The 144,179-nt window shown below is 41.7% G+C and overlaps 4 protein-coding genes across 16 annotated transcripts; 3 read left to right on the forward strand and 1 right to left on the reverse strand.

Annotated features, from left to right (window-relative positions):
• Positions 1-3,335: 3,335 nt before the first annotated feature.
• znf366 (zinc finger protein 366) lies at positions 3,336-12,068 on the reverse strand. 3 transcript variants are annotated; one of them, XM_061263386.1, is made up of 6 exons: positions 11,965-12,068; positions 7,479-8,790; positions 6,788-6,868; positions 6,504-6,695; positions 5,297-5,471; positions 3,336-4,301 (listed from the first exon to the last, which is right to left on the reverse strand). In XM_061263386.1, exons 2-6 carry the CDS (start codon positions 8,781-8,783, stop codon positions 3,829-3,831), a joined length of 2,226 nt encoding a protein of 741 aa, XP_061119370.1. In that variant the 5' UTR covers positions 8,784-8,790; positions 11,965-12,068; the 3' UTR covers positions 3,336-3,828. The 3 variants fall into 3 exon arrangements, with proteins under 3 accessions (XP_061119370.1, XP_061119371.1, XP_061119372.1); XM_061263387.1 differs by having other exon boundaries at positions 7,479-8,786; positions 11,965-12,041; XM_061263388.1 differs by lacking the exon at positions 6,788-6,868.
• A 7,591-nt stretch (positions 12,069-19,659) lies between these two features.
• tnpo1 (transportin 1) lies at positions 19,660-62,702 on the forward strand. 3 transcript variants are annotated; one of them, XM_061262601.1, is made up of 25 exons: positions 19,660-19,783; positions 19,923-20,036; positions 21,391-21,466; positions 25,205-25,354; positions 26,753-26,859; positions 37,511-37,644; positions 38,522-38,603; positions 40,286-40,408; positions 42,961-43,079; positions 43,737-43,797; positions 44,876-45,044; positions 46,910-47,062; positions 47,915-48,140; positions 49,714-49,885; positions 50,681-50,767; positions 51,165-51,272; positions 51,661-51,819; positions 53,085-53,172; positions 53,321-53,419; positions 53,765-53,860; positions 55,826-55,901; positions 57,493-57,592; positions 57,768-57,842; positions 58,163-58,297; positions 58,895-62,702. In XM_061262601.1, the coding sequence occupies exons 2-24, from the start codon at positions 19,932-19,934 to the stop codon at positions 58,268-58,270; spliced, it is 2,673 nt and encodes an 890-aa protein (XP_061118585.1). In that variant the 5' UTR covers positions 19,660-19,783; positions 19,923-19,931; the 3' UTR covers positions 58,271-58,297; positions 58,895-62,702. The 3 variants fall into 3 exon arrangements, 2 of the variants coding, with proteins under 2 accessions (XP_061118585.1, XP_061118586.1); XM_061262602.1 differs by lacking the exon at positions 51,165-51,272; XR_009710130.1 differs by lacking the exons at positions 55,826-55,901; positions 58,163-58,297; positions 58,895-62,702.
• Positions 62,703-64,490: 1,788 nt separating this feature from the next.
• Positions 64,491-117,912, forward strand: fcho2 (FCH and mu domain containing endocytic adaptor 2). Of its 9 annotated transcripts, none has more exons than XM_061261974.1 (30): positions 64,491-64,694; positions 75,835-75,926; positions 80,666-80,740; positions 81,393-81,534; positions 82,767-82,919; positions 83,113-83,217; positions 85,107-85,205; positions 87,889-87,985; positions 91,428-91,472; positions 91,882-91,951; positions 92,254-92,278; positions 92,639-92,695; positions 93,288-93,345; positions 93,691-93,866; positions 98,012-98,036; positions 98,931-98,978; positions 101,333-101,375; positions 102,422-102,510; positions 104,252-104,332; positions 106,361-106,813; positions 107,559-107,674; positions 107,778-107,907; positions 109,136-109,195; positions 110,376-110,487; positions 111,185-111,340; positions 112,607-112,739; positions 113,062-113,261; positions 113,804-113,868; positions 113,988-114,152; positions 114,459-117,912. In XM_061261974.1, the coding sequence occupies exons 1-30, from the start codon at positions 64,662-64,664 to the stop codon at positions 114,479-114,481; spliced, it is 3,126 nt and encodes a 1,041-aa protein (XP_061117958.1). In that variant the 5' UTR covers positions 64,491-64,661; the 3' UTR covers positions 114,482-117,912. The 9 variants fall into 9 exon arrangements, with proteins under 9 accessions (XP_061117958.1, XP_061117959.1, XP_061117961.1 ...); XM_061261975.1 differs by having other exon boundaries at positions 102,425-102,510; XM_061261977.1 differs by having other exon boundaries at positions 92,642-92,695.
• A 9,082-nt stretch (positions 117,913-126,994) lies between these two features.
• On the forward strand, positions 126,995-129,274 carry tmem174 (transmembrane protein 174). Its single transcript, XM_061262145.1, has 2 exons — positions 126,995-127,605; positions 129,154-129,274. Exons 1-2 carry the CDS (start codon positions 126,995-126,997, stop codon positions 129,272-129,274), a joined length of 732 nt encoding a protein of 243 aa, XP_061118129.1.
• The last annotated feature ends 14,905 nt before the right edge of the window (positions 129,275-144,179 follow it).

Raw genomic sequence — 144,179 nt, forward strand, 5'->3', positions numbered from 1 at the left:
ATTCGAACCACCAACCTTGCCTGTCCCAGTCATTTACCTTAACCACTATGCTACAGGCCGCCCTAACCTTCCAAACCTTGCCTTGACTTCAACTGTTCCATTTATCTTCCATTTTCAAAATAATGATTCTGAAATAGGTAGTTTGAAGCATTGAGAGTGTTTTTTTTTGTGGAAATGATCTTCATTCTGAAATTGTTGGACCACTGTTTAGAGGAACCCATAGTTGCTAACACCAGACAGAACAGCCACTGCAGTTAGATACTTTAGAAGGCATGGAGTTAATTCAAACCTGAAAATGTTCAATTTTGGTCTCACCTGACCATACCAGTCATAATTCCAATAATATTTTGTCTCCAGCTGGTTGGTTTTGTTCACTGTGCTCAGGGGTTGTTTTCGTGCCACCCTTCCAAAGAATTTGTTGGTTTGGAGGTGCCATTTTGTGGCTCTTTATGAGACTTGATGACCGTAAGATACAACCACTCTCTGCAATTCTTAAACTGTGCATTCTTTATGGCCTCCCTCGCCATCTTCCTCACCGTCCGTGGGGATAAAATGCACTTGCGTCCTCTTCCTGGCAAGTTTGCAACCATTCCATATGTTTAACACCTTTTTATTATTTCCCTTACAGTGCTAAGTGGTTGTTTAACCGTTTTTTTTTTTGGTACCCATTACCTGACTTGTGATGGTCAATTACCATCTTCTGAATTGACAGTTCTTTGGCTGAATAGAGAACATTGAAAAATGAGAGTAAATTAATGGAAATTAAATGTATAATTTTCCCATGTGTTTGAAGATAACATATAGATAATTGTCAGTGTTATTATATGGATCCTTTCTTCATTTTTATTATGAGTGCCAATAATTCTGGAGTCCACTGTAGTTGGCTTTGTTGCTCTAGGGGAAGAGTTGCTTTAAGTCTGCCGGGGTTGGGAGGTTTGGGTGACTGTTAGCTCCAGTGATACTCCAGGTAAGACATTAGCTTTTCCTTTGATTTGCACAAGCTCTTGTGCTCTGGGAGTGTAATATAGTCACTGGTTCACAGCTGCAGTTCAGCTTGCACAGGTACCAGTGTTATAAAGTACATCTGTGTAGCCAATAAAAGCGAGACATTTTGACTGAAGCTTGTCTATGTTGTTTTTCTCCAAGCTTATTTGTGGCAATATTGCTGAAGTGTCAGAACATTCGCTTCTCCCCACCCATCCAAAAATGAAAACATTTATCACAGATTTATACAATAGTTAAAAGTGTGCTTGTCTAGGACACCCACTGAGCTGAAACCCTGTTTGAGGAGAGAGACATTCTCACTCCCTCTTCCTCTCCTTTGTGAGCTGAAACTTGGGAATTGCACTTTAATTCTGAGAAGAAAGGGAGCCCGTGTGTTCACAATCACCCATCCTTCTGCATTGTTTTCTTTCAGAGGGAGGAAATATGGCGGGTGGTTATGCAGACCCAAGACCCCCTCTGCAGCCAGTGAACTGGGCCCAGGCACACCTTAATTCTGTCACTCTGTCTCTATCAGCCCTACATAGCCAGATAAAAAGAGAATATGCTTTTAATAAGTTCAACTGAAAAAATGCAGCATTACATAAAATCTCTCCTAATATGTCTTGACAGCTAAGTCGAGTGAGGTGAAAATTGCTACTTGGCTGCAAGAAAATTTCAAATCCTTTGCATTTTATCCGAGGCAGACTATGGCCTCATTTGTCTGTGAACATAATGTTCCCTCTGCCCACAACTTTAATATACCCTGCATCTGCATCTGCATAATCCAGGCTTGAGCAAAGGAATACCAATTTCTATTACCCTGGATCTTTATTACACAGACGATTTCCCCCTCTCATACAGCGGGACAATAGATATAAATATAATGTAATACATTAATGTCCATTCATTTGGCAGGCATTCATATACAGTATGCACAGGGGCTTACAAATATAAAAAATGTACAGTGCTGTACTGTGCAAAAGTCTTGGGCACATGTAAAAAATCCATAAAGCAAAGATTGTTTCAAAAACAATGAAATGAACAGTTTTAAATATATATTTTTTATTTACTATGTAGAGCAGTGAACAGTTACAAACTAAATAAAATCAATATTAGTTGTTCCCACCCTTGGCTTTTACAACTGCATACAGGTCGGTTTTACCCACTTGTTTGCGTCTGGCTCTCCAGGCTATCCCAGATAGCCTTGATCAAGTTTATTTGAAAAGTGGTCTATAAGTTAATATGTTACTTTATTTAACAAAATGCAAAAGAAATTTTAAAAATTAATGTTTGAACACATTCATGCAGAAAACTATATCAAAATATCTAAGACCAACTTTATATTAAAAAGAGACTTTTGAACAGTACTGCATATTGTCTTATACAGCATACAATTATTAGCAGATGTAGAGATGTAAGTGGTAACAATGAATTAACATTACATTTTATTTGATTTGCTTTTAATTACTTTTTTATTCGATCATTAGTTTCATATACAAATACAGATGCAAGTATACCCTGCTGAAATTAAACAGCTTAAGCTATGTTTTGAAACAGCTGGTTGCTGGACATTTTACAGCAGGGTGCATATTTATATATTATCTTTTTTTTAATCTAAATGTGCTCTGTTTAAAGGTTCTTCAGAGGAAAGTGAAATAAAACAGAAAGAAGGCTTGGCAGTAGATGTTTTTGAGCAGAGACGCTGGAGGCTGCAGGATGAGGTCAGTCTGCCCCACTGTCAGCTGCGCGATGCCTCACAGGCCCCAGCCTCTGCTCACACTGCATGCCATTGTCAACCACAGATGACTCATCATATTATTTCTGTTTCTAAATCCAGCCCTGCTTGTAATATCCTCATATTCTATCTTAATATTCTCTCTCTCATTCTCTCTTTCTCTCTTGCTCTCTTTCGTTCTCTCTCCCTCTCTTTCTCTCTCCCTCTCTCTCTCTTTCCCTTTCTCTCTCCCTCCCTCTCTCTTTCTCTTTCTCTCTCCCTCTCTCACTCTCTTTCCTTCTCTCTCCTTCTCTTTTTCATTCTCTCTCTCCCTCTCTCCATTTTCCATTGAATTACTGAAGATTTACTTGAAGGCTTCTTCTTACTGATCTCACATCCACTGTCCTTGTCATCTTCCCCTGTGTATTTCTGCCCATTATGGTATTGTATAAATAATAAATAGTTAGGCTTCAAGTCTATAGTTGCATTGCATAGTTGAAAACAAGATATGAGGTCTTGATATTCATGTTTGCTCGTGAAATGAACACAGAGGCTTTTCTAAACAATATGTAATCCATCTAGCCACAGAAATGAAGATAAAAGTAACGCATATTGTCACATATTTCAGAGCATGGCATTTTGGCTTATAAATGCAATTTTATTTGATCATCATGGTCTGTACATTTGGAAGAGAATTTTTACTACACATCAGTAAAAAAAAAAAAAAAGCAAGTATCAGTCAGCATAAAAATATAATTTTTCATTGACATGGTAATTTGAGAAATATGACTGGATTTTAAATACATTATAAAAATATACAATATTTATTGTGTTAAACACAAAATCATACCCAACATTGAATGGAAATATATTATTCATGTGCTTCAAATCGCACACATCATTTCACTGATATCCTATTTTAAGCCATTGGCCCCAGATATTAATACAATTTCATATGCATTCGCATGTCAGTAAGCGTTTTTCTGTCCCTTCATACAGATATGTTCCCTTCCCTCCTACATTACAGCCAAACAAGCCAATCACATCATACTGCAGTAATAATAATAATATGTCATTGCATCATTGTTCACAGCTAAAATCAAGACATTTAAGTTTGAAATGTGAAGACTTCACAAGCTCAGAGATGCCCTTTCACTTTCGCAGCTAGCGTCTCGGTTCCCGACACTGCCTTCTGCGTTGACGTCCTCTGGAGAAGCAAGACTCTGCTGGCCCTCATATCCCTCGTACAAACACTCCTCACTGCCCTGGTAGCACTTCTGCTTTCCCTGTGCTTCCACTTTCCCTACCTGCTCACTGGGCTCCACCGCTTCCTGCTGGCCTGTCTCTGTTCTGGACACGGGCCCCTCAGGACGGCCGAGGCCCTGGCCGTGGGTCTGCCCGTCAGGGAGGAAGGGCTGCTCGCCCCGGCCGTCCTCCTCCAGACTGTACTGGCTCATCCTGTCCTCCTCCTCGCACACACTCCCCCTGGCAGACCGGGACAGCCGAAGCATGGTCTTCTGGGAAAGGTCAAAGGGCTCCTCCTGGCTGAAGTGGCTGATGAGACCCAGCTTGGAGAAGTGGTACCTTCCTCGACGCCGGAACCCTGCGCAGACACGGCAGGGAACAGGGACTCAATTTGCTGGGATGAGGTGGCCCCTCTTGGGTTTTTAATGGTTTGCAATTCATATTTATACTCAGCCAAACAACTGTACTCCTTCTGGTTGAGTGCTTTTATGGCTCTACTGAGCTGTGTTTTCCAGGAAAAAGAATCATAATAACTGCTTCAACTCAACATTACATTTGTTCTACTCTACTGTATTCTCAGTGATGGCATAAAGTTTAGCCATGGTTTCCTGTGCACTGGGGGTATGGTCAGTCACCTTCATATATTATGTTCTATTATTCTATTACCACATACAATCAATGGGCACTTTCCATGTCCATGTATTTTGTTAACGCTGGCATATTTGCAGCATGGTTGATCTGCTCCCTTTCTTTAGCTCATATCACACAAGATCTCCGCATAAGATGAATTGGATGTGACTGTTCAGCAAATACATTATCTCCTTATTTATTAATGAGAACTCCCACCTCATTATATTGTCTCACATCACTAATCCTTTCAGCAGTTAAAATGGCTCTTGGATAATTCATATTATGAGATAGATTGATGCAGTCAGAGTGAACAGACCATAGATTACTTGGCACTTTGTGGCTGGGTAACTGTGATTAATGTGGGAGAGGCCCGATCTGTAACATATGGTCTAAGGGGCAGATTCCAACTAAAATCCAGTCTTTCAAGTGTATTTCAGGCATTTTAAAGATTCTATCTTTAAAATGCATACTATACATATCATTAATATGTCTATTAATTGTCCATAGCATTAATAGCTAAAACTTAAGTGGTGTTATGAGGAATCCAACCACAATGCATTGTTGCCTTTTTCACAACAAATATCAACGAATGCTTAAAAAACATTTATGGTTATGTTTTGTTCAATATTATAGTCATCCTGGTTTTAAATCCTGCTTTGTCCGCCCCTTACGCGGGACAGAATGTCCTGTGTGCAGCATGGCCGCTCCGGGCCCAGGCCTTACCCCACGCACTCAGCCCTCTCTGCAGGACGCCGTGCTTGACCTTGATGTGACGGGTCAGGTTGCCCTTCAGGGTGAACTTGCTGGCGCAGTACAGGCACTTGAAGGGCTTGCTGTCCGAGTGCAGGTGCATGTGTCCCATCAGGTTGTGCATTCTGTTAAACTCCTTCCCACAGAGCTGTGACACAGAGGGAGTGCAGTGAAGGGCCTGTGGTGGCTACAGATGAACTGAGCTATAACATGCAAGGCGCTTGTGGAAAGACAAAATCAACATTTCAGCAAAGCAAATGTTTGGGAATGAAATGGCCGATTAATTGTTAGTGCGTGTGAAATATGTCAGTTAAAGCCAGCAGTACTTATAACATTGGGGCTTAGGCCTTCATATACTGTTTCTTCTACTGTATTCTACCATTCTACTCTTGTATTTCAAAGCTGCAGCTTTTAACTAACATTCAAGAAAGGGCAAGAGCTCAACGCTTGTGTAAACTACACACTGTAATATGTTGTGCACATGCCACGCTTGTGTGTGTGCATCTTCTCTCCACAGAGCCTTGGTGTCTGGCTCTGGGGGTGGGTGTCGGTCATGAATGAGTGAGAGGAAGCTGGAGGCAGACAGGCCAGGGGAGAGCTGGGAAGTGCACTCCTGTGCTGTCCTTCCTCTGCATTCTTTTTAGCCAGGGTGTTCCTTTCCTCCAGGAGGAGAGAGGGACTGTAAACTGTCCGAAAGGACCGTGAGAAAACAGGAAGTTCTCCCAAGTGCAAGAGAAAGCGAGATGAAATCTATTTGCGAGCCCTGTTCTCGGGGGACACGAGAGCCATTGTTACTCGGGCAGTTTGTGCAGCGATATCCTTCCTTCGACCGAGGAGTCGCTCCGTGCCAAAACGCAGCTATCTGGTCATCGTCTTACCCCTCCCACTGCAAGTCAGGGACCCACCCTGAACAGCTGCGGCTTTCGCTATGAATATATCCCAATTCCACCCGCATATTTACACTTTAAAGTGTGCACTATGTGTGTCCCATGTCACAGTGTAAGATGAATTGTTAGGTTGGCCGGGGAGTTTGCCATGTAAATGGAGTTTGTCATTTCTACTGCTGGGGAAAAGTGTGTTGACTATCACTCATATGTTTCCAGAGACCAAAAAAAAACAGGCAGTTACTTTTTCAACCTTCTTTCTACATATTTAATTGGACAGTCAAAGTATGGCTGACCTTGCACTTGTAGGGCTTGACATCGGAGTGGACGATCATGTGGGCTTTGAGGGTCTGCTTCTGGACGAAGCTTTTGAAGCAGAGGTGGCACTGGTAGGCACGGATGTTGGTGTGAATCAGGACATGGCGCTTCATGTTGGCCAGCAGGGTGAACTCCCGTCCGCAAATCCGACATTTGTGCTCTTTTACCCCCTGCCACAGACACAGGTTAGACTGAGGGCTCAGGACATACCACCGTGGGCACTGAGGCATTTCACAAAGGCAGAAAAATATTGAGGGCTTACAAGGGCTGATTTGAAACTGCACATGTTCCCCCGTGTGGAGTACTGTGCGATTGTGGTCTGTTTTGTGAGTGACTTCCCGATCTGGAGGTCAGAAAATGGCTCCTGTTACAAACAAGCCTGCTGGCAACTGTCACTGCTTTGGTTCCTGTAACATTACTGCAGGTTGTGTATTTGGATCAGAATGGTCCTACACTGCTATGCCTGATGACTATGCTTATTAGGCCTATAAGCAAATTATGATTACAAATATACAATATGCAAGGGGCATAGCTACATATACAATTACACACAGCTATAAATATTGTATTGTCTTTGCCAATAAAAGTGACTTTATGGCTCAGTGTTTTCCTGTGCTGATTCCGGTTAATAGATTTCTATTCTGTTTAATGCTGGCTCTTACAAAAACAATGAAACAAAATAGCGCCCCCAAATGTTGTTGTTGGATTATATATGTTCATTACCTTTATAGTCTGTTGGTCCTTGTGTATATACAGAAATAACCATTGCATCTAAAACATTATGCCTTCTATTTCAACAAAGCATTGTCAATAAAAAATCATAATCACGCTGTAAAACATTTTCAAATGGATCTCTGTCCACCCTTCCTCTATGGATCAATGAGTCTGTATTACAAGGCAGGAAGCTGTTATGTGCATGGCAGGCTAATGGAGCCAGGCTCAGGCTAGCCTACCTTATGGGTGAGCGTGTGTTGCTTGAGGTGGTGTGACTGGATGAACTCCATGCCACACTCGCTGCAGATGTAGGGCCTGATGTCCTTGTGCTTCATCATGTGGTTCTGCAGCTGGCTGGGGTACTGGAAGGTCTTCTCGCAGTCGGTGCAGCTGTACACCGTGGGGCCTCGATGGCTGGTCAGGTGCCTCTTGAGCTGGGCCAGGGTGGGGAAGTCCAGGCCGCACTCCACGCAGACGTTCTCCTGGCCTTTCTCGTGCTTCACCTCGTGGGCCCTGAGCTCGCTGGGGTAGGCGAAGCCACGGCCGCACACCCTGCAGCTGTAGGGCTTGACGTCGCTGTGCTGCATCATGTGCCTCTTCAGGTGGCTGGTTTGGGTGAAGGCCTTGTGGCACACCTGGCACTTGTGTGGGCGGGCGCCCTGGTGTGTCAGCATGTGTGTGTGCAGGTGGCTCAGCTGTTTGAAGAGCTTGCCACACTGGCCGCAGCCATGGGGTTTGATACCGCTGTGGCCCAGGATGTGGGTCACTAGGTTGTACTTGGAGGTGTAGGACTTCTCGCACATGCGGCACTTCCAGCGCTTCTGCTCGCCGCCCACGTCCACGTAGTAGCTGTCGTCGATGTGGACGCTGATACCCAGCTTCTCCATGGGCCCCAGGCCCCCCGGCCTGCCGCCCGGGCCCCCTCGATGGCGGCCCAAGGCCTCCCTCTGGTAGAAGCTTCGCGGGGGAAGGTGCATGGCAGGGCCGGGCATGAAGAAAGGGAAGGGGACGAGGCCGGGGTGGAGGGGAGGGAAGTACGGGGGCGGGTGCATCAGGGAGCGGGCTGGTGGCCACGCCCTGTCATGGCTGACCAGCTCCTGCTTCACTTGAATGCTATTCAACCTGTCGAGAGTCCTGTAGAGCTGGAGCCTGCTCAGATCGATCATCTGGGGGGTGTACTTTGGAAGCGGATCGGAGATGGGTTGGGGAACAGGGTAAGGGACATGGGCGAGGTTCACGGTTTTAATTTGGCGTTCCTCTTCCAGCTGGTCTGGGGATTGGTGGTCCTGGGGGGTTACCTTCAAGGGGGGCCCTTTGCGCTTGCGAGAGCCTCCCTCAGAGATGCAGTGGAGGCGCTCGTACCCCAGGTGGTGCTGGGGACTGAAGGGGAGGAAGCTGTTGAAGAAGTCCCGTGGCGGAGGCAGCCTCTGGGGCTTGATGAATAGGGGGAAGGGCTTCAGGCAGTGGCTGTGGCCCAGGGCTGGGCTCAGGTCAGCACTGTGTGGGCTCCTCTCTCTCACCACCTGCATCACGTCTGGCTCCATGGTCTAACTGAAAAATAAACAAAATGCATTAGATCACTACATCACTAATGAACTAGAAGACTCTGTCTGTCTGAAGTGCGCACAAAGACCAGAATGCTTGACTTCTTCTGAACGCTGTTGCATAAATAGATCACATAGCTCAATGTTATCTATCAATAGTTTAAGAACCTATTTCTGTACTTAATATATGTTTTTTATAAAGTGTTAATTGTGTGTTTTACCCCAAGCTCAGTTCAGTTCTCTTCTCATAGCCCACTCTGGGAGTAAGACTTGGCAGTCTCTTTCAGTCTTAAAGGTGATGATTTTTCTCTTGAAGGCCAAGCAGCCGCTGAGTCATAAGGGCCCAGAAGTGGTGTTCACTTTCTCGCCTGCACCAGCAGCTACTTCTCCAATCCCAGTCCAAACAGGGATCCGCTCACAGCAGTTCACCGCTAAAGAGGAACTACCCCGAGACGAGCTCACCTCTGTCTCCCTCACTCTGTCCCTGACAAACCAATCTGGATTTTCGTTTCTCTGTGGGAAACTACTCTGTTTTCATTTTCACCTGGATGGAAGGGTGAACATTTCTCCTTTCCTTTGCTCTCAGATCAACATTTTACAGTATCACAGCATTTTCCATGCTAGTGTCCATTTCTCTAATAAGGCAGGGTTGGTAATGCACCAAACAATGTATCATAATGTTAATATTTTTTTATGTTGTATTTTACCTGTTTTTGCCACTGGAGGCCAGAAAAGCTATCAAAATGGTTACCAAAGTCTTCATTACTGTCATGCTATAATTTATACCCAGATCTTAATAAACATGTGTAAAAGCATTATTATTATTATTATTATTATTATTATTATTATTATTATTATTATTATTATTATTATTATGTCCAAGAAAATGTAAAAGAAGGATCAAGAGGCTCTCAGTACCACTGGTATCTTTGGCTATTCCTTGTAGTAATTCATGAACTGTTGAAAGAATACCAGGAACTATTGCCAAATGAAAAGAAGAAAAAGGAAACAACCTTTGTGGAAGTTGATTAATTTCCCCTAATTTGACACCTGCACCTTTTATTTCTACATACTGTTTCTTTAATATGCAAATAAAGAGAGGCTGGGTGAACTAAACATATAGAATGAGGAACAATGAAGCCACCGAGCTCAGATGGGACAGATTATGAGCTAAATTCATAGTTTCATTGAAAAATAATTTCATCTTGCACATTTCTACAGTTTGCATTTACAGGAACAGTGTGGCTCCTGTTTTAGTGCCTTTTGCTGCCTGAAATGTAATTTCAATTTAAAGGCTTCTGAACACATTCATCATTATGTGAATGTGTGTATGCAGACAATACAATCACAAATGGTTATATGTTTAAATGTATATTCCAAAGAAGCATATACACCTGTATATTTACCTCAACTGTAATTTCAAACTTGTTGCCCAGCTACTCTCTCACCTTTACTCTGTTTCAATGTGAAGAAGAGCTCTTAACGCTTTTCAAAGGTAGGGTCTCTGAGGCTCTTCAGAAGCTCATTCTGGATATGAAATGTGAAATACTTTAACAATCTACATTGCAGATATAAGCCATTGCTCACACCATGTCGAGTGTCATCAACAACAGCTATAAATAAAAACATGAAAATCCTTATGCTCCCACCCCTTGGTCTAATGGTTTTTTGAACAGACGTGAATGGGACATTTCTCTTTTGTTTTGGTTAAAGACAGACCAAGTAGCAGGAGTTCTGACTGCCCTATCAGCCAAGACAGGCTGTTAACTATATGTTTTCAAAGACATTCACATAGGTTACTGAAAGTGACATGTTCAGGACTTTGATATTTCAGCTGGCAGGAGCTATCCCCACTGCTTCCTGAAGGAGACAGTGTTTACAAGTTTATCAAATGTGTCGAGGTTCCTAGGGCAGATCCTTCCACTTGAAGGTACAAGGGAGCAAGAGTGTAACAGCTCTGTTTTGCCTACGTTTACTCAGCTTTCCAAGGGATATTTTCAAACGGACTAATATCCTCCTGAGATCGAGTATAAAAAAGGTTAAGTACCTGGACATAATACAATGATCTTAGATGACAGAACCTTGCAGTAAAAATATTTTCAAAAATAATTATTACTTTATTTCTATTGAATGTTGTATTCAGCATAGTGGAACATATGGTTCTTCACAGTGTGGCCAGAGACTCATGTCCCCTACAACGGACAGCAATGGATTGCCAGGTCTTAGGAGGATAAATGTTCATCAGTTTGTAAAATCATTGAAACACATTAATTTCCCCAAAGATTATATAAGACACAAAAATAAGAATTTATGTCATGCAGGTTGTGAACAAATCAACACCTTGGAGCTTGGTTGCCTAGCTCAATCAATATCCTCCATCAGTTTATTTAGCCAATGTTGAAAACGCATTGCTTTCAAATACAGTTTATAGATTCACCCAATACATTTCTCGAGAGCATTTCTGCAGTACTTGACCTTGGGAAATCACAAATAACAAATCACATCTTAAGAGTCCTGTAACCAGTATAACATATGGTATATAATTTGCAAGCATGTGCAATTAATGCAATTAATTCCCTGAATGAATATCACACACATTCACACTTTCAGTTCACTGCCTGCTGACTTGCAGCTTCCTGCCACTGGAAGTGAAATTCCACCTCTTCACACTCACATTGACACACATAGATACAATATGTTCCATCTAAATTTGGACATAATTGAATTAATGTCTTTGCAAAAAACAAAGAAAATGACAGCAGAAATAAAACCACTCAATACATCTGTATTTAGCATATCATTTATCATATTATAAATAACCTATACGTATATAACACATACAGAGTCACTATTAATATTCAGGCAAGGTACTGTATTCAAGAGTATAACAGCAATAGGAATCAAACCTGTGACCTCGAATAATGTTCATATGTGTCCAATAGGGACTGCATGTCCTTTTTTACAGTTATAAGTATTCTAGTCCATTTTACACTGATCATTTTGTTGTGTAGCTGTATAGTTTCCCTTCTGCAATCAGAACTCCACTCTTCCTACACCATGCATTTGCCAATGTGCAGGTTTGCACATACATAGGTAATGTAGACTCACGGTCTGGCCTGTGTGCATGCTTCAGGGAGTGCTCTGAGCCTGAGTGCAGGGTGCTGGAGACGCAGACACTCACCGCTGCAGATGCCCCGCGTCTTCGTGCAGACGTACCTGCCGCTGGCCTTGCGCTCCTGACAATGAACCCGCCGGCCCTCGGACCACGTTTGAAGTGGCCCAAGAAAGAGAACAGGAACAATCGCTTTGTTCTCATTTTTCAGATGAGTACCTTCGGAAAAGAAGGAAGGAAGGGAGGGGAGAGGAAGTCAACAAGCCTATGCCTTCCTGCAGAAAAACAAGGAAACTCCAGATAGACATCTCCTCCATTTCTCTTCGAAACTCTGATTTGTTGGCCTCCAGGAAAAAGAAATGGGATGTGTGCTGCAGCATCTGAATCCACAAATTTGGATTCCCATCAGAGGTCGTGCCTGCAGAGATTTCATTGCTTCTTGCTATTGTAGTTTGTCAACAGCAGCAATCACTTTGCCCAGAAAGTATGAAGGAGCACATTCCAAAAATGCTATTTCATACTTATCTGCAAGTCACTTGTGATGCACTGTGTGTGGGGGGGTTGGGGGAACGGGGGGGGACGGGGGGGGGGGCGGGGTGTCATAATTGACAGTGTAGTGTTAGTTGTGGAAGCCATGTTTTTGATTGACAGGTTGGTGTTGCCTTGGCTGCGAGTGATTGACAGGATGACAAACTACAGCCCCGCTGCACTGGTGGCCTTTGCTGCTGTCCCCCACAGCCACTTCAGGGCTCTGTCCCATGAGCTCTCTGCTGGCTGCTCAAAACACTAGCATTGTGCTGTAAATGTCATCCCCTACCAGGGAAATGATAATGTTTCCAGCAGGGTAAACTCATGCTATTCATGGGTGGATAATGCTAGAATATTTGTACATATTTCCTGTACGTTTCTGTTGTTGCCATTACTGGAGTGTCATTCTCTTCACAACACTAACTCTATGGGTATTCACTAACAGTAGTGACAGAGGAGGCACAGAAGTGCCCTCTAGTGTTTGCATGAGGCGGTTTTTTACAGGCAAACTGATTTCACAATATGCTGCAGACATTTCTTCTAGTCCGGGAAAAGGCTGAATTATTGAATTGTTTGGGCCTTGTTTCTCTTATCTCCCTCTTTATAGATAGCTGTAAAATATTTAAAAAATAATAATAATAAAATCTGTCTGATCTATTTCCCTATTATCTATTTATTTGAGAATCAGCGATGAGTGCAACTAAATATACAGCACATCTACATAATTAACTGTTCTTGCAAGCTAAAGAAATGGTGTGCCTATTAATCATTGAAATTACGGTTTACTCCTTTTGATCCAGGTCAAGCACTAAGCTCTTTGGTTGTCTGGTTGTTTATTGTGCAGTGTTCTGTCCTGGACAGAGATATTACCCTGGCAGAACATTCTGGCATGCCAAAACAATGATTTTGAATGTCCGACTAGCATGCAGGAAGCAGGACCAAAACAGTGTGAGAAACGAGTGTAATTCAATGTAAGAGTTTCTACCTGCAATTATTTTTGCATACATTTACAGATACAATAATATAATCATATAGACAATCAGTATGTGACTTGTTAAGGGAGTGCCATGAGCAATATGGACTGATTGGGACTGGTTCAGGTGATTTTTTTTTGGCCAGATCTCCATAAACAATCAGTAATTTGCAATCATGCTTTTGATGCTTTGTGTTTCCCAAGCTGCATGAGTTAACAAAATATAATCATGAAGGAAAGGAAAAACAAAGAAAATTCATCAGTGTTTTGTCCTTTAATTTCCTTGAAATTTGAACAAAGCATGTGATGCATCTAATGACCCAGTGCTCAGTGTACACACATAGAGAGAGAGAGAGAGAGAGAGAGAGAGAGAGAGAGAGAGAGAGAGAGAGAGAGAGAGAGAGAGAGGGGGGAAGATATTATGAGCTGTGTTATGTCTATTTAAACCATCAAGTGTCGGTTTGATATTCTTGTTTTGGAACAGCTAGACTCCACAAAGTGAAGGCAGCAACAATTTGTAACTGGACAAGAGCTATTATTTTTTGTTAAAGACATTATTGGGTGATGCATTTATTTTATATATTATAATGTATCACTCATTGTTTCCACAAATCATCTTATTGTTGTTAAATACTATACTCTGTATCATTCATAAGGTTCAAACTCTATGTGTGTATTGCTGTGATTGTGTGTATGTGTGTTTGTGTGTATGTTTTATTGTGAAATTCAATCAAAAGTAGTTATCAAAAATAAAAAAAACATCACCAAGTGTCTGATTGGCATTGCTGTAGCTGATAAGCACGCACAGAAGCTAGCCACCTCAGACTCACACTGTTGGCCTTGCTCAAGTGCCTTTTGCCTCTTTCTTTCCCCGCCTCTTGCAACTCAGTCTTTGGGTGACATCTCGTGTTTCTCTGAGATTAAGCTCATCCAATGGAAGGGCTGGGACGTGGGTGCTCCAATGAAAGCTCAGATGCAGTGCAGTGGAATGTGGGCAGGATCTGTTGGAAAGGCTGGTCATCAGCAGAATGCACTGGCACTCAGCAAGCCTCCGGCTGGTGCATTCCAACATAGTGTGATGGACTGCTACTTATTGCACGTCAAGTTTCCTCTATCAAACACCATCGCAGTATTTTTATTCATTGGACAAATGTTGCCTTACTCCAGGATATTGTTTCTTTTTGTCATTATTAACAGATTTAGGATTAAATGGTGAAATGGTTGCCATTTATATAGCGCCTTTATCCAAAGCACTGTACAATTGATGCTTCTCATTCACCCATTCATACACACACTCACAGCGATTGGCTGCCATGCAAGGTACCGACCAGGTCGTCAGGAGCATTTGGGGATTAGGTGTCTTGCTCAGGGACACTTTGGCACAGCTCGGGCGGGGGATCGAACCGGCAACCCTCCGACTGCCAGACGACTGCTCTTACTGCCTGAGCCATGTCGCCCCATGTTAAAGGGCCCTGTGCAAAATGTTTATTGTCTTATTTATAGAGTGGATATGGATATAGGCTCTCAGTAGTTTCTATTTCCATCAAATTCAAGTCTGTTTCAGAAATGTATTAAATAATTTGTTGTCAATTGTTTGTATATCCTCCTGAGACCCTTCATTTTTGTCTCCCACAGAGGACATGAGTCTCTGGGCTCTTAAACTTAACAACCATACAATATATTCCGCAATGCTGAAACATACAAGGGACTACAAGAGACATTTAATAAAAATAGTTTTGTCATCCAAGAGAGAAACATGTAAATACTTGGGTATTGGGTCTCAGGAGGTAAACGTCGCCCATATATTCCTATTCAAGGCAGCACTTAAAATGCGATCAGTCAGAATATCTCAATGAGTGTTCTCTGTCCTCTCAGGCTCGACTCTCTCTGACGCACCAGCCTCTCAATTCAGAGATTGTCAGAGATGACTCATCATATTATTTCTGTTTCTAAAGCCAGTCAAGGCAAGCTCGTCATCAGTCTGCTTTTAATATTCCCTTTCCTTCTCCATCTATCTCTTTCTCACTGTCTATCTCACTCTCTTTCGCACACACACACACACACACACACACTCAACAGACTCAGACTGCTGCATTATGAATCCCATCCCCTGTGTGGAAGCACGTGAGGAGCAGGCAGGAGTCTGTGAAAGAAACACATCTCAGGGTACTTTGGAGGCAGGTGGTGGACAAGGTGAGAACATTTCAATTCCAGACAGGAAGCCACACAAATGAATGCTGCTGAAGTGCCAGCAGGAGTGACTGATACAGAGCGCAGGGCAGCCAAACGGAATTAGACTCATATGACAGATACCATGGGTGGGAAGAAAAAGGGACTGTCATAGACTCTGACGGTGCTTACACTCCAAAAACCCTAACCCTGATTTTATTCCCTTAACATTTTTACCCTGGAAAATATTGAATCAATTTTAAAGCTTTGAAATCATTATTCTTTTAATCAAATAAACATAAATAATATAAGCTATTTCAGATATAATTACTGACTTATATCTACTTAAATAAATGGTTATAAGTCAGCAATTATAATTATATCTGAAATTGCTTATATTATTTGTCTATGACAGTCCCTTTTTCTTCCCACCCAACAGACATGGAAAGAATTCAAACTGTGACGAATAAGAAATAATGCCATAGGATTTGTCATTACTGGTTCTAGAATTTTGCTCACTTGGCTCCTGCCTTAAAAAACTCTAGAACCAGTAATGACAAATCCTATGGCATTATTTCTTATTCATCACAGTTTGAATCATTTCGATGTCTGTTATCATGAGTGAAGCACAGATGTGGATCAGTGTGTTAAGATCACCATCATAAGCTTGACCTGCTTCACACTATACTGTGCATCAATCATAATTACACCTTGGGATGGCTTGTCATGATGGGTAATGTCAGGAACTGAACGCTGTCTACAGTGGAAGGACTCAGACTGGAACAGGTACGCTAGACATGCGCTCTATACCCCACACCTCTCCACACGCATGTTTGTGCTGTGATGTGAGGTGGTGGTCAGTGCCCTCTCATTTGCCTCCTCAGGGGCCTCATGACCTTTAAACCTCTCAGTCCTGGCAAACTACCACAGAAATTTTAGTAATTGTAGTGCATTCAGAAACAGACACAGTACCCAAGGTGCAACGCTTCTTGAGATTTTTTCCCCCGGATTTACAGAGCTGCAGATAACAGGCTGATCGCATTAATACAATGCACACAGTCTTTCATCAGTATTCCTGGAGAGGAATTGCAATCATGCAAAGCATTTTATCATGAGTATAAACCCTACCAATCTCATTATAAGTAGATAAGCTAATCGTCGTAACAATCTTTCCTCTTTGAAGCAGGAGGGCACTGATGTTCATGCAAAACACTGTTAGACAGATGGCACTAATATTGCTGTTTTGAGCAGCACTGTCTGTCGTGATTTCTCTGTACATTGACCTCAAAGTGACCGCTTTGTTTTCATCTGAAACAGCATGTTCTGCTATGAAACAGCACAGTACAGTCAGGTATTCCCAGTGCAAACTATGATGCTCCATCTTGATCAAGCTTAGCCAGGTGTATATACCCATGAGGTACAACAAAACCTTTCACTGACTCTCTCATTGCCTTAGAAATGGTCCACAGACCTCTTGCTCTCCGTATAAACTGTCCTAAATTTCACAAGCAGAAGCACCCATTTCCATTGCATTAATATCTAACCTGGCAACAACAGGGCTCCCTTATCTTACCCTGTGCACCAATCCCGCCCTCTCCTGACATACAATGAAACCTGGAATGTCCTTATGACGAGTATCCAATTTAAAATATAATACAATTGGCACCATTGTTAGTACAAATGTATATTAAACATCAGTGGAAAACACCCCTAATGACTCTGATACATATACCCATTATTGTATATCAGATCCCACAAATTAATTATGAATGTACACCTTCTTTAAAAGCTTTTATTAATAGAAAAGAAAATCTTAGAGGCAATGACCCGATGGATTGTCAGGTAAGTCTTTGTCTGTACCAGGCAGAGGAAAAGAAAACAAGAACGTCTAGTTTGATGTCACCATGGCAACGCCAGATGACTATATAGAAGGCAGTGCACACAGTGACTGCCACTGATGGCTAAAATAGATAGTAATTCTAAACAAATGCAACAGAGGGCTGCACTTATTCACAGTCATTTGTAGACAAAGGCCCTGAAATGGCCATCACATTCCTTATATTTTTCCTTTAGCCGCATTAGCAGAATATATTGTTACATATTTATTGTATTGCTTAAATCCAAGCCACATGAAAGCAGCAAGGATTATTAATTTATTTTAGTTGCATAATGATAACTCCCTAAACCTTGTTTGGATCAATTAAATCTATCTTGCAACAGTTAAATTATAATTTTTTAATGACACAATTCTGTTAGAAGTGCTCAAGTTCAAACCAATTCAAATCAATTGATTATAAATTTTAATATCATCAATTAATATTGATCAAAAACAAACCGTGACAGACTATATATATAAATGCTACTTTTTTTTGTGTGTTTTACATACAGCAAGCCAAAGGGCAAAAAGGTTTTGGGCTTAATTGCATGGTGTATTTGTGTATGTGTTACTTTGGCAGCTGAATATGTACTGAATATGGGGATTTACACTTCTGTAACCAAAGGCTTTACATTTCTGTTGAAGAGTCCAGCTTTTTAGAAAATACAACATCCTGCTTGATACTCAGCTGAAGATTGTTATAATATCACACAACCACGACACAAAGACACTCTTGTATTTTATTCTTCTCTTCCTGAAAACAACTCTGGCTTTGGTGAATGGGATAATTAAATGGAAAAACAACACAAATAATATCATGATAAATCCGTGAGCTTAATCCTGTAATAATAATGCATTTGTGTATTGATGGCATATGCTGGCATTGTATATGTTTTGTATATAAGTATAAGTATAAGTATTTTTTATCCATTAACTAACTGATTTGATTTGAAACAGCACATGGTGTTACCTTGAGATCTCATCTTTGTTTTCTCTTACACAGAGAAAAGCATCATACAGATGTCTAAAGATTTAAATGTAATTCATTGTCATTCAGAAAGCACCTGATAAATGGCCTTTTGTGTGCTAAAGGCAACATGAAGTACATGTTCTACCAGGAGGTATGATAAATTCAACCTGCGCTTTAAATAAATTGCAGGCTTCCTCTCTGAACAATGCTAACATGCTATCCAGTTCACTAATATGTGTGATTGCATGTATATTACAGTAGGCCTATTTCACTTTTATGTCCATTTGTTCATTTCAGCTGATGTTTAGAAACAAACCTCACATTTCACTAACACTACAATAAAATACATTCTGAAGCACTGCTGTTTATGCCCCGCATTCCACATATTTATTCACTGTCTACACCTATGATTTATGACACATGCCTGCTGCTAATGGCTATCGATAGATGAATGTGCTAATGTGGTATCATACATCGCATACTGTTGCTCCCTCAAAGGATTTATATTGGGCTTTATTGACAGTTTGAGACATATAACTTCTATTTCCTTTGTTCATAAATGAATGACAGTAACTAGTGCAGAATGATTTATACCTATTATCCTGTACCCACTTAGCATACTCTTTTCCCGAAGGAGGTTAAACCTTGATTTTCAGAGGAAGAGTGAAGGTCTGTTTTACATTGCCCTCTCCAGAACAAAACAGGCCACAAAACAGGATAAATACAACAGATATCGAGAGCAATGGGACAAAATGCATTGATTTAAAAATAGATAACCCATCTACAGTTCAGCATGAGATGTAACAGGCTAAAAATCATTCGAAATATGATGAGGTGTCACAAGAATTAATTGAGACATAAGGCGTATAATAGTGTAATACTACAAGGATTTTTCAAATTTATTTCAAGTATATAGGCCAGAGTTTACCTTGATTGATGTGAACAAATTGACTATAGATAGATCCAGTTTGATATATCTATCTATCTATCTATCTATCTATCTATCTATCTACCTACATGCAGGCCTATTTAATAATCTATAAGCTATGAACATAATACTCACATTGCCTATTATTTGACTTTAAAGCGCTCTAAAATGAGACGTGGATCTTCACATTGTCGGTCTGAAGTAAATAGGCTACAGTTGTTTTTTTCTGGAATTGCGACTAGCGGTGTATTCAATTTTACAGATGAAACTCAACAGGCGCTAGGACCCCACTGAAAATGTCTTCAGTTTCAGGGCAGGATTGTAAATGCGCCATGACTCCGTATGTGTTCAGCTTGTAGCAAAACTGAATGTTCCGACGCTGTAAGGCCCCTGTCCATGTATTTCACATCGTTGTAAGCGACTCCAATAAGAAAAACAAAAGAGGTGGGTTTCAAGGAGTCAAGAACGCTGTGAAAATGTAAAGTGTCAGCAAAGCTGCTACAGTGTATTGCATTATGTTCTCAACTGAAGGTCATCCACAGTTTTTGTACCGAATTTCATTCTGTGTCTGATCTCATTGCAGCAAACCAAGATGGAGTATGAGTGGAAACCAGACGAGCAAGGACTTCAACAAATTTTACAGCTTCTGAAAGAGTCCCAGTCCCCCGATACGTCCACACAAAGATCCGTCCAACAAGTATCCTTTTCGAAATGGAAAGAAAAAATATATTTTTGGTTGGTGGTCAGTTTTGTTTTCTTGTGAACTTAGCCAACGTTAGCCATAGCCTATGTAATTAGTGGCTACCTACGGTTACACGCGGGATGCAGATTGAAACCCACACATTGTATATGGTTAGGTTAGATAGCACTTGCCAACAAACTTAGAATTGATGAGTGGAGATTACTAGCTAGTTTTACTACAGTGACTGTATATCTCAACATGAGCATTCCAGGTTTCTGCGAATCCAGACTGGACGTGGTGTTTTCAACTGTAACGTTGACTACCTGTGGTTAGCAGTTAGCTTGTCAGCTACAGTTGTGCATTTTTGCAAGTGTTAACCTTTGTCGTGCAGAATTAGGTAATATCTTTTTTGTTTCGGTGGTTCCAGTAGGCTAAGTTTGGAGTATAGCCGACTGTACTTTCGTGCACTGAATATTGAGTGCTGTCTACTGTCATATCATTGCTGGAGCGGGTGATGGCAGGATTTTTTTCCCGTGTGTCTAACAAAGAAACTGCTTACCAGAGGATTAGATCAAAAGCATTTTGATACATGCAATTTGCTACTCACTTCCTGATAATGAATTGTACCTCACACTGTTTTGCTTTGGCTGCAGAAATATGACCTTAATTTGTACCCAAATTAATGTCACCTCTTCCATTAAGTTAAACCGATGCTAGCTATCAAATGGCACGGCAAAGATTCGGTAAAACATTCGTATCTTTAATCGATTAGCAGGCTGTGATCAAATCTGAATTATGGAATATTTATGGAACTGATTGACTAATTTATTTATATTTTTGTCTTAAACGTGAAATGAGCCGCGGTTTACGTGGCACTGGATGCTTTTATTCAAAGCGAATACTGAGGTTAAAGAGATTAATATATTGCCAGTGGGGCTTGTTTCGTTAGATGTGCGTTTGGTAAACATGCCTATTTGTTGCGTTCCCACATGCGCCTTTCTCTGAACAAGAGGGTGTTTATTCTGTAATCACATTAGTTAAGTTATAAGGGGTTGTTCCCATTCCTGTTGTGCTGGTCTGAAACTTCTACTTTACTGTTAGTTCACAAGAAGAACGGCGGATCACGACGATCTGATTTTACCGCATACAACCGTTGCACTTATGCTACATGCTTTTCAGTATATACAGCTATTCACCTGCATTGCAAGGAGAGATGGTGGGAAATTGGCTCCCCACATGAAAAGCCTCTTCTACGGCTTGTAATTCAATATTCCCAGTTGGTTATGTGTTGCACTGTACTGTATTTAAAATGAGTTGTTATCTGATGTCGATTCCGATTACACGTTTTTCTTAACCGTGTTCTTTACAGAAACTGGAGCAATTAAACCAGTATCCCGACTTTAACAACTACTTGATATTTGTACTGACGAAGTTAAAATCTGAAGGTAATATTTTCTCTCTTACATGTCTTGTCAGTTGTTTTTGCACTGATTTATTACAGAATTCTCTGCAATTCACAAAATGTAAATGTTCTGTATTAATGTTTATATAATTTCACCACTGCGAAGCAAGTGTTCTGATTTGTCAAAGCAATATAATTGTATCTTTAATTTTGGCATTGGGTTCAACTAACAGTGGTACTGTATGGCTGTTGCCAAATGGATATTCTCAGACACATGTCAGGGATGAAATGCTTGGAAAAATATGGGTCACTCTAATTTTAACTCTGTTGCCCAGCACTGCTTAGACTGTGGCCTTACAGTGCACCCATCTGTATTGAAGATTGACAAGATGTTCATATACTGCACAGTTGAAAAGGGCTCACATTTAAGAACTGTGTCAGTTAAGTTGCAGACTCTCCTTTTCCACTTTGAATGGACTTGTCTAAGATGGCAAATCCGTAGCCTACTGTGGGTTAGAACAACTTGAGGAAGTTATGGCTGGCTCTGGTTTTAAACTAGGAGGGTGAGGGAATAGGGCTTGACTTTGACCATCTGGAGTTCAAGTTTGGTTCATTTCATCTGGTTAACAGAAGGCAACCTAGTTTTGCAGGAGCTGCGCTCAGTAAATTGAACCAATAGAAACTAATTAGTGATCCAATTTAACAATAAAGGATTTGACTCCAGTGCATAGTTTGATGGCTAGTTCTAGTGGATCTTCCCCTTTCCTGAGTACTTAAAACAGAGAGAACACAAAGAAGCCCATCTGTAAAGCTATAGGCGGTTATCTGGATATATCCTAAAAATAGCCTACTGGTAACACTTTCTCCAACCTGACCTAAAAGCCCCAAATGTCGTATGTTGTACATCCATACCTTTTCTGTGAAAGGAAACCATGTTGCTGCTTGGTCAACTTCCAGATTTAAGCTTAAGTTCATGGAACATCCGTTTGCCTGCTTCTTGCCTTAAGAGAAATTTAAGTAACCACATTTCCCTTGCCTCATTCAGAATCAAAGACTGTCTCTTTTTGAAATAAACAGCTGACTTGCATTGGGTGGTTAATTTTAACGCACTGTTGAGAACTGCCTCTGAGCGAGTAGCTTTCCTACAAGCAAAAGGTGCAGTATATTTGGTTGGAAAATATCATTGGCTCCAACAGTTTTGTCTTGCTTGTCATGGAAATGTTTTTGCAAGATACCCTCCTGGAATCTTGCATGGCTCATTACCACTGTTCAGACAGAATCTGAGTGGTCTTGCAAAATTTACTTCTGAGAAGTTATTTTGTGAAATACAAGTTGTTTGTTTTCAGAGCCAAAAATCCATTGAAAGCATGAATAGGTGGCATAAGTAGCCTAGCATGCCAACCAGAACATGTATGCTCATTTACAAGTAACAAGTTTTGTTGCAATACATTAGACAAAGTGCTTTACACCCATTCACACACACACTCGCACACGAATGTCGATAGGCTACCATTCAAGGTACCAATCAGCTTGTCGGTAGCAATTGGGGGTTAGGGGTCTGGCTCTGGGACACTTCGACACACCCAGGGCGGGATCGAACTGGCATCTAAAATGAATAGATGTCTAATTCTCAGAGGTTGCAGGGTTCCAAGATGTGTGTTGTGGTATGAAAAGGGCCTTAAATCGTCTACTGTCAGTAGATGTCTACAGTGTAATTGCATGCTTGCAGTGATAGAAGGATTGGGGGATGGATTAGCTAAACGGTGTTTAACCTTTAACCATTTTGATGTTGTGCACTCTGTAAAGTGCACTGAGCCGAATACAGATTTAAATATACCTGCTACTTGTTGCGCATTAATTTTCCCTATATTGGGAGACCGTCCAAAGTACATGAAAAATGTTTTCCCTTGTCGATTGAAGGTGATGCCCAGACTGCCTCTTTAGGCATTTAGCCGTCACTCTTTTCCAGAGCAATTTGCACATATTTTCATTCTTTATATGCAATCCATACAGCTGAATATTTACTGAAGGTCGCAGGTTAAGGGCCTTACTCAAGGGCACAACACTAGTGCTCCAGCTGGGAGTCCCACTCCCCAACCATTGGCCAACACCGATGCCCTGTTGCATCGCTGTTCTGGCAGCTTCTCTTGGCTTGCTTTAACAGCTTTATTGTTATATATGGATATCCACTTGAAAGGTAGCAATTCATACAAGCTCATCCACAAATGGAGTGAATGTAGTTTGTAGGTTCTGGGACATGATAATGAGCAGAGATGGACAGAAAGTGGAGAAAAGCTCCAATTCAGTGGCACATTGCTGTTTTCATGTCAGTTGGAACATGAATGGTATACAGTCTTGTATAATAACTTCCCAAACATTTTGTTGTCTACAAATGCTAATGGTCAGAGTAGACAGAAACATCTTTGCCGCTCTCACATACAGGCCTAATAATGGAGAGAGTATAAGCCCTATTGTTTGTGGAGTTTAGGCATGTATTATTGTAGGTTTCCCAAAAGATATGCAATACATTTACGATTTTAATCCTTTAATCTTAAATTGAAATTAATCATTGCTGCCATTGTGAGGAAATGCTAAATTAAAATGTAGTTGATATCCTATCCCAATATAGTATGTTGGATTAACATTCATTTTGAACTGTTTGGAATCATCATTGCTATACGCATTTCAGTCTAGCCAATAATGATTTATAAATCTGGTTCAATATCTCATTTTCAGTATGAGTATACATGTTTAGCTGCAAGATGAATAAACATGTAAGGATATTTCTCCTCTGAAGGCTTACAAAGGCGTTCTTTTATGTGAAATATTTGTTTTCTGGTTGAATATTTCAGGAGAAATGCCACCACCTCTGTCAGTTCTGTACTATTCACTCTTTTAAGATCATATTCAAGTCTAATTGAGACTGGGTTGAGCTAGATTAACTTTGGCATTTCTGTAATTAACTGAGATATGTTCAGTGACGAGGATAATTCTGTGTGAGCGTAGATGAGCTTCCTACCTTTCATTTTAATCTGTCATTGTTTGCTCTTATCAGAAATGATAACACTAATATTGCGATTTAGGCAGTGTCCATGGCCTTTATGTGAACAGGAATCGGATTCTGTGCAGCTCTTGGCTAAATGTGCTGGAGGTTTACTAAAATGCAGGGATGCAGATGGAGCATTACAGTGTTAATATCATACTAGGAAGCATTAATTGGAAAGTCTTTCCTTGGCACTGTGTTTCCTGTCAGCCAAGACAAGATTGAAAGAGGTGTTGGGCATAAATCACAGTGGGAGAATCTCATTGCTGAAATTAAAGCATTAATCAACTTCAAAATGCATCTTGACACCTCAGACAATCTAATTTGTGGTCTTGCTCACATCTCCTATCAGACCTGTATGAATGGAAAATGTCCATGTCGTACTCATAAATTTGAGCGCTGCGATAAAATAATGGTTAAGGCTCAATTCTGGAGCATGAGAACAATCACAAAATGGTTAATGCCATCCAGGAAAAAGGCATCAGCTTCAAGAGTATCCATGACTGAGATGTATTCTTTTTTAGATTGTTTCTACAACCATTTTTCCAGGTTACTGATTTCAATTCAAATTTGACTCTTATCATGCTTCTTCTGGTTTCTTTAATATACATTTCTGAGTTTGTCCAGAGTTACCATAGCATTTACTTACTTACTTTGCCCACTGCTTCTTTCCAATGATATGTGGAGCCCCCTTCCTGTGCACTCTCACCTCCTTAAACTGCTGTGCCTTCTCTACAGATGAGCCCACGAGATCCCTGAGTGGTCTCATCCTAAAGAACAACGTGAAGGCGCACTACCAAACGTTCCCCAATGGCGTTTCAGACTTCATCAAGAACGAGTGCCTGCAGAACATCGGGGACTCATCCCCACTCATCCGAGCCACCGTGGGTAAGACTACACCGTGGCAACAGCATGTCCTGCCCACCGCGCTGCGATTGGCTTATTCATGCAGGGAGTTGGCTAAATGGCTGACTACAGACCTGTGTTGGCCGGCTACATTTAGACTTGCATATTTAAGGTTTGCTAATTAATTTAATAGAAATGATATCATCAGAACAATTTATCTCCTGATTGCAAATGCCCCTAGCTGGCTACGTTTCTGACCAGGCTGGTTCCTGAACAATATGGGGAACCACGTCATTGGCTGAACGGTTGGACCGTTCTTGCTGCTGGACATTTTGCAAAACAAAGTTATACACTCTTCAAGAATAATAATACAAATATAATTTCATAATCTAATTTTAATTTTTAATATTTTCGTCATTGGTCCGTTGTTGTAGGACTTGACATCCCATCGCTTTTTCTATTTTTTCACTTACTGAGTCTGTCCTGTAATGTCATTTAAAAAAATTAAAATCTGCAATGGTACATATTTTTATTTAATGAAATAATCAGTTTACTAGTAGGGTGTACAGTATATAGGGCTTTTTTACTTTATTCAGTGGAATGCCTTCACAGGGACTGCTTAGCTAACACTATATCCTGCTGTGGAGGGATTGCGTTTATGTCGTGATCTGTGTAGACTAACATATTACATAAGCAAAGATGCTGGCTTGGTTTTTTTTATTTGTCCCTGAAATTGCTCTGCTGCATAAATTTTATGAATATAGTTTTAGTCTATTAGATTATTAAAATAAATATCTTGTTGTCCTGAATTGGTATTTAGTCTAATACCCCACAAAATTATACAGTTTGGGAATGTTAGTATTACAGAGTGCATATTAGCTCTGACCTTTCCCATATTTAGAGTAGTAGATTGTCCCATTTGTACACTTTCAGAGACTAATGAATAATTAAGAATGATTGTCTCCATTACCCACAGATGCTTTTAGTCATCATCGATGGTACACAGATAGCATTGCTGTAAGGTGGGCTGTAATAACTGGCGGAAGTCAGCTGCCACTGCGTCATCGTCACGGGGACCTTATATCTGTCACACTACTGCTGGGAATAAATACTCTTGCATGTTATTGCGATCCTCTTGCTTGCGGTCCTTGGAGGCGACTCATTTCAGATCCATGCAATTCACACCGTGCTTGGCTCTTAGAATTCCAGTAAATGCAAGCATTTTACTCTCATATTAAAAAGTAAAAATAGAGCCACAGTTCATTTGTTTCTTACTTCAGGTTGGAGGTTAATGGTCCGTACCAGATTTGGACTTATTACAAACCGCAGAACCTCTCCCTGTGTGCGGCTCAATTCTCAGCAGCAGGAGGAGGGAGGCTCTTTAATATGCATTTCAAGAGGCCGCCATCGCAGTGCGTTAATCTCCTTTTCTCCCTGCAGGTATCTTGATCACAACTATCGCCTCGAAGGGCGAGCTGCACAACTGGCCGGAGCTCCTGCCCAAGCTGTGCACCCTCCTGGACTCTGAGGACTACAGCACGTGTGAGGTGAGGGAGCGGGGCTCGCAGCCCGCTCGGCTATGTCCTGACACGGCAGGGCGTCGCGGAGATCTGAAGGCCTTCAGAACGTCAGCCCCTCTGTGAGGCATACGTGTAGAATGTCTGTTCACTGAATTAAGTAGGACACGCTGTGTCTGTTATAAAAATGGCTGGTGATGTAGCGGTGACGAATTAAATAATGCTCATGCATTTTATTTGTGAGCACATACCTCATACCGAAGTGGGTATGCCTTAGTGCTCGCGAGAGGAGGTGAAGCACAGATATAGAGTAGATGCAACGTGGGTCTCTGTGTACAATGCCCTTTGACCAAAAGCACAAGGAAGTGGTGTCTCCGCAAGGGGACCACCGACCAGGGCTACGGGGAGAGAAGTACAGCTTTGTGCGCGCAAGTCATGGGGTTTGATCTGTAGTCATGGGGTTTGATCTGTAGTCATGGGATATCGCCTTAAAGGTAGCGTTCATCAGGCTACTGGGCTTGTGATGATACGGTCAGATAATAACGAGAGTGCCATTATGGCAGTGTGGCTGAGACCTCTACAATTTCACGCACTCTTGAATGCATACTTAACGTACCATAATTAGTGTTTTCATTAGCAATTCTTCTGGCCAGAAAATAATTATGCAACTAATGTGCAGGAAGTTGACGACTAGTAATCATTATTTTCAGCAGCACTGGCATGGAACTGCACAGGTAGAGCCTGGCATATTGATGAAGATGTGTTTGAGCACGCGTGACCAGGTAGAACTGACACGCCAGGGTGAGGTTTGGTACATAGCAACAAATCGTACAGCTTTGCAGTTCATTTCACCTAGCCTTTTGCCTGTTAATCCTCTCCCAGGGTTATAATCGGCATCCTTTTTTTAAAATTAGGTCATGACATTACCTTCGGTTAACGATCGGCAGCGAGTGTCAGGCTAAAAGATCGCTCTGGGAATTCAAAATCAGCTTGTTATCCAAGTCAGCGAAACCGGTCGGGCAACGGCAGACGCTACCCGAGGTTCTGTCAGTCACATGCAGGTTTTCAGGTTTTAGAGCACTGCTGTCTGCCCAACATGTGTGCTGAAGGCCCGGACACAGGAGAGGGGAGAGGGGAGAGGGGAGAGGCGGGCAGGCGGGCAGGCGGGGGTCAGGAGTTCAGGACTTGGACTGAAGCCCACCGTGCAGCTTGGGCCACCAGCCCAGCGGTAGATTCCGGAAACTGGAAGGCGACCCAAAACTGCAGATTACTCCCAGCAAAAGTTTTTGTTCCCTCAAATTTCATGACCCAGCCTCGACCTCTCTGAATTTCTTTAGAAAACACTGACATCAGGTAGCCTGCCAAGCCAGCTGTGAATGGAGGAAGAGAATGTGAAACCAGAGTTAGGAATTAGCAGGCCTGACAGAACCCAACCTTTTCCTTAAGTAGATAAAACAAGGCCAGATATTGCTGAGTCAAGATCCGGCCCACATGACACCAATCCGGACATTTTATCGCAGGGCTTGGGGGTGGGGTTGGGGTTTGGTGAATGTTGATTGGTTAGAGGGAGGGGCTAGGAGGCTCTTATGTCACCGCATGCTTATTAGCGTCTGCTGACGTGGACTGAGCTTTCGCTGTGTGGATCTGTGACTGGCAGGACTATTGATTCTGACAGCTCTAAGCAGGGGAAGCATGTCTCCCTGCGATGGCTGTCTGACTGCTGCTTGGCCCGTCCCTCTAGCTCGCTGTGCAGTCAGTTCTGTGCCACAGTTTTTTTGCTAGCAGTCGCATAATCAAATTCAGTTTTATTTGTACAGAGAAATGAGCGCATGGGTATTTCCACCGCACACAGTGTGCAGTTAAGTTACGTTTTTGGTTCAGCTGGAAACCAATATGTTCTATTGATCCTCTCTTTATGATTCAGTCAGCGGCGCCCCTCTTGATGTATTTACAGCTGGGTTTCACGACGCTGGGTTTCGCGTGGAACGTCCATGGAAGGAATCTGGAGGCGATTCATATCTCTGACCATGTCGCTTTTGTGTTGTGAAACTCTTTTTTTGGCTGCATTCCTTATTTTAATCCTGTCCACATGTTTCGAATTCAGTTTGTGTCACAATCTTGTCACTGGTGACTCATGTCCCAAAGCACACAGGTTGAATAGATTGCATAGCTGTGATTAACCTAGTCTCACATGAACCTTGTTAACTTCATGGGATAGTCCTTTGCAAATTGATTGATAGTCAAAAGGTGGGACGGTGGGGAGGTACATGTTTGTAAATAAGTGTGTAAACGGGATGAATTCACCTACCACACTGCACTATTGAGCAGTACAGCAGCGTTTCCCACTCAACAGGCATGGTTGTGTGTTTGTCTGGAATGCACTGTTGCATCGCGTCACTGGTTATACTGGTAATGTTGCGGCTCGATTGACTGCTAGCAGGCTCCTTTCATCACGTTTTTGCGGTGTGGATGGAGCTTTAGTCATCGCCCAGCAGTGTGTAGTAAAGTGGTCTGATGCAGTTTGTAGTGGGCAGCTGCATCAGCCTTTATGGCTTTTTAATGCTGGTATCGAAAGCTGCTGTTTCGCTGTCGATGATAGACGGTCGTCTAAAAGCTTTAACAGAAAACATAGTCATTGGATGTTGAGCTTGAACTATTTAAATGTATGAAATATTTACAAAGCTGAAGTTTGCTGATTGTATAGAGTCAGTTGGAGTAATTCAAATATTTTACCTAGAAATTGGAACCGGTGCCAGAGGAATGTAATATGTATTGCAGAGGAATGCATAATGATGAAAAAATAATGCAAAGTACATTAAATTGCTATTTCCAGTCCTTCTCAAAAGTACATTATAATGGAAATGTAGAAAAGAACCATTTAATAACGATCGAATAACCTCAACTAGGCCTAACCCAATATGCTTTTTAGTCTTAAGATAATATTGTCTGCAGCAGGTCTTCAAAACAATTTGCCACATTTTTTGCACTTATTATAAGAGAAACTGGCCCAATATTTAATTAGAAAATGGCAATATTTAGGGCTAATAATGGAACTTGTGTTGCCGAGACTTTTACGGCTCATTGTGTGAGACTGTGGAGGAGATTGTAATGTAATATAAATGATTTATGGCTGGTTCATTGCTATGCCTCTACTTGAGCACCTAGTCTCAGCGCTGCTCTCGTCCACTAGTATTCATTACTGTGATTTCAGACATAAAGGTCTCTTCCCTCAAACGTGGATATTTTACTGCTGGTATTTACATGCATGAAGTATCCTGACTGTGGCTTAAAGCACTACTTATGGATGACATGACACATGGGGGAAAGCTTAGACCATATTTTTTCACACCTTTGCAGACTGGTCACTGTGCCTGTACAGTATTACAGTGGCATAGCTTTTGGGGAAAGGTGTGGCCCGCACTCGTGCGTGGTCGTGGGCCGGGGGCCGGGTGCAGTAATCTGTGGGAGAGCCGGGAGGGTGTGACTGGCTGACGGCCTCAGTGTTCTTTTGTCATTCAGCGCTTCGCCGCGTGGGTGACTGCTCCTCTGCAACAGCCCCTAAAATAGCAGCAGCCCGGGCCCCGCGGAGAGCCGCGGCCGCCTCTGGACCGGAGCCAGGCCCTGTAAATAAACAGCCAAGCAGCTGCGGGTGGGAAGTGCGTGCGGATGAAAGGCTCAGGTTCTGCCCGGGTTACTGCCCCCGGTGGAAATGGGTCTGTATACAGAGGTTTAGATTAGGAACTGGATGTTCTACCAGGGGAGCCACAAGCTGTGTGCGCTCCGCTCAGTTTCTCCAGCAGCGCACCGTCTGTTTTATAACGGCTCCTCGGCAACGTGATGAGTAAGCAGTGAGCACAGACACCCCTTTAGTGCCCAGGACAGAGCTCCTGTCAGCCTGCTGGGTCACATGGGCTGGGCACTCACTGTCTGTACAACATTCTTTTTCATTCTGCTCACCTAAAAATTGGGTGGTTTCATACCAAAAGTGTTCAAATATGTTCAAAGAAGTTTGGCACATCTAGGTTTATATGTCAGGAAATAAAAGTAGAAATCCGGATCTGTCATCTCATGTACATCTTTTGACCTCAAACTCAATTGTCTTCAGTGTATAGCAAAAGCATAGGAATTGACCTTGCAGTTCCAATACTTTTGGAGGGGACTGTATGTCCATCTTCTGGTTTCAGCCTTTTCAGTTTTCCAGCCGAAAAATGTTTAATTGTAGGACCTGTATAACTTCTTGAAGTGGTATGGAAATCTCAGCTGTTGTTTAGGTCAAGACTCAAGCCAGCATGTTCCAACAGAACTGTTGCCAGTTATTCAAGTGTGCAGTGAGTGTCTTTTTTTGGAATCGTTTTGAAAGTACTCATTAAAGATTTATTTTGCGCGTTTCATCATAAACAAACCTAATGCTATGACCAATTGTCCGTAAGCTCATGAGGTCACCGCATTAGCAGTCAGGATATGTGATACCATGGCAGATGAGTGCAGTGAGAGCTTTGGCTCAGCAGGCCTCCTGAGAAGCCTACTTCTCTGGATTTTCTGCTCAGTCTTAACACTGTCAGGTTTTCTCACTCCATTTTACAACCGAATAATGTGGAGAGCCAGCAAACCTAAGAAAGAAAACATTTTAACAGAAGCTGGATGTTCGAGCCATTGGCGTACAAATAAACACAGACCACATTCAATAGGAAACAACGCTCCCTGATGCCATCACTACAGTGGAGGGCAGCTCTGTTTAATTGCATGATGTATCAATGCATAGTTGATGTAAGTATGTATGAACCAGTGAAGGAATCTCAAACGACACTTTCCAGCCCATTGAGCCTAAAATGTCTTTAAAAATGCATTAATCGTCAATGTACTCTCCATACTGCATGTATTTTGGCAGCACACTGTAGTGAAGCAACTGTCAGGGGGTAGCCATTTCAAAATGTAATAAACCAGGGGGAGAGATGTGGAGGAGTGGTCAGGAAGATGAGCGCTGCTACAGTATATTCGCAAATAGCGGCTCTGCTGTCTAAGCTGTAAAGTGCCTTCTGTTACACAGCCCAGGTTGAGACGAAAGCATAGTCTCTCTAAAGCGGAATCTGTAGTTGGAGGCTTCCTAAGTTCTGCATGTGCCTTACCATGTGCCTTACCATGTGCCTTCTCATGTGGTTAACTGTCCTATTTCCTCCAGCTGAATATGCAGTGTTTACTTACGAAAAAAAAAAATCCTGGCTGCCTTTTGGACCTTTTACAGCTTCTGATAAGCCGTTATTTCTCATAAGCCAATTCTGTGGCCGTATTCATATTATGTGTTTTTTCTGTGACCCCTATTTGCCCAAGAAAGGCTGTTAATACAATAGTGCTGTTTGTTAAGAGCTGGGTTTAAAACAAGCAGCTCCCTTCCCTACCAATAATTGTAACTGAATTGAGTCTGAAATGTAGTCAAAAGAAAATGATGATAATAATAATAATGACATTTTAGTTGTAGTTCCACAGATATAGCATCAAACAACTTGCACATGCTGTTTTTCCACCTAAATTGTGTTCCTTATGAACATGACATGAATCATATACAGCCTGCCCTGAAATGCCTCGTAAATCAGTTTAGTGGAGTGAAGCCTGCCTGTGTACGACTAAGTGAGCAGCTCACCAGAAAGCCCTAATGTCAATGACATACTGCTCTTGTTTAGCTTTAATATTTTTTTCATCAACGCATAATTGATTGTGAATCGAGGCTTCAGTTGAATCATGTACATGTGCAGTGTAATAATAATATGTTAATATTTGTCTCACTAATATCATGATTGAGACAAAGTGCATGATTGTGGAACCCCATTGTAAATCCTGTTGGCGCAGCAGGGACCATCAGCTCCCGGGAGACGTGGATGCATTCCCCCTTTACCCTCGTGGCCCGAAAGTGAAATTGGTCTGAAATGAGAAGTGAAGTGGCAGAGATTGCCTCTGCCCGGATCTAAGGGGAAGATGGGGTGAAAACGGCGCGGTGGAGCGCACAATGGGCGTCTCTGTGAAGGCGCGCTGGAAACCCTTCCCTCACAAAGCGACTTCTCAGCAGCCGCTTTTCATCTGTGCCTCAGATTTAGGTCAGTTATTTTCTGCTGGCAAAGATCTGGAGTTGTGATTAGAAACTATAAAAGGTTTACCGAGTTGTTCACCGTCTCCGTAACGCCTCCCCCTCCACACACACACACACACACACACACACACACACACACACACACACACACACACACACACACACACACAAACTTGTGCGGAGTCCTATACCTGCACTCTCGGAGGCACAAGCTGTGCTTGTTTTAACTGCAGCTACAATCATGATTTATTTGGTGATTTGGAAAAAAAGTCGTCGGTCGACAGCAAGTCAATAGTTTAGATTAAGCTCTAAAACAATAAAATTACAGGTCTGAAAATTGCACAAGCTTAAAGTTTTTAAATGAGTAAGCTTATCTGACAGAAAGGGTGAAATGAGATATGTGATGCTTGTTCTTGATTTAGCGCTCTAGGACTCTGGCAGTGGGAAGTAGCCCTTCAGTAAATGAAATGTAAGTTAAGATACTGCTAGTTATGAGGACAGCTGCTTTATTTGCAGACTGTATATTTTTAATGAGAACAGCACTAATGCTATGATAAAGATAAGATTTTGCTTATTGCACTTTATGATGCAATCGGTCAGCTGCACCAGTTAAAACTCTCTTGCTTTATCCTGTAGTTAAAGGTACAGTAATTTCAGACTTCTATCAGGCAAGAGAGGAATTGCAGCAACAAACACGCTCAAGCCACAACACTGTTTATCCAACCTCTTCTCTGTGAAAGCGCTGACATTGAAACACCATTGGCTGTGGCAATTAGAACCAATTTTCAACCAATGAGCTTGACTCATTGTACAGCTATACGATGTTCTGGCCGGCCCGTCAACTGCATATTTTGAAACCCGAATTTAAGGACTATAAACACAGGCAGAGGGTGAGTCAACATGTCAGTGAGGCTTTTTCAGTGATTTAGAATGGTCTTGTAACAATGTTAACAATGTAAAGGTACTTATTGTATTGCACCTTTAAATGTCAAAATGGTTATTTTGTGAACATAGGCTGCTAATGGGCCCTTGTTGAAATGTCCTAGACATTTTGATCAAACCAATCCTCACCCTCCAAAAAAAAAACCAATTCATTAATTCAATTAAATCAAGAGTTCAGCCTGTTGCCATGGCTTTTTGCTGGACACACTGAGCTAGATTAGCAGCTCTACAGTCCGGTGAGGAATCAGACCTCTGTGTAATGCTGGATTAGCAGCTCTGTCGTATGATGCTGAATCAGACCCCTCTGTGTAGCACTAGGTTAGCAGCGCTACAGTGCAGAATCAGACCTCTGTGTAGCGCTAGGTTAGCAGCTCTGTGGTATGATGCTGAATCAGACCCCTCTGTGTAGCACTAGGTTAGCAGCGCTACAGTGCAGAATCAGACCTCTGTGTAGCGCTAGGTTAGCAGCTCTGTGGTATGATGCTGAATCAGACCCCTCTGTGTAGCACTAGGTTAGCAGCGCTACAGTGCAGAATCAGACCTCTGTGTAGCGCTAGGTTAGCAGCTCTGCGGTATGATGCTGAATCAGACCCCTCTGTGTAGCGCTAGGTTAGCAGCGCTACAGTACAGCGCAGAAACAGACCTCTGTGTAGCGCTAGGTTAGCAGCGCTACAGTACAGCGCAGAAACAGACCTCTGTGTAGCGCTAGGTTAGCAGCGCTACAGTACAGCGCAGAAACAGACCTCTGTGTAGCGCTAGGTTAGCAGCGCTACAGTACAGCGCAGAAACAGACCTCTGTGTAGCGCTAGGTTAGCAGTGCAAACGTTACAGTTAAGGGAATATGTTCCAGAGCCTGATATGGAGTCGAGTGAAAGCAGAGGAACACAGTGTTGCCTTGGCAGCCCTCCAAATGGCCACTAGTGGGGAAGGACTTTTTTTTTTATTGCTGCATTAATATTTAACTCCGATCTGATTACTGACATTTCCTGCTATTAAAACAGGGCTTTAAATGCCTGCAGGACTGTCCTGCTTGCTCTCCATGGATCAAGTTGCCTCCTAATGAGATGAGTGCCTCAGTGAAGTTTGGGCCGGGCAGTGGGGGAAACGGAAACCGCGCGTCTTGCGTGTGACCAGGCAGCTTGGTGTCGATTAAAAATAAAATAAGTGCTTTCCCTTCACATGATTGTGGTTTCCTGCTCTGCTTTTGTGCTGGTGCCTGCTTCATTTGATCAGAAGGCAATTGATGTACACACAGTTGTAGTTAGTGCAACGTTAGTTATTAGCTGGAGTTAGCGCAGCGCTTTACTCAGGCCTGTTGCGTGCTCTTCAGAATGATCTGTACAGCCACTTGCGCATCGGGAAACCCGGTTTCCAAACACAGAGATGGGTTGGCGAGCGTGTTCAGAGAAGCAGCGATTCAGGATTCACTCAAGCCACTGCGATTCCCTCGAGTTTGAGAATGCGGTGGGACTGCCACGCCCTACGCCTGTTCTATTAAAAGACCAGAGCAGGTGCTGGGTGATAAACATTTATAGAATGATGGGGTCATGGGGATTACTATATTTAGGACTGCCATGGAGCAGTTTTAGTGTCGTGACTGATGACAGTCCGAGCCCTTTGTTTACGTAGCCCATTTCGCACAGACAGTGCCAGCAGTGGCACATGATGGCCATTAGTCTTAGTGAAAGAGGCTCTCCTCCTGTAGCCTGAGCTCATACAGAGAGCACAGACTCTCCTCCAGCCTGAGCTCCTATAGAGAGCACAGACTCTCCTCCTGTAGCCTGAGCTCGTATAGAGAGCACAGACTCTCCTCCAGCCTGAGCTCATACAGAGAGCACAGACTCTCCTCCAGCCTGAGCTCCTATAGAGAGCACAGACTCTCCTCCAGCCTGAGCTCCTATAGAGAGCACAGACTCTCCTCCAGCCTGAGCTCCTATAGAGAGCACAGACTCTCCTCCAGCCTGAGCTCCTATAGAGAGCACAGACTCTCCTCCAGTAGCCTGAGCTCCTATAGAGAGCACAGACTCTCCTTCAGTAGCCTGAGCTCGTATAGAGAGCAACTGACTCCATACTCTCCTCCAGCCTGAGCTCCTATAGAGAGCACTGACTCTCCTCCAGCCTGAGCTCCTATAGAGAGCACAGACTCTCCTCCAGTAGCCTGAGCTCCTATAGAGAGCACAGACTCTCCTCCAGTAGCCTGAGCTCCTATAGAGAGCACAGACTCTCCTCCAGTAGCCTGAGCTCCTATAGAGAGCACAGACTCTCCTCCAGCCTGAGCTCCTATAGAGAGCACAGACTCTCCTCCAGCCTGAGCTCGTATAGAGAGCACTGAGGAGAAGCACAGACTCAGTCTAGCCGAGAGGCGACGCCCGCTTCGACCTTGACAGCCGGCAAAGTGAATTTGGCGGGGCGGCGGGAGGGAGAACTCTCCCGATCCTGGGATTACGCCGCAGCCGCGGGAGCGGAACTCGGCACGGATACGGTTGCCATGGCAACCTCCCCGGGCAGCAGGAGCGCGGCGGCGGTGCTCTTTGTTGCGTTTCCTCATTCTATTCAGATTCCACGCATACAGGCGGAGGGTGCGCTGTGTCTGACGCCTTTAAATATTTATGACCCCCCCCCCCCCCCCAAAAAAACCCCAGAACAGGCAAGGACGCCTGTGCTGCCAGTGAACACGACGCTCGTGGATATGCGTAGGCTCGCTGGGCTCGTCTGCTCAAAGCTCACGCACCCGTGTGTGTTTAATTCGCAGGGCGTCGGCAGGTGTGAGTGCCAACACCAGCTGTGAACGTACATTTAAAGGCCTGACGTTTCCGACATGCCACAGTCTCCGTGTGGGTTTTAGAAAGCCTCCCCGCCAAAGCCCTGTGTATGTTTGTAAGATGAATTCCTGTTTCTGCGCCAAATATTTTGCCCGTTGAAGACCCACTCAATGCTCCATACACTTATGTAGTGCTGTGGTAAACAAAACCAGCCTGCACAAAAATACATAAATAAAAATAATGATATTGACCTTCCTAAGAGTTTTAAATGAATGTCAAGTACCAAAGCACAGGGCCCATGATTAAATTAATTTTCCACTAAGGAAAAGAAACCTGTCAAATTTGTACATTTTCTGGGCCTTTAGTTTAAATGCATGGGCCATTAATGAATGGACTCTTTTTGTACAAAGGTAGTGTCCCTTAATTTTGAAAGGTTAACACGCACACTTATGTTTACTTGTGAAAGGTACTGCGTATGTTAAGTGAATAATAGGGGACAGGCGTGGACTGATGCAGTGTGACATCATGCTTGCGAGTGATTTAGAATTCTTTGCCGACTCTACTTGTCATCCAAGTGTATAGTGTGCAGGTCGATGGAGATAATAAAAGGTCTAAGCATATCCCACGGTGAGGTTGCAGTAGAACATTTGCTGACGGCAGTTGAAAACTGACGAGGTCGGATGCCAGGTGCGATCTCGCCCGCTGCACGTTACCCGGTGAGACGGCTGGAGCCCAGCCAGGCGGCAGTCCAGAGAGGCGACCCAGGTCTGACCCCGGGGTTATCGGCCTGGGGGCGTCTGCACGCCGCCGTCTGCACGCTGATGGCTGCTTTCCAGGAGTCTGTGCCCCTGAACCCCGTGACCTAATTTTCCCTGCTCTCTCTCTCTCCTCCAAGGGGGCGTTTGGAGCGCTGCAGAAGATATGCGAGGATTCTGCTGAGATCCTGGACAGCGACGTTCTGGACCGGCCCCTGAACATCATGATCCCCAAGTTCCTGCAGTTCTTCAAGCACAGCAGTCCCAAAATCAGGTACAGGCACGAAGCTGGCCCCCCCCTGCCTTCCGGCTTCCTCCCTCTCATTTCACTGGACAGGCAAGCACGCCTTCAGCTAACCTAAGCTTGTGAAGCCCCGGAAGTTAGCCTCCGCTGCATGTGTTGAGGGCAAAACATTGAAGCTCCCATTGAAGCGAATGGGGAATATCAGACTTTCGAAGGCAAAATAAAACTTCCCCAGTGGTATTTTGAAACCCTTTCATATGAAAAACAGATTGTGAAATAATGTAATATGAAATAAAATATGCACATTTAGATAAATATTTTTCAAAAACTTATGGACCAAAACAACCATTGTTTTGCAAACCACTACAAATAATGGGACCACATAAATCCACATCCAAAATAATTGAGCGAACCCCCTTCTTTTGTTGTTAAACCACCTTGGTATTCTACATTGAATTCAATGGGCAGCATGTTCTTTTGCCCTAGTCATGCGCAGCTGAGGCCGTTTCCTGTTACTTCTTAGGCTTCACCGCCTGCCCTACCCTCTCCAGTTCCTATATGTGCTCCATGCGTCCTCTTGCGTCAGGACCCAGACTAAGGTGGCTTTCACATTGCCTGTCCAAAATGTCCACACAGTAAAGTGTGTAATGTTAAACTATCTCATAAATTTACACAAAAAAAAAATATATATATTTTCAAATCCAAAAATATCACGACCCAGCTGCTGTAGGGTACTTCAAATAAATCTGATTGACAAATGGGCACAGAAAAACATCCTGTGTCAGGCCGATTTAGGGCCACCCCATTTTCAGATGTGAAAAAAGCTACACAGGAGATGGATGAAGAAACGTGCTGACGCCTCAGACCAGGCAAGCTCACCATACACCGCTCTCCTCTTCTCCGTCAGGTCCCACGCCATCGCCTGTGTCAACCAGTTCATCATCTGCCGAACCCAGGCACTCATGCTCCACATCGACTCTTTCATCGAGGTGAGTCGGTCCCCATGGCGACCGCCCGCCGTGTTGTTTTCACATGGACACGGTCATTGAAGCGTTGCAGGTGTGCCAAGCCTCCCTTATGGGTGAAAACGGATACCATAGACGTCGTTAGGAATCCCTAACGAGCTGAACGATGACATTTGTCATTGATCGTATCTTTCAGCTCCCGGTGAATTATTGATGTCCCTTTAGACCGCGCCGTTCTGGCGAATGCAGATTTCAGGAATTGATGCTCAAGTCGTAAATAGCAGACTAAAATAAAATATGAGCACTGAGGACCTCACACTGCGCTGTGTGTTTCTACTTTTTCAGTGATGTTACTCAAGTATTAACTGAAACTAAATTAGCAAGTGTGCACCAAAACAAATGCATGGTCTTACTACTTGAAGCTGATATATTAAGGTAAAACCACGGATTTTAATGAATAATCAGAATCAAATGCTATTATTTTCTTAAGTTTTAAGAACAAAGGCAAAATCCTTTTGTGGTACTTCTGGCTAAGTCTCATGAGAGCGCATTTCTTTACTTCTGCTTCTTTGCTTCTGGAATAACATGACATGCAACTATTGTTAGGGACCCTTTTAAACCTCTTCCTGATCACATAAACACTTAAATACATGCTTAGTATTTAGCGAAGCTGTGTAGATTTTTAATTTATAGGTCCATCCAGAGAAATGGTTCATTTTGAGCACTGAAGAAGTCGGTCTCCGTCATGGTCCCTACCCCGAACACTCCTGCTGTTTATACTTGTTCAGGTTATAGTATTTTTATGGTCTCACATTTTTCATTTAGAACTTATGAATGCATTCCATTTATTTAGTTGCATATATACTCATTGGTCTGGTAATGTTTTTAGTGCGGGTGTAGTGGTTTGGTTTGTGGTTTTAGTGTGATGGTTTTTGTTCGGTTCTGTATGTTTTTGCTAAAGCCATGAAAAAGGTACCATTGCCAAAGCTTCAGAACAAACAGGCTTTCACAGATGTTTTCTTGTGCAAGGATAAAATGACACTTTAGGGTACTACAGTGTGGTTCAACACTAGCATCCCGGCAGCCAGGTCTAGCAAGATTACTCTTGTAAATCATGTGAATGTACTCGTGTTCTGTACTTTGTAAGTTGCTGTGGATAGGAGCATCTGCTGATGTAATGCACACTCCTGGCTTTCATTGCGGTTTCAGTTGCATTACATTATTGGCATTTGGCAGACGTACAGTTGACGTACAGTTGATTAGACTAAGCAGGAGACAATCCTCCTCTGGAGTAATGCTGGGTTACGGGCCTTGCTCAAGGGCCCAACGGCTGTGCAGATCTTATTGTGGCTACACCGGGATTAGAACCACCGACCTTGCATGTCCCAGTCATTTACCTTAACCACTACGCTACAGGCCGCCCCTTAAGTTAAAACAAGAGTTTCATGACAGAGTTTCATCTACCACCTTCTGTGTTTTGAAAGCTAGATGAAAATAGGTTAGGCCAAAGTATTTTGGATTCTGATTAGATAAATTTCTTCTCATCAGCATATTTTGCTCACTTGAACCTGTTCTGTTCCATTGAGAGTATCCTCTGAGAGGACATGGTGCAGGAGCTGGATTTGACTTGTATAGGAAGCTTCAGTTGGCTGTAGATCTTTAAGCCCTGTGAGTTATGAGATGAGCCCCTGTCTGTCTCCTCTCAGAACCTGTTTGCACTGGCGACGGATGAGGAGTCTGAGGTGAGGAAGAACGTGTGCCGAGCCCTCGTCATGCTGCTGGAGGTCCGAATGGACCGGCTCCTCCCACACATGCACAACATCATCGAGGTGAGGCATGGCTCTGTCTGTCTGTCTGTCTGTCTGTCTGTCTGTCTGTCTGTCTGTGTCTGTGTCTGTGTCTGTGTCTGTGTCTGTGTCTGTGTCTGTGTGTGGCGGGGTGAGGTGTTTCTCCAGTGAAGCGTGAGTACATTGTGTAAACATAGTCTCTCTCCTGGAGGGGATTGGTGCCACGTTAATGCCCCTGCCACAGCCACGTTAATGCCCCTGCCACAGCCACGTTAATGCCCCTGCCACAGCCACGTTAATGCCCCTGCCACAGCCACGTTAATGCCCCTGCCACAGCCACGTTAATGCCCCTGCCACAGCCACGTTAATGCCCCTGTCACAGCCACGTTAATGCCCCTGTCACAGCCGCGTTAATGCCCCTGTCACAGCCACGTTAATGCCCCTGCCACAGCCACGTTAATGCCCCTGCCACAGCCACGTTAATGCCCCTGTCACAGCCACGTTAATGCCCCTGCCACAGCCACGTTAATGCCCCTGTCACAGCCACGTTAATGCCCCTGTCACAGCCGCGTTAATGCCCCTGTCACAGCCGCATTAATGCCCCTGCCACAGCCGCGTTAATGCCCCTGCCACAGCCACGTTAATGCCCCTGCCACAGCCACGTTAATGCCCCTGTCACAGCCACGTTAATGCCCCTGTCACAGCCACGTTAATGCCCCTGTCACAGCCGCATTAATGCCCCTGCCACTCCCAGTTACTGTGTACACTGCTCTGTGAGACGGGCAGCCAAAAGGCTGTCGATATTCACAGCTTTGTGCTCATAACCTGATGCAACTAGGCTTAATTAATGTTATTGCAGTGGTGCAGTCATAAGAGTACTGCCTTTTTCTCCATAGGAATGGCCTGCGCATTGTGTAGAATAACTTGTCTGGCTAATATGAAATGCCCCTCACGTATTGGTATGCATATCCCTTGATCTAGCTGTCTGGGAGAAGTCTGTAAAATGAGATTAGAAGCACCATCGTGTGGACAAATTCTAAATTGCAGTCTGCCATCAAAGTATCACCATTTTCCAGCTTAAAGGGATAAGTCACTTTGCATGGTTTTTTTAAAAATCATTTGCTTCAATTGTATCCTTCAGCACAACCTGTTTGGGCCAAGCAAAATCAAACACAAAAAAAACTAAACAGAAAAACCCGTTAATTATGCCAAAAAAAGAAATCTGAGTGAACTATGCCTAAACAAGCAGAATGTATTGGAATGACATGCCATAGAGTACAGTACATACAGTAGTACAGTGAGTAAGATTTTAATTAAATCCAAAGCCCACCAAATCCTTACAAATCTGATATTAATGCTTTTCTGTATTTCCTAAAGATGAAGTCAGATATGCTAGGCACGTTTCATTGTGCTTAAGGCTACTGATAGCGTTTCCAGTGAAGCATATAATTGGTTCTCATGCATAGTCCAAGAGAACTCCGGTGACAATGGCATAACGAATTGGAATCTGATGCCTTCTCAGACTGACAGACTTCCAAATGCGATGTGACAACACATTTTTAAGAGCAGTAGCGTAGATGTGATTCCCACCAGACACCAATCACAAAGTAGTATTAAACCAGAGAGTTTGCAACTGCAGTGTATTAAAATGCCGCCCGTTACTAGATAACCCCATGCTGCATTACGAGCAATTTTACTCCATAATACCTCCATAGGAACAAGAGTATTACCCAGAAGGCTCCACATACGATAGATAGGCATATCACAAATGCGTTTTAAGTCTGGTGTAATGAAATGCAGATTGCATCCTGAAGCCAGAAGGCAGCAGTAGCGTAGGTTTGAAAGAACCGCAGCTGAAACTCCTCGGCTTGGCTGAGATGCCCCTGGTGGTAGGAGTTCATGGTTCCCATGTCCCAGTTGTGTCACGGTGGTGACAGAACAGCAGCTGTTTAGTTGGGCCCTGTTTGACAGGCGTGCTGTAAGACTACATGGAGGATCTGCTCCATACAGTCGGCCTCTAAGCTACAGCTCAAACCCCGACAGGCGATTGTGTTTCCTGCAGGTCGCAGGGTTTGAGGTCATCCCTCGCCCAGTGATTAAACTGTAACAAAGTAAGGCATCTGTGCTCAAATGGAACTAGATGCTGATGGTTGTGTTAGGTATGGTAAAAAGTTCCGTAGACTCGAGACAATTTAATGCAACCCATTTTAAAGGTGCAGATGGAAACAAAAGAAAAAAACATGCAACAAAACACTTACAAAGCCATCTTCAGTTCTCATAGAACAGCGGTGAATGAGGCACATATCTATACACACATTCACAGCAGTCTGGGTAATTGGTTACAGTCTGTAGGCTCCAGACGAAATGTCAGTTTAAGCCAATAATTAACAACGGTGTCTTTACAGAATGGAAACTTTCATCTCACCAGCTCATATTAACTTCTAGCCTTGACAAATGTTTATTTATTTATGCTGTCTGTTCTCCTTGGTTCAGTTTGTATAGTATAGTTGACTTGGTTGACACTGTTAACTTGGTCCCAGGAAGGGAAGGTGCACTGTTGCCATAGTGACCTGTGACCCTGTGCTTGCCCTCAGTACATGCTGCTGCGCACCCAGGACCAGGACGAGAACGTGGCTCTGGAGGCCTGCGAGTTCTGGCTCACCCTGGCAGAGCAGCCTGTGTGCAAGGACGTGCTGTGTGGGCATCTCTCCAAGTGAGTGCCCTCCGTATCCTCATTACCCTCCATACCCCTCCATACCCTCCAATACCATCCATACCCTCCAACACCCTCCACTGCCCCGTTACTGCCCCGTGGGCTTTCTGCTCTTTGTTCCAACCGACGCCTTGTAATAATCAGAACCGCAAGCTAGTGCCTCTCAGATGAACAGGACTGCATACCTCCAGAGCTAGGATTGGACACAGTTTCTGTTGATTAGCGGATGACTTTCTACTATTATTTTCTGAATGGTCAATTTTCACACACGTTATCCATTGTGTTTTATGAACCAATACAATGTTAATACTGTGTTCATTTATGACTTATGAATTTGCCCCTTCTTTTGAGTAAAGTTCTTAAGACTTTTTTCTCTTTTTATAGGTATATGTTTTCAGGTGTTCGTAACTTTTGGTTTGTTCCCTTTCTCAAAATTGGAAGCGTTTATCTTGCGTATACCTAAAATTGGCACCTGTGGTTTAAAATCCACATTTTCTTTTTTGAGATTGCCATCTTTGTCTCCAGGCTGAGTTCAGGAAGGATGATTCAGCAACGTGTCTCAGTCTGAGTTTTCTGAGGCACTTATACGAGAGCAGAGTGGTCTTAAGAGTTTCCATTTCATCACTATTTTAATCTCTTTCCTCTGTCCTGCTCCAGATTGACTCCAGTTCTTGTTAATGGGATGAAGTACTCTGAGATTGACATCATTCTCCTGAAGGTAAACTGCCACCATTTACTCTCCTCGGTTCTTGTGTTTGCAACGTCCCTGAAGACAGGGTAGTACAGTGTAATTTTGAGAGGTGGTTTATGCAGACCGTTAGAGATGGATTAGTTTCATTAGGTTTGCATTCACAGAGGGTACCCACTGTCACAGAAGTGCACTAGACTGTGGACAGAGAGCAAGATGGGAGAAGCTTGGGAAAACAGGGGGGCTAAACAAAGGGGTTTGCCTGAAGAAATAAGAATTTCTGGTCTAATCCCATTTTTGGACATTCCAAGGGTTTTGGGAAGCAGAGCTTTGGTCTTGGGACATGGCGCTGGGAAACTGTGCCATCTGTCAGCCAGTAACGGTTATCTGGCAAGGACCTCACGCTTGGCTCAGGAACAGGAATACTGTACACTGCCATGTTCAACCTTTCCATTAATCATCATTATACTCATTTTGCCAGGTTTTAGAAATCATTTGTGAGTCGCTCTTTAAAGAAGTCTCATGCTTAATGCAGTCTGTAGTATGTGTTTATGCGGCATATTATGTGTTTATGCGGCGTATTATGTGTTTATGCGGTGCATCATGTGTTTATGCGGTGTATGAAATTTGTTGTTTTACCTTCAGATGCATCCATGATGCAGTGCTTCATGTGCAGTCTGGCCATATTGCCTGAAATGGGGCCATTAGAGATAGGTGTTTCCAGAATTTATTGAATCCTTTATTAGATAGTCTGTGTCAGGAAGAGAGAAATAGTGGTAGTTAATTTCCCTTCGGATTCTTGCATCTCCACATTTTTTGTACAGCTGTACCTGTTTTGCATTATACCTGCAGTATGTTATACCTACAGTATATCTGTGTGGCTGTTTCCAGGGGCATGTGAAGGAGGACAAGGCTGGTTTAATGAGCACTTGTTGTTTGGAAAGCAAGGGGGGGGAAATACCGCATTCAAGATAAAGCTGGAGATACCAAGATAGTCGTTCTTTGTTGCAATTGTAATAATCTAATTCAGAAATGCTGCCTATTCTTCGTAGTTGAGCCGTTCCAGTTGTGCGTTGTGTTATACCTGTATCTGCGTGTGTGTTTCCAGGGCGATGTGGAGGAGGACGAGGCCATCCCGGACAACGAGCAGGACATCCGGCCGAGGTTCCACCGCTCCCGGACGGTGGCCCAGCAGCACGAGGCCGACGGCATTGAGGAGGAGGACGATGACGACGACGACTTGGACGACGACGACACCATCTCTGACTGGAACCTGCGTGAGTGACACACTGCAGTTACTCTCTGTCCCACTGCTCTGTGTCTTACTGAGGGTCAGTGTAGCGTCGCTTCTGTGTAGTCCTGTCACTGCTGAAGCTGTGTGTGTGTGTGTGTGTGTGTGTGTGTGTGTGTGTGTGTGACACACTGCAGTTACTATCTGTCCCACTGATCTGTGTCTTACTGAGGGTCAGTGTAATGTAAGCCTGTTATCACTGCGGACACTCCTTCTGCAAGTATTGCTGTGGAATATTGTTTGGTAAACTACAAAATTATTTATAGTTTTGCTTGAGGTGGGAGCTGGCTTGTCCACACTGACATTACTCACTGACATTAGGCACGGACCTATGGCAGTCTCTAGCTTCACATACAAGTAGGTGTGCTTTCGTGAAAGGCTCGGGCATGATTCACTCCGATCGAGTTAGGCAGATGCTGACATGGACTGAAAATGTCTTCTGGTTGGGATTGTGACTAAAATCTTGGTATTTGGTTAGCCAGTAATTGCTGTCTAGATGGTACCATTTACTGGTTTAATGAGCCCTTATTGTACAACATTCATAAGCTAAAGCTGAAGCTGCCAAGATTTTGTCCCTCCTTGTTATACATTTAAATCAGCTTCAGAAATGTTGCTTATTCTGAACAGTTGTTAAAGATTGCATGAGTCACATGATTATGGTTCTATTATGCGTATGAACACGGCAGGCTTATTGGTACTGGATGCTTTTTTCTTTTTTTACTATTTGAGCAGCACTTTACAGTGTGGGGAAAGCTGTGGTCTGGTATAAATCATTAATAATTGCAGCTATTAATGATAATGGTAGTCATGAGAACAGCCGGCATCATTGTTTTGGGATATCAGCCTCCGCACTGACTGCCTGATTAGCAGCCCCTGATTCCAGCCTGTCTGAAATCGTCAGCATTGTCTCCACCAGGGAATAGCACTCTCCTCATTGTCTCCGTTTTTTCCATTTGTGTTTTTATCCTCCGTGGCCATTACACGTGGCTGTCTTCATTTGCGGAACAATTGCCTCTCTTTCCGCAGCGGTGCTTAATTGACGCCCCGCACTTATGAGGTATCAGTTAGCTCCAGCTTCTCACAGTCTTTGCTGCCAGCCGTTAATGTGGATTCTGAGCTTGTGGTGTGAGTCTGTGAAGGCGGGAGATGGTCTGCGGACCTCATTTGAAATGTGTGTGCGCGGCTTGGCCGGGATTAAAACGCTCAGCTGATGTGTTTTTTATGGAGATGCAGCGGTAGTGATCAGAACCCGCTCATTCCAGCCTCCTGTCTGCGTTGTGTGATTCATGTCCATGTCCTGCAGCACAGATTACATTCAGACGCCTGGGACACCGCACTTGGCAGGCACTGAGGGGGAAAGCCAAGCTTTCTCCCAGAGAATGAGAAACCTCTGAGCTACCGGCATTATTTTCTGTTGTCTTTCACGTCGTGGCGTTGTTCCGGGAGGGAATCTCACACTAGGGGAGAGAAGGGAAAACCCCTCCTAGCCCAGCGTTCTGTTTCTGGTCCTTTTTTACATTTCCGTTCCACCGCGGAGCCTGCAACCTGACGCAGTGCTCCTCTCCAGTTCTGAGACTATACACAGACTGTGCAGACGCGTGATCAGTCTCGATGAGGTGGGGTGTGATGCAGACGCTCCCTGTGTGGAATGAAGTGTCCAGTCCTGTTGCACTGTTTTAGCACGGCCATGTACCCATCCTCCAAGCAGCAGCGTGTAATGAATACATATCTCACACAGTCCTGTTCCAGTGTCTTGTCTGCCTGCCTGCCTTTAATCGGTTTTTGGGAATACCTGTTGTCTGAATCTCCTTTGTTGTGATAGAGGTGGTGAATTGGGCCTTTTCTCTTCAGGGAAGTGTTCTGCAGCCGCCCTGGACGTCCTGGCTAACGTGTTCCGGGATGACCTGCTCCTGCACATCCTGCCCCTGCTGAAGGAGCTGCTCTTTCACCCCGAGTGGGTCATCAAGGAGTCCGGCATCCTGGTGCTGGGGGCCATCGCTGAAGGTAGGTGGCGCCCGGTCGTGCTCTTCTAGAAACCTCTACTGTCCGTGTGGCGAGGCCAACAGGGCTTTTAACCTCAGGTTGCAGGCTATAGTCCAACGTGAGGTACTTGGTTAACTCCAGATATTTATTCAGTGTGTTAAGTCATCGCTGTCCCTATAGCCCTAGATATGTAAAAGAGTAGCTGAATGTCAAAGCCAATGGACATTAGTTCTTCAGTGGTACACCACTACGTAGGCCTCTGTAGGTTTGACAGTGAAATACTATCCGAGTCGTGATTTGTCTTTTTGGTTCCTCCTTGAGATAAAAGTGTGAAGGGCAAACTGGTACACACCCCAAAGTGTACATGTGATACCCATTTGACACACTGTGGACAGCCACACCCAGCTTTCGCCTGTGTTTAGAACTCGAAATCCAAGCTGTCGTAACCAAATGTTTCACATTCCAAACCATAACTGACCCAGATGTAGGTCGTATGACATGAGTTATGGTCCAGAAGATGCCAGTATTGGACAGTCCTACATAAGTTACAGGACAAAGTTTGGTAGTTCAGCTTGCAGGCACATACATTGCTGAATATGCAGTTTTTCCGCATGTGGCCAGAGAAAAAGAAAATGGTCCTACACAAATATAAAATGTGCTCCAGTGCTGGTTATGTGTTTGAATACTGAAAAGAAGGTCTTATTTAATGAATAACTGACAATGCAGTTTCATTCTTCTCAAGGTGTTTCAATAATTAATTCATTTGCCTTGGAAAAGACCTTTCAGACCTAACTGTAGGATGTGCCCTCAGCACGCTGTTAGTTTCAGTGATGTGGATGTTCATAGCCTGTGTCTCTGCCCCTTCCTCACCAGGCTGCATGCAGGGCATGATCCCATACCTCCCTGAGCTCATCCCCCACCTGGTCCAGTGTCTGTCGGATAAGAAGGCCCTGGTGCGCTCCATCACGTGCTGGACTCTCAGCCGCTACGCACACTGGGTGGTGAGCCAGCCGCCCGACACCTACCTGAAGCCTTTGATGACCGAGCTGCTCAAACGCATCCTGGACAGCAACAAGCGCGTCCAGGAGGCCGCCTGCAGGTAGGACCCCAAGGCTGCGTGGAGAGCCGGGCTCGCCCCGCTGGGCTGTCGGTTGAGTGTGGATACGACTCGACTTAAAACAGTTGATTTGTCTGCTTAATTTGGGTCTGTTCAGCCGTGTGTGTGTTGTTTTTGGCAAAGTCTGCCACAGGTTTCTCTTCAGTCAAACGAGTCAAACTTAATTTTCTCGTATTATAGGCAAAGGTATATTTTCAAAACTGCTATTCAGACGTGCCCGGGATCTTATTACGCAAAGCTGTTACTAGAAAATGTTAGGAATGTTTTATTCCATACTTTTGCCTCATTTACCATGGTCTATGTCAGTTCCTTTTACACACAAACCAGCGGGGTTTGGAAAGTAGCTTGATACTGTAAATTGTCCACTAGGGGGAGGTACTCCATTAATAAGTCGGGTTTGTGATTGCTTTCTGTGGCATGCAGATTCCGTATAAAATTAAGATGCCTTTTCCTTTCCGATAGCACTGTGCCATAATTATCCAATCTGGGCATTGTTTTTATTTGCCCTGTACTTGCAGTACCTCGCCACACGACAGCCTATTGTGAACTATTGATTTTCTCTGGGCGGGAGGCAGGAGCGGTGTTTGTGAAAACAGATGAGCAGCCCTCTCTGGGATTCCTGCATTCACACCGCTAATGATGTTTGAAAAGGTCTTAATGCCTGCGACGGCCAGCAGGCCTGGGCCTGTGTCATGACATGTGAAAGCACTTAGGAGAGGATGACATCCGCCCGAGCTCGCTCAGCCATGAAACTTTAATGCTGCCCTGATGTCTGGGAAACTCGCTATTGCTCCGTCGCCTCCCATCATCCTCCTCTCCCGCCCGGAGACGGCAGGCACGGCCAGGCCGTGAGCCCAGGCCCTGAGCCCACCCACGGGTCGAGTCATCGCGTTTTTTGGGGAGGTTTTTTTTGCGGTGAAGAGGCCCAGGTTAGGTCTGTTTCGGTTCACGCCCTAGATCAAGCTGTTGACTGGGAGCCTCCTTTCTGCTTGAGGTGCAGCATTCCACAGTGGCGTTGGGCTAATGGGCCTGCCCCAGCGCTGGCTGTGAGAGGCTGTGTTGTACCGCAGGAATGGGCTCACAGGCCAGGGGGCCCCCACTGCACCCTCCCCTCTGTGTGCTAGCTGCCTCCCGCCGGACAATGCTGTCCATGTGTGTCGGGCAACATGAAAACCTCATTCACAATGCCACTTGCTTCTTGCCTAATGAACATGTGCACTGCAGCAATGTGCACTTGCACTCTAACAACTGCTGTATCTGGCTTTGTCTTGCACCCTGGTGATATAAAAGAGTATTTTGGGGACAAATGTGATATAATTGTTAGTTATGAAACAGCGATGGGCGGAAGCCAGCGAGGCAGCTGTTTGATGTTGATTATCTCTGGGGGAGTAGCTCACACGGAAGACTACAGAACCCCAGCCAGGAGAGTGCAGCACAGGGAGAAACCTTTTAAAAATCCCCTTATCCCTTTCTCTTTCCATCCCTCTCTCTTTCCCCTTTTCTCTCTTTGCTACCCTCCCCCGTTCCCTCTCTCCTTCTCTCCCTCTCTCCTCAGTGCCTTTGCTACTCTGGAGGAGGAGGCGTGCACAGAGCTGGTGCCCTACCTGGCCTACATCCTGGATACCCTCGTCTTCGCCTTCAGCAAGTACCAGCACAAGAACCTGCTCATCTTGTACGACGCCATCGGGACCCTGGCCGACTCGGTGGGGCACCACCTCAACAAGCCGGTATGGAGTCCCACACACTCAGGGGAGGTCAGGACCCCCTTATGTGAGGAGGAGCAGAGAGGTGTTCACCTCCCTGTGATGGGGGGGGGGGGGGGGGGGTGTTGCACAACGGCTCGCTAGAACATGGCCCAATGGATTCCATTATCATTTTACTTTCAGATGTTTGAAAACACTAAAAATATTTTGGCATTTTATTTTGGTAAATACCTCCTGTCTCTTGGATATTAATGCTCAAACATCTTGCTGGAGATACCTGTACCTGGAGTAAAAAACAAACCTCTCTCTGCTACAATGAAGATATCAATATTAAAAAAGTAATTTGATGAAAATGTGGTACCTTTGATGCATACATGCTTTACATATACATATTTGCCTGAGGTTTGGTAGCTGACTCACCTTCAGACACATTATGAATGCTGTTATGTGGCAATAGATACTCAATTATATAAATAAGTATTTATGTAATACTGAACATGTTCAGCTGCTGCCTTCCAAGGTTTGTTAGTTAACTTCAAAACATTCTCTCAGCAATATGTTAGAAAATAAAACACTCAAACCATGTGCGCAGCATTAATCTTAAAATGGAAAAATGGTCAGATTTGGATCTAGCACAGTGATTTCTCAAGGGCTGGGCGATTTCTCGAAATGGCGATGAGCAGCTTGAGTTTTAACGCAGACCAGAGCCGCACGCTCCTAGCATCCTGCTTCATAGGAAGGTAATTGTATGAAATGAGATGTAATCACGGTGAGAGGAACTGTATGTATAAGTAATGCGTTGGGCCCTTTTGTCTCTAGGAGTACATCCAGATGCTGATGCCTCCTCTAATTCAGAAATGGAACCAGCTGAAGGACGAAGACAAGGATCTCTTCCCTTTACTCGAGGTGACCCTCCGCCGTTCCCGCTGCCCGGGGGAGGCGGTTGGGGAAAAGGAGAACGCAGAGGACGATGCCGGAGCAGGCCGTCGACGTGTTTTTAAAGCGTGCTTGTTTGAGCGTCACGTTCCCCTTGGCTTAGCGCACATACGCAAGGAAGCTTGGCTCCAGTACCTTGCAACAAGGGGAAGCGGTTGATTGTGCAAAGAACCCCCCCATTCCCCCCATTCCCACAAAAAAATAAGACTATGGTGACGTGATTTCCTCGTCAGCGTGAATGAAATGTAGCTAACTGGCAGATGTGTAGCTTGTTTGTGGTGCTGTGCTGAGCAGGTGTTTAATATTTCATGTTGTTGAGTTGTACTGTATGTTGCTCAGGTCTAGTGTTCTGTACCGTCCCCCACAGTGCCTGTCCTCTGTAGCCACTGCCCTGCAGTCTGGCTTCCTCCCATACTGTGAGCCCGTGTACCAGCGTTGTGTCAACCTGGTGCAGAAAACTCTGGCCCAGGCCATGGTAAGTAACCCAGAGGGGTGTGTAGCAGGCCTTTCCCTTACCTTTTTATCTGTGGCTCGGTGTCTTCGTCTGCATTTTAAAAGCCAACGTTTGGGTAGGCCCCAGAGCATAACCGACTCCACCGTTACATAAACAGAATGGCGCTTTTGTTCTGTTGTTTTGTTTCACTGCTGGTAAACAACCTCTAGAGCGTGCCAAACGGCTGTGTAAGCTGGCGGGGTGAAGGGGGGCTGGGGGAGGGGAGGGGGCGCTGGCTCGCTTTCTCCTGCAGGAAGGAGCAGTAATTCTGGGAAGGTGTCACGCCGGGCAGATGCCGGCCTTAAGTGTTTTATGCTGCCAAGCGTTCTGTGGAGTGGAATGTTTGTTAAACCCCCTCTCTCTCGCGTAGCTCCACAACTCGCAGCCAGACCAGTACGAAGCGCCAGACAAAGACTTCATGATCGTAGCGCTGGACCTGCTGAGCGGCCTGGCGGAGGGGCTGGGGGGAAACATCGAGCAGCTGGTGGCACGCAGCAACATCCTCACGCTCATGTACCAGTGCATGCAGGTAACCGGCCTCTCCATCCCTGTGTGCTTTCTGCAAATGCAGTGAGATTCTGTTGTGAAGCCTCCACAGTGTATGAGCAGAGAGTTATTGAGCTTTTAATACATTAAAACCTAGTCTGAAATGGTTGTTGTCCCAAGAAAAAGTAGATTAAAAAAAAAAAAAAAAATGATACATATACATATTTTAAATGGGATATTTTAGAATGTGGTCTTGAAGGTGCATCGCCACAGTGTGTGATCCAGCAGGTGCCGAGTGTTGTGAAGTAGTTTAATATGATGGAAAAAGCCATTGTGCAGGTAATTGCTGTCAAAGAGTTGGAAACATGGGGAAAATGGGAGGAAGGAAGTTTGTTACAAAGACTACAATAAATAAACTCAAAGGAATGTAAGAAAATAAGGCTCCAAATTCAGACAGGACATGGTGCTAGAAAGCAACACTGAAGAAACCTGGCGTTTGCCTCATTGGCTTTTAAACAATGTGAACTCCGTTACGCAAACCAGAACGGAAAAACAACAAACGTCAGCAGCACAGGAGAGGAGGGGCACTCCGCTGTGAGACCTAGGGGGCTGAGGATAAGACCACACCCAGGACCCGCCCGGTCTAATTATAGTATCAGCAGAGCGCAGCCCTGAAGGCCACATGAGAGCTGAGCCTCTCACGCTGAAGGGCCTAGTAGCCCTGCTTTTTAATCACCACGAGTGCCTTGGAGGCCATGCTTTGTTGCCTTTGGCAGGAAATGAGGCGATTAAGAAACAGGAAGTATTAGTTGGTTCTTGCATGGTGTCTGCTCAATATATGGGTGTGTGTAATTGTAGCCTGTATTGACTGCAAAATGACCCATATCTCTCATCTTGCAGTAGTACTTCTGGTCTGTAGTAATCTGAAAATAATATGAGAGTGAAGCTGATGGGCAGTGTTTGACCCTGCAAACATTTACTTTTATGGAGTGCGCCATTCACAGAGAGTTAGTGCAGTCCGTGTGCCTCCAAAGATGACAAGCGCTTGTGACGGATAGTCAGTACGCAGCGAGAGATAAACGAAGCCTTGCAAACAGTCAACATGGCCGTACTGCTTGGGCCTTTAACCTTTCTAACGCTGTGGTGAACTTACATCCTGATGTCATAGGGTTAAGATGAGCACTGGAGTGGATGTACGCTGCATATTGACCTGAACGTTTGAACCGTTGACCCTTCTGGTCACAGCCTTTGCCCAGTGCAGACGTGGCGTGTGACGGATAACCCATGTTGCCTTCTGCTTTCTTTCAGGACAAAATGCCGGAGGTGCGGCAGAGTTCGTTTGCCTTGCTGGGTGATTTAACCAAGGCTTGCTTTCAGCACGTAAAGCCATGTATTGGTATGTACGACCACTGGGGTTGAGCCTTTTATAGCCTTTTGTAGTTTGCCACAGTGAGCATTTGAAACTGAAGACAGGCTATTGTCCATATTGACACCCGTTGTAAATTGTTAAAATGTTTTTCTTTTTTTTTCCCCACCCCTAACAGCGGATTTTATGCCTATTCTGGGAACTAATCTGAACCCAGAATTAATTTCAGTGTGCAACAATGCAACATGGGCAATCGGAGAGATATCTATTCAAATGGGTAAGTACTTTTGAAGATTCGACAGTTTCTGAATTTGAATAATCACAGAAAACTTCTGAAAGCGCCCTCTGTAGCCTGGCATGTCTCAAGCATTACGTTGAGTCTAGAGTAGTCATCAATGTGGAATGCTACTGTGCTATTTTGGAGGTATACATGGGTATAAACTGAGGAATGATTTGGGAATGGTTTGGGAATTGTTCAGTCAGTCTGGAGACTTTCACACGCTGTAACTGGATATAAAGACGTGGTATAAAACCTGATCCCTGCAGCTGATGTAAATGGGCCTGCTCTTCTATCTGTGGCACACGCCAGGACTTGTTCCAGCTATGCTGTCTCCTCCCACAGGTGCAGAAATGCAGCCCTACATAGCCATGGTGTTGCACCAGCTGGTGGAGATCATTAACCGACCAAATACCCCCAAGACATTGTTGGAGAACACAGGTACCACACGGTGGCGCGTGTTGAGCTAGGCAGTCCTCAGGGAGGTGTTCACTGCCAGAGTGTGCCCGATCACAACCTGGAGTGCCTATTAATCTCACCTTAACTCCTAAGCTGTGCTTTACAAGCTCTGGCGGTTCCATGCCTTCATGAGTGCAATGCTACCGTGTTGACTGACTGCTTCACGCAGTCTGTTCCAAAAGGTAAAGGAGACCAAACCCAGGCCATACTGCCCTTCATTTTGAACGTATTGATACCGAACAAAGCTTGTAATTGTACACCCTCGGCATTAACAGAGCTGGTTTGATTATGTACACCTTCATGTAGCTAGAATTCAGCTAGTGTAAAGTCTTGGAGAAAAGGCATTAGAGAGATTTTTTTTATTTTTTTTTCATGAAAGTGTAGACCGAGACCAGTTATAAATCAATAGTCTTTGATTGGCAAAGTAAATTGTTCTTTTTTACCGCTCATATTAAACTATAAATGTTTATGAACATTCAAAAAGTACTACTGTTAGAGCAAGCAAATCCAAATATATTTTTTATGGTTTTGAGAGAAGTATATAGCACCTGTATTTAGCATTATGTTCGCCTATACATTCTTATTACAAAGCCTTAAGAGGAAACTGCATTCAGTCTCTAATCCAGACGTGCAGTGTCCAAACAATAAGGGTGAAGTGTATAGCACTTTTGACTAACTCTTAGGGAAACTGTAGAGCATTCTAGATGTGTTCCTGTTTGTTTGTCAATTTATTTATTTGTTGTTTAAGTTACTGTTTTAAATGTGAATGCATATCTGCAAATAGATGTTGAATGTTGTTTAGTTAAGGATGGCAAATGTTTAATGCAGGATATCTGATCTTTGATTACAAGAAACGCATGGAGTGTAATGCATTCCAACCAGAGGAGAGAGATTTATGAGCACAAAACATTGTAAATTATGAGTAAAAAAAAAACAAACAAAAAAACATTGGAGACTTTATGCATGGGTGGATTGGCATTGGTCGTATTAATGTAAAAGCATACAGTATGCGCCTGCCTACCACTAGTATGCCAGTATTCAAATTTAACGATGTAGTTTTGATTATATCTCTGAACTGAGCACTTTGGTAAGCAGTTAAACCCACCCGTTTCAGTGAAATGAAGTTAAGTGAAATTGCATTATAAAGTACAATGGAACTGAGATCATTCCAGAAAGTGTATTGCAAAACAGCAGCTTGTATTGCTGCAGCCAATCAGAGTATCCTGCAGTGAACCTGTTTCTAATGAGCATTCATCTGCTTTCTGCATGTTTCATTGGATTGTTCATAAATGCCTGTTTTAATGAGAATGTTGCATAGTTTGTGTCTCTTAAACTTAGGTCTCCCTCCTCTGCTTCATAAGAATCTGCTGGAATCTAGTGTTCTCCATGTAGTTGGCTTGGAGTAATCTTTAAACCATTTCTTTTTTCTTAAGTAAGATTAACCTTTTTGTGAGTTTAAGGGAGAAAACTCAGAAAGCTCAATAGTACTGCTCAAAATTGTATTTCTGTTTTTAGAAGCTTTGCAATCAATTTTTGGAATTGATAATAACTAGTTATTTTGGTATTTTGCCAAAATAGATTTATTTTTTAGATCAAGAAAGACAATATGCCTTAACTGATTTATGTTCCAAGCATTTTATAATTTCAGCAAAGTGATATTATAATTCTCAAAGAAGGAATTGGCTTTTGCCTTTGGTTACATTGCGTTTTCAGGTGTTCTCCCTTAAATGTTTTGTTTGTTTTAGAGTATCATATTTTACATCCCCATTAGTCTGGGGTAGTAATGATCAGCACTAGTGAAATCTTATGTTTATTATCATACACAGATTCTGTTGATTTCTGTTTCTGAGTTATTTGTTGTTTTTTCTTTATTTTTTCTCCTCCCCCTCATTTGCTCATGTCTTGGTTGGCGTTTGGTGGTGTATAACCGTGATTGCGTTACCTTAGCAATAACAATTGGTCGTCTTGGTTACGTTTGTCCTCAAGAGGTGGCTCCCATGCTACAGCAGTTTATAAGACCCTGGTGTGTATTATTCAATCTTTTATTTAATTCATTTCCTCTTCACTCTGCGCTCTGTCTTTCTCTCTTTCTTCCCCTCTTGCTGTCTTTCACTCTGAAAGAACAATTTTCTGTTTCTTAAAATCACAGTCCTTAATCATTGCCAACCATGTGACTAATCCTGTCCTTTTTAGGTCTTGTGATTTTTCCTTAGTAGCACCTTCATGTATTATATATTGATTTATTTATTTTCATTTTTGTCGTTGTTTATTGTCGCTAACAACTAAATAGTGCATGGGATAAGATTGTCACATGCTTGCTGGTTCGAAAAAGGCTTGTTAATATGCCAAAAAATAGAGCATTTTCAGTCCACAAGAACAGTCTATCCAAATGCATGCCTCTATTCCAGAATGTTCCAAACCTCCTTATGATAATATTAAATTGGTTTACATAAGGTGCTATTAGTAAATATCTTTGTTAAATGTGTTTATGGTAGAGGTTAATGTTCTTTGAGCATAATAACAAATGTTCTCATACAGTAGGTTTAGTCAGCTTTGAACTGAGAGTTTTTCCTTTCTTTGCCTTCTATTTATTGTGCATGTGTTTAAAATGTATGCTGGGTACTGGTTTAGTCTATAAAAGTTAATGCATTTCTCTTACACATACAGAACTGTTTTTACCCTTACTAATGGCTTGAATAATAACATATGTTGACTGTAGGTGTAGTTTATTCATCAGTTAAACCAGATTGGAGTTACAATTCCAGTGTTAAATATTGTAGCTTCATCTTCTTCTGAACATAATTTTAAAGCTTTTTTTAGACATGATGCTTATCATATGCTGTATTTGATAAATGCTGGACAACACCTATTAAATACATATTTTTACATACTTGAAGTTTATAGAATTTCAGATACAGCAGAACCTCAGAGAAACAAATATCATTTTTGGTCTGACCAGTCAACCGAACAGGATGTGAACAGTAGCAGATGCAACAATGCCTTTTCAAGGGTCTTATTATAAAGTGCATATATTATCCTTGTTAGTTCATAAAGCTTTAGCATTCATTGGAAAGAAGTTGAAGTTTACATGGAAATTCAAAATCTGAGCATCAGTACATTTTAACAAATCTCTGTAAAAGCGAATTATCAAATCTTATTATCAGGAGGCAAGTTATCCAGGAGGAGCTGTATAAGTGAAATATAAGTGACTAATAAAGGAATTTGATTAAAACTGGTACAGTTTGACTGGTGCAATTCCCAGCAGCCTCCACTCTCAATGTTTGTATCTCAGAGGTTCTACTGTTGCATAATTTTCTGTAACAATTAATGGTGTGCTTGAAATGATTACTTTTGTGTAATATTTTAGCTTTAAGTGTATGACTTGTAGTTGTATTTTAGAATTCTGGATAACATAATAATATTGATCTTTCTGATAAATGAGGAGCCTTAAGGCTGTATTATTACAACTACATAGAATAATATATAAATACAGGATGCACTGTTGTGTAATGATTGAAATATTTGTGGAATTGTATGCGGGCTGTGAAGTAGGACATTGCTGTCATGGTGGACGGGGATTTCCCTTGTGTAAAGGCATGTGTTCCCATTGGCAGGTGCACCTCTCTACGCAACATAAGAGACAATGAGGAGAAAGATTCTGCATTTCGAGGAATTTGCACTATGATCAGTGTCAATCCAGGAGGTGTGGTTCAGGTGATGCTCCCATCTGTTCTCCTGCATTACCTCCCCACCCCCTGTATGTGACTGTGGGTCAAGGGGAGTCCTTAGGAAAACTAGCTTAGCACAGATCGTATGTACTTTTCCAGCACGTTAATGATGGAAAGCACCAGACTTCTTCAAATATATGGGTTTTTCTTTCCCTCCCTAGGACTTTATATTTTTCTGTGACGCCGTGGCCTCATGGGTCAATCCAAAAGATGATCTACGAGACATGTTCTGTAAGGTAAAGAAGGTCCTTTGGAATATGGATAAACATTAGGTCCCATCATGTGCAAAGACCTATGCTTGTGCACTTGTCTAAGAAATATAAAAATAGGAAATGCTTTGCAAACTCCAAACTGCATTATTTTTCAGTCTGAACTTGAAAGCTGGGAACACTATTGAGTGATTAATTTTAGGCCCGCTCACCCAGCAAGGTGAAATGGATGATAGCTTGATAATTCTTGACTTAAATGTGGGGGAGGCTGTTCTGAACCCAATGGCAAATTTCAGTGCTCTGTGTTTTCATGGAAGGGAATTCTGAACTAATGTGTACTATTTCAGATCCTCCATGGATTTAAGAACCAGGTGGGAGATGAGAATTGGAGGAGATTCTCAGACCAGTTCCCCCTGCCCTTAAAAGAGCGCCTGGCAGCCTTTTATGGAGTGTAAACCAGCCAGAGAAGGCCTGTCTTTGGGGTATGTTCCTATCGTTCACTGTGTGACAATTTTTATTTGTCAATGAATGCATTCATGCCCCCGTCATCTGGTTAAAAATTAAGCCCTGGATAACAAAGCCTGTTATAAATGAAGCTGCACCCTGCACCCTGTTGCTTTCTGCTTGCAGAGAGCCCTGGGGTCAGCCTTGCTCAAATCACCTGCACTGTGTACAAATGCTTGAAAGCTTTCATTTCCACTTGGCCTTCACTTTGACATGAGTTGACTGGAGTTCATACCTCCAAATGTTTGGGCCGCTTGCACTCCTGCCGCAAAGAGTATCTATCGTGATGGAACGTCAGGAATGTCTGATACAGACTAATCCATGTCATCTCCCCCAAAACTTCCTTTATTGAGTCCATCTGTGGGAGGTGCATCAAAGCAAAGCAAAATGTTTCCGCTGTTTCTTCCAGTTTTGTAAATAACCTGTAAATAACACATGAAAAGGGAACTGAACAGAAGGTGCTATGTGAAAGTATATTATTTATTATGGTGTGGGATAAAAACCTCCACACCAGTCCAGTCAGTTTCCATGTCCTTTTGGGTAAAAATCTGATTCCTGTTCCTTTCTCTTCCTAGGTTATACACTGTGGGAGACAACGGGGAGCCTCTAGACCCAGGGAAAACGTTACCCTTTGCTTGGGGGAAGGGTAGACCAGTGGGGTGGGGGGACACGGAGCTGTCCCAGCCCCTCTGGGTGGGGTGGGAGGGAGGTGTTAGCCGTGGCGCTGTTTACACACAGGTGTAACAGAAAATCGCCCGGCCAATTAGGAGGGAGGAAAAAATTAATCTTTTCAAAGCTCAATCAGATGTTAAGAAGTAAACGCAGATTATTTTCATCCAGTTCTAGGGCAAATCTGTGTAGAAATCTAAGGAAGCAAACCTCTGGGAATTATCTTCTTCTTTTTTCTTTTTTTTCTTTTCTTTTTTTTTTTTTTTTTTAAGTAAAATGCTGGGTTTAGACTTAATGGGGGGTGCACAGAAAGAAAAAAATGTCTGTGAAAGAGGTTTAAGATGAGGCTACTAAATCTATAAGTATCAGTCAGAGCATACAGTACATAAGGACATAGGCATGGAATAAATCTAGACAATTGCATGTAAATGAAGAATACACAATGAAGCAACGGTCTCTACGCTAACTGTGTTTTGTCTCTTCAGTGCACAGCTGCTAGCAAACAAAGAGCAGTAGACGATGGTTAAGTAAACGCTAAAACTGTCATATTAAGGAACGAACAGTCTAATCAACAGAGCCTGTAAATCAGTCATGTCTCTTTCTGCATATCGGGAATTAAACCCATCTTCATATCCTCACAATTGAACCAACATCTTCTGAACATTTTATTAGTCAATGGCTGTGGACTCGTACAGCTTGACAAATGTCACGCAGGTGCATTTGAGTTTCTTTGTTGTGGTGGAAAGTCGTCTTAAGAAAAGTAGCATGCTTGCATCAGTGGGGATGGAATACATGGATGGTAATGTGCTGCACTGGGTTTGTGTTGCATTAAGATTCTACAACTCATTTTTTTTTTTTCTGTTGCAGTAGAGCTCCTGATTTTTGTTAAGGATAGGTTTAAGTACAGTAGTTCCAGTAAGGCCTATATCTGTAGGAAATAGCCTAGGACTAAGGTTGATAAGTGTCTGTAAACCTGCACAGTGTAGAAAGCCGATTTACCTGTGCAAACTTTGCTTCTGTGCTGTCAATGTGATGTGCTTTCTGCATGGACATATACTAGTGAATAATACCAGACTTTCTTGAGACTATAAAAAGCCGTATGGTAAAGAGAACTGTCAAGGGCTTTGTTGAACATTAGGTGGCAACCTAAGGACAATGGTCAAAGTCTGTTCGCTGTTCTTGGTGGTCAATCCCCACTCAACATTATTTTCATTTTATTATTATTTTCTTGTTCAAAGCATGATCTTTTAAGATGCTTATTATTTTTATTGTAATGTAATAAGCAGGGTACTCAGAAACTTGATCCACGCATGTTGGTGGCCCTTACTACCCTAAGTAGATGAATGGGTACTATGTAGAAGAAGGTGGACTACTATCCTCCATGACATATTTGGCTTATTGACTTCTCAACTCTTTCAGTCCATGTTGTGAGAGTATCCCCATGTTTATTTCCCCTTTCCCTTCACCCTAATGTGTATTTTGTTATACTGTTTAATACTGTGAACTTGGGACAAAATAGATCTGGTACTTGTGTGTTTTGTTTTTTGATTCTGCAAAAGTGCAAGTGTTGAATTCTTGTATCGTCTGATTGTATCCCATGATGAATATGGGTTGGGCTTTCGTCAACCGTGTAAAGCGCTCTGCTGGCCGGAGTGTGGCCTGCAGTGGTCCTCCATAAGGCACATGGATATGTCATTTAGGGGCATACCTAAGTACATGCATACACCTCTAAAGCCATAGCAGCCTCCTGCAAATTCATAGGTGTCCCATGCTAACACTCGAGTCCGATTCCTCTACCTTGCATGTTCCCGTTCTGTGTGTTAGTGGTGAGTGGCATAAACTGTTGCACTGACTATGTTAGACTAAGTTTGTGTGTGTGTGTGTGTGTGTGCATGTGTGTTTGGATTCTTAAGGGAATATTTCTTTTATTTTTTGAAGAAATATGTTTGAGTGCATGGGAGCATGCCCACATTCCTCAGTTTTCACATCTTTTAAGACATTATGCCTCCACCAGCCACTGGTCCATCCTGTGTTTTAGTAAATAAAGAGGCAAAATGGTCCTAGAATATACCGGTATTCATAGACATACACCTTTCTGTTGTGTGTGGTCGCAGTTGTCATTACACGTGTTTGACTTCGTTTTCATCTCCCCTACGAATAGTGAATTGATATTATACTCACCACACACCATTGGAATCAGATGACAAAACGTAAACTGAAATTCCCTCTTTCTAAATCGTCATGGTCCAAGTGAAAGCTGCCACTTAAAAGTAGGGTTTTCATGGCTGTTTGGATAAGTGCAATCAAAGCCTGTGTAGATTGAAATTGATTACTGACTATTTTGTGTCATTGAAATTTATATCAGGTGGGGGAATAAGAAAAAAAAAAAAGAGAAATGATGCATTACAAGATGCAAATTTCCATGCATTTGAGACTAAAATTAGTCAACTTGAGTATTTATTGTTATTTATTTTAAACTGACATTTTGTTTATCTGCCTTAGATAATGAATCACTTGAAAGAATGGACAGTGTAAAGGCAAAACAATATATAAACATCATGGGATATATGAAGCGCCCGTTTCTGTGGTTTTCATGTTTTTGTGTTGTGTGAATGTTTCTAAAGTTGTGATACTTTTGTCTTGTCACATTCCAGCTGTTTGGCATGCTAAAAGCACGGCTTAATTTTGTCTGCTACTATCACACTGAATAAAATGCTGTTGGTGTCCTGTCTTACAGATATGGCCGCTGCTAAGTGATCATGTAGTTTTCTACTTGAATATTTTTTTGTTGTAGAAACCTCAGGAGGTCCGTGTTTACTGTTATTTTTATATGTATGCCTTCTCCATTCGAGCTTCCCTTATGAAGGACTCTAACAGTAATAGACTGCAAAGCAACTCCTGTTCAACCCTGAATAGAAAATTTGCATGGATGTTAAATTTCAGTAATCTTTCCTGTCTCAGGGAAAAGTGAGAATAATGTCTTTGCTTTTATGACTGACTATAGTAGACAGGAAAATGCCAGGTGGCACTAAAGAGAACACCCTTTGTTTTACAATGAGAGTGTTGAGATTAAATTATATGAGTACTCATCCAAGTCATAGGCTGGGGAAAAATATCAGCTGAATAAATCTGGCACAATTTAGCTGGGGGCACAGTGATTTTGACTCCATGTTTTTTTAGTGCAGTATTTACTTTGATGCCTTGAAAATCAGCTGGATAGTTTAACTGGGAATTGTATTGGCTTGTTGGGAGAAAATGCACATTGCACATTGAGCTCATTTTCTCTCGTATGATTAGAATTGGGGTTGAAGAGGCTTTTCTTAGGAAAAGAGCTTGAATTAAAGCTTTATGAAACTCATCCAAGTTTCCTAATACAGCACCAACTACTGTAATGTTAGAATGTTTCCTTCAAAACATCCTCCAGCAATCTTCTCTAGCTGTGTATACTTGACTAGTATTTCTTGAAGTCTGCCTTCATACTTTCGCTAACATGAGAGAACTTCATTTTGAATAGTAATATGGTTTTAATTTTTTGATAAGCTGCTGAATTTTAAGGAAAAAAATTTTGGGGCCACCAAATATTTTGGATCATGCAAAGAATATATATTGTACTGTAGTAATTTTGTAATGACATTTGTATGATGTAGTGATAGATGTGAATGTTAATCACTGCTTGGATATGTACATTGTTGAAAATAAATTGTTTACATAAAAGTGTCTCTCTTATTGCAGCTATCACTGGGAAATGGAGCAGTGGTCATGTAACTGCCTTTTTCCTGACAACTGCAGTCATTCTGTTTGATATGTGGATTCGAATGAAATGATTGGTGAACTGATTCCCTGTGCTACAACAAAGGAATTACTTCATCCAACAACTGTTTTAATGCCTTTTAAGCTACACACCAAGTTCCGCTGTATTTTTAAATGGGTCTCCGGTGTCCTGTATTTGGTTTATCCATTTACACACTCAGTTACTGATTCATACAGCCGTTTCTGCTCATTTCTAACTTTAACACTCAGGGAAGCATGGATAGCCACTGGGCAAACTGAGGTTGATGATAAAGGGCACAGTAGCAAACCAACCATGGTTCACGGTTAAGAGTAGTGTCACACAAACAATGCTGAATGTGACAAATGCTGAACACTGCTGTCACAATTATTAAAATTTTACATCAAGCACACTTTTTCTCTGCAGGCCAGTATGAGGAATTTGCATCTGGCCAAATTTATCCGCATACGGATAAATCCTTATGTTGCCCAATGCCCAGTGTGCTGGTTAAGACCCCAATATATCATATAATTTATTACCCATTACTCAACAGAACTGCAAACCATTGATAAGTAACTAACCACAAGTTGAACAATATACTTATTTCTCTACAGTAATTTATTCTGCCATTGGCTTTAACTGAAAGAACCAAGCATGTTCTGTGTAGACGATGCCCTGCACAGAATAAGATGGTGTCAGACATCTCATGCATGCATTAGTTTTGTTTCTTATCTTCCCATGTAAAGTGAAAAGAGCACTAATGTGGTCTCACAACATTCCAACTGCAGGAATCGGTTTTGGTCCATGTAGCCTAGTTCCTGACAAATGTAGCATGTGTGCTGCTAATGCATTCTACAGACTTTCCTGGTATTTGGCCAGAACATCATAAGCACCCTGCTCTCAGATGCTGGGGTGTTAGGAAGGCTCGATAAGGGGTTAAGTGTTGTAGATGCTCATCATTTTACGTGCAAGACCATTCATGGACAGGACACAGTCAAAAGAAAACGACATTGAATTATGTCTAATTCAGGCTATTCAACCATCAGCTTTTCATTTTAGAGACTTAGTCGTTTTCCTGCTAATGGCTCATGGTGTGCAAAGCTAGGAATGACCTGGAACTAACTTTCTGTTAAGAAATACCAGAAAATGTAACTCGACATGTCTAAAATGCTAACATTGATTAAAAATTTTACTATTCGTTATAAATGGCTTGTAGTGGTGAGTTAGAAAATGCAAACGGGCCATAAAGAGCCAAATTCGATGGATGGAATGAATAATGGCCGATTAGAATGAGACAATCAACTCTTATTTCATATGGTATTAAGTTAACGTATACCCGAGTGGTAACCTTTTGACCTGTATACATATGAAATTTTGCTCGTAATATGTAACCTATAAACGTTATGGTAGAAGGACGAAATGTCCAAGATTGTACTGAAAAGTTTGGCAGAGGCATGTTCTGACATTTTATTTCCTGTATGTTATATTGAAATTATGACAATGAGAAAAACCGTTAAAAAGAATTGAAAAATAATTAACTTATTCACTGACGAACGTTACCCCCTGGCAGTGATGTAATTGCATTGTTTTCATGGAATATTATATTCATTTTTTTCGCTATTAGCCTATACTCGCCTTGGGTGGCGCTATTTCTACTCTTGCTTCAAGCTGAGTTTTGGAGGAGTACTTACAGTCCACTGAACTCACAGGACTGAAAGAGGTGGAGTCTGAATGGGAATCTGAAGCTGAAGGTGGGGAGGGAGGAAGGGAGTGAAGAGAGGAAAAAAGAGAAAAAAAAGCAGACACAACAGAAACGGGGGGAGGACGACGAACCAACTGTGTTAAGTAAAAAATAAAATTAATATTAAGAGACTTGTTACTTCAACGGCAAAGAAGAAGCCAAGATGATAACGGCCTATTTCGTTGAAAATTTCTGGGTATGTTTTTTGTATTTACTTCTTGTCATTAAGGTTAGCTAGCTGGAACACCAGTTAGCATATATCTCCTCCCATTTTGCGATTGATATGACAAAGGTTTATGTGAATCATTTTTATCTCGTCTATTTGAAAGGTTATATGAGAAGTATTAACTCTTACCGGCAAGGACAATGTGACTAGAGTGAACTCGATATGTTACCCCGTATCCCCCACTACTTTTTTCGGCAAATACCATTATGCTACCCTGGGGATTGGGCCTCAATAAACTCTATCTAGCTTGAATAACCAACTGGAAACCTCCTTCCCTCCGTTAATTGGCTCTTATAGACTGTCTTGGAATGTTTCTGGTATTATCTACGAACGTCATTGGCCATTTTTGTTGTCACTCAATGAGATGTTTGCGTCACTTTCTTCCGTAATTAAGTTAGAATGAGATACCAGATACGTACGTTTCCAGAGTTCTGCCAGAGAAGATGGGTTGCGTTTGAATAGATCTTTTTTTTGTTGCCATAATACAATCCTGCAAAAAGAGACTGTTTCATATTCCTGCGATATGTTGATGAACGCATCGCAAGACGATAATAAACCTGCTCACATGCCAGCATAGTCCAGACATTGATTGTTCTCATCTTTATTTTGGCAGTAAGCTATAAAGGTATTTCGCTAACTAGCCAGGAAGCATTCTAGAAATGTAGTTGCCACCCATTATAATACATATTTAATAAAGGCGTTAGCCATTGACAAACACGAACACGAGAGACGTGTTTGTAAAAACGTAAATCATAAACGTTCGCTACAGTCGGCCTTTCCTCAGATGGAACTCCTTTTTAATCTTGTTTATTTTTCATCATGGTTAAAAATGGCTAGCTAAAACCAGTATGACATGTCAGGGTAAATGGCTGTAAATGTATATCGCTGCATATGACTGTGTGGTTAAGGCCACAGCGTCTGTGAGAATTGAGATTGTCATGGGATTGCGGGTTTCACAGAGGACGAAACCCAGGCAGCCAATTAGTTGAATCAACCCCAGCCTTAATAAAATCACTCCATGTACGAGTGGTGATAGATCGCATACATGTACCGTTCACAAACGTTATCCTGAAGTTGCAAGTTCATAGTGTTGTATTGTACTTTCTTATTCCTATTTGTCTTTTTCTTGTATTTGTTGTTGCTGTTCTCGTCATAATAGACTACCTTTTCTGGACATGCTTTTGAAGTGAAATCTACAAATCTGGTGGTCACAACATAATTGTAAATATTTTCCTCTAAAGAATGGTTGAAACTGACTCAAAAAACACACGAATCCACTAAACCCAAGCTAGTCACCATACCACTGTGTTTTAAAACAGTAGAAACTTAAAATATGTTGTTTTGGTAGTATGCTAACATTGTTCTCTCAGTGTAAATTCATTGTAAATTCAGATATGTGAGTCCAGTTAAAAATTATCTGTGCAGAAAGTGGCATTTGACGATATAACCTGAGAATAGTTTTTTCTTGAATGCAGTATTCTGTTGTGCTGCACACTGTGTCAATTGCGGTATGCTTAGCTGGAGTTTAAACATCAGCTTTAAACCACAAGACCACAGAACTGCATTGCCAGTGGAACACTTGTCCAAATCTGTGAAATAAGGTTTAGCGGTTCCAGTTGTAAGGCAGTTCTGTGGTCAAGAGAATTAAACCTGAGGTTTAAACTCCAGTTAAACCCACTGCAATTGACCCACTAAGTTCATTTACTTTCTATATATGTTCATTAAATGTGTGTTTTTGTGAATGGGAATAATTCTACAGAATCCTGGGGGAGGCACTCCGAATCACCCATAGAGCTGAAGGCTGTAAACTTGCGATTACTCAATCATACACCACTGGCGCCTTCATATTGACTGGGCTTGTCCCTGTCTTGAGTATTATTGCTCTTGTTCTATGCCATATCAGTAATTACTTTGGCACACATACACATCGACACACCTGTACGGTACAAAAAAAACCAAAACAAACATTGCAAAGAATCCTTGCTATTCAGTGACGCACAGAAAAACATGACATCTTAGGCCTAAATCATTTCTGATTCTCTGGTGGAGTATGTTATATTTTACATTGGCTGTGTACATATTTTCCCTGTTAAGAGTTGAAATAATACTGAATATTTTACTGCAGGCATGGAAGTATAAATTTTTCTATTGAAATCTAATTTGGTTCTACAGTTGAATAGTTTTGAGTGAGTGGATTAAGTTCCATCTGCCTGTTTGCTCTGTTGGTGCTCTTCACTCAATATTTGAGAACACTGATCCTGACTGGGTCATTCCGTGTCAAATCAGACAGAATCCAGGAAAGTGGTTTTAGCACCGTCCCAGATTTTGTTCAACGTTTGTCAATAATGTTTGGGAAAATGTCCATTACAGGATTCCATTTTTTTTTTTTTTTTTTTTGCCGGAGGGCCATTTACCACTCCTTCAGGGTCCTAATACATAAACTCTAGGTAAAATCTTTCTCAAATCTGTGTCTATTTTTGTATGAAGGAAAAATAGAAGGACATTGGCACTTTGTAACATTAATAACCATATATCTAACAATTGCCATGACCATTTTCATGTTCCTACTAGCTACCCCACATACATCCAGTGAAAATGACCTAAATATGCTACCACGCCTTGTTTTATTATTCTATGCCATATTATTATCTTCCTGACAGAGACCTCAAATATTGGCACAAAATTAATAAAAGATTGTACTTGCAGAAGAAAATATGATTGATAGCATATTGGTGCAAAAATGTGGGTTTGTAGTACCCTCAATATCACTCACTCAGTATTGTTTAGGATTTTTTGAAATAAAAATAAAAAGGCATGCAGTACAGGCCTTTAATAGTTTTGGCATGCAGAAAAAAAGTTTGTCTTCCATCCTACAAATTTTGGTGAGGCTAGGAACAATACTTGTCAAGATGTTAATGCCCAAATATGGCTTCCCAGATGTGTTTTTGAGGCTATTAAATCTGAGACGGTGCTGCAATAGCCTTATCTGATTTGACACGGAATGACCCGTCTGTGATAGTTTTACTCTTTGTGAGATGAAGGTAGCATCTCCCTCTGAGCCAGTGCAGAGGACTCCGGATGCAGAAATCGATGTAAAGAGGCAGACACTGTGTAGGGACGGGTGTTGTGCCCTGAGAGCATCACTGTGAAATCACTCTTTGTTGTCCTGTTGCCCGAGAGGCCAGCAGAGACTGACTGTACGCGGGAGCCCTGATCAGCTGTGTGCTTTGGATGCATGGCACACTCTTTCTCTAACCCACAATGTCAAACATTGACAGGCTTCTCTCTCAGCTGAACAAACATGGCTGGCACAATGATGAGAGACAGTTCTCTGTCTCATGAGAAGCTCTGCATGGGCTGTCAGGGTCTTTTTTGCTGTTGTGATTATTCTAGGCCTTATTTTGAAGCTGTGATTAATCTATTTAATTTGGACTTTCTGCAGCTTGGTATAAATGGCTTATTATATTCATATTTCCATGCACAATTGGTATCATAGCTCAATTGTCTGTCCTTAGTTGGTTTTAGCCAGGAAGTAGGCTATGGGAAGTGATGTATGCTAAAGGTGGTCCTTCCTGCTGTGTGTTTCATTTTAACTTTGTGCATGTAGCTTTAATTAATCGTATGCATTGTCCAGTGCTTCTCAGTACAGTTTCTTGGCATACACTGTGTTAACAGTGTTACATTTCTTAACACTGTCTGTGCTGATAAAAAGATGAAAAATATAAATTCTTCAGTTCTGGTCTATTAATATATTCCCCTTATATTAAAAAGAAAGTTAGGCTTGAATTTAATTAAGGTTTGGTTTCAGTGCATGGCATAATTAACTGTAACAAGCTGCGCTGTCTAAAGTGCATAATAATGAATTAACTCTTGAATCTCTTGTCCCCACTCAACTACATTCTTAATTAATTGAGACAGCCAAGCTTAGCTTGATTATTATAAATGGGGAGACATTAACAGTGATAAGCTAATGAACTACTGTAAATTCAATTTTTGGAGATAACTGTCAGTAAAGATAAGCTACTGTATGTGATGCATTGCTCAGTCCACAGTATTTAGTGAACGTCTGTGTAAAAGTAGTTTTCACCTAATAAATAAACAAATAAATAAACAAAACTTGCATATACTGTTGGTCAGAAGACCACACTGGTGCTATTCCAGCATGTTCTTGAATAGAAATAGTCTGTTACGTATGGTCAACACTTTACCTGACATAACCTCCATCATCCAACATCATCCAACATCTATGATGCATGAAGTTCACGTTCATGAACATTTGTGCTTCTTTGTTTTACAGGATATTAGTGAGTACATTTTAGATACTACGGTATATGGACATGCTGGGCCTCTCTTGCCAAGTATAACTTACCTGCAACCTAATCTTCGACATACGGAAGTTGGCAAAGATCTCTGTGGGATATGTGTGCTATGTTTATTTGCTATGTTAGAGGTAGAGCTGTCTAAAATACTTGCTGTCCTTCACAGGGTGACCCCTAAATGTTTGCTCCATGACAAACAATTTGTGATTAAATCTAAGGCCAATAGCAGTCTGACTGTGGGCTTTCTTATTGCTTACATTTCAGATGTAGCATATGTGCGTTGTGCATCTTTGGTTCTGGGTAATCTTATTCATTTTTTTCAGCTGTAGTGAAGTGAGGGGTGCTTTTTACTATATCTTTCATCCATAGTCATGCGGCAGATGCACACACACACACACACACACACGCACTGTTGGTGAGAAAAGATCCATTATTGTCTCTGGCAACTCAGAGAGAATCTCATTTTACAGTTACGATGATACTGCCCTGTTTTCCTTTTTATATGACTACATGCAACTAGTTTTAGTTTGTACTGGGGTGTTCTGAGAATGTGAAAGTACTTCTGCTTTCTATTGTGTGTGAGTGTATTCATGTGCACATTTGACAGAGGAAGTTTACGAAGCGCATACAGTCTGCGATGACATTTTGATGGCATCTACACTCTAAGCACAGCAAAACCTGATTATGGATTAGTCATCACTGACTGGTGACTGTGCTGGTCAATCCTGTGTCAGTAGTCCTCTGGAGCATTGATTGCAATGACTGAGAGATGTTTTCACAGTATGCGCTTGTTAGTGCTTGTAGTGTTCTTCCGAAGTTTGGTGTAGAAGTTTGTGGGTATTCATAAGTTAAAAAGTAATGTTACAATGCATTCGACCTACAGTATATATTGTACACCATATGTACAATTAATTGCAGTTTGATGCAAACAGTTCAGAGGTCAGAGTGGGCCACTGTTAGAGGTCTCCAGCAGATGTTCTGCTGTTAACATGGACTGAATCAGACTGAATCACTGAAGTGAATCTTAAATATTTACACTAAGGGGGAAAGCCTGTGTCCAAATCATGATAGATGCAATTAAAATAAAGAGACAGGACTGGGTCACAATATTTAACTCAATCTCTTCACAGCTGTTAGACTTTTAGCGCAAGCGGGTATCTGTGTCTATATGTGTGCATAAAAATAGCCATGACTATCTATGTTGTTCCAGGAACACATAGCTAACAGGAAGGGGAACATTCCCTGTGGGTAGCAGCGTGCTAACAACTGCTATCTGAAAGATTATCTGATTCTGACAAGAAAGATGGAGCTGTAACTGACACTGGAAGTCCTGCTGTTCTTAACTATTAAATTACATTCTCTTGCATGATTATGGACTAATGACTTGTTAAAAAGGAATTTCTATTCTGTTGCGTTTGCTGGCTTAAAAGGGAAAATAATGTGAACAGAAGCTTTACTTGTTTTCTTGGAAGCATTTTTAGGTCAAAGTCTGTGTTTACCATAATGGTGACACTACTAACCAGTGTAATTAAAGTTTAAGGGATGAAGGCTTTGTCTTTCCTATTTAAGGCTGGTTAGCTTGCCATGCTACAGTGGGCTCCAGAATTATTGGCACCATTGATTTAAAAAAAGAAAGAAAAACTTGTCAGGAAGAGGACACAAGTGCATAATGTCCGCACGGATGGTGAGGAAGATGCTGAGGGAGGCCATAAAGAACCCAAGGATCACAGTGCAAGAATTGCAGACTGGTTTCATCTTGGGGTCACCAAGTCTCAAAAGCAACCATAAGACACCACCTTTATATCAACAAATACTTTGGAAAGGTTGCATGAAGAAAGCCCTTACTGAGCACAAGAAACAAAACCAAGCATCTTGAGTGTGCTAAACATCATTGAAATTATGACTGGAAGAGATTGCTGTGGTCAGATTAGTTCAAAATTTAACTTAAACTTAAAATTGCCCAAAAACACCATCAGTGTGTTTGGTGGCAAAAGTGGAATGCATACACTCATTGACTGCTTTATTAGGTCAACCTGTACACCAGCTTGTTAATGTGAATATTAAATCAGCAACTAAATGCATAAAAGCATGCAGACGTGGTCAAGAGGTTCAGCTGTTTTTCAAACCAAATATCAGAATAGGGAAGAACTGTGATCCAAGTGACTTTGACCGTGGAATGATTGGTGGTTTGAGTATCTTTGAAATTGCTGATCTCCTGGGATTTTCATGCACAACGGTCTCTAGAGTTTGCAGAGGATGGTGTGAAAAGCAAAAAAAAGTGAACAGCAGTTCTGCGGGCAAAAACACATTGTTAATGAGAGAGGTCAGAGGAGAAGAACCAGACTCGTCAAAGCTGACAGGAAGATGACAGTAACGGCAATAACCATACATTACAACAGTGATATGCAGAAGAGCATTTCTGAACACACAACATGTAAAGATTTCAAGTGGATAGGCTACAGCAGCAGAAGACCAATACGTCTAGAAAATAAGTTGAATAAGTGCTCACTGAGTATACAAGGAGACCTCATACCTACAGTCAAATATGAAGGTGGGTCGTTGGTGGTTTTGAGATTCCCTAGGAGAATGACCCCAAACATACATGAAAATCCACACAGAATTGGTTAAGTAAAAACACTATCCATGTTCTGCAATGACCAGCTCAGTCTTTGGACTTCCATCGAAAACTGTGGTCTGAACTGAAGAGGGCAGGCCATTAGCACATGCCCAAGGATATCAATGATCTTGAAAAGTTATTTTTACAGTATGTATGTGCATATTTATAATTTCTAGAGCCCACTGTATATTACACAAAATTTTGAAGAATCGAGACTATAAGTACAGCCGAGATAGAAGGCCCAGAAAATCCTGCCAGAATTACTGTTGCAGTTTGGATTGAGAAACTGAGCAGAATGCCTTCCCTGGTTTTGCGTGCTGTCTGAACCAGTTAGAGAGACTTCGAGAGCAGGCAGCTGGAACAAGAGGGTCATTTGAGCTGCCGTGTGAAGTTAACACATTGATTTCTTAGAATTCAAGTCCGCAAAACAAAACCTTTCATTTTGCTTGCATCGTCCACCACTAGGGGCAGCTCCAGTCATGTGGGTCCAGTCGCATGAAGAAGTACATAAAATATAATCTTTCAAATTTAAAATAAGCAAGATAACAGTCATTCAACATTGAAAGACTTGTGTTGTTGGCCAGTTTCAGATGAAGCTAGTAAACGACAGCCTTGAAATAGAAATATTATGCCAATTTGCACTTACATGCACTTATAAGAAGTCATCATGATTATTTACTCATACCTTTGTTTGTTCTGCTTGGCTGCGTGTGAATGAGGTCATTGTTGTGACACTGATGGGAAAACCAGTTTTATTTCATTTTTCTTTCATTCATCACGGTAGGCAGGATGGCAGGCCTTCTCCAAACCAGGACTGCATATTTATAATGTAAACTTGTCATTTGAGCTATATTGAACATTGAGCACACATTTCCTACAGATGTAAGTTTACTCATATGGAACAATTTTGACCTACGGTAAAATACATATACACAAATACACAAACTTCACTATAATTATGATCAGCCTTTTTCAATGATAGGAAAGGATTTACAATGGTCTTGTAACAATGTTTTAACACAAAGATCTTACCTAGTGTACCTTTCAGACCTTTGCTAAAACTACTGAGTTCAACTGGACTCTATTATTTTCATTTTCTTTTGACTGTATACTAAATACAGTGCTATTTTCATGCTTAAACTAATCGTCATGCTTATGTCACTAAAGAGCATTAGCTATATAACAGTGAGATCTGAGCAGCTAAAGCAATGCCTGATATGTGCCCTAAGGTGAAGTGCAGTGCTAAAAATAGCCTACTATTATTGAAAAGACGATAAACTGTCTTATAATTCTTCAATATTTCAGCATGCAAATTTGTTTGAAGAGACAGGTTTGGGAGGCAGGTGCAATACCGCTCAATTGGGTAAACGCTACTGCCCTTGGCAACCGCTGAATGTGACTTCCCAGGTGAGGGACTCGTATGAAACAGGAGAGAACAGCAGCGCGGGGTTTGGATGACTTGCCAGTTCTGAAACTTGGGGCAGTTTACATGGGTGCAGCTGTTTAACCTTGCATGCTACACTTTTCAGTTGTTTTAGTCAGTGGGTGAGATACTAATTGCAGCGGTCTATGATTTGTGCAGTGTGTGTAGGCTGCATATGGGGCTCTGGGTGTATTTTTACACCTGTGTCTCTCATGCCTACAGTGTAAATGTAAACTGCAAGGCTTGGTCTCTAATGTAGCCTTCTGGCATGGGATGTATAAACTAATACAGAGGTGTCTCTGTGATATTGCCTAGATCACTAATTGTCACAAAACATGTCATTTATTTTGTGAAATAAATGCTGAGACGGCCCACAGTGTTGTTTCCAAGCACATTTTCAGCTTCAGTAATGTTCATTTGTAGCTGTGTTATTCTTTGTCTTTAATACGTGATCCATTTGTTACTCTGGAAGAAATTCATGAGGTCAAGTGCATGAGAACAGGGGAGGGTGTTCTTTTCTGACCAGGGAGGGCTTGTTATTTCAGTGTGTCTTTCCCAAATGATCCTTTTCCTAAATACGATGAATGTTTATTTGCTTCAGCTGGGCCTCGCGTTGCAATGGAAACTCTGTAATTGTCACGCGGCCACGGATGACAATGTGATCATTGAAATCCAAACGGTTTATAGGCGATCAATATCCCAAGAACAACACCAGGCCCTGTTTGTTATATGCCAATGTAAAAATGACTGGATCTGTTTCTGTGTGATTGCGTCATTCCTCGGGAGCAAGCCGCTGTGCTTAGCGCAGGCGGCCGGGATCAGTCTTCACAGCGCAGTCAGACCAGAAGATGACACAGTCCTGTGGTGTGTGTGTGTGCATACTCCTTTATTATTCTGCACCCTCTGTGCTCACCTTGGTTCACCTCATATCCTGCCGGTTCTGGGAAGGCCAGGCTCCTCTGCCGTGCTCCAGGCCTGGATGGCTGCTCTCTGAATGCTGATTTCGGAGAGGGGGGTAGAACAGGGGTGCGTTTATTTGGGGGACACAGGAGGGCTTGCTGTGTGGGACCCCATTCAGGCCGCAGCAGCTGGGCCCTCGGCTCCTGAATCCCACATTGTGAGCGCTGCAGAAACACAAAAGCATCGATTGATGAGCAGCAGAGCCATCAGTCTCTGTAACTCTAACAAACCGTCCTAATCTTCTTCCATTTCTCAATAAAATGGCAGCCTACCCCGGGAAAGAAGCTCAGAGCTAACTAATAGCATTGCGTGTGAAAGTAATAAATGCCTTGGGTGTGGGTGTTCCCATGGTTTTTATACTGACTCTTTTGAGCTTGTTCTTTTTCATGTATATTGGTAATGAAGTTTGCAGTGAGGCTACAAGTATTATGCCTTCACATTTCACTGTCCAGTACTGCTGCTCATGTCACCTTGTTTAAGGCCGGAATTTAAGAAGCTCTGTCATCACAAAATAGTTTCCTGTACTTTTCATTCTGTCATGCATTCCACTGGCAAATCACAGAACATGACTTTCCATTGGAATCTTTTCCCTTTAGTCCTCTCATGTTTCCTGTGTGGGAAAAGGGGATGCTGGATTGTGCTGTATGTGTACACAGCTGAAATCAACCGCAAACCACAGACAAACATTAAAAAAATAATGCATTGCAAACAGGCAGTGCATTTTGTACCCCACGGTATATTTTTGTAAGTGGAGCTCTTCCCACTGCTTTCAGTGTCTTTGCTGCAGATACAGGATATCTGCTTGGTTGGCGTAGAACTGCAGTGTTTGCTAAATATGGCTTTTTGAAAGAGCAATATTCAAATCATTCAAATTCACACTGGATGAATAGCAAACAGCCTCCATGTTGCCTGTTTTCACACTTGTATTTGTGAGCTTGTTCAGATATGTGGAAATATTGGTTTCTGTTGGACAATAGGCCATTTATTTAGGCCATTTCCTGTTTTGAACCAGAAAAGAGAAAGCTCACTTCTCTCTTGGCTGCCTCTGCAAAGGACTTCCTCCAAACTGAGCTGGGATACTGTATGGCTAGTGTCCTCTCTTGTTTAAAAACTAAGCAATTTTCACAGGGATCAATTGAGGTCAGGCAAGCTTTCAAATCGTTTATCAAACTATCAAGTGACATTTGAAAAAAACCTTGCTAGGTCGTCATAGTTCCTCGTTCTGGGAGATATTTGAAACGTGTCTATTTGTTATATCCTCTGCACTAGTTAGTTAATAGTTAACTTGAAGTAGTGGTTCTAGGTTGACACAGAATATATAAATGTGGTAGACATACAGTGATATGGAAGTAAACGTTTCTACTCTTTTCTAAAGCAGTTTTTAAAGCTCCCTGTTAAAACTATAACCAGTTTTCTCATGCTAGGGAAATTAAGAACCTGTGCTTTTGTCCGTCCCAATGAATTATTCAGTGAATATGCATTTTTAAACACGTTGCAACTTGAGATCTCATTCAGTTGGTTACCATTTCGCCTCAGAGCCATTCCATCTTCTTCCACACCAGTGTTTTGGACAGCATCTTGGTATCTGAGAACATGGCGAGAATGAAGATGGTGGATCAGAGGCTTCTGAAAATGCAGCTTACAGCCATTCAAACCATGCGAATGCTAGTTGTGGAGAGAGCCTCCATGGTAATTTGTGATGAGAGAATGAGAGTTGTTGGCCAGGTGCTTGGAGAAACTGCAGGGACTGTCCTGAAATTAAGTGTTTGTCTTCCTTGTCTTCCAATGCAGGGTGAAAAAAACAATGGATTTGATGTACTTTACCATAACATGAAGCATGGCCAAATATCAACAAAGGAACTCTCTGAATTTATCAGAGAAAGGTAAGGTAATATTTTGTGTTTTTCCTTTTATTTATAGATTTCTCCACACTTCCTCACAATCAATATTGCTGTTTTTAAGTTAATATGAGTGCGGAAATGGCAGTACAGCTAGGGTAACCAAGTCACACAGTGCTGTTGAGGTTCCTTAGACCTTCTCTGGCATACAGCGTTCATTTAGGCTCCATGTAAAACCATTTTTAAATAATTGATTTCCTACCGGCTTTAGTCTCTTGTGAATGATGCCCATTTGCTCATTTAAGTGCTCTAAGTCATATCAGTCATTTTCCTTTTGTCTGATTGGGAATGCTGATGATTAGGGGATTTTTGAATTAAAGTTAAATTGCTTTTATTTATTGTATTCTGAGTCAATCATTTGTCCAAAATGAATGCATGTCTAAATGACCTATAAGGTATTAAAATATTATGGTTGTTTTTTTGACCCTGGCCTAACGCATGAAGTTTATCATATACCCTGGAATCTGCATGGCACATGATCTACAGCAAGGCACTTAATTAACAGTGAAATTCTAATATTCCTGCACAAAACTATTATTTACCACTTTGCTTAGTTGTTCTGCTATACAAGATTGTTGGTGCAGAGCTTTTTGTAAAGCCATTGTAATTCTGCCACCCCACCTCTCTCGTATGACTTGCATGATGATGACAAACTACGATAAATACTGCTGTCAGCATTTAGGTCAGGGAATATCATGGTGTTAAGTCCATGGCTTGCTTATCCCTTTCTTGCTAAAGCTTGCTTTCAGCTGCCTTTCAAGTGAAGAATTCTGGGTTATCGGTGTATAAATGTATGTGAATATGCACGCTTGTACTTGCACTGAAAGAGACAGCTGAAGGTCTGGGGGTGTCTTCAGTGAGGTTTGAAGTGGCCCTTCTAATGGTGAGACTGGCCCACTGTGGCCCTCACCCAGAGGGGGACAAAGGAGTGTAATGGGATGCAGCCATCGGGGCACAGTTAAAGAGATGGCATGTTATATAGAGCATGTGCTAAAAGGACGAGAGCTCATTCAGACCACTTCGGTCTTCACACAAAGGTCAAGCATAGGCAGCAGCTTGTGCCAGCGCCCCAGTGATGTGCCTTCATCGCAGTGCCAGTCCCGAAGATGGCCTTTTCATACGGGAATGCGAGCACCCTGTCCCCACTGCAACCTGAGATTACCTCAGGCAAATTGCGTCTGCGTGCATCACCCCGTCTTACCTAGCACCTGTTAATGAACGGCTGAGTGAGAGTCAGCATGTATGCGTGTGGTAGGTGGCAGTTCACTCCTGGTCTTTGAGGACCACAGAATCTGCAGGGCACTTGACCTTGTTTCTGGACTCTTATTCTGTTGCGGGTGGATAGAGGCCATTAGGCCTCTCTCCCAGGCCTGGGTCTGAGTGGCCCGTGGTATCAGCAGCACTCTAAGTGGCACTGGGCCTCTTTAACAGTGGTTGCACGTCCCCCCCGGCGGGTGGTGGGCCCATTGATTCCGGACTGGATTGTGGTCGCTTCCTGCCTCTTTGTAGTTGAGAGTGAGAAAGTTATGTCTTTATCTTAATCATTTCCCCTTCTGCCTGCATGAAATGCTTCATAAGCAGAATGTGAGTGCGTGATAGTTACTGCACAGCATTTACTGACTGTTCCTACCTGCTTCCCGGTTAGAGACATTTCCCTTGTATTTATACTTTCTGCCACAAAGTGGAGCTGCAGTATATTCTAACAATCTCTTCTGAGAGAAAATCTCCTGGAAGGCTTAACTGTTGCAGCCAAGTTTGTTCTTTAAGTTGACATTGCAGCATTAAAGCAGCATGTTTTTAAAAAAGTTAATGTAAGCCCTTTTTTTGGGTGATTACATTTTCAAAGCTTATAAAAGGAACTGGTATTATGAAGAATGAGATTAATGAAGTCAGGGGCAGATACTGAAATATCTCAAAAGGAGGCAAGATCTCTAATGTTTAATATGTAGATTAATTCTACAGTCAGCCCGAGCAAACAATGCCTTTCCTTGGAGAAATGGTGTTCAAGGAAAGTATTCAGCAAAGCAGTTGATCTTTTACAGAATGAATCAGCAGCACTGCGTATCTATGTAACTGTGCTCACATTGCAGTCCATGGGGAAAAAGGCAAGAAAAGTGTTCAGTTTTCTGCTTCTTTTGCTTATTTTTAAAAGTAGCATCTAAAAGTAGTAAGCTACCCTTATCAGCGCTAACCCTGTTTTGATGCGTTATGTGTTGGTTTGTTGAGGTCTTCTTGTCTGTCAGGCCCAGGGCTTCTTCCTGCGCAGAAATAGTGTTCACTCTGGTTTATGAAGACAGGCTACAACACAACCTGTACTGTCGCACATTATACACCAATACACACCTTACACGGAAATAATTTTTAAATTAAAAAAAAAAAAAAATGTATTTAAAAAGCCTGTCGTAACAAGTATTTTTGTCTTTTATTTGGATTTTAATTCTCTATTACTCTTTTCTATACAAGACAAAGAGAGCCAATGAGGTGAGAGTTTTACTGATTTCAAGATGGGTAAGACGATTTCACTTGTAAAACAAAAAGTAACTTGCCGTTTTCTACTTGAAAAAAAGAACATGAGATTTCAAGTGTCAGTACAAGACTAAACCACTTGTTATGACAGACAGCAGTTTTGTTTTGCATAAATGCCTCAGATGGAAGAGTAGACTTGCAAACCTGCAATTTGAGATGTTAAGCTTGAGTATCGCGTGCTGTTTATGCGTTTTAGCTGTGCGCTGGTCTCTCATACAGGCGGTGAATTTCTCACCTCCCTGTTCACTGGCACACAACAGAAAGGCAGCACGAATCAAATCAATGTCATGTATAACTTTGTTTGGTGGTGGTAATGATATGATGGTGGGTTTTGTTTCAAACAAAGTGAAACTTCAGCGGTGACGACAGATTTCGCACTGTAACATTGTTAGCATGTGGCTCAAACATGACATTGATATTGAAAGAATGTCGCTTCCTGGGATTGTGGCCCGTGCAGCATTCTAATTTGTTCACATTGCAGTTTAGCGCCCCCTGGTGGAAGGAAAAAGTCCATAATGTGTAATATAACGCAATACAGTTTGGATGTAGAGGGTTTTTGGCAATCAAATGGAGTCAGTTCATACTCAAGTAAAATAACAAATAAAACCTGCGATATATAAGATGCATGTGTAGACCCCCAACCCATTATTATATTATGAACAAGTCTTTCATAATATAACGGAATGAAAAATAATAATAGATGAACAAATACATTCAAATGAAAACATAGGAAAAACTGAATTACGGAGTTAAATGTGCTGAACATGACCGCATACACGGATTTCTGCAGAACGTACGGTTGGCTCCTCTGCTATTTACACACCTGGTGCGCATATTCGTTGCGGAGCCGCAGATATGTGCCTTTTAAGCAGTGTTCTCATCGGAACGTGCGCGCGAGCCGGTCCCCTGTTATTGGAACGGCTTCTATGGACTGTTATTTCTGTGGTGCCATGGATAGAGCGCGGATGACGACTCATGGCGCGAGGTCAAAAAAAACTCTGTGTAATTGTAGCCCAGGCCAAAGTGCTCGCTCTCGCACGTTACGCCACCGCGGCGCGAGGGGGAGACCTGGTGCTGAGAAATTAAAGCGGAGGCATGGGAACATGTCAGGGTGGAAGGATAGGCAGAAACCCTACACGGTGACTTATGTGGTCTGTCCTGTGTAGAGCTTACGCAGTTATTGCATTAGACTGAATTGCCTTCGTTGGGCCTAATCCACAAGCAAATACCGATTCTTTGTTTAATTTGGCCACTTCTCCGCCATACTTAAATGGCTCTCTGACTTCATAAGAGCCTTTCATTTTGTCTCTCCCAGAGATTAGTGAATTAAGGTAATGGCTGCTGTGCCTTGCTTTAGCAGAACCGGCTGCGTTTCCAGGATTATTATTATACGTGTCTGTCCATGGTTTCTGCATTCGCTTGGCAACATTCACCGCAGACACTCCTCATAAATTGAATAATGATAATTGGAACTTGTGCCAGATATTTTGGGATGATTTACTTTTAAAAGGTTGTTTTCCCCCAGTAGATCTGAAATGCAGCTAGAAGTCCAGCCCAGTTGCAGTGCTGGGGAGGGTGTTGAGTACAAAGGCTGGAAGAATAAAGTATATGGACTTGTGCTCAAAGCACATACAGAAGGATGCAAAGTGCATTAGATTTTTCCTCAGTTCCTGTATTAATAGTATATGTTGCAATTGTGAAATGTAATTCTTAGTAAATTACTAAAAGTTGGTATTACTGTATAACTGTAGTTTTGCATGTCTGTTATGTATGTATTTTGTTCTTTCTGTTGAAAAAAGGCTTTATGTGAAATATATATCATGGAGAAATCCCTGTTGTCTCACTCTCCTTCCGTGATGAAAAGACTGCTGGGGAAATTGAAATGTATTCGACATAAATTATTCAGTCTGTGCAAAACAATGTTTTAAGTTTGCAGTTCTGTCAGTTCCGTTCAACATAAACTGGGAGGTAGTGAAGCAGGCTGAGCTTATTTTAACAGATCGTTTTCCACCTCCAAAATATATCTGCAAGCGCCCAGCGTATTAAACAGTGCACTTTACACCTTTGCTTGAATATATGAAAGATTTTATTTGTTATTCACATTTCTTTATAGTCTTTGTAGGCTTTTCTTGCATGAAGTGTTACAATACAGTTAAAATGAAGTGTTATCCTCATGCACATGTGTTTCTCCTCCACAGGGCTACCATTGAAGAAGCATATGCAAGATCAATGACCAAACTGGCCAAATCAGCCAGCAATTTCTCCCAGCTAGGGTACGTTTGGGGGATTCCGTTCCATAAAGTAATACATCATTATGTGTGTGCATGCCTGACTGTCAGACATTTATTTTAGTTAAACCTGAATACAATGTTAACCTCCCGGTCTGGATAGAATTCTAATTGTGATTGGATAGGAGTGCTGCTGGGTGACACATAATTGGCTGTAACTTTTGCCAGGGGGGAGGGCTTCATTCAACAAGGTGGTTCCTGTCTTACGTGACCGGGCATTTGAAATTGGCAAAAATTAGGGAAGTGTTCCTGGAGCCCTGCATAATTTCAGGACTCAGTTACCGTGCTGCTGAGAGGTTGATCAATGACGGGTTTCTCGCTGTGTTTACAATTCTCCTTCAGCATTTCTATGCCTGTCCATTGTGCAATCTTGCCTTCTTAGCCATCACCTTAGTGCCAATAAATCTGCAAATGGAATTCCTTTATTTAATTTTTTTATACACACCTTACATTTTTCGGTACATTAATTTGACATTTTTTGCAACATAATTTTTCTTAATTTTGTTGTATTTACCAAACTGGTGGGTACCTGCTCACCCATAAGTGACTGCCTTATGTAGAATGTTTTGAGCTTGGCTGGGTGTTGTAAGCCACGCTTCATCCTGTTTCCTCTGTCATCATCTTTCTCTTCCTGCAGGACCTTCGCACCAGTCTGGGATGTGTTCAAGACCTCGACTGAAAAGCTTGCCAGCTGCCATTTAGAGTTAGTTCGGAAACTACAGGAATTAATAAAAGAAGTTCAGAAGTATGCAGACGACCAAGCAAAGGCGCACAAAAAGGTTTGAGTCTCATTCCGACTGCTTTCATTGGCCAAATGTCAGATGAGGGATTGGCGTTCAGCTGCGACTGCATAGTGGGGTATTGCATTGTGGGGAGTTGCACTTTATAGATTTCCTGAGCTTACATCATTTCATATAAAAGCATTAGCCAACTAGTTCTGTTGTCTCTAATCAAACATGAGTCTGAATGACCTGAACTCTGAAGTTAGTCACACAACCATCCATGTGTCTTTCTCAAGTTGGTAAAACGAGAAAAGAAAGCAAACTTCTCTTCTGTAACATTACTCATTTTTACACAGAAGTAATTCTTCCCTTTTATCTTGGTTGAAAATGAAAGTGTCTGTGGCGCATACTTTAACAGTGTAATAAATACTGAGTAAAACGGTGATGTATGCTCACGCCCTGCCCTTCACATTGCTGCTGACCGCTACCCACAGACATAAACACTTCTGCCCACAGCGAGCGTGTGGGTGTGAGAAAAACAGCAGCCCTGCCCAAGGAGCCCCCATCGCATGCACACTCAGCGACAGCTCGTCCCGTAGACAATAACACTTCAGAGAGCGATCTGACAGGACGTTTAGACGAGGTTACACACCGTCCTGCTGGAAACCGTTTAGTTGGTGTGTTCAGTCGATCGTTGTTTCCGCAGTTCTGGGTTCCATACGATTCTGCTGTAAGAACTCCTTTGCTCGCTCTGAAAGGGCAAAGTGCCATGTGCTGATTTTTCTGATAGAATGAGGATAGATGGATAACTCGAGGAAAAGCCTTCAAATGCCCTGTTAACATGGGTGTAAGCTGAACGTGTAACAGACACTCTTTCAAGAATTTATTTTACTAGTGCCTGGCTGTGGTTTTGTGATCCATTATGGGAGTTATTGTATTGGAATCTTGAGTGGGAAAATGGAATATTTACATCAGTGTTAAAATGTTATATTAAGCATGGAAGCATTTCTCTAAATTCCTCTGGAATCCCATGGAATCATTAGCATTAAATATAGTGCAGTAGCTACGGGGGAGGGAGGAACATTGAATTGATAAAGAGTGAAACAAACAGAGTGAATTATTGATGGTGTCACCGCCTCACATATTTATGTCTGAACGACTGCTTTTTCTTCCATATTCATAAGCTCTGGTAGCAGGTAGCCCCCCCCCACCCCTTTCACAGTTTGTGATGGCCTGTCCTGTCTGTGCTATCCAAACACCCACCATCCCCCTCCCCCACCCCCTGACAGACAAAGGAGGAGGTCGCAACCACGCTGGAGGCCGTGCAGAACATCCAGTCCATCTCTCAGGCCCTGCAGAAGTCCAAGGAGAACTACAATGCCAAGACCGTGGAGCAGGAGAGGCTGCGGAAGGAGGGGGCCGCGCCCAGAGATGTGGAGAAGGTGGCTCCCATCGTCTGATCTAAAGAACAGTTTACACCATAACCCAGAGTTATGGTCTATCTAAGACACTCTTTTTTTATTTGACACTCATTCTGAATTCCACCATCCTGAAGTACTCTGTATGAGCAACATTGGCATTGGTACTAATGTTCACCTTACCCTTTCTGTCTGCCAATGTTTTTTATCCACGCAGGCTGGAGTGAAGGCCAAGAAGGCTACAGAGTCCTATAAGTCATACGTGGAAAAATACGCTACAGCGAAGTCTGAGTTTGAGCAGAAGATGGCTGAAACTGCCCAGGTAATCCTGCTTCTCATCAGAAGACTCTGTCTGGGGTTTCCTGGCCTGCGTTTGGCGAGTCTCTGTCCCAACAAAAGCAAGCTCCAGGTATTCACCATTCCAGCGTTCAGCTGGAATGAGCTGAGCTGGGCCAACTGGCTATCTGCTCCACTGCGTCTGAGCAGCCCTGATGAGAAATGTTAAATCAACAAGGGTGTAACGCCAGTAAGGTTCAGAAAGCTCCCAGGCACACAGAACATCATGAAATCTTGCCTGCTGTTTACAGTGGGGTCTGAGAGCTGATGGAAGTGATCTCTGAGGAGCTATGGTGCCCTCCGACCCCGTAGAGCTCCCGTTACGTTGGTTCTGGGAGCCGGGTCCCGCAGTAACGCTGGGTTACATAATTACATAAGCACAATGTTTGCCATTGGCCTCATTAAAGACCCATCTGCGCTTCTGCGGCAGTGAAAGCAGAAGGAAGATGAGTTTCCTTCCTGGAGCAGCGCTCCTTCCGGCTCCTTCCGGCTGCCAAGTGAAGGCGGGTCTCACTTACTACTCACTATGGGAGGGTAAGGAGTAAATAATAAATGGAGAGCCATGCAGGCAATCAGGAGTAATAACCCATTTTAAAGATAGTCCCTCATCTATCTATCTATCTTCCTGCTGCCACACAGATTCCCGATTAACTTCTCAAGTCACAGAATATTACGTGTTTCTGTGAGGGTTCAGTCCTAATGAATCGACGCCTGGTCTTAGGGTTTCAAACCACAATGGAGAATGCGGGTCATTTCTCTAACATTTCAGCTGTTTTGAGTTTATGGTTTAGCCTCGAACTTTGCAAAGCGCACGTTTCATACGACATCTTAAAAAAAAGTACAAGAACAGTTGCTATGGTAAAGGAAGTGTTATGTCTCTTTTAACTGTATGTGTTTTGAGGATGATGGCGTATTCCAAGGCCGGTTCTGTATGTCACGCTGTGTTCTGAATCATCTCCATCTTATTTTCCCCATTTTAATGGAACCAGTCTGTGACAATCTGATTAGAAACATATGCAACTGATTGGATAAACTACATAATTAAAATGAGATCAACAGCAGTTGGCCTCAATATCCCTGTCTACCGCAGGAAAAATGGATAGATACACTGTTTTTAAGTTTTACAAAGCATCGTTTCCCCAGAGAAAACAAAATCACAAATCAATGGTTCATCTGAAGTTTTGTATTTGTGGAGTTCTAAACAACACTAGCAGATGTTGAGCATGTCTGTGTTCGTACGGTGGCGTGTGTGTGCCTTTTTCCGTGTGTGTATTTACTGTATATGGACGCAGTCATCCTTCAATTTGGAAACACACTGTGATTATAAAGTTTATGCTTATTTTTAGCCATTCCCTTGGTTTACCAAAATATTGTTCGCCAAAGAGATGCTAACAGCTGGAAGTAAACATCGCCATTAAAGCTGTTTTTCATCCATAACCCCTGTTTTCAAAACCAGAGATAATACCGCCTCCACGTATCCTATGTTCAGGCCACCCCAAATAATTGACATCTCCTGTTGGGATGCATGCCGGTGGCATCCACACACGGACCACCCGGAGAGCGGACACAAGATGTGGCTGAAACGGGACTGAACGTGCTGTTCTCTAGCGCTAACGCCCGCCTTTTCCCTTTCACTTTTCACAGGGACCGTCTCGTCTGTGCCTTTCATTTAGCCTCGCTAGCCTAGCGCATGTTTGAAGGACGGATGAACTATTCCCGGTTGTTACGCTAACAAATGCAACGTGCTGAATATGGACCCGTTTAAAAGCTGTTTTGTTTGCCTCATTGACGAAAAAAAAAAAAAGCACTGCACTTGTGTTTCAGCTAACGTTTAGTGTATCTGTAACTGATGGCCCCCTTCCTGTTGTTTTATAGAAATTTCAGGATATCGAAGAAAAACACATTCTCCACATGAAGGAGATCATCCAATCATATTCCCAGTCCATAGAGGAGACACACATGCAGATAGGAGAGGTGAGTATGCCAAATCCACTCATTGAAGAAATAAAAAAAGTATGTTTCAATGGCATGGTCTCCATACACCGTACCTTATACACTCAGTGAGCACTGTATTAGACTTAATAAGTCGCCTATCCACTTAGAGGTTTGACGCATTGTGTGTTCAGAGATGCTAATTTGCATACCACTGTTGTAATTCGTGGTTATTTATATTACTGTCACCTTCCTGTCAGCTTTGACCAGTCCGGACCTTTTCCTCTGACCACTCTCATTAACAATGCATTTCTGCTCACTGGATGTTTTTTGTTTTTTGTACCATTCTCTGCAAACTCTAGAGACTGTTAGTGAAAATCCCAGGAGATCAACAGTTTCTGAGATACTCCAACCACCCTGTCTGGCACCATCAATCATTCCATGGTCTTAGTCACTTAGTCACATTTCCTCCCCATTCTCACATTTGGTCTGAAAAACAGCTGAACCTCTTGAACACATCTGCATGCTTTTATGCATTTAGTTGCTGCCACATGATTGGCTGATTTAAATATTCACATTTCCAAGCTGGTGTACAGGCTGATGTACCTAATAAAGTGCTCACTGAGTATATGCAAGAACAATGAGCATGGCTTTCATCTTCTTAATTGTTTAACGGAACCAAGAGGCATTCAACTGGAACCAATTAAAACACGAATCAAACACATATTCAGATTGCACAAAAGCTGCTGGTAATGTGTATTTCGTGGGAAAAACGGGTGAAAAACAATTAACTGGTCCTGAGGGATAAAATGTACTGCTCAGTAGGTGATAAATGTATTGGGAGGGCAAAATCCTGTCTTGTTTAGTGGTTTGTATCCTCAGCTCTGCCAGTGTTTAAAGTGGTTAAACATGTGTATTTCTGTGAAAGTTGCACCGAAGAACATATTATTGACTGTTGACCTGCCTTGAGAGTACTTGCTTTTCCTGAGGGAACTGGACTAGACTCCTGTCTCAGACAAAACACAAACAGGACACAGGATCAAAGGCACAACCTTCAGAGTTATGGGTGTCCCAAAACCAAGACAAATAGGCACTGTTCTTTGTGTGTTACCGGTTCTCTGACTTAAGAAGTGTGCGTGCATGCGTACGTGCGTGCGTGTATGTGTCTTAGTGAAAGGTGGGCATTTTCACTGCATTTTCATTGTCACTTGTATGCACAAGGCTGCCATTCCCCTAGTGGTCGTGGGGGGGCGCCATATCTACATGGAAAAGAAGAGCGGCATTCAGCCGCAGCTCATTACAAAGCAGCCTGGAGGTGACAAGTGCATTTCTAAACAGCTGGAGAAGGAAGCGCTGCAGTGTAATTGTCATTTTGTGATGAATACACTTTTGTGCCATTCCTCTCACTAAGCCTATTACCGTGTAGCTGGGCGTGCCATTCTGTGCCAGTAGTGGGTCTTTTGGCATGCTCAGCACGCGTGACGCCACCCTGCGTGTAAATGATCGCTGACACGTGCGTGCCTCTACGCCCCAAAGTGGTCTTCGACATCGCCATACCGCCCGTCTTCCCACCGTTTGCCTCTGCTCCGTCGGCATGGCGTTTGAGCTCGAGTGGCTTATCGCGTCGCGTGTTTTAGAGTGCTGCTCCGGGTGATAAATTCAAGCATATGGAAGTGACTTTGTCTTCTTTTTGTTTAGCTGTGCAGCTGCGTGAAATGATTTTACCGCAATGTAAATAGTATTATCTCGCCTTTAGATCAGTCCCTCCCAGTGTCTTTGACATGAGCCCAGTTTTCCTGGAGCCCAGTTTCCTGTGTTAATGTCTCGCTAGCTTGATATCAATAAAGTTTCTGGCTGTTTCATTTTACCTTTGACTGTGCAATGAGGTGAGTATGCCCTACTTAAATGTTTGATTGGACGAGAAGAAAAGCCTGTTTTCATATTAGCATGAATTCCTATAAATAAGGTAACTCAAAAAGTCTGTCTTAGAAAGGATAGTCTTATCTTTAAATGACTTAGTCTTAGCCTGATGGTGGTGCTTCACAGCGCAGCGTTATGGTCTTGTGCGGGTTTAGGGGGTGCGCTGGAAGCTGCTGCTTCCGTGCCTGTGTGAAAAGGCGCGCGGCGGTGGCCACACGCAGGTGATGACATCACACCTCTCGCTCACGGCAGTGGCACCTGACGGGTTGCGTGCGCTGGGGTGAGCGTTTCTCTCGCCCTGCCTGCGCTGGGTTAATGCACTCCGCCGTGCCGCTCCTGTGGGCTGGCACAAACGCGAGCACGAACGCCTTCATCAAACCCCCCCCCTCCTGTCCTCCTGTCCTCTCTGTCTCACACAGAGCAAACGCAGCATAGAGCTCCCTGCTCCATATAACATACTAATAGTAATAATATAACATCTAAACAGACTGAAATGAAATAAAATGAATGTAACAAATGCATAAGAAGGCACAGGCTGCAGCAGGCAGGGAGTTCAACAAGGCAAAGGGAGCTGTAGGGACAGGGTTCATGAAAATACAACAGACTGCTTCTGTCACCGGTATTAAGCATCCAGCTCAGAATGTGGGCCCTGAGGACGCTGTCTGTCAGTCATCAGCCTAGCTCTCCAGATTACATCACCTCCCTTACTCTGACTGATGGAATATTTCACACATCTCATGGGAAAAAAAACACTTGATACATTTTAGCTTCTTAAGCCGTTCAAATTTCTCCTGGTCTTTTTCAGGTTCACAAAGAGTTTGTAAACAACATGGAGAACACTACAGTGGACAGCTTGATACAGAAGCTGGCTGAAAGCAAGGGGACTGGCAAGGAGCGACCGGGTAAGAGCCTTAACTGCTCACTACGTCTGCGGCCAGGCATACAAACTCCCTCATGTCACCTTCCGCTACACAGTCCAGGGGAAGTTTTCCAGAAACATCACATCTGAACGCCATCGAAGCAGCCGATTCCGGGGTTTAGAAAAAAAAAGTATTCCCAAGCTAAACAGTGAAGATCTGTGGAGTTTCCCTTGATTACTGTAGCATAGCGTAGTTTACACAAGAGTAATTGTTGAGCCATGACCCCATAAAAGCCTGTTTTGACCGCTTGGTCTAGAAGTTAAGCAAAGCCGCACTCCTTGTCACATGCTAACTGGAATGTCAAGACTGCCTCCCTGTTCAGGAGATTAAATCTATTGACTCTGATAGGTTCTCTGGCTCCTAATTACCTCGCCCTCCTTTTCTCTACTCTCTCCCTCCGTTTCCCTCTCTTTTGAATGCTCTCTCTCTTTTACGTGTCGTGCAATGTCCACTGCTCGTTTCTGCTAATCAGTAATGAGAATGTTGTCCTGTTGTAACCCTCCCCAGTCAAGTATTAAATTATAAGGTACGTTTTAGATGCAAGCACATTTTTGTAGCTCTTTTGATTTGGAAAAAGTGTTTATTCTTATTTTCATTAAAAAGCTTTAGCAACCATTTGAATTATAAATAATACAAAAGAAAAGATCTTGGCTTTTAACTAGACCTCAGTTAAGTACCACTTTGACCTATAAGTACTATAAGAGTGAAGACTGCTTTGACTGCTGGCCACTGAGCTACCTCAAATGTGCCGTAAAACACTCATCTCCAAGTTACTCATTCTCCGGGGGCTGTTAACAAAGCAAGAGACCGAGTAGACAAAATAGACTGCCATGATAGTATGAAGTATTTTCCCAGCACTTGTGTTGCATTACATCAGACACTGCAAACAAAGGGGTTTCTTAAGTGTGTTTGTGTATACACCCAGGTTGACCTCTGTGTCCAGACACAGCATACAAGCATCAGGAGTGATCATTTGTTTTGACAGCAGAATTAATTGAGGCTAAAACAGTCGAAATTCCTCTCGTATCAAGCTGTTCATTAGAAACCGCGCTCCGGCTTGGGGCCTGTCAGAAAAATAAGCTGTCCCCCTGTGATTAAATAGCAGAATGATGGCCGGTCCAGTGCTTTTGAGAGAGAGGTTGAATAAACTTTCTACTGCGGAAACAATCGGGGAGTAGCACGCTGCGAGGGGGGTCAGAGTGTACATTGATATCCAGCTGAGCTGTCAACTGGCACGGATCCAGGCACGCAAGCCCTCTGCCACTGCCAGCGCCACGTCAAGCATGTGCAATTTACACGCCGTTCCCCTCATGCGTGAGCGCAGGAAACCTCTTCTTTATATCAACCACGTCCTCTGTCTGCTTACCAAATGTTTAACCGCTGCCTAAAGGCCCCCTGATTCCTGACTTTGGTAAGTTTGGCGTGTTAGTTGTTTTGACCTTTTGGTGCGTTTGTGTGTTTATGTGTGTGTGTGTGCGTGCGTGCGTGAGTAAATGTGAAATTTAATGAGTTGTTATTATATCGTGTTGTGGTGTTTTCCTCGTGTTAAAGCCTTGGGCAGTTTTAACGGGGGAGCTGAGTCATGCGGTGGACTGAGCGTGTGCAGCTCCTGAAGGAGCCTCAGAAGGCGAATGTGCAGCAGGGCTGGTAATGAGCAGGGCTGCAGACCCTGTACAGGATGCCCCTCATAAAGAGCCAAAGCTCCAGGTTTAGGGAGTAATTCCAGCTGTACGTACCTCATCCTCCATCCTCCCTGCCCTTGCCTCGTCATCATTAAAGCCATTGGCCCACCTACCTGGCGTGGTTCAGAGCAGTGCATGCTCAGGGGTCGGAGACTGCAGTAAAGGGGTGGGGGTCTTCCCCCGTGGTCTAGTTTTAGACGAGCGTGCCGTTTTGTTTTGATTGGAGCTGAGTGCTCACGGTAGTCACGTCAGTGTGTCGGCTGGGGTAGAGAGCTGAGAAGCCTGCTGTTGCACAGTAGAGTAGATCAGATATTGGTGTACTTTTATCCACTTCACTTGCTGATGCGTGCCTCTCGTGACTCCGACAGCCCTTCTCAGGGGAAACTATATTGAACCAGCACCATATTTATTTGACTTAAATATCATTAGGTTTGTTTTTTCAGGTCAAGGCATTTTGCGTAGTAAAATACTGCTCCAGACTCCTGTGTGGTCTGGTAGTAAACACCGTTTCCATGTCCTAGATGTGCATTAGCTTTTGCTCAGATAAATAAAAATAAAAGGCACTTTGAAGAAAGCCATTTCTGGGGATTATTTTAATTCCTAAGAGGTGTAATTTAGAAACCAGTACCCCCGTCTTAAGTGAATCTTGGTGTAAGAGTTTAATTTAAGGCACTGATAAATTAAGATGATTTTAAAGAAATGCCATTCTTGAGCTGTTACATATACTACATTATGCTGGCTATTGTGTTGCTACAATATACAGTACTGATTTATTTTTATACATGAATGAATTGTTTCCTTTAATCTGTGCTGTATACAATTGAATGTCTAATATAAAAAATTGATTTGTATGCATATTACACTGATTCCATGTTTAAATGATTACCCCTTCTTTCTGCAATGTAGACGCATCGGTCATCTCTCTTACTGAACTGTCAGAGTTGAGAATTATTTTGGTATCAAACGTCAGGCATTTAGCATGGATGTAAAAGCTGGCAGTCTCTCTGTCCCATCGATGTGCACATTGCATTATTCATGGGGTCTCTTTAGCATTTATTGGTTAAAGTATGCATTAGAGTGTCCGCAAAACCCAAATGAATATTCATGGTGAGTGTAGCCCCCTAGCCTTTTTCCTGGCATCCAGTCGACGTTTTTAAAAATCCGCCACCCTTAAAAAAATCCAGGCGTTGGCATTGTTTAAGAAACGTCAGAAACCTGACGTCTGCAGCGCCAGGAGGTAAAATATGTAAAATTGATGAGCAGGAAATGAAGCGTGGCCTTTGTTTTTCTTCTCCGGGTGTTTTTGTTTTCCCATGTATGAGTGAGTTTTACCGTAAACACTCCTGCATCTGTTTCATTACAGATGAGATCACAGCCATCCATCAGTGCAATCTACATCCATTTCTCTTGACTTTTTTTGTTCAGCAAAACCTAAATAACGTTAACTCGCTGACTGACTTTATCCCTTGCGCATTCCTAGATGAATGCACTGTTTAGACGATGGGATTTGAATTCGCTTGCGTTGAAATGCTGACTGTTTGTAAATGGAAGAGGCTTCCATGCCTGGTGAAGATTGAGACCGGTGTTTACTCTGTTTGGGATGAGGGCAGTGGATCTCGCTGATGGTCACCAGACGTGCAGCTGATTCTCAGCGCACACTGCCATCGCACTGCTGTCCCAGTGTGGCATGCCGCTAAAGGAACAGCGAATGACCATAGTTTTGCTCTTCTGTTCCTCATTAGGACCCATTGAGTTTGAAGAGTGCAACACTGCCATTGCCACTGAAGGTTAGTAGCCCCATGTAATGCCACTCCTGAAACTCTTACAGTTTAACAATAATATAAAGCCAAGAATGACAGCAGATTGTATAATAATCAAACTTCATCATGGAGTATATTTTATAGTTGGCTGAAATAACCTAGCCGGTCTGTCCATTCATTGTTTTTGTTTTTTTCCACAACTTTCCTTGTTTGTGTTTGTTTATATAAGTGTGTTTGGCTCAAATATTGATTATGGTAATAAACACCAAAATGTTGGACTGTGTTTATTCATTTTAGTATGATGGTACACATTCAATTGCATTTTAGAATAAAATTGGATTGTTTGGCAATATTTAATCTACAATATTTAGCATTTTTCTACCACAGGTATATTTGAATCATTATTTACTTAAATTTTTTGGACTTCAATAACTAGGAGCAAAACCTCGGAAGAGAAAAGCCTTTGGGATCCCTGGGCGCAGAAAAGACAAGGACACAGATTCAACGTAGGTGTTTTAAACCTCTTTTTGCGGAAATGATATGTTTATATGCTGATATGTATGTTTACAGATACCATATACCATAACATAGTGTATATGAAATACTCTCCAGGGTCCATGTGACAACCTTTTGTAGCAGATCAGTGCATTTGATTATGATGAATCCTGCTTGTTTCTTCCATAAAGCTGTTAAGCTGCTTGGGTTCAGTTTTTCTTCTCATGGGAATTGCACATAGCACTACCAGGCAATTGTATTGTAAAAATATGAGGTATATGAGGTCTGAGGAATTTTTTCTCCTCTTTCTCAGGGAATCCACAGAGGCTGAATCTGTTGTAAGTACTTTACAGCGTTGGTGTTATTTGTAATACTAGCTTCAGAGCTTTCCAGTGATGGAATGGACTGTGGCTGAAACGTTTCTCTTTGGAAAACGTGGAAAGGTTTTTTAGAGCTGCTTAATAATAACCAACTGGATTCTCTACATGAAATGGTTAATCCGTCTATGCATTTACAAATTTGTTATTACAATTTAAATTAAGCCAATACAGTCAGTTCCTTACCCTTACCAAGAACTATTGTCCTGGTGCTAAGTCCCAATTTCATTTTCCTCATAAAGAAAATGCATATTCTGGTATTATGCCTCTGCTGTCTGTTTAAACTCTCTTTGTCTGTGCACTGTACGTATATTATTCAAGAAGACCTCCAATGGAGCACCCTCTGGCTATTACGGGACAATAGACTTTCAGAACGCAGTAAGTGAACTGCTGTGGGCTCCATCCATTTCCACGCACGAGTGACACTTGCCATTGTTATTTTAGTGGATTCCGGCTCTGAAGTGGGGCAGGAGTGCGCTGTGTTAGACTTGATATCCGGTAGATGGGTTCAAATGCTTCTGCTCTGCTTGGTTAACACCGATCCTGGCTTGTGAGATCACTCACATTGTACACCTGGGGCATCACTTGGCCTGTACATTGTAGCAGCATTCTGCACTGCATGCAAATGATACACAAATGTGTGCTTTTTACTCTGTGGCATTGGACATGGATATTCGTCCTCCTGTTTTGAAGTCACATAAGGCTTATAACATGTTGATATGAAACCAGATTAATCCCATGAAGTGGAGGGCCATCTTGAAAAACCCGCTCTGCGTATTTCATAACCTAGCTGCAGAATCATAAAATGATTATTTTTCATATGCATAATTTGAATAATGTAATGATGATCTTGATGACACAATGTACATACATACGATTATGTCAGTAATTATATGGAAGGAAGTGATTATATCAGTTGGTATGCAGCTGCAGTGTTGTATAGTCATAGTGAATGTTGTGTTCCCCACAGAATGTTCCCCAGGTGGATGAGGAGGGCTTCTGCATCAGGCCTGAAGGAAATGAAAATGATATCCTGATATATCTTCACCTTTACTGTGTGTGTGCGTGCGTGCGTGCGTATACTGTGCATGTGTGTGTATACTGTGCATGTGTGTGTATACTGTGCGTGTGTTTGTGTACTGTGTGTGTGTGTGTGTTTGTGTGTGTGTGTGTGTGTGTGCATGCAGACATTTTTGACAGGTTTCTGTATGTTGTATTAATTTAAATTTGTTGCACATTGTAACATTGGTTTCTTCTTACTAATGTTTTGTCAGTTTACAGATGGTTCTTCAAATGTGTTTTGTACTGCTTGTTTAAATATTTAGACAAACACACTTGTAATTGGAAGCACAGTTCCTTTACTTGCTCGAAACATGCCAAAGAAAATTCGTTCTACTCATCGAGTGACTCTGACGATGAAGATGAACCCAGGAAGTTTCACGTGGAGATCAAACCGGTCCAGCCCAACAACGGGAACCACCAATCACGGTCCTCCATAGACGAGCTGAAGGCTTCCATCGGGAACATCACTCTCTCTCCCTCTGCTTCGGTAGGTAGCGGTGCTAATGCTAATGCTAACCCGGGCAGACTTTTCTACCGTCATTATTCCCTCCACTGAAACCTCTCTGCTCTCGGTTAGCACAAGGCGCTCCTGAAACGTACACTTATAAACAGGAGGCTGTTGACAGGGCTTGCAGCAAGCGTTCTCCGTGGCTTTGAATCAGGCCGGTGATCTGGTCCGGCGCTGTTAACGGCTCATTTACATGGCGCGCAGACAGCGTTTACAGCAGGAGGAAGCCGCTGTCAGTCATCCAGCTCAGCGTAAACAGCCAGTTAGCTCGCGTGCGCGCTCCGTTTCTCTTCCTCTCTCTCCGTCCGGGGGGCCAGGAGCCCACCCCCTGCGGAATGGCGTTACGCGAAAGCGCAAACGCCGGCCCCTCATACACTCTGCCGCGGACTCTGCCGTCGCACACGCCTCATCAAACTCATCAATAATTGACAGGCTCTTGTCTGGCTACGTACCACTGCTCCTCCATTACAGCCCTCCTCCTCTGGACAGAGCTGTGTGTACAGGGTTTATTATTGTTGTTGTGGGTTAAAGCCGGCGTCTGCCTTTTTCTCCTGGTCGGTTTTAGAAAACCAATTCTTGGGAGTAATGGCGGATTAATATTCCTATCGAGGAATAAGCCGACTAAGACCTAAATGTAAAAAAATCAAAATATATTTTCTTTGGTCAGCACTTTGAACCAAATATTTGAACCTTGCCCGTTCTAACCCATTTATTTTCATTATTTGTAAATTGCAACTATGGTTAAATTAAATGTAAGAAAATACGTGGGTGAATAATGGGTGAGCTGGTTGAAGTAAATGAATCCTTTCTGGTCTCATTGCAAGAATCTCAATGTCATAAACTGGACATTTAAATGGCTTTGTCTGGTTTTGATTAGTTTGATTGCCATCTTGCGGTTGACTGCGTCCGCTATGCCTAGTATATTAAAATACAAACTTGTGCAAAATCGATGAGCAAATGCTCACTGCATTTCTGATCTTTGAAATAAGTGCTACAGTAGCACTCCTGTGCTTTCCAATTGACCATTGGATTGTCGGTCTCCTAATATTCTTGCAAAATCTGGTGTGAGAAATTTGTTTGGGCTTCCATTGCCTAAGAAAATAATGATCTTGTTATGACTGTTGAAGGGAGATTTGTTCATTACCTCTGCGGCGGTCCCATGTTTGTGTATGCAGCACATCAATTATGCTGTTGTATTTGGCCCTTTCCTCCTCTGTATTGACCTTTCATTGCTTCAGCCTTATTTTCATTGGTCCAGATATTTTCACATTGGTTCAGATACACTGCCATTGGTCCAGATATTTTCACATTGGTTCAGATACACTGCCATTGGTCCAGATATTTTCACATTGGTTCAGATACACTGCCATTGGTCCAGATATTTTCACATTGGTTCAGATGCATTGACATTGGTCCAGATTTATTGACTGTTGAAAGTGTATGATATACAATGAGAGGGTTATGATCATGCACCTTGTGCTTAATAATATTGATTGTTCAATGTGTGTAACATTTCTTATTGTAGCATATAAGGAGATGCAAGCTATGTCTGTGTGTAATAGATAGCAGAAATCTGCCTCTGTCCACAGGTGTAATCTTGTGCCTGAAACAAACAAAAACAAATGTGCCAGTTGTGTATATGCGAGTGTGTATACCTGCTTGGGTGTGTGCTTTACTTCCTGCTGTGCTCCAGAATATGCTCACGGCATAATCCATTTTCGGATCTGTAAAAAAATATCTGGAAAGAATAGCAATCATGTGTTTCAGTTCTCACACTAGTTCATTATATTCATTGCATTTAGCTTTTGTTTACACAGGTTGCTACTAGTCATATAATTCTGTCAAATTTAAACTGCAGGTGCGTTTGACATATCCAATGAAAGTTACTAGTGTGGGAAGACTAGTACGTTCTGTGGGGTATTCAGTACTGTGTACTGTGGGGTTCATCCTGTGGAAACCAGCGCACCAACATGTCTCTAAATCTATGTCTGTGATGACACAAGCTTCACAAATGCAAAGTCTATAAAATCCCTGTTGCATAACACCCTGGGCACAGTGGTATCATCTCATTTAGCATTCCACATAGTGCAGTGTGCCACACAAATTTGATTACACTGGTTACAGATGTTGTGTGTAAAAAAGAATGTGTTCCAGCTGTATTTACATAGGGGCAATAGTTAGTGTTTACACAATTGACCAGGCAGGTCATCACGTAGAAGTTTTATGGAAATTGTAAAGCGAATTTCCATACCTCGGCTTTGTTGAAGCAGTTTTAACGTGTACGTAATGTTATGGTCGTGTGGGTTCACTCATTTTCTTTATTACAAAGTATAGTTTTACAGAGTCTGCCTCTGCAGATCCGTTACAGTTTATTTGGTTTATTTTGCTTAAAGGCAACCTGGCTTGGCCCATGTTGACCTCCTGCTGGAAATGTTCTGTTTCCTGTCACTTATATGTGTAATGCTTCGTTGTGTATTTTTACTCATTATATATGATGGGATGATATAGTTCTCTATGCATACTCATTTTTTATGAGTTATGAGTTTTTCAGTTAATGTGTTTAATATAATTGTTCAGCAACTGTATGTTTTTGTATGGATGAATCTTGACTTTTTGTTCATTTATTAGATATTTTTAACTATTTGCATAATATCCCATTTCCTGGAAAACTTGATTTGTTTTTCAAAGTTGAACTTGCACAACCCAACTGGATAACTCTGCTTCCTAGATGGGGGAACTTAACTTTACTAATATTTACGCATCCAAAAATGTAATGCAATGTTGTTTCTTCTTGACTTTTGCTTTCACCGTAATATTTTGAATATTTGTTCCAGCATGGTTCTTATTCTCCTCCCGAGTCCTTTAGCTTATGTTGACAGATATGTTCTGTGTTTAATGTTCTCAAGTTAAAAAATGTAGATGATGACGAATGTTATATCATCTGGAGTAAATTATTGAAGGGTCCCCCTCGGCCCCCTCCTCTCTCTTCAGACGTATTCTCCAACTCCCTTATGTGGACTTCTTTATTAAAATAGCAGTGGAAGTCTAGTGTGTGGCCAGAACACAGTAATTCAACCCATTTGCTTCCCAATGCCTGTGGGATCAACTGCAGCTTTATGGGTCTCCAGTGGTTTAACGGTTTAACTGTATTTCCTATACTTTTTTGAAATTAATTATTAAAATTGATGCACAAAGTTTCCATCCAGTTCTACAGAAGTACATTTGTCATGTGTGCTGCTATGTCAGTAGTGATTTAGAGGTCCATCTTTTTGAGTCATGAAAGTGTTTTCTGTGACTCGTGATTGATGATTCTACAGGGTTAAATATTGTGTTCAGTCCTCCTGCATTTTTCACCCTAGGTTTAATGTCTGGAATGTATTTTTAAAGCTTTCCAATAATTTATTGTCTTTTTTTTCTGAGAGAAGGAAAATGCCTCTCTGCAGGGAATAGTTAAAAAGACAGTTTTCACAATCTCTAAGAAAAAGAATGATTTAAAATGATAACTTTGTTTTTGTTTTTTTGTGTCGTTTTTTGTTGTTGTTGCTTTAGAGACATTGCCTGGTGAGTATTATAGGATCCTTTTGTTTTCATTTATTTGATCTGTTGTCTGTAATCGTTGTTGGTCTGCAATGCAATGTACCCACAATAAAAGAACGGGTGTCAATGCTTTCATTGCTAATCTGAATGATGTTCAAGCTGATATGACGTGCTTTCAGTGTTTCTAGGATGTGACACCCAGTGAAAACTGAGGCCTACACAAGCTTTGAGTTATGAATTAATATTCGCCAGAAGCTCTTAAGTCTGTTCCGCTGACATACGGAGCAGAGTTCATGCGTCTTAGTCTTAGTCTCTATTAAATATTTGTCTACAGACTTCAGCCTTTAATGCCCCCCTGAAAATTAATTTATGTCTGTTTATCTTGCCTGTAACTCATTGGTATTTGTCTCCCTGCTTTTCAGGGCATGGATATTATATCTGTGCTTTGTGGCGTGAAATGTGGTTTTGTCAGTATTTTTGTCTTTGTCTCACTATGTGGCAGTTTGAGTGAATGTTTCATTTTGTCAGTATTTTTGGCTTTGTCTCACTATGTGGCAGTTTGAGTGAATGTTTCATTTTGTTTTCAGGGTCAGCTGAAGAGAAACACATCCAGTGAGTATTTCATTTCCTTTCTTTTTTCTTTCCTGTGTCCGGTTGGATGTTTGAGGGTTACAAAATGTACAATTTTTACAACTTACTTTTTTTGGCCAGGAGCATGAAGGCATTCTTGTTTATTTTTTTAAGATCTTTCCAACATTAACATATTTCAAGGGGGAGTAAATGGAATATTGTTGTACATTTTTATTTGTATAGTGCTGGGTTGTCCTTTCATGCTACGAGTATGATTTATAACATAATTGCGTATTTGCCTTGCAATCACGTTTAATGTTTTCGACTGTTTTGCTTATTCAAGTATGTGCTTGCCCTAATAGGCTTTATTGTATGTGTTGTGCCTGCTAAAAATGAATAATTGCCACAAAAATCTGAACTTTGAGCATGGATTTTACATCATTGGGTTATTTTAACTGGAAAGTTAAGCAGAAGTGTAGACAAGGCGCACTTGACTTTGAAGCGCAAATTCTTTCCCTGCTTCTGTTGGGAGTATCATATGTTCTCCCTTAAAATATTTTTTTAAATAAAGTACACATTCTGATTTCCTTACTAACGTTGGTTACAGAAGGTGCTTTTTAATGGTCCTCAATGAACCTGTCACCCAGTCACATATCATTAAAATCATGTGCAAGTTTATTAAGAGTGCAGTGACATGCTGTAGTCCTCTTGAGTCCTCAGAAGACTGTAGTGATGTGTGTGTGTGTGTGTGTGTGTGTGTGTGTGTGTGTGTGTGTGTGTGTGTGATGAAATACAAGAATAAGGAATATTATTTTGTTTCAGCAAGTGTTTCTCCATAGTAACGTCACTACTTGGTGCGATATTATAAAGTTGATGATAATGGAGTATAGTATCTGAGAAGATACCTATCCTCAATATCTATTTCACATGGCTCAGGGTTGTCAGGACTATATTCTCAAGCGTCAGTAGACTCGCAGGCATCAGGTAAGTGCCTGTACTTCAGTGGGACCTTGCCTAGTGCTGGTGGCTGTGCCTCAGGTGACAGGTCTGTCGCTGATAACCAGTCTTCAGCAGTAACATTAACTCCAGGGCCCTGCCCGTCCAGCTTCACCATGCTGTGCCATGACTGTACTGTGGCTCTCACAGTGCCACAGTGCAGCTGGACTAAAGAGCCAATCAGAACATTCCCAAATTATTTCAACCATTATTCTTGAAGGTGCTTCTCTTGGTGCTGAGGTATAACCCATTATGATTAATTCATGTTTTAACCAAATGCTATTTTCATTATTATTAATTATATGAATACATACTTTTTTTATTTTTTTTTTATTTTTTTTTTACCTTTTGCTATTTTTAAAATACATTTATTATTGTGCTCCATTTTTTAAAATGTTTACTCATTGAGGAAACTCATCAGACTTTATTTTAGAGCATGAATCTGTGTGACATAGAAGCATGAGTATTAAGTTTACTATTGCGAAAAGTGTGGAATGGTTGTTCTGGATATTCCCTAAACATAATCAGACTCAACTATTGTACATTTTCTAAAGTAGGTAATGATTAAAGTACCAGATACAGTAATGACTTCAGTATAGCTGTAGTACTGTAAGCATGGTTGTAAGCAAGTTATGTCATCTACTCTTATGACTGAAGCCTTGTCAGTGTGCAGTATTGGTTTTTTCCTTCTGTGGAGAAAAATATACAGTGCTATTCTTTTCAGAAATTTCCTCTTTTCCCGAGAGAGAAAATAAATATTTGCTGTGAGAGAACGAATTGACCTTTCAAAGGGCACAAACAAAAATGGAGAAATGGCTGGGGGTTTTTTTGCCTTTAGCAGGAACTTGAGAAATGGTGATGCAAAATCCTGTCAACAGACAAGTAAATCTGCATGTGTAGCATTGAGTGAATAGTTGACACATTTGAGCAAGCTTATTTTTGTTTAAACTCCATGGTGTCTCATGTTTAAATTAGAAGCTTCAGTCTGTGTTAAAGGAAATCAAGAGTGTAGCATTTTGTGTAGTATTACGTTTTTTATGCACATTATTCTTCTATGGCCGATTACGTCTTTTTAACTGTAGTTTGTCTGTTGAGACAAGCTGCCACATGTAGACTGCAGTTGCCTGAGTGACCAGTATACCTGCACAGTATGTTAATTGTTCATTTTAACAAGCAGTGAAGTAAAGAGATGCAGAGCAGTGATAGTAATCATGTTTTTATTTTTTAATTTTTTTTTATTATTATTTTATTTTATTATTATTATTTTTTTTTATCATTTCACATCTATTCAAATTAAACTAGATTTTAAGAAATGTCAAATAGCATATTGTGCTTGGTGGTACATGGGGCCTTGCCTGTCTACAGGCAGTGCTCCACTCTGCCCTGCCCTGCTTGCTTTTCCTTTCGTGGGAGCCTTCAGAAACCTTTAAAAAGAAGGTACGGTGCAAATTCATATTAAATCATGAAAGCCAAGCCCAGTCCAAACAACTCAAATTTCAGATTCAACAGTGAGAATTGGTTTCCAAAGGTGGACAAAGTACACAACTGGCATGATTTCCCCCCTCCCCAAAGCCCCCACCTAATTCTCTCAAGTCACGCCAGGTTTCCTAGTCACCAGCTGTTCTTTCTGCGGCCAAACCATTTCCAAATCCCCCATGGCCTGACAGCTTAAATCTATTACAACAGAACGGACAGTTGCATTAATGGGTTTTTATATTATTTTGTGAACTTTCAAATCTGATCTGGAAAAAGCAGATGGTAGCATGTTGTTCAATGCCCATGACACCACACTCACAGAGGGAAAAGCATTTTGCTGGTGACAACCGTTGGAACATATTTCTTTCCAAACATGCCACTGTTTGAGAGCTGGGTCTTTAGCCCTGAACGTGGCATGTGACACCGATACTAACCTTTCCATTGGCTTAACCACTCAAATATTTGTGAGTACCTGCAAACAGCACTACTGCTAGAGATGCACAAGTGTGCTTTTTGCAGGTTGTGCTGTCCCTGTAACACGCTGAGGGTATCCATTGTGTCTAAAGCCTCATTAGATACCAGATGGCAAAAGTGTAGGAAGAGTTCTCCCCCCTTCCTTCTAAAGCAGTCACATGCTGTTCATCATAACTGGAACATAGCAATTCTGAATTTGATTTATTCTCACTGTAAAAACTAAAAAATAATAATATTAATTATAAAGCATTGCATTTCTTTGGCGCTTTTCAAGTTTTTAATGTGCTTTACAGTGAAGGGGGGAAATATTTGGTGAAGTTGACTGTTTGAATATTCAATTTGTGAAAATGCATATTTTGTCATTAAATTTGGTTTTGTGTTCTGTGAAACAGGTGATGAACTTCTGAGATCTAGGCAGCAATCATCTCACAATGAGTAAGTATTCAGTGGCCAGTGGCAGGCACTTTACCGTTCCCATGTCCCTGTTTCAGACGTGCTGAATACAAGCTTTTATTTCATTGCAATGACCACTTGAATAACATTTATATTTATATTTGTGTTTTTGTTCTTGAGCAAATAAGCTGACTGCAGGCCTAATTCAGCCCACCCATAAAGTTCTCCCTGAATTAATGGCATCCTGACTGTCTTGTCACCTCATGTTGTTTGCAGTTAGTTATAATTTCTTTTGCATGTTCCTTCAATACTTCTAAAGCCATGATTCCAAAAGCACTGACATATTTCTAGAGTTTCTTCAGGCCAGACAAACTTCGTTGTTTTTCTTCTTCAAGTGGAAAATGAATGCTTCCACTTATTTATGTATCCATGTAAACAAGCACCATAGAAATCAAAAGAGCTTCATTATGGTCAACAGATATTCTGACTCTAGGCAAACCATATGTTTTCCTGTTTATCATCTCCACATTTGTTAAACTCAACTTTGTGCACACCAAAACAACCATTTTTATTATGATGGAATATTAACAGAGAACAAGTGTTATATTTTATTTTGGCTTTCCACATCATGAAACTCTGGGAAAATGTCTGGAAGAATAATAAAGGTCAGAGGAATTAAATCTAAAGGAATAAAAATATAAGTAACGCAAGGATTGGAAAATTGCTGCAGTGTTTAGAACAAATACCACACCTATTGTAATCTGTGATGCTACACACAGAAATAAAGGCACAAAGGTGCCCTAAAAAGGTACAAATGCTTGTCACTGGGGTTTTAGTGTAGACGCATGAAATTGTACCCCTAGCTAGCAATATATCATGAATTTATACCTTTTTGCTTGGTACTCATTTATAGCCAAAGAGAACATTACTGTACCTTTAGGGTACATCTGTGGAATTTGATCCTTGAAGAACAAAAATGTACCTCCACTGTCACTTTATTTCTGAGAGTATATCATTTTATATATTGTGACTATGTGTTGTTAAATCCAGCAGAGGTACTGAGTGATTGGTTCACTGTTTTCTGTCAGCAGTAGGCTGGCCAATAATGATCTCCTCTCCCTGGACCCCTTTGCTCCGCCCCCGGCGGGCTCCTCCTCCTCCGTGTCATCCTCTGCAGGTAAGGCCTGTGACTCCTCCATTATAATAACACCTCATCTTCCGTAGCTGTGACTCCTCCATTATAATAACACCTCCTCTTCCGTACCTGTGACTCCTCCATTATAATAACACCTCCTCTTCCGTACCTGTGACTCCTCCATTATAATAACACCTCTGCATAAGCATAAGCGTAAGCTTCCACCTGTAGTCTGGAAGATATAACGTATGTTCTTTTGTGTACTGGTGGGAAAGCTGACTCCATTTCGATGGCACATGACAGCTAATGACAAGTGATTTGTGCTAGTTTTAAATGAATACTACATCTGCAAATAACTAATATATAACAATACATACAATTCCTAGCATTTCATTTGTATATTTTATAGTAAGATACTTCATATTCTGTTACATACATTTTTACAGCTTGTTTTGTTGCATTTATGCCACACTTATATCTTATGCATTTTGTCTTGACTCAAGGCCTTTCTGGGAAGTTCATTTGATTTAGCTGAAACAATTACTAATTAAACTTTTCATAAAAGTGTACAAAAATAAAACCTGAACTTAAAAACCCTTTTTTGGGTTGTGAAAAATGTCTTCTCTGACACGTAAGCAGTGCATTAGTAAATCAGGATCATTCTGACACATAAACAGTGTATGAGTTAATCAGGATAATTCCACCCACGCCTTCTGCCTTTCGTACACTGAACTCCCACGATGTCCTTTTCCTGCTTCAGCCTCTTCACTGATGAACCAGCGTAACCTGCCAGAGGTTCTTCTTTAGGGCCACAATAGATGGAGCTGTTGAACTTAGCAACAGTTGTGAACTGAACTGAACACCCTACTTTGAGGGAATAGGGAAAGTGTCTAGCATTTTAGTTTTTTGCAAACTGTAATTTTTACTCTATCCATCCATGTTAACCTCGCTGACATTTTTTTCAATTAATAATACATTTCTAGTGGCAATACCATGTATTTGCATTTGTTTGTTGTATATTTTTCATTTACGTATTCCGTTCATGTAGTAGGGGTATTTATAATCCAGTTTTGCTTCAGATCTCAAAATTTTATGTGAACATTTTTAGTTTTATTTAGTATGCATTTGGCTGTCTTCAGATGTGAGTACCACTGTCGGTAGGTGTGTGAGTGTGTGCATCATTTTGTTTATTTCATTGTTTTGTTTCCGCTTTCATCACTCCTCTGGTTCTGTTCTAATACGTTAAACGCTTGTTTAACCTGAGTGAATTCTCACGGATTGCTGTATGACACCATCAGTTAAGGAGAATTATGTTGGCAGTGACCCTTACTAGACCTAATCTTAATCCATAGATAATTGGCACCTTGTTCAGTCACAAAGGCTATACGTAATGCCACTGACACGTATGTACGGTCAAATGGTAATTCTTTGTTGTCCCGCCCCCTGGCTTCGGTCACCTTTATGTGAAACATAAGAGCTTCCGCAAATGAAGTGATGAAAAACACTTGGCAAGTGCACGCTAAGGGCACATGTTACATGGAAAGAGTACATTTGGGATTAACCCATGTACCTCTGTAAACAAGAAATGACAGTTTGAATTGGAACCGTGCATTCTCAAATCCGATTGCCAATGATAATTTTCTTAACAGATTTTCAAGTCAGAGTTGAGGAATCTTTAATCTCATTTGGTGTATTTGCTGTGTCCTGTATCTCATTTGATGTTCTTTTTCTGTATGAAAATGACGCTAACTTTCTCCCTCCCTCCTTTGACTATACTCCTCAGAAATTGCTTCCCTTTTTCAATCAAATTTCCTTCCCTCTCTGCAAACAAAAGAGCTTGAAGTTTGTGCCACTAGTGAAAAAGGTAAATTACTGTAAATCAAAGACATTTGGGTTGAAACTAACCTCACTTACGAATGCCACATGTTTTAATAATATTTTTCTTCTTGCTTTTTGTTTCATCTTTGTTTTTACTTGCATTTTCCATTGCCCCCAGTTTTATACTATGATTGTTTAATCCATTATTATCTAATCTATTTAACCTATAGAGGCCCTCAAGTGAAAATGTGAATCTGCTCAAAACAAAACAAAACAGTCTCCACTGCAAATACGAACATTTGTTACTTATTTAATGTAAGAACTAGCCTGCCAACAAAACATTTTTGCTGAAAACAAAAGTCACTTCTGTTTTGAAAAAAGACAAAATAATAAAAAGAAAAAATTGTTTTTTAAAATTAAGTTCAGTGGCGGTCTGCATTGATTTAGATTTTTTTTGTTTTTCTCTAAAAGGGGGGGGGGGTGCTCTTTGCAGTGTGTGCCTATTTATATTTGTATTATATTATATTGTATAACTATTTATGCAATTATTTACCAAAGCAACATGTATGATTGCAGTGCCAGTGTATACTGTATTTTTCAACTTGTAATTTAGTTTGCTTCTGTTGTTTACGTTTCTGTTTTCAGCAACAGACTTATCACAGTACATTTTGTTATGTACCTTTTACTGTATGTCAGTTTAAGGAAAATCATTTTCAGCATATTTTGATATTACTTTAATATATTGATATAACATTAAGTATATATATTAAAACAACTTTAAAGTGAATTCCTGAAATTTGTGAAATTCCATGCAAATTTATGAAAGTACATACATTTTGACAGAATGCATGAAGGTGCATGCATTTTGGCAAATTTGAATCCAAAGAATAGCCATTATACCTAGATCCACCAGGCCAGGGTGTGCAAAGTCTTGTGAGTGTGCCTTTTGCTTGTCCCTTTGGCTTAAGGGGGTGTGAGCAGGGCTAAATCCATGCTTACCCCGTCCCCAAGCCCCGCTGATTGTCCTGTTCCTTCGGTGGGCCCAGGGCTACTGACAGCAATATGGAACAAAGTTTGTGTTACTGTGTGAATCCGGAGAGTTCCCCCAGTATTCCCTCGGCAGAACCGTTTGCAGAGCATCTAGTCAGAGAGTTTGTTTATTTTGTTTCAAAATACAATGGAATCAAACATCGTGGCATAGTGGGATTTCAAAAATCAAACCAGTGTACTGTAACGTTGAACTCAAGAGAGGACCAGAGAGAAGGTGTTTATCGTGTGGTTAATGTCAATATCTGGCAGTGATAGAAAATATATTAAAGATTAGAAAGCCAGCTGCGTCTTTAACATACAAAACATCTGTACAGTATATCTTAAATATTGCTACAGTATATAAGTTATAGCCAGCTAGCAAGCAAGCAGGAAGGGGAATTTCTCCCTAGCTGGAAAATTTACTTCTGAAGCCGCTTAGCTAGCTTGTTTGATTTTGTGTATGTTTTTATTTTCGTCTAGTTAGCCAGCATCGAGGGACATGTGTGCGAAACCAGCATTTAAATTGAGTCAGTTAGCTGACATATGGTTCCTCATTTCTTTAAATAAGATGGTTTCCCTCTTATTACGTGAACGATAATAGATGTGGGTCAGATTTTGTCTGAATATGAGAGCCAAAGAACTCATTATACTGTGCCCTGACAGTGGAAAAACAAGGGAGTTTTTGCCCAGAGATTCATACGATCACGCCACTGTCTCCAACACTTTCATTTTATGTGAACGACCAGTCTACAATATTTTTAATAGCTAACTAGCTATCTTTTTGAGCTAACTAGCTAAATTAATATTGCACTTATTATTATTATTTTTTTTTTACTTCTTTTACTACTTACCTCTTTTTGTTGTGTTAAGTTTGTTGTGTGTTTTGTAATTCTTTGTAATGAATTGCAGTGCTTGCTGCCTGTGAGTGAGGTGTTGGGAGGGTCTTCACAGTATTTTAATGGGTGTTGTACTGTTCTCCCCCACTCTCTGGGAATGTTACTGATTTCCGCTGTGTGCTGGCCTGGGCTCCCCTGGTCTCCTCCAGCCCAAGTGCTGCTGCACCAGGAAGGCTCCGCCTTCCCCGCCCCCTCAGCAGGGCTATCGTGGAATCTCGTGGACGAGCCCCGCCCCCGCGCGGAGAGCGCCCCGCCCACGCAGGCCGCGGGGGTCGACCGTTCCGCGGCCGCTGAGGCCACGCCCACTCAGGACAGCGTGGACCTCTTCTCCTCCATCTCCTGGTCCCAGAGCCAGTGGATAGCCTTCAACGATGAGTTCATACCCAGCAAACGGCCAAACGCCAGTCCCAGGGACCTCCAAAGACCGCTGTCAATGCCACCGGCCAAAGCCTTCAGGTTCTTCTCAGACGACCCCAACGACCCTTACAATAAGGTTGCGTGCCGAGCCGGTCTGTTAGTGGGGCGGAGCCCCTCCCCCTCCAGGCTCTCTCCCGCTGCGGTGGACGATAGCGCCAAGCCCGCTGCTGCCCAAGCCCACAACGGTAACAGAGGCATGACGTGTGGCCTGAATGCATTTTCAGCTGGTTTGCTTTCCACCTCCCTACTCTTCATCACGGAGTCCTAAAACCCTAATGTGTTTTTTTATCTTTTTTGCTTGTTTTTTTTCTTCCCAGTGTGAGAATGCATTGTGATTTTTTGTTTGTCTGTGGTTTGGTTTTTTAATAAAAGGAACTTTGTGTCAGAGTGTTTCTTATTTTACTTTTTAAATGGCCTTACTGTTAAATGCCTGGACTGTTCTAATGGTCGGTTGACTGATTGAAGTCGTTGAAGTGTTCCGTTTTTACGCCTTTTTATTTTGAGTGTGCATGTTTTTATTTGTATGTTTTATGTTCCAGCATATCTGAACTTTTCTCACCTACCTGTAATCCCAACTGATCTTTCATAAATTTTTTTTATTATTTTGGTTTTTTATGTCCATAAAATTAATGGTTGCATGATTGCATTAGTGCTGAGGTGTGATTTCTGTCGAATCTAATGATACTTTAACGCTCGTAAGTATATTGAGGTGCATTGATTTGTTTGAAAATTACATTCATTTTGGAAGTTACACTTTGTGTAACTGGACAAAATGGAAGATTCCCTGTTGTGTAACTTGAGTGAGATTGATTGTCTTCATCAATCTGTTAAGAAATGTGAATGAGTTTTCAGATCAGTGTGGATTAGTGATAAGCGTAGGGTGTTGTTTAGGAGCACAGTCACTCACTCCTCCTCATCTCCCCCCGGCAGTACCTCTGCAGGGCCGCCCCACCACCCCTCTGGCTTTAGGGACCATAGTGCCTCCACCACGGCCGTCCTCCCGACCCAAACTCCCCACTGGGAAACTCGCGGGCATCAACGAAATCGTGAGTACAGGCTTCGGCCCCATCCAGGCCGCGGCGCACACGAATGCCCCGGACGTTCTGTTATACGCGTTACCATCGTGACTCATCACTGTCTCGCATGTAGGTCAGACCATTCAGCCCTCCAAAGACGTCCAACGCCAGCCCTCCCCCCGCGGCGCCCCTGGCCCGGGCAGAGAGCTCATCCTCCCTGTCCTCCACAGCCTCGCTCAGCGCCGGGAACACCCCCACTGTGGGTGAGTTTCAGCCTCACCTCTCTCCCCCGGTGGTCCTCCCACCCCACCCCAACGCCTCTGTGGTTTACTCTTCATGTTCGCTCCTCTTTTCCTCTCATGTGGCGGACGATTGCGTCACTGACGCGCTGATAAGCGTTCATACATTATCCTGCTATTAAATCAGAACTTGGGCTTAACCACCATTTTATAATTACAGTCCTAGTCATGGGATCAGCTCAGTGGAGCGTGGAGTTCAGCTACTATCACAGTGTATGTCACTGGCTACACTGCAGTGTTGGCTGCACTACAGTATGCATTAATTTTATGTTCCCTGTTGATCAAGACCAGAGGGAATGATGCAAGCTTTTTAAATATGTGGACTGGGGGTACATTAGTACACACAAATAAGAGCTGGGCCGCAAAAGTGACAAAACGTTCTGATATGCTCACACCCCCATTGTGTGGGTTAATGCCTTACAAGTACCAGCTACTTTCCAATATTGGAGTGTCTGGTAACATTAAGCAAAAGCATCTATCCGTATTTTTTTTAAATAAGTTAATTACCACAAATGTGCTTTTCTCTGCTTAACATATCAATCCTTTTAGAGACCTTGTTTCCTTGTTGTGAGCCCAGATATCAGGCTGAAACTCTGAGATACATTTAGCACCTTTTATAGTAGTTTTCATGATCAGTAGTAGCAGGCAAGTAATACAAAATCGAAATACATTGCATCTATGAGTTGTTGCTACATTTAACATGCAAAATATTTCATATTATTTAGCTGCGTGCAGCCCATCAGGTGACAGTCAAGCTGTAGCTCTTTGAACATTTTTTTTAGCCTATGAACACAGTGAACTACATGTGACTTGGGGTGGTTGAATGGTGTATTTGCATGGGAAAAGGGTTGGGAACTCAGAGGTTACATTTTCAAATCCCAGGTTAGGCACCACCCATGTACCCTTGAGCAAAGGTGCTTAATTGGTAGTGGATAAGGGCATCTGCCATACAAATAATAATTCATTATTATTATTAATGGTGGGAATAATAATTTAAAGTATGTCTTCATAATCTCTGGCCTGTCATTGGTGCTGAATCTCCTGAGGGTGGGGGTTGGCCTCCTGAGTTTGAAAATGGCACAGACTAGCCTCGGCTGCTGGAGCACGTACATCTTCATCTCACCCCTCACCTCATCTTCATGTGTGTCGTGGGCTTTTCTCTTCTCGTTGGGCTCTTGTGTGAATGTCTAAGACGAAGATGAGTTCATTGGGAAACTGCCCACCTTTGAAAAGCGCAGCGAGACCCCCGCAGGTACGGTAAACGCGGTTGAACCGCACCTCGCTGTGTTCACCGAACTAACCCTGCTGGATCTGCCGCTTCGCCTTGCCTCCACGCTAAAACTCTTTCTCCTTAAACTTCTCCTGCTGAAGACCTGGAAAAACATCTGTTTCTCTGTCTTATGTTTTAAGAAATCAACAGTGAAAAATATGACACCAGTAGGACTGCGTTTGTTTATTTACTGCAGTCGTAAAGTGCCACGTTTTCCCTCCTCGCTGATGGTGGAGTTTCCAGTGCTGTTTTCACGCTATGGAGACGAGACGGGAGACCAATGGAAATGCCATCATCTTTCTGTGTGTTCCCTGACCTATGAGTGTCAGGTCTAAGTGAATGCAGCCGCACGAGTCATGATAATTAATAATTAGCTTGTGTTTGTGTGAGGTTTTTGGATTCTTGAGATCCACAGCAACCTCTGCTTAACCAAAGCATTATAGCACAAATATGAATATTTATTAAAATCTTTTTTCTTTTTTTCTTTTTTTTAAATAGCAGCAAAAAATTGCAGCAGATATACATTGTGTATTATTTTCTTCTTCTTCTGCCATGCAGTGCTGACAGACATTTGATCACATTTATGCAAATGATCCATCTACAAAGGATCCATTCCTTTGAAAACATTTCTTTTAAATTGAAATAAAAATATCTTCCATGATCGTTCTTCTCCAGTTCTACTCTGTATTCTGCATTGACCTTTAAGATGCAGCTGAATAACTGTTTCACTCTTCTTTGCTCTAACTACAGTTTTTTGCATGACAATTCCCAGATTTTTCCTGTGTGTTATTGTGTAACCGCCTTCTATTCAATTTCATGTTTTGCCATCTTCAGTGTTTTGTTTGTTACTGCACTCTATCTCGCCATTTCAGGTGTCTGTGTGGTTTGGTGTCTTAGATATTGACTGGTTCATTCATTCTGAAACAGAAATTTCTGTTTGACACAGATATGTGTGTGCATTCATGTAAACTACTGAATAAATTTCATAGGAATCTGAATGTGTAAATATAATCAACTCAGCCCTCTCAACTTTTATTTTCTAATGCTGGTACCAAGCATATCTCAGACTGGCAGTGAGCTGTGAATATTGCCCATGGCGGCCATGTTAGGAGCTGTAAGTGCAGCCACGTTGTAAGAGTGCCCTGTGTATTCTCTCCTGCAGGGACATCACGTGGGCCCAGTCCAGTCACTCTGGCATCCCAGGATTCCTTGCCTATTGCAGTGGCCTTCACAGAATCTGTCAACGCCTACTTCAAAGGCGCTGATCCTACAAAGTGAGTATCACTCCACTTCCTCTTCCCCTAACTCAGAGTGGAGTACCCCTTGAATCTGAGGCCTAAATGAAGCAGAGGACTCTGCTCTACATCAGACCTGTGGGTCATCCATACAGTGTCTGGGACACATTACACTCCTCTAAGAACCCGTCATCCCCAAGTGTCTACTGTACACCACATGGAAATCTTTACCCCCCCCCCCCCCCCTTCCCCCGACACCATTCTTTCAAAGTGCATAACCCACACTGGGAAATTATAAGTGCAGGCAGCAAAAAAATAATAATACAGTTCATGATTTCATTGGTTAATTGCTGCTGTGCAAAAGCTTACATTTTACAGGATTATGGAATGGAATATTTTTTAGAAACGCATTAATTTCATAGGGTCAGATAGCACAGTTGTACAAGCATTTATGTGCATGTATTGTATGCACACATACGTTCTCTCTCATTATTTATCTGTATATCAAAATGTCTTCTCTCCCTTTGGTACAGTTTTCCACTAATTAAAATAAACAAAATAATAAAAAAACACAAAGCTAGTGGTGGTGGTGGTGATTGTAAAGAAAACATTGCAGTTAGTCAGTAGAGTTGATGTTTTTGATTGGGTTTGAGGAACGTTAACATGATGGCTGTACGTATTTTATTTTTCCCTCTGCGATCCTCATCCCCCTGCCGCTTGTGTGTCTTGGTTCCAGGTGCATTGTTAAGATCACCGGCGACATGACGCTGTCGTTCCCCAGTGGCATCATCAAGATCTTCACCAGCAACCCCTCTCCTGCTGTCCTCTGCTTCCGGCTGAACAACTGCTCCAAGCTGGAGCAAATCCTGCCCAACCAGCAGATCCTCTACAGGTCAGGGTCACGCGGGGCTGCCTACACCCCAGCCCAGAGCCACCCCAGTCTCCTCATGTCCCACAGGGCTGCTTACACCCCAGCCCAGAGCCACCCCAGTCTCCTCATGTCCCACAGGGCTGCTTACACCCCAACCCAGAGCCACCGAGTCTCCTCGTGTCACTGCAGAGAAAAACAGTCTGGCTTTAAAAAACCCATCAATGCCAACCAGGCACAAATGTTTCTCATTTCTGTGCTGCCCATTTCTCCTAATAGAGTCAGCAGCTGTACGTGAGCTGTATTCCTCTATCCTGAGGAGGCTACAGGGTAGGAAAGTTTAACATACCACAGTAGTGAGTGCCTTCTGCTGTTTCCCAAGAGGCTTTGCAGTGTTCCCGTGTGAGATACAGAACATCTGGTGTAGATCTGCCAGTGTGCCCGATATGTAGGCAGAATGTTATCGATCAGAGTGGCCTGGCCTTAGTGCCCAAGCACGGATACCTCTGTGCTCTGTTATACAGGCATTGTCCTTAGCGACGGAAGGTGTCCAGGAATGGAAATGGAAAGTTCTAGTGCTGGAGGCTCCTGGAGGCCCCGCAGCACAGCCTGTGTGAGGTTCTCTGCAAGGAAAGCTCACTTCCATCCATTTCCTCCTCAATCCCTTCCACAGCTGTTTGTAGTGGAGGAGAATCCCTCTAAACTATATCGGCTCAGACAGGAAGATGCCGCCCCGCATGCTGAGAGTGTTTCAGCTTAAGAGAAACCCTGTTTTATAAAACGCAGCAGACTGGGCCCCGCGGCCGGACATTAATGCAGGTCTGCTGGCTGGATTAGCCTCCGCGTTCTCCTCAGAGGCTGTGAAGGGAGCATGACGTGTCTCTCAGCACACCTCTACGGGTTGTTTTTCAAGTCAGACACACAATGCTGGCAGACTCTCTTTGAAGCAAACTCTGTTCCCGGGTTATCCCTAGGCAGCTCATTGTCTGCATGTTGTGCCAAATTGAGTCAACGAGACTTAATAGGTGGGTGGCAATAAGAGTGTTCTTTCCGTGCTATTGGAGCTACTTGCAGTACAGCTGGGAGAGCGATGTTTAAGGATTATAATTCTTCATCGTCATTGTGTGGGCAAGTGTACCGTTTGTGTGAATGTGTGGAATGTGATAGACCAAGACATGTGTGCATGCATGTGTGCTGGCTAACACAGGGGTTACATCCAGATATCCATGTTTGAATCTTTTCGGATCATGCACATTCACACGTTGCCGTCTGTCTGTGTTTGATATGCAGCGATCCTTCGCAGACCGACTCCAGCACTAAAGACTTCTGGATGAACATGCAAGCTCTCACAGCCTACCTCAGGAAAGCGTCTGAGCAGAGCCCCGCTGCCTCTTACTACAATGTGGACATCTTAAAATACCAGGTCAGTCCAGAGTGGCTGAAACGCATGTGTGCGCACGCAACCCAGACTACCTCAAATCGCTTCTGGAACTATGTCTTAATAAAGAAAAGAACTGCTTTATTTAGCTGTGGTACAGTAGTTTTTATCTTGCAACATGAAAGTTGCAGTTTGAAAACCCAGGCACTCTTGAGATACTAAACTGCAGTTGCTGTTTATTGCAAGCTATTCAGCATTGACTAAGTGCATCCAGTAAGTTTTCCTTTTGAAAAGTCATATAAGGGAGCTTTTTTGGTTGGGAGTGGCGGACTGTCCAGTTAGGTGTTGAGCAGTGCGTTCTGTGCAGGTCTCCTCCAACGGGATCCAGTCCACACCGCTGAACCTGGCCGTGTACTGGAAGTGCACCCCCACCACCACAGACCTGCGGGTGGACTACAAATACAACCCAGAGTCCATGGTGACCCCGGGACCCCTGGCCAACGTGCAGGTCCTGGTGCCTGTGGACGGAGGGGTGACCAACATGCAGTCTCTGCCTGCTGCCATCTGGTAATGCACTGCTCCGTCTACAACCCACATATACACAACATACCACGGTTTATCCTTATAGTAAGGTTCATTTTATAGTCCGTGAAGTGAAAACGAAACCGCTCACTGGTCATCTGACGCTTTTGAACCACAAGATCCAAGACCAGGGTCAGGGCGGCAAGCAGTTAGCTGAGTAGCCTCATTTGTACAGTAGTTCTCTACTCTCAAGAGGCAAATGATTTCATGTACTGAGTAAACCATTTTTAAACCTACTGCATGCCAGATACCAAACCACTATGTATTGTGTTACATTTCATGACTTAATAATTGATGGTTATTTCTTTCCTGAATGTGTGTCACGTGTATGCGTGCACTTCTGCATGTGCTGGTGTATGTTTGATGGGAACAGGGAGCTGGGGTTACCTGTTAACAGAGGTGAACTCCTGCTGGCATCCATACTGGCAGGAAGGAGCTGTGAATCAGTGGCCTGTGGAGTAGAGTGTGATTGTGTGAAATGGCACTGCAGTTTGTTTCATTGAGCTGTCATGTCTGCTCTCACACAGGAATGGAGAGCAGAACAAATCGCTATGGAAACTGACTGACGTCTCAGAAAAGACTGAGAATGAAGGTAGGTCCAAAAAAGGCATTTTGTTAATTGAAGATGAACAGCTTTGGATATGCTGTACACCTGCATACCACAGGGCTAGTGAATGACTTATATTGGGCTCATATTGTGTATGGCCTCAGGTTCAGGATCCCTCAGGGCCAAATTTGAGCTGTCCGATGGCCCCAGTAATCCCGCCACAATCGCAGTGCAGTTTCTCAGTGAAGGGAGCACTCTCTCCGGGGTCGATCTGGAGCTGGTCGGGCCAGGCTACCGGCTTTCGCTGGTTAAAAAGAGGTTTGCTACAGGTTAGCCTCCCTCCTCCTCTTCTCCCCTTATGCAAGCCATTTCATAGATTTACATTTTAAAACATTTCAACGTGTTTATTGGAACATGTGAGTAGTCATGGTCGGAGCTGTAATTGCATGTCAATAACTGATTTGTTTTAACCAATCAAAAGCATTTTTCTCCATCATAAAAAATAAATTCACAATACGATGTTGGTTGCCCCAATGATGTAGATGGTGCTACACCTTAATGAGGAATATAGATCATTGTCCAGACTGATGATGTTATGTCCTGTGTAATGTGTGCTGCTGGTGCTGTCTCTGTAGGGCGATACATGGCGGACTGCTGATGGAGCGGACCTGTTTGTCCCACAAGCACAATTTCACTAACGAGAAACTGTCTATTACTCTCTGTCTGCTATTTCTGTGTCCTATTTATGGAGGGTGGAAACAAATCTGAAGGGTTTCAAAATACTGTTTTTTTTTTTGTTTTTTTCTTGGCATTTTTGAAACATCTTTGCATAAATTTAAATGCACCTTTTGGAAGAAATATTTTTACTACATGAAATTTAGCACTGAATTTTGAACACTGTTTAAGAAAAAAAGATTTAGAAATGTGGGATGTCAGGAACTTTATGAAATTAAAAATTCTTTAACTTTGATTTATTCAGACTTTTATAAAGTCAAAAATGTAGTATTTGTTTGATATGTATAGATAACAGTGTAATACAAATATAATGGACTGCTAAAAATCGAAAAAAAGAAAAAAAAACATGCACTAACAATCTTTCCTGCGGGTTTAGAGTTGTTCATTTTCTCTGATCTATATTCAGCCTTAGCTCTGCCAATAATGACTTAGACACATTTCTAATGCTGGAATGAGAATAACTTATTAATGCATGCCTTCCTAAACTTTCCTTAATGTTTAAATATCGTTATATTTACTAGGAAGGCTTAACGTTAACTATGGCTGCCAAGTTTAGTTAACGATATTTTGTCTGATTCTGCTCGTGTGCAATGACTCAATTATAAGCTGTCTTAAACTGAACAGACTGATCAGAAGTGTGGCAAGTACATTCATGTCACTCGGATGTGACTGTTGAAAACCTCCCATCAGTTATTTTACAGTAACAGTGCCTCTTTTTTATTAGAAAATTACCATTTATCAAAAATGTGCCTAATTTTCTTATTGTTTTCTGTTTTCTTACACTCTTTTGTATTTTGTATTACAGCAAGATAGCACAACATTTGTGCCTACCATCTTTTATACTATATTACTGGGATGTTGAAGGGAACTGCGGCTGGCTTGGCTACATGTTAAACAGTTAACCGTATATCAGCATGTGTCTTCCAAAATGATCGGTCATGGGAAAAATATTTGTTTCATAATATATTTCCCAGTATTTGTACACTATCCGTATCAGGCCTTTATTGCAATTTTGAACTTTTTGATCAGTTTTTAATTGAAACCACATTGGGTCTTCTGGAAATAAGTGCTTATGTAGCTTTCCCCGTTAAAGTTCGGCATTATCCTGTACTGTAAGTCATGTTTGGAAGTGCCAGAGGAAGCCCAGGCCAGAACTTTCACAAACATCTTGGCTACGACATTATGTCATCCCGCCTAAGTACACGGTAGTCCACCACACCAAAAACACAAACGCTCCCAAGCACCACTTATGTGACCTGAGTTGCCTAGAGAGGTCCAAGTAGTAACACAATGTACGCATATCCTCAGTTGGAAGCATTTTTTGTTATTTGAATATACTTTATAATTAAATGCATTGCATTAATGTCTCTGGCTTAAAATACACTAAAATGAAAGAGGAGAAAAGTGTTGTGTGTGTATTGGCATAAGGAAATCCATGTTCCTGAGTTGATACTGTATTTGTGATGAGATGTGTTGCTTTAAATGATGCTCGCTTATCTGTAATTTATTGTATAAAGATTAATCTTCTAAATTATACTTGTTGAGGCTAACACACTTTTTAAGCAATGTATCATTATTCCAAAAAAAGAAAGGCTTTGCAGAAGTAGGAGTAGTTAAACATGGGGGAAAAAGATTGAAACCAAATAAGCAGACCGTGTATTTTCATCAGTACTTCTTAAAGACATGGCTACTTGTTTGGAAAAGTGTCCAAGTGTAAATTAGTTGGTATGAATACCTCTGGAAAATGGTCATACCAGTTTGCATATGATTCCAATCTAAAGCTATAGTTTACACTAGTCCTACATAATAGAGTTTAGAACTGAAGTCAGACTACAAATTTACTTTTTTTGTCCTTGATACATTGGTGTATTAATTTTTTTCTTTGGTGAAATTCCTACCAAGGGCAATAAGCAACTCTCTCAGCCTAGGTCTTTATTAAAGCCACTAAAAATATCTATTCTGCCACCTTATCTTTCTGATAATTCTGTTTTTGTCACACAAAAAATCATTTGTGCACATGTCTTTTACTAACCAACTTCTGGTGCTCAACTTTGTTTTGTTTTGTTTTGTTTTGTTTTTTCTTGACCCGATGCAATATTTGTGTGGTATGTCAGTGTCTTATTCTAAAAGACCACCTCTGAAAGGGCTACTTTTCTTTACAGTTAGCGGTAGCAATATATCATTTTTAAATAATACAAGTATGATTTTCAAGATTTCTAATGAATTGCTTTTCTCTGATGGAAGTCTGTTAAATGGACGTGTAGCCTATAGTTCTGTAATTCTGTCAGTGAACTCCACGTTATGGCATGTCTGCAGCTTGTTGCCTATGTAGTGTGAAGTTACTGTGTCCCACGTCAAATTAAAGGACATCTTTAAACTCTGCTTATGAACTGCTTAAAGATGCCCAGTCGTTGTTTTGCATTTTTAGATCGATTAAGCGATAATGTGCAGAAGGCAAGTGCGTGCTGTACATTGTGGGGAAAAACCAATAGCCTTCAATATGGGTGAGGTGCAAACAAACACAGGAAGAATTTATTAAGTAATGTCTTTCCTTTTTTGTGTCGCTTTAACAATATTAACTGTTGCCTTGTAGCAGGGAGCAGTGAAATGCCATCAGCATGTGGTGACTAGCTTTCCATGTTTATGTCCTGCAGATATACACCACGCCACAAAGATGAGATATTGAAGGCCTTTCAGTGTAAAAAGCCTATCCATGTACATTGGCTGCGTTTCATCAATTACTGTAAGCACAGTGAGATTGGAAAAAAAGAATGTTTTTGGAAATAGTTGTTCAAGTCTTTTAGCATACAGTAGGTGACTGTACAGTGATTGAGCATCATTTCATGTTCCATAGTACTATTTTAAACTAAACTTTTAGGCATTTGACTTTTTTAAGTCTTCATTTCCATTTGGTGAAATGGCCCTCAGCACAAAATGCTGCAAGCTTCATGAGCTTGCCTGAGATGGACAAAGACTGCATCTGTAAATGCAAGTAACGCTGGCAAAAACCAAGGCTGTTCTAAGCAGAGTTGGAGGATAAGTCTGCAGGAACTGAATATATATGTAACATGTATTTAGCGAGCTGGTTCTTGCTTCTCTACACAAAAATCTCTCTTGCTGCCTCTCCATTATCAGTAATACTCTATGGCATTCGGAGCTTTTGTTTTCATTTCATTGTTTGTATGTTTTTAAAGAAAAATCATGTAGTCAAAAGGAAACAATCTGTAAATGTAAATGATCTCTCATGAAATGTAAATTTTACAGTATCTCTGCCACTTTTGTCTTTATAATTCAATGTGCCTGTAATAAATGTGTAATATATATTATATATACATATATAAAATTACAACTAAACATGGAGTTATGTGTGTTATTTTGTATTACACTTCCTTATGCAGTGACCAGTCATATTTTCTTTTTGTAATAATAGGACCAGCCATATTTGAGGATTTGCTTCTCAGTAATTCTCAATGTTGGTGATTACTACACCCATAGCCACACAGTAGTACAGGAAAGTAGTGGTGCCAGCTGGAGTAGTATTGAGAAGTCTCTCTATGGCACATTCTGTCATATCTCAAGTAGCTTTGCATTGTCCGGTAAACTGCTAGGCACTTTGTATTCTGACGGAAAAGAAATCCATGAAAAGTAGCTTATATTTATCCTATTTGAATCTGTCAGCATTAATTTATTGCCCAATTCATTTACTAGATAAGCTAGATAATTTGGCCATGCTAGCTTAAGATAAATCAAAGGTGGCTGAGGGTATGATGAATTTCATCTGAGAAATATTGAAGAGAAAACTTGTAGAAATGACCTATTGACCTTGCCTATTACACATACTTGACTGGCCTGTTTATTTTGCCTCTCTGGACAGTTTGGTAAATGATATAAATGAATCGTTTCAGAGTAACGTCAACAAATAGCAGGTACAGAGAGATCCCTACTATATGTTGAGGTTTGTAAAGGGACAAAGTGCAATTGAATATGTATTCAGTGGAATTAAAAGCAGTCTTGTTCAATAATTGTAGACAGTGCCTTTAGTTTACTGGTTAAATGGATTGTGCAGATGGTGATAAGACACCCAGGTGGGTTGTCTGAAATTGAGCCAATATTAATTTCTATAAAAAACAATTTTATATTACATGTTATTTTGCTGACGTTTTTATCCAAAGCGACTTAAAGTTGATTAGTCTAAGCAGAAGACAATCCCTCCTTGCGCAATGTGGGGTCAAGGGCCCAACAGCTGTGCGGATACACCGGGGATCGAACCACCAAACTTGTGGGTCCCAGTCATGTACCTTAACCTTAGGTCTTTGATGACGCAATAATTTAACCCTTGTGAAAAATGCACAGTCATATTCCACCAATTGCACCTTGTGGAATAATCTAAATAGTTGATCAATTATTGATCAAGTGGACTAATCAATGCCAAATTATGAATCAACATAATAATATAACGGCAGTCCTGCCATTTAAAGTCTGAATGATGTGCTTGTGTAACTGTTTGAATGTGGAGGGACTCCTGCAACTGAAGGGGCCATGTGCTGACAAGCAGCATGCAGTCGTTCTCTAAGGTCAGTGGGTCCCAGTGGGCAGGCCTTCGTGGCTCTGTAGAGCTCACTGTAGCTCTGGGCCCTAGAGCATTCATAGTCTCCAGGCCCTGCTTTGAGAGACGGATGAAAGGGTTATGGGACGAGGTATGTTCTATAGTTGAGGTAGCTGCGTAGGTCTCGGATTCGGTTGTTTCTTCTCACCTAGTGAGGAATGTCAACGCTGGGAATATGCCCCTTCATAGTTTTAATCCCTTAAGAAGACAAGATCACTTTAACATACATGGCGAGGCCCAGGGATGTTAATTGGGGTTGCCTAGAGCCCAGATGTGAAGGAGGTTTATTATTTGCATGCTGAAAAATGAGTAGTTGCTGAGAGCAGGGAGCCCTTCATACTTTCTAAATGCTGTCATGGCTGTGTTTGTTCAAAGGCCCATCGGGGTAATAAAATTCAGTTATTTTGGCCTTGCAAATGTGTAGAACATCGGTTACGTTCATGCTCAATTTATAATGGATGTGCCTATTTGATCTCTGCTAAACATAAGGAAAAACATCTGAAAAAATAGAGATGGTGTAAGTTTATTGCATTAAATGTGGATTCCCCGTCAGAGCCCTGGGGGCCTGGATATAAATCAAACTTTGAACTGGTCGGGCAGCGTTGCAGGACACGTGGGCCTGAATCAGTCCTTCCACTCCGACGCTAAAAACAGGCTGGAGAAAATATTCACAATACTCCATAGTGACAAGTCCGCTACCCAGGGCATTTTGCTCAAGAATGATCAAGTTGATAAATGTTTTCCGTTGAGTTAGATTCTTCCGCGTCCAGCATTTAATTACATTTTCAGGTCTTTCTATACTTTATGAAGTCATACAGGAGCTTCCTATGGAACAAACGTTTATATTTAAATACTGCTAGCTTGGCAGGGATTATATCCTTTCATGTTGAATGTCATGTTTAGATATTATATTTTTCCCAGATTTTGTAGTGACAGATTGACATTCCTTAGGCCTTTGTACTATACTTAAAATGCTTCACAGTATTATAAAACAAATGGCTACCACAAACAATTGGTAAAATTCATGATGCCGTGCCAAGCTTGCATGTGAAAATTTCTCTAAGACTATCATGCTGGAATTGATACAACTCGACATCTGTTGGGGTGGATTAACTAACGTTAGTGTTTCCAGTGACCAGCCTGGCACAGCCACCAGCTGGAGTTGCTGAACAATTAGCTTCTCTCACCGTGCAAGACATGCTGATGTAACTCTGATGCTGTGCTCCCGGTGAGTTCACAGAAGTGTCAGAATTCTACATCTGAAGCAACGTGTGATGCTGCTGAACAAACCCCTCCATTTTATCCACTCAGGGTGATAGAGAATACATAACGTATGTGTGACTTTGCACAATACCTATCGAGTCTTCATCCAAGGATTTTAGTAGCCAGCAACCAGACTGGGACCTGGGGACATGATGGGTTCTTGGTTACCCCAGGACAAGAAAGATAAGCTGGAGGACTGCAACTGTCAACATACTGGTCTGAGGATAAACTGATAAAGAGAGTAGGACAGCACCCCCTCTGGAGGCAAGTGGAATTGCAGATCTGTCTGAAGTGATGGGTAATATCTCTAAGCTAATGATTCTGTCTCTCCCCTCACTGCAAGAATGTTATGAAAAGCTCTTTAAAATGTGGGTTAACTTAAGATATTTAAAATCAATACCTGTATCCTGTTCTAAAGCAAGAAAACTGGTTGTCAGTGCGTCCTTGTATGCACTTTCAATTATATGATATTTTATTTATTAAGTTTTGTTACTTTGGGTTCAGCAGGTCATCATTGGACATTATATGGAATTTGATATTTAAAACAAGAAAAATACCTGAGCCCCTTGGAAAGCTGGAACATTGGACAGCTGAGTGATAGTGATCATTGCAGTAATGAAGCGGATCCCAGGCATTGTGTGGAACTGCTCAAATACACTCAGAGGCCAACTCTGCCAGATCAGCAAGGAGAATTAGCTTCCGTGCCAAGCTAGCAAAGGCATGTCACACTCAGTTTGTCAAGAAAGGACAGTCATATATATCAGTCCTGTGCTCTTTTCTTTTCTTGTCATCGACACTACCGCGGACATTTCCTCACACTGACCAAGGTTTGTCCATGTTACATATGACATTGTTACAAACTGTAGAGTCCTACACTTATGATTTGATATTATTATAGTATCATTTACCCATTATACTTTTCTGTGGCCATGGTTCCCCACTTACTATACATATGACAAATGGCACCACAGCCGGGTGATGACTATGTACAGTAGGTATTTGGGAGCCATTTTAAAATTGGACCTACAAAGATCCTAATAGGATCCAGAAAAAGCCATTGGTTTGGTAATAAAGGGGTATGTTGGAACTTAAGAGTGTTGCAAGCTTAACCTTCATGAATCTTCTTCTGTATACAACCACTTCTGTTTCTGACCACAGGAAGAGGACAGGAGGATGAAATGGTTCTTTCCTTCCTGCATTATACAGCAGCGTCAGATATGTTATTGAACTGACAAGGCCCTTTACAAACCTGTTTAAAAAATTCACCTTGGGCTTCCCTTCTAGTCTAGGGCCCTGGTGACAAGACACAAAAGCACAGATATGAAACACATGTTGCAGCAGAGTAGTCATTTTAATATCGCTTGACAGTTTAAAGGAAAGGGAAAATATCTGGGTTGGAATTGTCTTCTGTAAGAGGAAATGTGTCTTGATCTGCCATGCACGTTCGCACAGGGAATGATCCGCTGGAACTGCATGATGCCAATTATTCAGGGATTTATGGAAGTGGAGCATAGGGCTGGAAAAACACCTTTTCACACTGAAGCTGTTTTCGCAACCATCGGTTTAAAAAAGAAATCGCCCCACGCTTGGTTCCTGTTGCCTTTGGGGTTTAGAAGGAAGACATTTTGGGGGGGTGGGTCATGGGGGTGACCCGTTGGACTCAGGGCTGTTATCTTAGGTGTGTTTGCACTGGGCAGTGAGAGCCTTGCCCCCCGCTGAGGTGGACTTAGCTGGAACATGTCTCGGAACCTGGAGATCTGGAGGGAAGGGGGACCGGGCATGCAGAGTGCCAGCCCCAGAATGTGCCATGGGGGGTGGTCACCCGCCCGTTCCGCTCCTACCGCTGCAGGGCCCGGGCGGGCAGCGACGAGCGCCCGTCCAAAACCTCGCGTGCAGCAGCTTTGTGCAATTGGCTGTTCTTAATGCGTGGTGGGGGGGTCAGCGGGGGGTTGATGCTATGAAATAAAGGAGAGTGGTGCTGTCTCCAGCAATAAATACAATTTATACATTTTCTTTTTCCGTGCAGTTTTTTTTTCATATGAAGCCTTATCATGTTGATTATTTATCTTAAAAAATGTCAGCCAGTAATATTGAGATTTGGCTTCATGGACATAGGGTGGGAGAGGTAAAGGGCTTTGGGGAGGATTATTAGGGGCCAAAAGCAGGAAACATTACGAAGAAAGAGTATATAGTGTAGTATTTAATAACAAAGCACTGACTATCCAAAGTTTAGGACCAGATCCTCAGGTATTGACTAATTCCTAATTAGACTCCAGACTAAATAAACAAAGCCTCAGAGTCTGGGTCTTATTAGCTGTCCATTGTGAAAGCACACAGACAGGAGCTGACGTCATTACGGAACTGGCTTGATTGGAACAGTTTACAAAGCACCACTCCGAGCTCAAGATGTCCTGAATCAAACAGATGGTCTACTTCTGGTTTACACTACATGTCCTTGTGTTTCCCTTCAAACACTAATTGTACGCAAACCGGTAGTGTTTGAAGTCACCATTTCTTCAAAATAAATTAATCTTGCGGTTATTTGAAACTGTTTTTCTGACCTGCTAGTTTTGAAGAGTTCTATAGCGGTGTTTTTATATGCAAGCCTGCGATAAGATAAATTACGGCTTGAATCCACTGATCCAAAGACAGCACAAGAAGTACATGTAAACAGGATCAGGCATCCTGGTTTGAGTTAAATCTCCAGTCTCTCATGAGTCAGCAGTCATCTTCAGGCTGCTGCGTTGTAGCGCTCTCCTCCCGCCTGTCCCGTCCTGTCCCTGTGTTTTCTAATTACTCGCATGAGAGGCTGATCATGATGTGTGTTTCTGTGCCCCCCGCTGCACACCGGCCCCACACTCCCCCTCATGTTTTTAAATAAGGTAAACAGCAGGGGTCCTGGGATCTGCTGAGGGGAAATGTCCCAATTACAAATATTTGGACTTTTTAAATCAAAAGAGTCTGCAATCCTGAAACGCTGCAATGTTCTCTAAACACGTTGATTCTTTGTCTGGGCTGTCCTTATATTCATTGCCATCTCATAACAAAGGAGCAGCTCTGAGTGCTGGCGCTTGTGAACATGAGAAAATGCACCCATGCCTGGAGGCACACCGCAGCGCATGCGATGTGTAAAAGCACCGGGCCACGCGTGTGGCAGCACACGCAAGGCGGTGTGAAAGCATCACCACTCCACCGCTGAATGCAGGACCAAAGAATGCAGAGCCTGGAGTACCCAGCTCAGTCCCACTGTAGTGTAGTTTACCTCTTTGAGTATAAAACCTTCACTATCTGCAGCTGTACTGTAGTACAGTTTACCTCTTTGAGTATAAAACCTTCACTATCTGCAGCTGTACTGTAGTGTAGTTTACCTCTTTGAGTTTAAAACCTTCACTATCTGCAGCTGTACTGTAGTGCAGTTCACCTCTTTGAGTATAAAACCTTCACTATCTGCAGCTTTACTGTAGTGTAGTTCACCTCTTTGAGTATAAAACCTTCACTATCTGCAGCTGTACTGTAGTGCAGTTTACCTCTTTGAGTATAAAACCTTCACTATCTGCAGCTGTACTGTAGTGCAGTTTACCTCTTTGAGTATAAAACCTTCACTATCTGCAGCTGTACTGTAGTGCAGTTTACCTCTTTGAGTATAAAACCTTCACTATCTGCAGCTGTACTGTAGTGTAGTTTACCTCTTTGAGTATAAAACCTTCACTATCTGCAGCTGTACTGTAGTGTAGTTTACCTCTTTGAGTATAAAACCTTCACTATCTGCAGCTGTACTGTAGTGTAGTTTACCTCTTTGAGTATAACACCTTCACTATCTGCAGCTGTACTGTAGTGTAGTTTACCTCTTTGAGTATAAAACCTTCACTATCTGCAGCTGTACTGTAGTGCAGTTTACCTCTTTGAGTATAAAACCTTCACTATCTGCAGCTGTACTGTAGTGTAGTTTACCTCTGAGTATAAAACCTTCACTATCTGCAGCTGTACTGTAGTGTAGTTTACCTCTTTGAGTATAAAACCTTCACTATCTGCAGCTGTACTGTAGTGCAGTTTACCTCTTTGAGTATAAAACCTTCACTATCTGCAGCTGTAATGTAGTGCAGTTTACCTCTTTGAGTATAAAACCTTCACTATCTGCAGCTGTACTGTAGTGCAGTTTACCTCTTTGAGTATTAAGCCTTCACTATCTGCAGCTGAGCAGTGTAAGTCTGGAACCAGCATCAAAGACTGTCTGTGCCATTGAGGAGCCTCGCCTTCCTGGTGTTCCTCCCCAAAAGCATGTTGTAGTTGCGTGTCAGCATCGTCTGAGCCCTGGTTTGTGTCTCTCCATACATATTACAGGTCCCAGAGGCTGTGAAAGGGTACAGGAAAGGTGGCGCCATCAAATCTCTGGGACCATATCTTTAATGTCTACTGAAAAGTGTCTGGAAGCATTAGAGGAACTCTAGTTTGAGTGACCACTATTTCATGAATCAATATCAAATGCTTCCTCTGTTTCACTTGGATATACAGTACGTAACTCCCTCTCTTCTTATCATTTAAGTGAATGGTGGTGTCTTTTGAATTGTAGAATATGGTGTAATGGAATCACGTTTATTATGTTTCTGCAGTCATAATCAATATTTAATACATAACTAAGTTTGGAGTCCTGATTTGTCCTTTGAGTCCATGAATGTTTTTGAGTTCTCTACAGTCAGGGAGAGTGGAGGCTACAGTACATCATTGTTCGGCAGTGGGGCTCAGTAACTAATTTCCTAATTGCGGGCTAAAGTATTATATTTAACATATTAGAAAAGAGATAAATTATTCCTAAGGTGAAGGCCAACGCATTGAATAATAATTTTTGGTTAGAGCTTCCCTTTAATATTGCTCTATTGACCCACAACAGTCAGAAGCAATTTGCATCGTGATGGAATGCAATTCGGATGCCATTTTATGCACTCTCTTGTAGCTCTTAGTAATTTTTCACAGTGTCCTTTTATCCACTTAAACTATCCAGCCCATAGTCTAGTGACAATTCAAACATGCAATACTAACATACATTAACTAACAATACATTAATGTACATCTTTCACTAGTCCCTACACTTCAAAATGCTAACAAGCAAGTGGAGTAGGCAAAGAGAGGAATTTAAATTGTGAGAGATTTCGTAACCATGAATGAAAGTTAAGCACATTTTTGCCAGGTTTCATATACAGTTATTAATGTGCAATGTTAGCATGCCCTGGAAGAGATTAGTATATAATTCTACCCTAAATTCTGAGTGTTTTAAGACTATGAAACAAAGACAACGTACATATATTAAAAGATTGTATAGGATGATTAAAATATATTACTGCTCAAATAATAAAGTACTTGTTTGTATAATATCTCAGAAGGCTAGCAACACAGTCCTAAACTGTTTGAAAACAACAATAAAATCAATGGGCCTCATGCAAGAACCACTCTTATGAACAGATTTGTGTTGCTTGTATTTCGTACATTCATTCATTTCTGTATTCATGTTTTTTTCTTACGTAGAGTACCCAGGTACTGGATAACCCACCTACAGTACTACAAATTAAACAGACGGATGCCATGTTTACGAATGAGTATTCTGGACATGTCTAGCCTTATATGGCATTTTGGGGCATCAATTATACTATTTCACAATTCTCATGAAGGTGCGCCTATTTACATATAGGTGAGATTCTGTAGTTATTTAAGAGAATTTTCTGAAGTATGAAAAATAGTACGAGAAATTTATGCTAAGAATACGAAAATGTTCTTGCATGAGGCCCAATATGCAATGTTTCATTCCCTGGCCTGCAGGTGAAAAGGCCTGTACAGAAGTGCACAATGTATGAGATATGTATTGCGTGCTTTCTGCAGAGCAGGGCAGGTGTTTAAATCTTTCACATTAACATGCAGCAGTCATTGGTGTACTATTATAGTGTGCATTCATAGTAATGAGTTTCATATTTAACATTGACTTCAGACACTGGAGTGTGAAATCCCAGTTGGCAGGATGGATTACTGGTGCGTGCACACTGGTCTTTGTCCCGTGCTTCATTGCTCTCTGTCTTTCAGCTCTTAAAGGCTTCATGTGATCCCTCAACTGATTTCATCACTGTCAAATATGACTGAATTTCACATCGGCCATAACATTTAACAGTCTGGATTCAAGTACACTTGTATTAACCACTCCACACCACCGTTTCACTATTTATGCAACTGGTAATACTATGAATAATAATAATAATAATAATAAATATCGCTGTCATTATTATTGTTATTCATATTATTCATATTAATATATTGATTAAAATTCTGCACAAGAATGCAGCACTATCATAGTTCCAGTGTATTTAATAGTCACGGGGGTGGATGGGCATGAGAATGCTTGAAGAGGAAACAATGTCACTCAATGAGTAACCCTGAATGTCTGTGTGCGTGTGTTAAATATTCACTGTGTTTACTGGGACCTTTGCCCCACAGTGTGAGCCGTGCGAGTCACACACATGCCCATACACGCTGTGGAGCCCACTCTTCAGAGCCAGTACAGGTCTCTGCACAGCTGTGTTGGTGATGGTTCAGCTGAGTGGAGCTATCTGCAACAGAAATAGCATCAATGAAGACTTCTCAGTAAATATTTTCTCTGTCTCCTCTTTGCCTCCCCTCGGGTCTGACTCGGAGGTGTCTGAAGGAGACAAAGCTGGAGCAACCTTGTTGTTCTCTGGAGTTTGTCTGGGGCTGATTGGAATTGCTTTCACAGTGATGGGGTGGATGAATTACAACAGTAGCAAGAGTAGCACCAGTTTTGAATGGACGCAGTTGCTTGGCCCCATCCTTCTCTCAGTAGGAGTAATGTTTGTGCTAATCAGTGTTTGCAAATTCAAGATGTTGACCTGCAAGATTTGTAAACACCATGATGACAGATCGCCAGAAGAGGAACCGGCACAACCTGGGCAGCCTTTTGTTTTCACCGGCATAAATCCGCCTATTACATTCCATGGAGCCAGGGTGATGCAGTACCTCCCTCCACCACATGCTGACAATGATCATTCCAGAGGAATACTATCTGGAGTCTCCAGAACAACACGGCCTCCTCAGTACTGTTCCATATACCCTTTCGGTAACCCAGTAACAGGTGATGACCACTGCCCTCCAAGCCTCAAGCTGGACAACAGAAATCTTGGGTATGTGTGTGAATTATCTGCCAGCCAATCAATCAATAAATCAATAAAGAAATCACTCAATCAATCAACAAAACATAAAGTGATGAATTAATAAGTCAATATCTATACGTGCCCTGGCCAAACACTGTTCTCTCTTGGCATGTGTGAGTCACAAAACCATCAAAAAGAGGACATCTGAGCGGCACTTCAAACTGAGGCCATTTTGTGTCAGATCGCTTTTTAATCTTTCGGACTCTTGCATGGTAATGTCTAGCCACGCAGTCAGTCAGGTGGGACAAAAGGGTGTGTGAAACAGTCCAATCAAGGACCTGCACTCTGCATGTGCTCGTGATATCATTTGCACTCTCCTCCAGTGCCCAAGACTCTGATAGTGGATTTCAGAGTGAAAGGAAATGCTAACCACAGTGTAATCCGTAAGTATTTGGACAGTGACACTTTTTTTCATTGTTTTTGCTCTGTACTACTGCAAACAAACTGTTGACATGAAACAACCACTCTGTGGTTAAAGTGCAGGCTTTCACATCCTTATTGCGTGACATATGTAGGAATTACAGCCCTTTTTATACATAGTCCCCCCAATTTTAGGGGACCAAATGTAATTGGACAAGTGGCCGCTCAAATGTTTCTTGGCCAGGTGCATTTAATTATTAGCTCATGCATAAAAGAGCTAGCAAAAGGTCTAGAGTGAGAGAGATTCTAGGAGTGCCATCTACATTTGGAGTCTGTTGTTGTCTCTCAACTTGAGGATGCCAGTAAATTATCAGGCCATCATTATGCTGGAAAATCTGAATAAATCAATCAAAGACAAAAAAAGCAGGTGTGTGCATCATCATACAGCAGGACAATAATTAAAAACATATAGCCAAAGCACATCCAAAGCAACCAAGTTTTTTGGCCCATGAAGTGGAATTTTCTTCACTGGCCAAGTCAATCACCTGACCTCAATCCAATTGTGCATGCATTTCACATGTTGAAGGCCAGACTGAAGGCAAATAGCCCCTGAAACAAGCAGGAGCTGAAGAGGGCTGCAGGGCCTGGCAGACCATCACCAGGGAAGATACCTTGCATCTTGGGATTTTTATGGGTCGTAGACTTATTGAATATGATGACTTTATTTCAGTTTGTGTTAATTTGTCCAATTACTATAGATCCCCTAAAATTATATAGGCCTGTAATTCCTACATGGTTCACCCAAAATAGATGTGACAACTCTCAAATTAAAGCTGAAAGTCTGCACTTTAACCATTTGGGATTGTTTTATTTCACCTGTTTGTTTGCCGGAGTGCAGAGCAAAAACAACAAAAATGTCCAAATACTTACGGACTGCGCTGTACATTGTGTATATAATGTATTATCTTAAAAAGCTGTAATTACTGTATGTTACAAACCTCTAAGGCTCTCTGACAGTACATAATTTGCCTCAGATTTAGCATATTTCAGTAAACAACCTTTGAGCGTCCGGATTTATTCATCAGCCCGTTGAAACCCATAAAACGTTTACCCATTAAATACTGACTGTGTCATAACTCTGCGTTAAATCCCCCACAGTAACCATGAGAATGAAAAGAGACCAGATGAGAAGGCCACTGCTGACGAGGACTCGGCCAGTTCCGCTCCCCCAGCATATGATGACATATTTCCCGTTCCTCAATCGGGAGATTCCGCATAATGCTGCCTTTTTAGCTTTGCATTTAGCCATTGAATTGCTTTAATGCATTAGTTACGCATTAGTCCCTCTTATCCAGAGCAATATTATGTTATTTTAATCCATTTGTACGGTTGTATAGCCTAGCCTATTTACTGCAGAAATTCAGGTTAATTGTCTTGCTCTTGGGAGCAACTTTGAATATACAAGTGCAGTAACTAATATCTTGCACTGCTGTCCTTACATTACACTGGAAGACAAATGGTGTCAAATTGATTGTATTGAAAACATCTTTGCTATTTGACATACCACTTGTTTTGATTTGAAGGAGATATCCTTCTTTTGCTTTTGTCACTCAATGTATTTAATGTATAATTAAATGTTCTTTACATAGCAATTATAGGCCAACCAATTTAAAACGTCTGTGCTTTTATTTAATAAAGTACATAAATGGGGAGATTGATATGAGTAACTGTAAACCTCAATTTAAGTTAAATATAGCCTATTTAACGTTTCATTCTCGCTTGTTATTTTGGCGCAATTAACTTATACGTCCAGAATTGAGCTGTCCATGGTCCTGTAGAGGTGGCTTTTGCCTTGTGACCATAGAGAACATTCCATGGGTTTCTACATAAATGTTCTAGCTATTGTATTTTCTGTAAAAAGGAAAAATAATCACATAAGCACAAAAGCATTGGCTGTGCTGAAAACAGAAACTGAAAGAATCATTTTAGACATATTTTACACACCAATCAAGGAACCACGCAAAGCTCCCAGGTTTCCATATCGTCGGAGAACTGTTGTAAATGGATTAGGCCCTTCTGGTTGATATTTTATTTTACCAATACAAATTAAAGAAATGAATTAACTTAACCTCATTGTGAAACGTTTTACGCATTGCCAATTGTTAAATGTGTGATGAGATGAAATGAAAACCTAAACCCTTTCTATGAAAACCAAGCTATCTGTATTTTGCAAATAACATTTTCGAAATATTATTTGCTGACACTAAAATTACATAGGCTATTAATTCGCGCAGCATGGTTCGTAAATCTGGAATTTAGACGATGCCTGAAACGAGTAACCTATCTGCACAAATAGAATAGGCAAATGATTAAAAAAAAGAAAAGAAATGCGACTTTAACAAGGCAGAATTCATTTTTTTTCTGTAAAACTGGTCCAGCGGCATCTGGTGATCACTCTTCATGAAGGTTTTCGCGAGGTAGCCTATACTGCGATGTCATAGGCCTGGTTTCTCAGAGAACTTTATTCTCACGTAATTATTTCTGAACCGGTGAATTTTCAATGTGTAATATGCAGTTGTATTTGTCCTAAAAGTGCTACATCAGTGGTAAGAAACTGTGTCCCTGGAGATCTACCGCCATATAGGCTTTCACTCCAACCCTAACAATGCACACCTCATTCACATTCAAGACAGAGATTTTGTTGAGCTGCTAATTTGTCGAATCAGGTGCGCAAATTATGGTTGAAATGAAAGCTACAGGTTGGTAGATGTCCAGTAACAGCAATAGGGACTTTCTCAGGAACAGTTCTCGGTAGGAATTTAGTCGATCGTGAAAACGCTTAATGCTGAATGCAAGTGTGAGGAAAACCGCTTGGGGGCAGAAATACTGTATGAAACCTTTAGTGAAACATATGTATTTGCTTGATTTAAAAATAAAAATAGGTTACTTTTATTATTATTATTATTATTATTATTATTATTATTATTATTATACTAGTAGTTGTACTAAAGTAGTAATAGTAGTATTGGTGAGGTAATCCGATTGATCTGACAGTTCATTTTAATCAGTATTGACACTGAGCATCTTCATCAGCATATTCGCAGTGAATGAAGATTCTTCTTGTTTTCATATAATAACTAAATATATGCACGTGCATTTCCCTTGTCTATTTGTTGGTGCGTGCAGCCAGCAGTAGGCCTATATTCCCATACATCATTAAAATGGTTGCACTGGTTTATGATATACAGCCGACCTACTGTACAGGCAGCGTTCCATGTCTTAGACATATATCATCACGAGACAAAGCGGTCAAATGCAAACATTATGGTTAAAGTCTCCACTGATTTACAAATGAAATTCCAAATTCACTATTACCATGACAGCTTGTTAAACAAAACTTTTCAAATGTAGCCTGCCAATGAAAAGCAAATGATTTTCTTTTCCATGAACAACGCATGTTTTCATTGCAAACAGTCAAACAGATATAATTTCATTATACATAACATTACAAAATGTTTCTATTAAAAACTTTACATATTGACTATTTCATATAATGAGCTCTATAAATTATTTGCCATAATACAAATAATGTGGCCAACGTACACAATCTACTTCTTTGTGATAATTTAAGTAGTTAATTGTAATAAAACTGGAACCCACGAAATGAACTTTCAGAAGACAGTTTACGACCTTGATAAAAAGTTATTTCAAACGTATCTGGCAACAGGCAGGTGCCGGTCTACAGACCACGATACATAGCCTACAAACAGTAGTAAAATGTAAAATGTCCGTTCCAGTTCTGTAGATTAACCCATCAAATATAGACTACATATAAGTACAATGCATAAGAACTTTAAACGTTTCCATTCATGATAATTGACTGTATAGCTCCTCTTTTCAATGGACGTGAAACCCAAGTTGATAATCAATGGACTAAAGGAAATGAGGACATTAATTCCAAATTTATTTTTGTTGGAATGTTGTATTTAATTCCAAGACACGTCCCAGTTTAAGATTGACAAAATAGTCATTAGCCTTTGCTTTGTTAAGTTTGTTTTTGTTGACGTGTGACTAATTTAGTGACGCGGGCTAAGCTGTTTTCAACACGAATGACGGATATAACCCCTTCGTTATATCTATTTATTTGTTGCCAAGACAGACGTCACTGTGTGTGTGTGTGTGTGTGTGTGTGTGTGTGTGTGTGTGTGTGTGTGTGTGTGTGTGTGTGTGTGTGTGTGTGTGAGGGCAAGTCGGGACTGGAGGGCACTATAGCCAGTATAAAATATCTACCGTAGGCCTACGCTTTAAACGAAAGTTATTTAAAATAGCTACATCTAAGAAGATATAATTAGGCTATAGGATTTAAATATAGGAAGAACGGAGTTGCCTATTGAAACCACAGTACAATGTGATATCCATTAATTTTACTGCACACTGAAATGTGGGTGGCCAACAAAGCTCATTATTTAGCCATTCGGGCCATTTGCGCCGCCCTAATATGGCATCAGCGAACACTTCAACCATTAAGAAACTGGAATTAAGGAGTAAATCTACCGTAAAAATGTGCAGAACGATTAATCGCAAATCCCAGTAGAATATTCATACTGACATGTCAATAATTAGGAGATACTAAAAGGGTAAGAATAAGAATAAGAATAAGAAGACGTCAATCAACTGTCATAAAATAAGTAATGCCTACTTATTGCCATCTTTTTTACAGCTTAAGGCATTCGTGTCATATCTTTGAGGTAGATTTAAGGCAAACATCAACCCAACAGGGGAAATACTTTGTAAGGTTGAACGTGTCAATGAAGTTGATGTACGTTGTTGCTTTTTAAAACGTTCCATATGTTAAAAAAAAGGGAAAAAAAGAAAAGAAAAAGCATGCTGAAAATTATTCTACCGTTATATTTTCGTTCAGAAATGTTAGTAACCACACGATAAGAAGGGAAACTCCAAGATCAATACAATGTTCAGTATTGATGCGTTTGATCTCGTTAGACATGATGTTCCAAGTTCCTGATTGTTTTGAATGCGACAAGCAGAACATACCGAGCCGTACTTGAACCATGGTTAGAGTCCCCGTGCTGCATTTTACTGCATCTACAGTAGTCTATTATTACTAATCTATGACTGAGCCAAGAGCATCAATGGACAACAGCCTGATATCCATGAAGTAATGTTTTTTTTTTGTTGTTTTTTTTTTTTTACAAGTTTTGACTAGTTCAGTAAGAGTGCACGCTCTGATATTATTATGTGGGTGGGGGGATTTCGACTAATGTCCGATTTGATTCCTTAGGACATTGGGTCATGTATTGTACGTGATAGGCTAGCTGTGCTAGCCTAATCCTGTATTCAAACCATTCTACAAACATACTTTAGCCTAGTTATTCGTGTTTATTCTCAGTATAGAAGTAATTTATAGACCTATAAAATGATATTATGTATATATATATATATATATATATATATTGCCCTGCGATGGACTGGCGACCTGTCCAGGGTGTATTCCTGCCTTTCGCCCAATGTATGCTGGGATAGGCTCCAGCCCCCCTGCGACCCTGCTCAGGATAAGCAGGTTAAGATAATGGATGGATGGATATGTATACAATATTCCCAGTTCAACTGGATATCAAGTACATCTGGAGGGAGAGAGAGAGAGAGAGAGAGAGCATATGTATTATATCCCATTTCATTAAAATCAGATTTCAAGCGGGATGAAGCAGTAATACTACTTTCTGTTATTATCTGGGACGAAAGGAGCCATGACAGTTGACGGATATATTGTTGTCTCTGCATTGGGCATTGGCCTGAAAGTTGGCCCTTTGAAATGAGTCATTCCATGCTGTATAACATGCTATCTAGCCTAACTCACAGTAAATCATTCGCAGAACAAATGCTTGCAGGAAAATGTGCTGGAGGCATACGAAACATGTAGCATATGTATGTACAACATGTGAAAACAGTCAAATCAGAAAGATCTTTCAGCATTCCTTCCGACAAGAGTATCGCCACCCAATGAGCACAACTGAAGGCTTCACAGTAAAATCTGGAACGAGTAGGAGCCCAGTTCTGTCAAGCCATTTTGGCAGGAAATTATTCGTAGCCTAAATCTGCTGAATATTACAGCTGATTTGTATCTGAGAGGAAAGTTAGAGGTTTTGAAATGATCATAGATAACAAATTAACACACTGTTCTGTTTCTCTCGAATTCAAAGACATTTATTTTCCTTGTACATGTCTTTAAGTGCATGCTTGATAAAATTGTTTGCGCCCATCCTCTCTCGCTCACACACACACCTCAGTCGCCTACATCACATTTTCATCCAATCCCACCATTCATTCTCAGTACAGATTTCCGATTTCACTTTTGGGCCATTCATTCTGTTGCTAAAACGGAGAACAGGTGTCTCAACCATTTTGTGCTGGGACAGGGAAAGGAAACTTGAGTTTGGATATGATAACTTTGTTATCTTTTTATCATTAATTCGTCAAGTCAGATACATAACAGATTCAGATTCACCTCATTTGAATTAAAATATTCACATGTGGAAAAAGAAATGACACGTGAGCTTTTTCACATGTTATTGACTTTTTTGACATATGAATGAACATTTCCACATTAAGTCACACTGAGCATGTGAACATTTCAAATTGTAAACAACAACTGGTTGTTGTTTATCTTTTTCTGCTCTCATAAGTCATGTTACATTTATAGTTCAAGTCTACTCTTCACATGTTTGGTGTTCACATGATTTTTTGGTGTACACACTATAATGCACAGACAACACATTAAAACCATATACTGATCATAAAATGGCCAAACCTATATATATATATACACACACACACACACACACACACACACAGTAGTGGGATATTTTAGAGAGCAGCTTTGTGTTAGTATTAACATCTTATCTTCAGGGAAAACTTCTGTCATTGTCAATCGAACAAGATTGTTGGCAACATCATGACTTTATTGAATTAAATCACCATACCTGTGGTAGGTCGAAGGTGGGGAGAAAAGCAGAAAGTATTTTTGTTTGGCATGTGTACCCTTCAACATGTGGTCCTTGTTTGGCCTAAAAACTAAGGATCTCATGCATGACCTCTGCCCCCTTTTCAGACTAACATGATTTTGGTTGCCTCGTTCTGAGTTCAATTTGAACCCAAGACCCCTGGGTGAAGGGTCACAGCCATGGAGCAGCAAATTAATCCAATGCGTCAAACCTGGCATGACACCATGTTCAGCCTCATTCTTCCCTGAAATATTCTGTTTTTCAGGCCACCCGCTTTTGATGTAGATCCCTCTCCGGTCTGTTTTTTCGGCCCGTTTAAAATGCGACCCTCCTGCTACTTTATGTTGCATATCCCCCTTTCTAAGCGACCCCCCTTTGCCCCTTACACCACCACTTTCCCCCTTCCTCTGTGTTCCTCTCGCTCTCTCTCTCCCTCTCTCTCTGCGTTCGTGTTTAAAGACGTTTCAGTTCAGCTGTCACGAATTATGTTCGCCTGCCCAGCTGTCAAAACAGGGGGTGTCTCTTTCATTCCACCTCACATACAACCAAAGGGAAAGGGGCTTTAATGCTTATGTTTGGACACAAGCAATTATCTCTAATTATTGTTTTTCTTTTCAGTTTCCCTGTCCTGATGGAGGTCCAACAGGCGAACATGCAATAATCCGCCCCAGTCGGCTGATCTCAGTGGGTTTTGCCGGAGTAGCTTGGCGAAGGGGCTCTGTGGCTTTCATCTCAATGTGAGTTTAGAGTTGATTCAAACTCAGGGCGATGGGTGAATTAACCCCTGAGACCCAGCTTTCAATGGGCTCAGCTAAGAGATTATACGTGTTGATGGCAGGCTTTTATTGGCAAAGTGCTTTCAAAGAAACTTCAGCTGTTAATTCAACGCACTGTAGCCATGACCCCCTTCGATCTCCTCCTCTCTCTGGCACAAAACATTAAAGATGACACCTCTTTAAGCGCGGTGATGCTCCACTGCGGAAAACGCTGATATCTTCACTGCTCTTTCCTCTCAGTAAGGAGAAAAATGACATACTGGAGGTCACTCACCTTTGTTCCGCTCAGATATGCTTGACTATCCTGTCACCATAAAATAAAATATAAAAAGCCTGGCCACTGTGACTTTTACTCTAGACTGCCACATGGGTCCTGTGCGCTTAGACACCATCTGCCAGTGTTCTGCGTAACGCGGGATGGGAGTGATTATTAAAAGAGAACGTCACTGATGAGTGTGTATATATTGAACCCCCCCCTTCAATGGTGGATGGCTATTGATTTGGGAAAGTTTGGAGCACATCCTTGGTGGTCTCGGTGGAAAACACTTCTGAAAGCAGGAAAAAACTGCTTTTGCACAGACGATTTCAAGATGTTGCCTAGAAATGAAGGAATAGCTTGGTAGAACAAAAGCCCTTGCTATCAGATGTTTCTTAAGAATGACAGCTGAATTAATTCTGTGTAGCTGACTGGACATAAGAAAGAGAGTGCAGAGACAAAAACTTGTGGTAATGTCCTGTTTCTCATAACTTTTGACATATTACTTCATTAGCATATGTATAACAGATAAAGTTCTGTATTACCTCAAATACAATTTTGGACATTCTTTCACTTACTACTACTACGCCAATCATTCCACAAAGGCCCAGTTGCCATCCTAGTGGAATCAGTTTTGAAAATATATAACTGTCTGTCTGTTTTAGCAATGGTACACTTCTGAATTTGGATGATGCATCAAATATGTACTATCCTTCAATTAGATTAAACATTTAAACAATTTCATTCCATACACAATGAGCCAGTTTCACAGACACAGGACACAGACACATTGTCCTGGACTAAATTGAGGTTTGTATGGAGAATCATCATTCAAATTAAAATTCTGTCTAGGATTGGGCTTAATCTCTGTCTGTGAAACTGGCCCATTGTGTGGAGTGAAATTGTTTAAATCTACTTGTCTCGACATATTTCATGCATTATCCAAGGCAGAAATCTGTGCTCCAATCAGAGCATTCCATTTGGGTCATGTGACTGTAAATGAATAGACGTTTGTCCCACAAGGTTTTTGATTAAACTTTCTTCTGAGTTAGCTCATAATTTGTATTTCTACCTCATCAATTTTACTACAGGATTTTAATGCAAAATAAAAATATTACTTTCTACCTTTTTTTTAAAGCTAATACAAAAATAGATTTTTGACTGTTATATGATGATTTTTACAAATCTTTCAGTAAAGAATTCAAACAAAAAGACAGGACTGAGTAAAATGTATGTCCGGTCCTTGTAGTCAATAGAGTAAATCCAAATTACGCCTTACTCTTTTCAAATAGGCATTATGTGCTATTCTAAAGAGACCATTTACCAAGGGAACAATGGCTTAATGCTGGCTCAGAGGTCTCATCTCTTAAAACAAGAATTTCTCGCTATTTTTGTAAGTGGTACAAATGCTTAATATGTTGAACAAATGGATTTATGGATTTATTTTCTGGGTACTATAAATCAGTATTTTCTAAAATAATTTCTCACTCACTGGAGTTAAACTGAGTAATCAGAACAAACATATATCCTTGTCCTATTATGGCTTATTCCAGTATCTGTGCCCATGTTGTAACCCTCTTTGGTCCAGCTGACCTACGGAACAACCTTGCTTTGTCCACTGCGTCTCTGACCCCTCGTCATCATCTTGTCCAAAAGGTGAGACCCCTTAGTCCTTGTCCATTCCCGCCCCTCTGCTCTGGCACTGTCCTTTGTCCCTCTCCGTAGGGGGACATTAGATTGTGTGTCTCCTTTGTTTGGTACCATCTCTGTGTGTAATCTCCCCGTCCATGGCAAACTGAGGAGATTAACTCCCTAAATACAGGGATGATCTGTTTGTCTGTCTGACAGATCTGTCATTCTGGGACGTCCCCGGAGCCACCCACACTCCATCACCTCCCACCTCCACCCTGCCCTCGTCTCGCTCTCTAACCGTGTTTTATATTAATCAGAGGAAGAACAATAGGCTCATCATTCAGCCTCATGGTGCTGTGTAAAAGCTCATTCACCGCATCCACATCATCCATTTGACCAATTACAGACTCGATGGGAAATACAGAATACGTAGTGGAACTTAATTATCGGACCTGGCTAAGTCCAATAAAAATAATGTATCAAACAATACAGAGCATTATCTATGTAAATCTGCTGAAATAAGTGAATAAACCTACCATAGAATCAATTATCAGCAGCACATATACATTTTACAAGTTCTTTAATATGCCTTACATGCAGCACTTAAATTCTTAAATTCTCAGGATCTGATAGGGATCTCCACTCTACTTTGTTTACACAGTATAAACTGAAGTGATGTGAGATAATGCGTGTAAGATGTCCTTGAGTAAGTTTTATGGTCAGTCCACCAGATGGTGCCAGTTGCTAATTAAAATGCCTTTATTATCACAAGTAAACAAAAACTGGGCTTTTTTATTGAGCCATCATATTACCTAATGTTTCTCAGACTTATGTCTGACTGAGTGTGGCGGTTAAAGTCATCTCCCTAGCAAAGGGACAGTTGACAGATTTGTATTCGTTACAGCTCAGTTAAAAATAGGGAAAAGTGGCCTCAGTAGTTTTGTGACACAGAAGACCTTATGTTCTGTTATCTCAAGACCACCCATTCATAATATTGGTTGGACAAACAGAACATCTTTTGGCCATAATATTTAGCAGATGGGAGTCACTCTGCATCCCACATCAAATGTGATCCTTTATTGTGCTGGTCAGTGGTCATTTATCTGGACCTATTAACCACCTGGCCTTGGTATGTTTTGGCAGCCTTGCTAGAGTCTTGAGTTACATTTACCTTCCTTTGAAAGCACACACAAACCCAGTGACTATCTTCACACTGACACCGGCACACAGGCAAGGAGGAGGTGACTGTCAGTGGGGAAGATGGGAAGAAACAACAAACGGCACTTGTTATTTCTCCCCTGACTGAAAACGGAGAGCATGTTGACAGACTGCTGGATACATGCTGAAATCGGAAAGGTGTGTGCGTGTGTGGGGGTGGGAGGGGCATTGAAGTAATGTTCAAAAATACATCCAGATGTCAGGATGCAGTGACAGAAATATACTCAATATGCATATGAAGAGTTCAGCAAAAAACAAACAAAAAAAACCTCTCACCTCTGCTGAAATGTGCTTGGCATCTAAAACAGCGCTACAGCAAAGGAAACAAAATGCTCATGGCTTAAATGTATGGATGTCAGAGACAGAGGAAAGGTGAGGGACTCCTATAATGGTCGGGTTTATAGTCATTAAACACAATTCTTTTATGCTCCTTCCCTCCACCTTCCAGATTTGTTTCTGCTTGAGTCGGTGAAAACAACAGCAGGAGGACCCGCTCTCCCCTGCACCATGTGACCCACGACGTCCTACTGTGGCTGGAATTTTTGGAGGGGTGGAGGCCAGCAAAGACACGGCTGAGGTTTTAAATCAATGTAGGCAGGCTTCGGGCCTGCAGATTCTTTCTCTGTTTACTCAATCTCAAATTGATTTCCACAGGTCCGCTGAGGCAAAGTCAGTGTATTTTACGTTCCTTAAGAGCCCTCTAAGAATTATAGAAGGGCTTTCTGGGGCCAGGTGGTGAAGCCCCTGACATCTGCACCCGGGATCACCATGTTCTTCTGCAAACTGGGAGCCACGGAGCACAAACATATTTCATTCTGAGGCTTAGGGACACTCACCGTAGGAGACCGATGGGTGTGGAAGAAGGTGACCTCACATAAGCACACGGAGGTGGGAACACCACCAAAAAATGCAGGCGTAGCCTCAACATCAGAGCATCCATGCTACTGATCAGATGTAACTGTTTTTATTTTTTTGAAGTGATGGATTTTCACTTTTCATTTCACAGTGACTGTGGATATGAGATTTAGGTGTATTATTATTAGTATAGCATGACAGCAGATATTAGATCCAGGAAGCTAGCATATTATACAGTGAGCTCCATAAGTCTTGGGACAAAGACATTTTCTTCTATAATTGGGTCTGTATTCCAGAATCTTTTATTTGTAATCAAGCAATTCACATGTGGATTCTCAGACTTTATTAAAGAGGATTCCATGTAGAAATTACATGTAGGAGGATACCATGTAGAAATTACAGTAGTTTTTTTACAGTATATACTGTATAGTCCCCCATTTGAGGGTGGTGTAATAATTTACAGGTGCTTCCTTGATTCTCATTGGTTTGCATGTTGACAAATGGCAATACCAGACTCCAAAGACAATCAAGAGAATCAAGATTAGATACTGAACACCCTCGTATACCCATGCCAACCGTGATTGAACACACGTGAAGCCATTTTACCAAAACATTATTGCGCTCTTAAAAATCTTTTTCCCATTAAAGACTTACCCTAACCCTAACCATCCCACCCACTTCAGTTAGGATTTAAACATTTTAATATCTATAGTTATCATTGTAGTTATAGTTCTTGGTGTGGATGGGCCTGAAGCCAGCAGATTCTAGGTTGGACAGCAGGTACATTTTAAGTACAGTGCAGTATTTTAAATCTGGGATAACATCAGGTAACCTGAACACTTTTATTTATTTTAAAGAAAGGACTCATATTAAACTATCAAAGAGCTCTGGGTGACAAGCTAAGTAACTTAGGTTAGTGCCAGCTTCCATGGCAACTAACCTCTATACTTTCAGCAGGTTCAGCAACTGAAGATCCTATAGTTTCATACATGTTTTTATGACCATCACAGTCAGATCAAACATAATATTCCCTTCAATGATCTCACCCAGTCAATAAATGGTTAAACTACTTGTGTGGTACAGCCTTTTATATGGTCTATGGGTACAGCACAAACATCATGTATCTCAATCTTTTCAGCAACTGGATGCTGAATGTTCATTGTTCTAGGTGTGAATGTTCAAACCATTTCAGTAATTCATTTGAATATTCTCCGTCCTTAAAAAGATAATGGTACTTGATTGAAAAAAACACACAAGCATGCAAACATGCACACAGGTACACAAGCACACACACACACACACACACACACAGCCAGTTTCCCTTAGAGTTGTAAATATCCCAAGGAAGAAACACTCTTCTGAGGCATCAGTTGTGAACTGTGTTTGTTCTGCACATTGCTGTGGCATTAAAGGACAGAGGACATGTCATAAACACACTGGAGTGCTCGTAAAACACAGCGCTGCGGACAGAAGAGTGGCATCATTGCTCTGACCGTGAACACAGCACCAGGCTTTATGTGCTCCTGAGTCATTAGGGTCCCAGAGAGAATGACATGGGTAAGGATCCCCACCCGGGATGGTAAACACATGGGCCAAATCAACTCAATGCTAATTGTCAGCTCGTAAAATGTGAGCTAAAGAATAATCAAAACAATATGGGCATGTGTACAAGGCATCCTACAGGTAAGGTAAAATTATGAACCTGTCAACCAGCCTGTCAACAAGTGTGATTCTCAGCATCTCGTTTTGTTCCTGACCCATTTATACACTAAAGAGAGACACGGCGCGTAATCTTTCAAATGTATGTCTGCTTAATATTACAAATAATAAGAATAATAAAGCCAATGATCTGAAAAGAAGGGAATCATTATCTTTTCATTTGTATGCGTTAGAAATAACTATTATATACAAATGTTTTACTTTCGTTCTGAAAATAGAGAATGGATGTGGGTATTTTGTGGGAGGGTATGCATATCAATGGATTATTCTATTAAATCATTTTTTTACTTTTAGAGTGAACAGATTAACAAGAAAACAATCAGAATCTACCAAAAATATTCACCATGCTTTTGTGTTATTTAGATTATACATATTTTTGGTGTCATTTGATGTTATACCATTAAGAGTTACAGGGTCAAAAGTTTGAGAAAGTTTTTCTTTTAAGAAAATGAAAGTTAAAGAAATGAATGGAAAAAATATAATTTTTTAGCTTTTAGATTATTAGCCCAACTACTACTAATACTCCTTCCAAAAAATATAGTATATATATATATATATATATACATGTATCATTAATAATACTTTTAAATAATAATTTGAAAGCCAAATGTTTTATGTATATGAAATCTGGCTTTGCACCTGTAACAGTAAAAGTAGTGTGCTGACTTTTTTCAGGCCACACATGTACTGGGCATCCAGCGTCTGATGACAGAGCTGCACCCAAAGCCAGACCTTTACCCCCATTCTGGATCTGTAAAAGTGTGTCACACTTCACCTTAAACAGTAAATAAATCTGTGTGACCTTGCTAAACCTAATACATTTTAGCACTTTATTTGATGTCGATTTTCGAGGGATGGAGGGGCTTAGACAGTGTTAATGTGAAGCACTTGCGTCATTTCTTATCTCTAACCTGTTTTTTACCCAGTTACAAGGAAAGGAAAATATCAAATACATATTAAAACAAAGTAAAACATTTTTTTTATGATAAGCAATGAGTTTCATCAAATAAAAAGTTTATGAAAAATATCTTACATATTTTATAGTGACCAAAGAGCAGGTGCCACACTTTTGTGTGCATTGAATCACTTGAACAAAGTAAACATGCAATTTGTGGAACCCGCATTAAAGTAACTGGATAGGTTCTGAACTGTGAAGAACAATATTGTTAAAGAAAGAGCTTAACTATATACTTTACAAAGCAAAACAATATCAGTGCTTCACTATAAAGAGCATGAATAGGTTTTGGCTGTCGTGATGCATTTCTCAAAACTGAGTGCTATGGAATGTTGCTGGAAGGAAAATGATTTGTATATTCTTTAGCAAACCCCGTCTCCTTTATAATCATCCATTTATTTTGTAAATGGGGGAAAATTTCAGCTGACATTCGGACTGACCTTAGCTTTGTACACAAACGTTGTGGTAAACGGGATAATTGCTCCTTGGTCTTCGCTGAGGAGAATGTTGTTAGGATAAAAGACGTTCCTCTCAGTGGACCACACCCGAAGTGCCCACCCGAATTTTACCGTCTGGCCTGCTTTCTTGATAATCACAAATGTTATAAAGTGATGCAATTCATATGCTTCAGCAGACGTAGGATGCAGTAAATGTTTTTAACTCAAAGCACTGTAGGTTAGATCATGTAAGCTTCTTATGGCAGATACAGGTCCTGATTAATATACAAAACTAGTAATGATTAACCACACACGTCGTATTTGACCAACAGAAACCTGTAATAGGTTACTTTTGAAATCATAATGTAATGGTGCAGATTACTCGTTGCGTGTTGCTATGGAATGACATAATCCATATTATAGAACAATATTAAACCAACCCTACCACCCGCATACATTTCTCCTGGATGTGGTGGTGTTTGAGGCAGGTTTACAGATTTTGCATGCATAGTTACTAAAACTACTGAACTAAATGTTGAACTCAAAAAGAACTTGAACAGGCTGCTGTGACTAACACTGTCAGTCCAGCATGAATGTTGATGAAAACCCTTTTGTTTTTGCTGACATGGTGAAGTACAAAAACATAGCTCAAGCTCACTGGAGTGTGTTTGGAGAAATTCACATCGATGCATACGCACATGTGACTAAAACAGAAACCACTGGAAGTGCTTCCTTTCGTGATCTCAGAGTGTTTCTGCTTAGCACTGCCATATGTCTCCAATCACAGATTATGCCCATTTAAACATGCCAAATTCTTTTATATTCCACCTGGTCCATTTCACTGCAAATGTGCTTTTTAACGCATGTGCGCCATAAAGCTGTTCAATCAAAGCAATTGCAGAAACAAAATGCACTTTCCGAAATGCAGAATATTGATCAATTGACTAAAAAAGTCAAAAGGAGACAGGCGTAGTGCACAGCAGACAGTCAGGGGTAATAGTTATCCCCCCAGCAGAAGCTGATATGAGTTTGGGTGTGAAGTGAAAACCTGGGTAATTCCAGCTGAAAGCCACCGTGAGGTAGGGCACAAACCGCAGAAGGAGATGCAGAGGGGTGCAGACCACCCATGAGCACCGCTCCAGTGCGCTCCCAGCTGCAGCTTCAGAACGGGGGAATTCAATGAAGGAGACAAATAGCACCATTTTCTTCTTTGGGATACTATTGCAGTAAAATGGAACAATTAAAAACAGGCATGTTTCCCCTGTTGCACCTCAGATCAGTTAGAAACCATTTCAGCGAGGGGCTGAAATTACTCTG

The sequence above is a fragment of the Conger conger genome, chromosome 12, assembly GCF_963514075.1.
Source record: "Conger conger chromosome 12, fConCon1.1, whole genome shotgun sequence".
Classification (NCBI taxonomy): Eukaryota; Metazoa; Chordata; class Actinopteri; order Anguilliformes; family Congridae; genus Conger; species Conger conger.

What these genes read in the sequence shown, in the direction of transcription:
- znf366 (XM_061263386.1), bottom strand. Translation starts at nt 8,783, where the DNA reads ATGGAGCCAGACGTGATGCAGGTGGTGAGAGAGAGGAGCCCACACAGT. An exon ending in AACACACGCTCACCCATAAG is followed by an intron (nt 6,869 to 7,478) that starts GTAGGCTAGCCT and finishes TCTGACCTCCAG; the next exon opens with ATCGGGAAGTCACTCACAAA. An exon ending in GAGAGGGCTGAGTGCGTGGG is followed by an intron (nt 4,302 to 5,296) that starts GTAAGGCCTGGG and finishes GTGTCTGCGCAG; the next exon opens with GGTTCCGGCGTCGAGGAAGG.
- tnpo1 (XM_061262601.1), top strand. Translation starts at nt 19,932, where the DNA reads ATGGAGTATGAGTGGAAACCAGACGAGCAAGGACTTCAACAAATTTTA. An exon ending in TTGACATCATTCTCCTGAAG is followed by an intron (nt 43,798 to 44,875) that starts GTAAACTGCCAC and finishes GTGTGTTTCCAG; the next exon opens with GGCGATGTGGAGGAGGACGA. An exon ending in ATCTCTTCCCTTTACTCGAG is followed by an intron (nt 50,768 to 51,164) that starts GTGACCCTCCGC and finishes CGTCCCCCACAG; the next exon opens with TGCCTGTCCTCTGTAGCCAC.
- fcho2 (XM_061261974.1), top strand. Translation starts at nt 64,662, where the DNA reads ATGATAACGGCCTATTTCGTTGAAAATTTCTGG. An exon ending in CAATAGACTTTCAGAACGCA is followed by an intron (nt 92,696 to 93,287) that starts GTAAGTGAACTG and finishes TGTTCCCCACAG; the next exon opens with AATGTTCCCCAGGTGGATGA. An exon ending in TGGACATCTTAAAATACCAG is followed by an intron (nt 112,740 to 113,061) that starts GTCAGTCCAGAG and finishes CGTTCTGTGCAG; the next exon opens with GTCTCCTCCAACGGGATCCA.
- tmem174 (XM_061262145.1), top strand. Translation starts at nt 126,995, where the DNA reads ATGGTTCAGCTGAGTGGAGCTATCTGCAACAGAAATAGCATCAATGAA. An exon ending in CTGGACAACAGAAATCTTGG is followed by an intron (nt 127,606 to 129,153) that starts GTATGTGTGTGA and finishes AATCCCCCACAG; the next exon opens with TAACCATGAGAATGAAAAGA.